Here is a 143,693-nt window from a genome sequence, read left to right as displayed (position 1 = left end):
TCTGCCAAGAGGCACAAAAATTTATGAGCTTCCCTGGGGAATGCAGCAAGGCTATTTTAGACCCATCCTGCTGGCTTTCTCTTGCAAAAGATTTAATCCAGGTGAGGTTCAATCCCCTTGTATCCTGTTCTTTCTTGCTTCCTTGCCACAGTACTCATCATGTCTTTAACATTGTTTCCTTCCTTCCTTCCTTCCTTCCTTCCCTCCTTCCCTCCTTCCCTCCTTCCCTCCTTCCTTCTCCTTCAGTCTTCTTTCCTTCCTTCTACCCCTCTTTCCTCCCTCCCTTCCTTCTTTTAACAAGTCAGTGCTCTTGAAAACCTATTCTCTGTTCATCTGTGATTAAAACGGACACATCTGCTCTCAATCTCTCCTGTGTAAATAACCTCACAATTAAATATATGATCCCAGACCTCAGTAAGTGCGGCCACGGAACGTACCCACTCATTTGACAAATGAAGAAACAGGCACAGATCCTACAGCCGTCCAGAGCCAGGAAGGGTCTAGAACTCAGATCTCCTGACACCCACTGCTGCTCTCCATCCCTCACCCCAAGCCCCAGGCTGTGAGTTGCAGACTTCACGGCTGGCTCTGCCCCAGCCAAGCACAGGCTTGCTCTCAGGCTAATTACCGATGCTCTTCTCAGAGGAGAAATCTCTGGGAGTTGTAGGAGATCAAATATTTACTTTCTCAACAAAGCAAAGTAAACTTAAATAAATGCTGATATCTGTCTCCCGGGTGAAAATACGGCCCACGATGGTGTCAGATCGGGGAGGTGGCTCTGCGGTGCCCATCACATTGTCCCTGCCAGATCTTTCTATTTTGCTGTTTCTCTGGTTCTGTCTTTGTCCATGTATGTCTCTGACAGTTTCTCTGCCTTGCTCTGTCTCCATCTCTGTTTCTACCAGTTTCTGTCTTTTTCTGTCTCTCCGGATGCCTCTCGGTCTCAGTCTCTCTCTGTCTCTGTCTCATCATCACCCACTCGTCACCCCGAAGCCTCCCACTCTGTGCTCCAGCCAGGCCCAAGTATTTGAAGCTCCCCCAAAGTACCACCTTCTCCCACCTCTCATGGCTGTTGCATGGCACGTCCTTCCCCTTTCCAGGAGCACTGATAATTGTGCTCCCTCCCCAGATTTCTGCCTACCTGATTCATCCTTCAGGTCCGAGTTTAATGCCACCTTATACTTTGAGGAGCCTAAACTCCACAAAGACAGGGATGTTTGAGTCTTTCCTTTACTGCTGTATCCCTCACAACTTTTAAATTTGTATGATGATAACTTATATACTGATTTCATTCATAGCATCTAGAACAACACTTGGTGCAAAGCAGTGCTCAGTAAATATTTGTTAAATGAATAAGTGATTAAATTGGAGACCCTCCCAGATCTCGCTCCTCCCCCTGTAACCTGGGTCTGTGCCCCTACAGCATCTGGTGCCATAATGTCATGGTCTTCATCACAATTGCTTGCCATATTGGTTGGGCTGCTGCAACAGGATGTCAGCAGTAGTACAGAGGCGAATGGTCTAGGTCAGTAAGTGGTCCTCACAGTTACGCACAGACCCATTGACCTGGGCTGACGGTGGCCCTGCCATCCTCAACAGCAGGGATCAAAGAACACAGAGGTGCAGCCACAGGCACATCTCGTTACCTGTTTGACTCCCTCACTGGGTTATAAGCCCTGTGGGGACAGGGACTATGTCTGCCCTGGTCATCCTTGTGTCCCTAGCCGCTAACCCCCAGCCTGGCTCATGGTAGACTCCATGGAGTTCCCAACTTGACTGCACACTGGAATCAGCCAGGTGTATTTAAAACATTCCTGATGCATGGCTCCTACTCCTGAACATTCTGTTGTGATTGGTGTGGTGTAAGACCTGGCATTGGGATTTTTAGCTTCTGAGATGATTCTGAAGTGTAGAAAGATTTAAGATTCATTGTTCTTGGCCCTGAACAAATGCATATTTGAATGAATGATTGAGTGACCAGATCTCCTGCCAGCTGTTGATACCCTGTGCCAGTAGTTACAAACTATTATCTCAGGAGATGACGTGTGTTGTTTGGCTGGTATGGAGCTTAAATCTTTTATTTAAAAAAATCATGTCAATTGCCAAGACCTAAAAGGGCATGGAAAGTATCATGTAACATTTGTTTTTTTTTTTTTTTTGCATAACACTTTGGACTTTTGGTGTCTTTTAAAAAACTTAGATGATCTGTCGATGCTGGGATCCTTGACACGGGCATGTGCCCTCAGGTTTGTCACAGTCCCCACCACTCCCTTAAGTTCACTTCTCACCTCCTTTGCCCACTTGTGGCCTACCTGGAGCTTAAAGGCATTTACATTTGATACTCTTGGTCTAAGGAACCTTCTGTGTGTTATCTCAAGAATTCCAGTTTATTCCAGAATCAGTCTCCTCAGAGAGAGAGAGGGAGACAGTGTAGTTTCAAGGTCATTCTAGGCCAGGCATTCTTGCAGCCTCTCCCTTCAGTCCATTTGACCAAACAGTCTGCAGCCCTGCCTACTGGGAACAAAATGTTTTGTCTGTTTCATCAGTGCTCTGGGCTGTGGGCAGAGGGTTTAGTGGGACCAGCCCTGAGCAGGGCATTAGGACGCTTTTGCTCTGCACGAAGTCACTTGGTAATCTTAGAGATGGGGCATTTCTCTTTCCTGGGCTTCAGTTTTCTCATCCGTAAAAGGAGGCAGTTGAATTCCATCATTTTTCACTACCCTTCCTCCTCGCAGACTCAGGGATTTGGGCCCCATTGTAAAGAGTCTAGGTTTTCTCTTCGAAAAGGACCATTTCTGAGCTAGAAATCTGCTTAGTTTATGGCTTACTCCTGAAAGGAAGCTGCTCACACATCTTTTTCTGATAGAAATCCGCCATTTGCCAATGCTGCATCCAGCCGTGCAAAGCTATATGGCAATTAATTATAAATAAGTTATTGTACAAATCCCATTAACAGGCGCAAAAGGGGAGATGACATCTTTTAGGAGCGAACTTAAAAATTAATGTGTGGCAGCTTTTGAGGAAGGGCTTCTTTTTTATCTCTCAACCAGACCAGTAGTTTGTATAGCAAATGCTCCCAGAAAGAGATATAGTAAAAACCCGGATTTACTATGGGCTGAGTTAGTTTTTAGAATTCTCTCTTTTTCCTAAAGGAATCTTGCCAAGGAGTCCAGATGTCTGTATCTGCAGGACAGTCTCACAATGGGGTGCTTAATAATTGCATTCTGGTCTGGTCACTGTTGAGGTAGTTGTGCATGCAGAGTGGTTTCTGGAGGAAGGGGGCCTCTCTCCTTCACACTGAAGGTGAAGGAGGGACCTTAGGGGTAGTTATTGTTCATTCATCCGTGTGGAGAGCTACCTCACGGACATCTATCTTCAGCCTCATAACACTGCGATTTTATCTTTGTAGAATGTGCTTAAACTAGACAAAGACCAAAAGCAATACTGTAGTGGACCTTCTAGTTACATTACTGTCTTAGTTTGGGTTCCCCAGGCATAGACCCCAAGTCAAGGAGTCAAGTGTAAGTGGTTTATTTAGGAGGTGGTCCCAGGAAACACTGGTGGTGGGGGGGAAGATACGAGAAGGGAAAAGAAGGGACCGAAAAAGAGTGAGTCACCAAGCCAATTGTTACTGTGGGCAACTGGCGCTTAAACCCATTGGAGAACGCTGGGAGCTACTGTAGAACATGATGACCTACCTAAGGGGTGAGGGAGCTGGGGTATTTACACACCTCCTCTATCATTATTGGTTGAAGGTTGCTCCCTGGGGATGTTAATTCCCTGATACTTCTCCTGCCATGAGTAAAAGTGCACTACAATGATACGACCCAAGAGGAGATGGGTGGGGCACCAGAATATATGCTACAGTCCCCAGTATCCAACCTTCCTTCTTTTGACAAGCACCTTGACTTTCATTCCATACCTTTTTTATTTAGCCTTTAGAGGAAGCTAAATCAACCCCTATGCTGGAATCTAGGAGTGGAAATATGTAGCTCAGGCTTAAGCTCACCATCATATTCCTATCCCCCTGGCCACAGCTACTGGCTAAAGATGAACATCTGGGGCCATTCAAGCCACTAAGAAGCAGGGGGGGTGCTGGAAAGCCTTTTGAGAGGACTTCCAAAGTCAACCTTCTCTTTCCTGTCTGGACTTGAGGAATAAAGCACACATCCTTGGGAGTTTGGGGGGAGCATCTTGAGACCATGAAGGAGAGTCAAGTGGAGGATGAAGCCAACACCCTAGAAGACAGGGAGAAGGAACACAACCTGAACACTGGTCTCGCCATTGTGCTGGTGAATCAAGCCGTCCTTGACACTTAGCCTTCTGTAGGACGTCTGGTTATTTGAGCCAATGAATCACTTGATTATTTAAGCCAGTTTGAGTTGAGTTTTTGTTGCTTGCAATCGCATACTCCCGACATGATTCAGGTGAGAGTACTCAGTTGGGGTGGGGGGGACAAAGTGAGGACGTGGGCTTCCTCATATGCTGTTGGGTAGATGATAAAATGATAGGGCTATTCTGGGAGACATGTTAATAACAGGCAGCACGATGCTGTGACTGTGACCTTGCCCTTTGGAGATAGATCTAGGTTTTATTTCTGGCTCTGCCAGTTTTTAGTTGTATGATATCAAGGGACGATATACCTCTCTGAGCCTCAGTTTCCCCATCCATAGCATGAGGGATAATAAAAATGCCTACCTCATAGGATTGTTCAGAAGGTGTGCAAGGCTTGGTGTGTAGTTCATGCTCAATAGCTGATATGCTAATGATTACTCCTGTTATGGAGAGAAAACGTGGTGGCAAGGATCAGCAGCCCTCAGACTGTGCGAGCTTCGTCACTCAGCAAATTGGACTTCTTGGGATTTACCCTCAGTAAATAACCAGATAAGCGCCTAAAGACATATGTATGAGAATTTTTCTTTGCACCATTATTTCCAATGGCAAAAAATTGGAAACAACATGAATATTCAACAGTAGGGTCTCTGTTTATACCAATTATGGTACAAAAATGTGATGTTATATATTGGGGGTCATTAAAATGATGATGTATACTGTAATATTATGACATGAAAAGATATTCTTTACATATTAAAGAGGACACAATTGGGTTTTAAAACAGTATGTAAAGATTGGTGCTGCTTTTATAAATAAGGGTATGCATCCCAGTGCTACGATTTCCTCTCTTCGGGGGTGGAGTGTGGGATTTTTGTGGGTGATTTTCAATGCCAATTTTCTGTGTTGTTTGGGTGTTTAATTATACAATGAACACATACTACTTTTATAATCAGAAAACAACTACAAAGTTCTTTCTGTTTTAAACACACAAATGAGGTTCAATTTTCTTGACCTGTTAAATTGTCAAATGCCCCTTTGATGCCACCGATTTTCCTGAATATAAAGTGGGTTTTCACTCTTCCCCACAAAAGATCTAGGCCACAGAAAAGCTTTTCTTTTACCTTAATTTTTTTCTCATCACTAAAGTAATATGTGTTCCTAGGAAAAAATTCATTATGGAAATGTATAACTTAGTTCCTACACTTTCCACTCTCCATTATTTCACTCCTAAATTCAAAATGTGTGTATTTTTAGCTTTTCTATGCATATGCTTACCTCTTGTGTTTACTTTCTCTGTATATGCTGATATATTTCCCTTGTATTTCTTCTATTCTAAACCACCATCATTGGTAAATTACTCTTTTGACTGGACAGCCTTTCAACAAAGCATAAAATGCTGCATTATATGAAAAGGCAAGTTTTAACTTCAGAAACAATGTGAAAAAATGCTTCTTAAAGTCAAAGAACTAGAAGGTATACAGTTTTTTTTCTTTATTGCGTTATCAGTTACATATAGTGAAATGCACAGGTCTTAAAGTACACAGTTTGATGAGTTTTGATGTATTTTTTTTGAAAAAATAGGACCATGCTTTATACAGTTTCCTGCAACTTGCTATTTTTACTTAGCAATGTATCTTGGACATCTTTCCCTGTCTATCCCATTCTTTTAATAGCTGCATAGCATTCCATCATTGTGACTGTATGATCATTTATTTCCCTAAACCCCTATTGATGGACGTTTGGGTTGTGTCCAATTTGTTTGCTGTTACAAACAGTTCAGTGACTATCCTTGTGCATCTATCTTCGTGCCCTTGTGGGAGAGTTTTTCATAGGTGGATTGTTACTGATGTCTAAGCACGATCGATTCAGAATGCTTCACGTAAAATGTTCCAGAGATGTAATCTCTGTTCTCGGAAGGGCACGGCTAGGCAAACAGAATCTTGCTCATGTTTACCCCCATCATGTCCTGACCAGGGACCTCAGCTTTCACATCAACCTCTCCCAAAGGTAGGGGATTCTGGGCACAGCTCACTTGAGTCCCTCCCCCATCTTCAAATTGTATACCCAGGTGAGATCCTACCCATTGGGTCAGGCAAGTCTGGGGTTTGCAATTATCAGTGGAACACCAGCTCTGTGCTGGGTTCTTTTGGCCTCTGGGACACTATGGTATGTGTGATGTATATGGCCCCAGCCTCCTGGGGCTGACTCTGACAGAGGAGATAACAAACAAGAGGACAAGTGAATAATGCAGAAAAGCCACCTTGGCCATTTCTTGGAACCTCACCCACCTAATAGCAGAGGGCCGTGAGGAACATCCTTTGGCGCCGACTTTACAAGTAGCCCTACCAGCTCCAACTGAAAATGAGGGACATTTCTCTTCGGTAGAGTGTGTGTTATTCTTGTGTCTTGTCCAGTCTGCAGAGAAATATGCTCCTCTCTCTTCGTAAACCCACAAACCCACAAAGAGATGAATGATCTCACGGAAATAAACCCCAGATTCTGTGGAGGCAGCCAAGGATAGTGAAAAGAGCACATGATTAGGGCTTAGAGAGGCCTGGGTTTGAATCTCAGCTATGCTTGGCTGAACGTGGTCCTCGAAAGATGTCTGTGTCCTCATTCCCACAACCTGTGACTGGGTTACTTTATATGGCAAAGGGGACTTGCAGGTGCAATTAAGGATTTTGAAGTGGGGTGATTGTCCTGGATTTTCTGCGGTTGCAGGGGGACAGTGTAACCACAAGGATCCTATATCAGGGAGGCAGGAAGGTCAGAGTGAATAATAGGAGATGTGACAATGTGAACAGAGGCCGGAGTCATGTGGGACCATGAGCCAAGGAATGCACACAGCCTCTAGAAGCTGGAAGAGGCAGAGAGATTCTCTGCTGAAGCTTCTAGAAGGAATACAACCCTAACCACCCATTTGACACACATATGACCTTCAGAACTAGAAGATAAATCTGTGTTGTCTCAAATCACTGAGTTTGTAGTATGTTGTTCAGCATCTGTAGGAAACTCACACATCAGTGCTGCCACTCACTGTTGTGTGACCCTAGACAAGCTATTACACTCTCTAAGGCTCAGTTTATCATCTGTAAAGTGAGCATGATGATACTTCTCTTGTGGGTTTTCTTTTTAAACAATTGGAGATAAAACATCTAAAGTGCCTACTTTGGTGCCTGGAGCATAATAGATGCCAAGCAAATAAATAGAAGGCATTGCTATTTTACTATTATTTTTGATCATTTAATTCCTCCACATCACAAAAGATTTGAAACACCTTATAAGAACACAAGCCATGAACCAATGATGAAATAGAAATAGAGATTCAGAGTCAACCAAAAAATAAGAGGAGAAATTCCATTCAGGGAAAAGATAATATACATGTAGGCAGTATGAATTGAAGGAATTGTTCCAGTTGAGTTTCAGATTTGGTACTGAGGTTCCTGGCTGCCAAAGTGAAAAGGGAGATATGTCAAGTCTTAATGCTTTTTAATAAAAGAAACAGGAAAAAAATTAGTTTCTCAAGGAAAGCAAAGCTTTTCTTAGTACTGTAAGAAATCGATATATTTTTCCTTTGGTATGCTTAGCTAACTAATTGTGTAATTATCTATTTAAATATTGTCTCCTCTTAACTACACTAGTTATTCTTAACCCTGGCTTCACATTAAAATCACGTGGGACCTTTAAAAAATATCAGTGCCTAGTTCCGGCCCAAGCTAATTACATCAGAATCTCGGAGTGAAACAGGACATCAATATATTTTTTAAAAAGCTCCCCAGGTGGTTCTGGTGGCAGCCAGGGTGGAAAAACCACTGAAACTAACAATTAGCTGCTTAGAGGCAGGAATTAGGTCTGTCTTATTTACATCTGGCCCAGTGGCTGGCACTTAGTAAGTGTTCAATGTGTATTTTTAATTCTTTTTAAATTTTGCACAGATAAATCATTTACCTGATGGAAAAAAATATCAGAAGATTTACAGTGGAATGTCTTCCTCCTTACCTGTTCTCTATCTACCTGTTTCTTTTTTTTTTTAACATTTTTTATTGATTTATAATCATTTTACAATGTTGTGTCAAATTTCTATCTACCTATTTCTCATTTCTCCCCAGCTCCCTGTACAGGTCATCATAGTTACATTTTCCCCCAGGACATCTTTATGCAAAAATAAGTAAAATTGAATGTATGTATCCCGCATAAACACATATCCTGTGTTTATGTAGTCTTAGATTCAGTTATTGGTCCCATTCTTCACTCTGGTGGTATTAAATATCCACAAACTTGCCCTGGTCTCAGGATGGATTTTCTTCACCCCTTGACTTTGGACTTGGCCATGTGGCTTGTTTTGGCCAATGGGATGTGAGCTGACAAGAAGTGAGAGTTTTGAAATGTTTTTACGTGATTGGTTCTTGCTTCATGATCCACCAAGACGGGAGCTATTATTAACTATTAACCTTTGTCCCTTCACCCTGGCCCTTGAGTGAAGAATATAGAACAGACTCAAACAGGTCCTGAAGTGCAGCTTGAAGCAGAGCCACCCCGCTGAGCCCAGTCAAAATCAGCAGAATCCCCACCAACTCTCAGGTCCATGAGCATGAGAATGCATGACTGCTCTTTTTAAGTTTTGGGGTGGTTTGTTAGGCAGTGTTATTGTGGGAATCCCTTATTTATGTTCCTCTGTGCCTTGTTATTTGCCAATATATCACAGAAATCTTTCTATAATAAGTGGATACAGAGATATCTCATTCTTTTTTAAAAAAAAAAAACCTATATAGAATGCCATTGTTTGGATATGTCCCTGTATATTCAGCTAGTCTCCTGCTCAAAGGCATCTAGGTTATTGCCAGTATTTTGCTTTTACAATTGTGCAGTGAGTAACCTTGTACATACATCATTTTGCACAAGTCCAAATCTCTCTGCAGGATAAATTCCCAGCAGGGAAATTGCTGTGTCAAAGGATATCTGCATTCATAATTGTGATAGATATTGTCAAATTACACACCACAGGAACACTCCCACCAGTGGTGACTGAGAATACATATTTCCCCACAGCCTCGCCAACAAAGTGTGCTATTAACCTTCTGAATTTTTGCCAATCTACTGGGGAAAAATGGTATCTCAGGGTTGCTTTAATTTGCATTTCTCTTTTTTTGAGTGTGATGGAGCACTTTTCAAATGCTTTACAGTCCTTTGCGTTTTCTTTTCTATGAACTGCCTATTCATTACCTTTCAACCATTTTTCTATTAGACTGTCTTTTTTCCTATTGATTCCCTTCATATGTATTTGCTGAATAAACAAATGAATGAAATAAGGTGAATTTAAATAGGGGGGCACTGAATACCATGGCACCACATCCCAAATAAAACCCAGCAGAAGCGAGAATGGATTTGGCACGGTTGTGGTTGTTCATCATGTTCTCTGATAAAAAGCCCAGAATCTCAAGCTTAAGCGGCACTCCTGATGGACAGCTCTGTAAGAGGCTGAAGTAACAAGGTCCAAGTGAGCAGCCTTCTGGAGCAAAGGGCTGACACCATCCAGAGGAGCGCTGTCTTGGTCCTTAGCAGGACGTTCCGTGGGAGTGGAGAATGTGGGATTGTATGCTCCCCAGGCCCAGGGGACCTTATTCATTCTCTGAGATGGGTGGCCGGGAGCGGGGTCTGTGTGCTTCATACACTAGATGAACGGGTGGCAGGTTGACAGCATAGTGTGACTATTAAGGAGGTAAATCTGGGCTCTCACCTGGATGGAAGGTCTATTAGACCTCACATAAGTGCCTTTCACGAACCATGCACCTGTCTTGCATTCTGACCAGAGTGAGCTTAGCAACAGCTCGTGCTGTTCCCATGGTGTTAGGGACAATGGTTGTTGCCTCCATCCTTGCTATTGTCATCCCTCCTGCGGCAGTTGCTCTGGTACCTTAAGTCCTTTGTATCCGCTGATGGCTGAGGCATTGTGGAGTTCAGCTGTTACTACCTACAGGATCAAACTAGGATTTCAACGCAGTTCTTCTCAGCTCCAAACTAGTACTCATGTGATACACCAGAATGTGTGTGTGTGTGTGTGTGTGTGTGTGTATCCTTTCAGAGATATTCTATGAATAGTCAGCTGTGCGTGTCTATATAGAACATCACTTAAAAACTCAGATGACAGCTCATTGTCCCACACCCTCCTTGGAGATGGATTCATTTCAGCACATGTCAGTTACCTCTCTCCTCTGAGTAGCATTTGTTGCATGGTATGGACAGACCATAAGTCATTCGGCTGATCCTCCATTGAGAACAATCAGGCTGTCGTCAGCCTCCTGCTGTGCATTTGTAATTAGAGTGTCACTTGATGGATGAGAAGATAGGAAAGTGAAGGACTTGGCCAAGGTCGTGTAGCTTTTTGGTGGCAAAGCTGGGATTGGAACACTGGTCTCCTGACCTTGGCCCACCTTGTTCGTGGTTCCTCCATAAAGCTGCAGGGGCTCGGGGGAAAGGAAGGGCATGGCACCAAATCCCAAAATGCCAGTTTGGTGGATGATTGTAGCCAAACCTCCTGCTTCGGGCTGGTGTCTCACTGGGTCATTCTCTTAATTCTCTGGCAGGGTCACAGCCACCAGCAAACTTCCTCCAGTGCCCCTATGTCCCTCTGCTTCACTCTGGCACAGCAGCTCAGCAAGCCCCAGGATGTGTCCCTCCAATGACAGGTAAGTCATTGATCAGCACTGAGAACCAGCTGAGAGCAGGATCTATTTAAAGATGCACATGTTCCCAGGTGCTGAGTCACAATGGGCTGAACCAGGCAGCCTGAGTTGAGGCAGCGTGGACGTTCATGGCACAGTGGCCACTGCAGCCAGGCTCAGACTCTGGCAGCTGCCCCACAGAGGCTCTGAGCTGAAACGCCACATTTAATAAGATGAAACTTGACACCTCAGGCCCGATGTCAGTTTCTAGATTTTATTTTATTTTTTAAAGATTGGGTAATTGAGTTTATTTATTTATTTAATGGAGGTACTTGGGATTGAATCCAGGACCTCGTGCATGCTAAGCACACACTCTACCCCTGGGCTATACCCTCCCCCACCCAGTTTCTAGATTTTAAATGTAGGTATTTTCACTGCCTCTCCACTGACCACTACTCTTTATCGTAATGGTGATAAATCAGCCAAAACTGCTGTCACAGAGACCCAGATTTAAATCCTAGCTCTGCTCCTTATTAGCTGTGTGACCTTGGGCAAGTTGAATAGACTCTCTGAGCCTCAGTGCCCTCCTTCGTAAAATGGGGTTAACAGTTACCCTGCAGAGTGCAGAGGAGAGTAAAATACAGTGATATATGAGAACCCCGTATCACACCACCTGGCATGTAGTAAGCATTCAACCCCCTATAGCAAGTTAAATTAAATTAAATTAAATAGATGTTTAGCACCGTGCTAGACACAATGCAATATGATGCTGGCTGTCATGAAAGTTGTTTAGAGAGGAAATAAATAGGTGAAGTTATAATTAACAAGTCTGAACAATGCAACATTCAGACAGTTACTGAGAATCTGCTTTGGTTCAGGCAAGGCCCTGACCGAAGGGATGCGCAAATGCTTCGTCCTCCAGCAACTCCAGCAACTAATGGGAGAGACATGCAAACACAGAGTTACAGCACAATGTGAAAAGTTCTTAAGTTGACATGGGAATCCAGGTCAAGGAGGAGCTACCCCTTCTGCCTGGGGTATTTGGGAGAGGCTTCTGAATGGGGAAAAAAAAAAAAAGATGGCAGATGCATGGCAAATGTGACGTCACTCTCCTGTCTGTGTCCGTGTGGCAGACCTTGGTCATCAGTCTTGGCACTGATCACAACATGATGACCCTCTGCATCCTTCTCAACACAATGTCCCAGACAGCTGTTCCCAGTCAATCAGCGTTGAGAGGATCAGTGCTGCCCTCCAGTTAAAAAGTGTCCAGCAAGGGGATACAGATAATTAGAACTTTCAATCTCATGGAAGAGAATTGGTCTGGGAAGAGATATGAGGAAACTTGAAATCTAGTTGTGGCTTCAACACGTGTGTGCCATGTGGACTTTGAACTTGGTGTCCTGTAGGTGACTCATTCTTAGAGTTCTGAGATAAGAGAGGTGGTTCCAGCTTAGGTGTTCAAGGAAGGCTTACCACAAGAGGTGGGGGAGCTTTGCAGGGGGCTTTGAAGAATGGGCATAATTTGCACCCACAGAGAGCTATGTGTGTGCGTGTGTGTGTGCGCGGTGCACGCGCCCACCCAGGCATGCACGGTCTAAGAGCACGAGGGAATTGGTGAGCAGGCAATGAGTGGCTTTCAGAATCCACTCCCACCTACCTTCTCCAAAATGAAAAGCAAATACACCTCGCGCAGTCTGCTCCATGGTGTGGGGAAACTGTGGTCGGTGTCAAATCGCAGTACCTGCCAGGAGGTCCCTGTCACAATCATGGAAAAAGTGGTGCCTTGCAGGGACATCTGGACACGGGGAGGGGTACTGTGAGAGGTGGGGACCAGTGGCAGCTGCCTGCTGCTCCTTCCTTTTGCATTTTAAATTCTGCATCCCTCGACAAAGGATCTGTTTGTCCTGTTCCCTCAGCAGGGCCAGGTCACCCCTGAGCCCATGAGGACACCCGCTGATGGGTAGCAGAGCTGTTTGCCATGCAGATCTGTGACCCACAGCTGTGCCCTTGGAGGGGCTGTCTTCCAAAATGAAACCAGGACAGAGCCATTTATAGCTTGGTTATAGATTCAAGACTTGACATTTTGACTCCCTTTCCTGTTTACTTTTCGCATTCCACCTGTAACTCAATTGACCACTCAGCAAAATGGTTCCAGTATATGGACTCTGCAGTCACATACCTGAGTTCAAGTTTTGGCTCTGCCACTGCCCAAACTGTGTGACCTTAGGCGAGTGACTTGACCTCTCTGAGCCTTAGTTTCCTCAAAAAAAAAAAAAAAGGTGGAGACAATAATAGTACCTACTTCATAGAGATGGGTGTGGACTCAATGAAAAAATCTAGGTAAACACAGTGCAGTATCTGGTACATCATAAATATTCACTAAATACTATTATTACATTATCAGGTATAATTTATCCTCTTCTACCTCTTCTTTCCCTTGATGGACTGTAAGCCTTCTGAGGGGAGGAACCATCTCTTTTGTACTTGCCACAAGTCTGGACATAATCCTGAGGTGCTCAAACTTCTTGCGGACTATTTGATGTAAAAATATTAAGTTGTAGAAGCTCTTGGTTCTGTGAGGGAATTTCAGCTTCCTCCACTTAGGATTCAAGGCCCTTTTAGACCACATCTATCTTCCCAGACTCATCTTTCCCCATCATTTAAAAAAAATAAATTCTACCACGTAGGCACATCCAACAATTTGTGGTTCTTTGAATACATCACCCTCCTTCCTGCTTCTCATTGCAAACCCTGCTTCCTACGCCTTCCCTCATCAGTCAAAGCCTTTTTGAGTGCAAGTGATAGAAATCCAAGATTAAGTGGCTGACGCTCAAAATAAGAAGCTTTTTGTTCAAATAACTAAAGGATCTAATATTATTGACCTCAGGTCTGGCTGGATCCAGGGATTCAAATGATACCATCAGGACTTTCTCTTTCTCTCAGATCTATTTCCCTTTTGTTGGCTTCATTCTTCAGTGTGTTCATTCTTTCTAGCGGCAAGATGACCATCAGTAGTTTAGTTTTACTTCTGTCCATTGCAATAACACCAGAAGAGAGATCCTTTCCATTTCTGGGTCCTGAGAGAGTCTAGGATTACCTCTCATTGAAACGTGAGTTTCAGTCATGTGCCCATCCTTGATCCAATCACAGTGGCCAGGAAGTTGGAATAAACTGGTTGGCCAGATCTAGGTCATGTGTTCATCCTTTGGGAAACCACAGGGACTGAGAGTGGACCAAAGCTCATTCCCCAAGGAACAGTGGGTACTGGGCAGATAGAAACAACAGATGCCCCCACCCACGTGGCAAGCCCGTCTCATCCTTCAGGAGGAAGCTTGAATGCCGCCTCAGTGAGGCGGTCCCGAGTCTGCCACCCCATGGTTGAGTCTGGTGTTATTTCCACTATCAGTCCACAGTTCATACGATTGTAAATAACTCTCCCTCAAGAGAGAGGCTGTGTATTATTACTGTTGTAGGCTCTGGGCACCTAGCTCTGTGCCTTGGATATGATGAGCATTTAAGAAATGTTCACTGAATGAATGAAATGATTGAATGAAGCCAGAGTGTGGTGGTCCTGGGCAAGTTTGTCCTCAGATCCACTGCTCTTCCTTCCTTGTTCTATGATCCTGGGGGAAGGGCGCCTTCCAGGCTGCATTTTAGGCTTCCTGGCTTCTGCCTAGGGGCAGCCAATGGGAGACCTTGACCAGACATTGGAGGGCAGGAGGGAGGGAGAACCTGGACCGTTTCTTTTCCACCTCCCTCTACATCGAGAGGCTTCCATCGCAATGGCTGCGTCTCCTCTACCTTGTTCCAGCTTTTGCCTTGTGATCCTGACCCCTGGGCTCTCATCCTCCCTTGGCTATGCAGACCTAGGGACAAGTGTGACTTTTTGCTGTGACCTGATCCCTGGGTAGTCTCGCCATCCATCTTGTCTTCTGACCTTTTCTGTTCCCTGTGCAACCAATTTCATTTGTCCAAAATACTCAAAGTGGTGTTGGTTTTCCTGGTTGGTATCTGATTGATACCAACCGGTGAGAAGGTTTCATTGGGAGCCCTCAGGCCGTTAAGAACACGCTTGCTCTGTATAATTGTCTGAGCCACAGAGGGATTTGATTTGTCCCGAGAAGAATTTTTCAGCTGCTGGTTTGAGAGAGAGGAGTCATCCTTTTCTGAAGACTCTGTATTCGCTGCAAGCTCTCCATTCATCAGATACCCTGCTGCTTGTCTGCCTGGTCCCCGCTGGTCAGGGAGGGGCTCGTCAGTGGGAGAACTGAAAGATACTCATCGTGGAAGTGGCAGAGAGGAGGGCGTGCTGTTCCAGCCGGACGTGTGCTGTGACTGTTAGGCCCAAATTCCAGGTTTTTTGGAAGAAAGGCCTCCTTCCCTAAATTTTGACTCTGAGGTGGTAGGGGTGACCTGTGAGATTATTTCTGCCCACAGCAAGGGTAGAAGCAGTTAAGGGAAGACTCCATGGTTCCCTGATGTGCCTCAAGGAACAGAGGATGGACAAGCAATGCAGGGAAACTCGTGCTTCAGACTGTGGCCCTGAGAGCCTGTCACACTGAGCTGGAGTGCTGGCTTTGCCATTTATCACGCTGTCACCTTTGTGTGAGTCTTCACGTCCTCACCTGGAGGATGGAGCTGACTATAGCGTCCACCTCACGGGGTACCTGCAAAGTGCTCAGTGTAGTGCTTGAAGTAACTTTCCATATGAGCCTTCTATAAATATTGGCTCAAAAAATAACCAAGCTCATCACACTGAAGCTGACCATAGGCCTTTGGAGGGCCGGGGCCACATCTCACCTCTGTACCCATAATGCCTGGCACGTATGAGAGTTAGTTTGGTTCCAAGGATCAGAGATCCATTCAAAGCAGCTGAGATAGAAATGAAGGGTGTTATATGGGATCCAGGGAATCTTTTAACACTCAGTGACAAGAATTGTAACAGAGCTTCATTGCAACTAAAGACACGCCACGTCCTCTTGGACCCCTCCCCACGCACGTGCCCCTTAGTCCTCCCTCAGCCCTTCTCTGAGGTTCACTTTCCTCTCTGTTGGTAGATGCTACCTCTCCTCTTGCACCTGGCCCGTCGCAACCTCCCCAGAGGCCAGCTCCTTTCCCTAAGTCTACACAGCAGGCGGCAGATCACAGAATGATCAAGAGCCCAGGCTTGGAATCACCTTGCCTGGGTTCAAATCTTAGCTCTGCCCCTTACTGACTGTACGACCCTAACCCCGTGCAACTGACTGTCCTCATCCACAAATGGCGCCCAGGACCGGCCCCTGCCTCACGGTGGTGTTGAGAGGGAGATGAGTTAACGTGTGAAGTGCTTGCAGTAACTGCCTTGCATAAAGTGCTCAGTAAGTGTTAGCAGGGAGAGTGGGGAGTGACTGCTAATGGGGGTGAGAAAAACTCTCAGGAGTTAGGTAGTGTTAATGGCTGCCCCTTCGCGTGAACGCGTTAAAAACAGCTAAACCATACAATTTAAAATGGTGAGTTTTATGGTGTAGGGATTACATCTCAATTAAAACGAGCGAACAAAGAGATATGGTGTTTTTAAGTCCCAAGCTCACAGCAAGTACTCGATGAATCATCTTTCCCCGGGTTAGTGCCCTGGCCGCCTAGCTGGTCTTTCCACCTCTCCCCTTGCTCATCAGAGTATTCCGTGGTATGTGCGTTCATGTTCCTGCCTGCTCTCTAAAGTCTTCTATGGCTCCTGTCGCTCTGAGTAAAAGCCCCAGTCATGACAATGGCCTGTAGGACCCGACACCATCAGGCTCCTGGCTTCCTCTCTCATGATACCTCCTGGGATTATTCCCTTGGTCTCTCTGCTCTGGCCATCTTAGCCTCTTGCTGCCCAAACACACGCTAAGTATGTCCCTGCCACAGGATCTTTGCACTTGCCATTCCTTCTGCGCAGAACAAACACCCCTTAGATATCCGCTGACCTTGCTGTTTTGCCTCCTTCAGGTGATTGCTCAAACATTACCTTCTCAGTGGGACCTCCCGTGACCACCACTGCACTTAAAATAGAAACCTTGTACCCAGGTACTTCCTATTCACCTGCCCAGATTATTGTCGCACGTTTTTTTTTGCTAGAATGTCACGAGGGCGGGGTTTTTGTGTGTCTTGTCCACTGCTGTCTCCCCAGTGCCTGGCACAGTCCACACTCAATATTTTTTGACTGCGTGAATAAATGTTGGCGACTGCTCTAGTGGTTAATGAACTTTCTGAGACCTTGGATCTTTTTATTTTCCTTTCACGGATGTCTCTTGCAGATTTCACCCTGTCACTGTTTTGAGGCGTCTTTCTTCCTTCCGCACATATTCCTGCTGGGTGTTGGTTTTAGAGGTAAACACTGTCCTTGTGGTAGGATTATGAAGTTGCTCTAGAAAACAGTTTCATCTCCCTTTGAAGTGAAGCCTCTTCTTCTCTAAAAGGCATCAGAACCCCCTACTGAATTCTTCACCGTAACAAAATTAGTTTCCTAAAGCCGATGTGGAAGCTAATTTGTGTATTGCTGTCAGTTGGAAGGCTTTGAAATTAATTGTCTTGGCTCACCTTGTTGAGATCGAACCATGTTCTGTTTAGTGGATAAAAACATTATCTCCTCATTGGTGTCTGGTGGGATGCAGGTCCTGCCTTATTCTCGCTTGAGCAGGAGAATGTAATTTTTGTTCATTTCAAAATTAAGATGGAGAGCTAACTGGTTGTGGGAAGAACTCTCAGACTGAGCGGCAGATTTTAGAATTTCGATTCTAGAAATATTCCTGGAGTGGACTGAACGTATGGCCTGGGGTCAGGCGAATCCTTTCTGAACCCTTTGGAGGGGGGACATTCTGAAGTAATTTTAAATGACACAAGTAATAGAGGAATATGTATTTATAAACAATTAACACTTACAAGCAAAACAAACATCCCCTTTGACCATGACTCTCCCATGTTCCTGAAGTATCCTGTCATTTGTCAGAAGTTTATATTTACAGATAATTTTTTCTGCATCTGTGTATTAATATACAGCACTGTTCTATGAACATGTGTTTTATGTAAATGTACGATCCTGTGATACTGTCATCACAACCAGCTTTTTCCACCCATCACATGTCTTGGAGTTCTTTCTGTGTCAGAACATATATGTGTCTTCTATTTTTGAAGAGCTTCATGGTATTTCTGTTAGTCATCTCAGGCTGCATAACAAAATGCCACAGACTGGGTGGCTTACCAACAGCAGACATTTATTTCTCACAGTTCTGGAGGCCGGGAAGTCCAAGACCAAGGTGCCAGATGATTTGGTTCCTGGTGAAACCCCCTTCCTGGCTCACAGGTGCCTCCTCTCTGTGTCCTCAAATGGCAGAAAGAGAGCAAGCTTGGTGCCTCTTCCTCATCTTATAAGAGCATCAACCCCACCATGTGGTCCCCACCCTCATGACCTCATCTAAACCGAATTATCTCCCCGAAGCCTCACCTCCTAATACTGTCACATTAGTGGTTAGGGACCCAACGCATGCATGTTGGCGGGGAGGGCGTGTAGCAGCATCCCATAGTGCAGACATGTCCTTTCTTATTTAGCCATTTTCTTATTGGTGAATGTTTAGGCTGTTTTCAAGTTTTCCCTATTACAACACATGCTGTAACTAACACCCTTGTTCAGACCTCCTCTCTCAGGTGGACACTGAGAAATGGAAGGGCTGTATTGTAGTTCTGTCATTCTTAAAGTAAGGAAACAGAACAAGTTAAACTTTAAATCATTTCCAGTATAACGTGGGTCTAATTGACATCCCATGAGGCCCAGGGCTTGTTCTCTGTCCATTCAAAGAAATAACAACTTGACCAAAAAAACATCATTGAATACCATTCCATTTTTCACTCAGTTGCTCAGGAAATCTCCAAAGGTAGCGGTGGGGCAGGGGACGGGCAAGGGTCAGAGTTAGGAGTTCATTCTGTTGAGTGAACCGATCTGTTAGTTGTTTTCAGGCATTCTTTGGGTTCTTTTGATTTCAGGTAGAATCAGGTTTATCCTCATGAAGTTTGGCACATCAGTTTTAGATAAAAGGCACAGCTGGTTACAAATTAAAAGGTAGAGAAGGACATGAGGTTAAAATCCTTCCTCCCGCATCTGTTCCATAGTCCTCTTGCCAGAGACATGCACTAACTGCCTCCAGTCTCCTCCATAGCCCCTTGTCTATGAGAGCGAATTGGCTTAGACACAAACAGTGCCATCCGGAGCATAGTCCAGACCCTTGTCCACTCTGATCCATCTTGGACCTTATTCTGTTTCAGTTGTGTGTGCACTTGCCTCATTTATTTCCACGGTTGCTTAGTATTCTCTAATAATTCACTTTTCCAGTGCCCTGTTGATGGACATTTATATTGTTTCCAATCTTATGTCACTACAAACAATGTGACAATGAGCATTCTTTTCCATCCATCTTTGGGCACATATATGAATAAATCTGTAAGAAATTCCTGGAAGTGAAATTGCTGAGTCAAAGACATATGCATTTTAAAATGTTGATTCGGATTGCCAAATGGCCCACTAATGGAATTGCATTCATTCTTGCTCTCACTCACAGTATGCGAAGAGTGCTCATTTCTCCCCATGCTCATCAACATAATGTATTATCACATTTTTTTAATCTTTAAAAAACTCTCTAGTTATGTCTTCAGCAGTGTTTTTCAAAATGAGAAGTGAGGTCCATTTAGTAGGTTGTAAAGTCAATTTAGTGGGTTAAATCAGCATAGAATAGAATAGAACAGATCAGGGAACATCATTTATGATGAAGGGAAGTGTGGTCTTGTGAAACTTTTGCTTTGGTCACACATTTGAGTTTGTGTGTTTATATATGAACTGAGCTGTGGTGTAAAATCTAGTTCTTACCATGGCTGTTGGTCTAAAGAGTTTGAAAAATGTCGCTCTATAATGATGACAGTCACTCTAAAATTAAAAAAAAAAAAATCTCCCCAAATTCTCTCTTTCTTGTGGTTCCCCTTTCCTTTCCATCTCTGGTCCTGTACTTTGAGAAAAACGTACTGAGAAAAATGTACCCGTCTCCCTTCTGTCACCTGACCTCACCTCACCCATGTCAGATGTGAGCCAGTTGGCTTCACAAAGAGGGAGTCATTTACATTCAGAGCAGATCAGCCTTCCCGGTGGAGTGGTCCTGTACGTTACAGGGCGTGCAGCCATGGCCCCAGACCCTAAATGCCAGGAGCACCCTCCTAGTCCCTGCAATGAAGAAAAGGCTCCTTCTCTGCTTTTCTGAGGTCCCCCTGGGAGGCTGTACCATCCCCAGTGGACAGTCTTGCCCCTGATGCTGTGGGGGGTGGGGTGCGGGTGGAAACAATGGCTGTAGCTGTACTTGAACAAATTTTGTCTCAGTCACCTTTGCGTTAAAGTCCTTCCTACCTTAGTGCCTTCAGATGCACTGTTCCCTCTGTTTGCAACATTCGAAGCCCCCAGTTCCCCTACACACACACACACACACACACACACACACACACACACAGCTTGGCCATTTCTTCTCCTCATCCTTCAGATCTGAGTACCACTCATTTCAGGAGGTCCCCTCCCTCCCCCCAGTTAGAAGCTCTCTCCCTGCATCTCACTCCCCACCACCATAGTGCTACTCTGGTTCCCATTTATTGTGTATGTGACCTGAATTTCCTTCCAATGTTTTTGTTCTTCAATGAGGCCAGGGACCCTGGTCCTGTCCACTCCCCAGGGTGGTTTCTAGTATCTAGAAGTCACTCTATAGATATTTCTAGAAAGAATGATTTATATATGTTCTCATTTTGTATCAGAAGAGGTACTGATGGACCAATGACCATATCCTAAGGGTACTCAATGATCGTGTTTCCTTTGGTGAGAGGCTCTTTGCCATATGTGAAGTGATGGTTTTAGGAAATTTTGATAAACTGTCTTATGCAGGTGTGTCAGCCAGGGGCCTGGCAGGAACAGGCCAGGGACAGAGGGACAGTCAACCCAAGAGATCTGCAAAGTATGAAAGGCAGAGTTTGGGGAATCTTCCAAAGATTGTGCAACAACCTGGGGGCTTGAATCAGCAGGAGAATACTACCATCTCTAGGTATTAAGGGGCGAGGGGAAGAAAAAGTTACCTGAACCTTGAAAGAGAAAGCTGTGGAGAGGGCCACCTGATGGGGCAGTGTGACATTTGTCTAAGGGAGTTGGCTAACCTGTGGTGACCCCACCAGAAGCGGGCATGAGAATGAATGCCCTAGCTCCCTCTCCTCCCATCCTCTGCCCTCCTGCAGGGCCTCCCATTAGCCAGATCCAGTGAGTAAGGAAGCCCAGTGATGCAGTCTACCTAAATCAGCCTCCGGTAGGCTCAGTCCATACAGAGCAGGCAGACAGAGACAGAGGGTCCTCTGAAGGAGAAGCAGAAGATGATTGGGACAGTGATTCATCTTAGGGGACAGTCGTGGGACGGCCTTGGGAGGCTGTGGAGTAGAGTGGTTAAGAACATGGGTGCCAGAGGCAAAGTCCCTGGGCTTCAGTCCTACCCCTCCCACGCCCTAGGTGTGTCACCTTTCTGCGCCTCAGTTTCTGCATCTACAAAGTGGGAATAATAATGGCGCCCAGTACAAAATGGCACCATTGAATATGTTATACAACGTGTCGAGTACCTAGACTAGTGGCTGACACATGGCGAGTGCTCAGTAACTGTTAGCTCTTATTAGTGTTATCATTTAGGATCTCATTCTCCTAGGCTTGCACAGAAATTTAAAAGGGAGGAGAAAATAAATAAGACCTGTCTTTGAGGGATGGGGCTTTACAGAAGCAGAAAGAGGTAAAATATAATTGACAGTGGAATTGGTTCCCTGTTGTGAAAAAGATCTCCTTATTTTCCATTACAAGGCCTGACCCGAACTTTGAAATTTTGATTGCTAGTATAAATTGAGTTTATTTATTTTTTCTCACTTTCAGCACTGTCATCTTTTTTTTTTTAAATAATCTATGGGCTGATGGAACACATTTGAATGGAAAGATTAAATTAGTTTTTCTTCGCTACTTTGAAATGTTTTAATCCCCTGAGGAGAAAGATTAAAGCTCATTACAGAGGGTAGGGGTGTATTTTTTTTTCTTAAATTAGTATGGATATTCAGCATTCCACAGAACCTTCCTTCATTTCCTGGTGTCAGTGGATACAATCATTTTGTTGCCTTCATCACCGCTGGGCCATAGTGAAAGGGGAGAGGACTGAGGGTGCCAGAAAGGAAAATCAAGTAACAAGTCTGCTTTGCAAAGAAAGGCACAAAGGAAAGGAAGGATGCTGAGAAGATGTACACAGCACGTCTTGACAAAGGAACCAGCCATGTTGTGAAAAAATGAGTATCTCTATCTGTCTATAGAGAGAAATATCTGTAGATTAGTTTACCTATAGAGGTACATATCTATAGAAATAGGCACAGATACATAGATATGGATAAATAGATATTTTGGATTAACAAATTTTTAATAAGGGCAAAGAGTTTGGAATGAACAGTGAACTCTCAGGCATGAGAGCTAAGGTCTCAGACTGTCACTGCATACAAAGTGTTATGATGATTAAATGTGAACAAAATATTTATGAAGAGGGAACACTGAACCTTGTCCAGCTGCCAATGCCCTGGAGGCTTTTGAGAGCATTGAGCTGAGAGCCCGGTGAGCTGGCTTCACCCTCTGGAAATGCCTGTCTCTGGTTTATCACCCTTCCAGGACACTGAGTCTTCGTAGCCTCGTATCCTGATTATACTATTTCCACTCCTCGCCTTGCAAGGTTTGGGTTGGTGAGTGTGAAAATCCTTTGAAGAGTATAAAGTTATATAAACAACATAGTATATGTTTAAAACGGGACCTAATTAAACTTACAAGCTTTCGCACAGCAAAGGAAACCATAAGCAAAACAAAAAGACAATCTACGGAATGGGAGAAAATATTTGCAAAAGATGAGATTGACAAGGGCTTAATTTCCAGAACATGAAAGCAGCTCATACAACTTAATAATAATAATAATAATAATAATAATAATAATAATAATAATAATAATAATAATAATAATAATAAAAACCCAATCCAAAAATGGGCAGAAGAACTAAACAAGCAGTTCTCTAATGAGTACATACAAATGGCCAATAGGCACATGAAAAAATGCTCAGTATTGCTAATTATCAGAGAAATGCAAATCAAAACTACATTGAGGTATCACCTCACATCAGTCAGAATGGCCATCATTCAGAAGTCCACAAACGCTAAATGCTGGAGAGGGTGTGGAGAAAGGGGAACCCTTCTATGCTGTTGGTGGGAATACAATTTGGAGCAGCCATTGTGGAAAACAGTATGGCAATTCCTCAAAAGACTAAAAGTAGACTTACCTTATGATCCAGGAATCCCACTCCTGGGCATATATCCAGGGGGAATCTTAATTCAAAAATATACCTGCACCCCAGTGTTCACAGCAGCACTATTTACAATAGCCAAGACATGGAAACAACCTAAATGTCCATCAATAGATGACTAGATAAAGAAGTTGTAGTATTATTTATGCAATGGAATACTACTCAGCCATAAAAAATAATAAAATAATGCCATTTGCAGCAACATGGATGGCCCTGGAGAATGTCATTCTAAGTGAAGTAAGCCAGGAAGAGAAAGAAAAATATCATATGATATCACTCATATGTGGAATCTAAAAAAAAAAGACAAATGAACTTATTTACAAAACAGAAACAGATTCACAGACATAGAAAATAAACTTATGGTTACCAGCTTAGAAGGGGATAGGAAGGGACAAATTGGGAGTTCGAGATTTGCAGATACTGACTGGTATATATAAAATAGATAAACAAATTTATACCATATAGCACAGGGAACTATATTCAATATCTTGTAGTAGCTTATGCTGAAAAAGAATATGAAAATGAATATATGCACATTCATGTATGACTGAAGAATTGTGCTGTACACCAGAAATTGACACAACATTGTAAACTGGCTACACTTCAATTTACAAAAAGAACATAGTATATGTTTAAAGTGTAATAATAAGTGAATGGTAAGTATCCATTCATACAGCAGGATTTATTGTGTATGTAGGGTGTGCCAGGCACTGTGCTAGACCCTGGAATACAGGGGTGACTACTTTGAGAGAGAAAAACAATGCTTGATGTGTAAGACAGCTGGTAGAGATTAGAATTTATTCTAAGACATCATCTTGGAGAAGGGTAGAAAAATGGATTCATTTTAGATTAAGTCTCATATGCATGTTTAAAAAAATAAGAGGTAACTACTAAAAGAATAGAAAGAAAATATAACTTCCCTTTAGCAGTGGGGGAAATAGAAGACAAGAGAAGCAGAGGGAGGACCATACAAAAAGCAGGATAAACTGAAACACAGAACAAGATACTAGAGCACAATTCAAATAGATCAGTAAAGGTAATAAATATAAATGGTGTAAACTTGCCAGTTAAAAGATAGAGATCGCAGATGGGGTGTGGGGAGAATCCAGTATCTCTAACACATAAAAACAGCAAAAAGTTGAATTGAAATATGTTTTTCTTTTCCCCCAGGAGTGGATTATAATTGCATCCAACATCTTTTATCACTACTTGGCTTTCCTACTTTCTCTAAGGACCGTATAACAAAGCAGGGATTGAGTTAAATTGGCTGGGGAGAAATCAAGCGTGGCAGAGAAAAGAAATGAGAGGGTATTGATTGAATCAGCCCCGTGCTGGGTGGTTTTGAAAGGGAACAAACTTATTTAGGATAGAAATACACATTCTAATATAGCCTGTTAATCAAATGCTCAGACTGTGATGTTTGACAGACCTGGACTTGGTTTCCAGTTCTTTTAGTCATTCATTCACTCATTTGACTTGTATTTATCAAATACCTACTATGTGCTAAGAAATTTGCTGGGAGAGTACTTTAATCTCTCCATGACTTCGTTTCCTTATTGTATCAGTTATCTGTTCCTTCAATGATGTTATGTAAGAAACAACCACAAAACCCCAGTGGCACAGAAAAATAAGCATTTACTACTGCTCACTAGCCTGTGGGTATCCTGGGTGGAAATGCGAATCAGGACAGAGCTTGACTCATCTCTCTGGACTTGGCTATGGGCTGTGTCTCTGGGAGCTGGCTGGTAGCCTAAGCTGGGCTGAGTTCTGTCTCATTGGCCTCTCATCTTCCAGCAGGAGAGTTTGGGCTTATTATTGGGCAGGAGTTCAAGAGAGGAAGTAGAAGTTGCAAGGCTCCCTGAAGTCTAGGCTCCTGGCATTTTTTTGGCCAAAGCAAGACCCAGGCCAGCCTGATTCAAGGGGTAGAGAAATTGACTCCACCTCTTGATGGACAGAGCTGCAAAACCTTGTTGCAATGTGAAGTCACATTGCAAGGGCTGTGGGTATAGGGAAAGGAAGAATTAGGGCCGTTTTTTGCAACCAATCTGCCACAACCATCTTGTTATGCTGAGATAATATTAGCACCTACTTCTTAGAGTTATTGTGAGAATTCAGTGAGATCATGCATATAAAGCAGTGATTTTGAGCCAGACTTGCAGGAAGTGCTCAGCAAATAATAGCCATTTCTGTCTCCGTTGTAGTTGTGATCATTTACGTTATTATTATTATCGATCTGAGTCCTCCTCATCCCCGGGCATCTGGTCGGTGCAGTTCAGAGGTTCAGATCCCCTAACCAAGCTTTGCTCCTGCATGCCTGATTGCTTTTCCTCTTAATAAAGGAGCAAGTCAGTTGATGGAAAACTTCCTTGATTTTGCGAACACAGTTGCCACTGTGTGTTAGCATCCTTTGGCTATTAGCTGTCAAGGCAGCCAGGGCAGAGATCTATTTAAAGAACAAGTAGGTACCTTTGTTTTTTGCCATTAAAGCCATGCCAGGGATCGAGACACATCTGAAACGGGGGCCAAAAGGTCCTGATATGAGACAGACCTTCCATTTGCCACTTACATTTACTCAGGAAAGGGGAATTAATTGCCTGGTGAGGGTTGGTTTCCTCATGTTAATTAATGATGCTGCAGCCAAATGTTAATGGTTGTTATTTGTTTTTAGTTGCAAAGGAGAGAGACTGAGCCCCCAGGTAGAAATGCCTCGCAGACTGCAACTTTACTAACTTCTATAGTCATACTCACAGTGCCTCAGCAGGCTGGATGCTCCTAGTTGAGCTAAGCAAAAAGGGATCATTGAGTCTTGGCTTTGCTGGGGCTCTTGTTTATTGCCAAGCAAAGACTGACCAAGATGCTTTTCACCACGTGGGATAAACCTCAACAGTGGTTGATATTATGGGCCTGACATCTGCCTCCCTTCCAAATGGGAAGCACCAACATTCACAACATCAACAACAAAATGTACATTTAGGGAGAAGAGCAGAACAAATTTACTGATAGAAAGCTCCACAAATTTTAATTTTTTAAAACAAGGGAAACGCCTTCTTTTGAGTTCAGTCCCCAAACAGAAGAGCCAGAGATAAAATGTGTTTGTGATTCATCAGAAAACAGACAGATTTTATTTCTCTTATTTTCAGAAGTAGCTGTCTAGGTACGGGGCTCTGTCGAATGAGAGAGGGATTATATTTGGAAATTCTAATTGCGGAGAGGCTTTCTTTAAAAAGCAGCCTAAAGCGAAACTGGCTCCCACTGATGCTTCTTCGGTTGTTTCTTTTTTCTCTTTAATCCTTCTGACACTCTGAAAGTAGTTCACACATGGAATTAAAAGAATCCATTTTGTCCATCCTTGATGTTTACTTGACTTTGTGGTTTCTCTCCAAAAGCCCCAATCTCATCCTCTGGCCCTCACTTTGGAGAGAGGTGTCAGGAAAATTATGAATTTAATTTTTTAGTTGGAATGCTCAAATAGGCTAAAACACACACAAAAAATGAAATGTATTGGTTTACATTGCGGACAAGTGTGGGAGCTTCAGGCATGTCTGGATCCAGGTGCTCAAATAATGACATCGAAGAGTAGTTTCTCACATTGCTCTCTCTTTTGCATAGACTTCAGTCTAAGGCAAGAGGGAGGCAAAGATTTCCCTCAGCAGCTCCAGGCTTGCATTTACTAGCTTAGCAATCCAATGTAAATGGTATATCTTCTTCCTCAGAGCACTAAGAAAGTTTCAGACAGGGATCCTATTGGCTTGCATCAGGTCACATGCCCTTCTCTGTACCAAACATTGGCTATTGTGGCCAATCGAGTAGATGGATCAGTCAGGCTTGAGCATGTGCCAGCCCCTGGCGTAGAGGGAGGCATCAGCTCCATCCAGACCTCATGGACTGACTTTGGGGGGGGAGAAGTGATTTACTTGAAAGGCAGCCAGGAGCAGGGAAACGTGTGCTGCTTAGGCAAAGAGAACAGATGATTTCTGGGATAATGTGCTAGTCTGGGTCCTCCAGGAAGCAGACGCCACGATGGGATTAAATATGCCAGGATTTAATTAGAGGAAACACTTATGAGAGAAAATAGAAGGGGGACCAGGAAGGCTTGGAGAGCCAGCAGACCTTGAATGAAGGGGAGAGGGAAGGAAGATTGAGTAGGAGTGTCCTAGACTCCCGTGCAGCATAAGGAAGTTTCAGCAAGGTGCCCTCAGTTTCTGTGAGAGGAGTCCCACGTCTCCCCGATTAAGGCTGTTTTAGTGTTCCTGCAGCATCCAGTTCCTGGCTAAGAGCAGCCCATGGGAAACATGACCTCATTTGCACCGATGGATTTGAGAGCGCAGCAGCTGGGGCTGTCAGTCAATTAAGCTTCCTGTAGCTGGAGTTCTGTAAGACACGTTGTCACGGCTGCCACAGATAATAACACATTTATAAGGTATATCATAAATCAAAAGGTACTGTGTCAGGTCTTAGCATAGTTAATGCCTGTGATACAAATAATATTGTCTTCTCCCATTTTACAGGTGGGAAAGGTAAGATGAGAGAGTTGATGATCTGTCCAAGGCTGCTCCACTGGTCAGTGAGGAGCAGGACTCAGATCCTGGCCATTGCCTCCCTACCTGCCACACTTGCTCTGCACTCGATTGAGTAGTGTCCCCCAAATTCACCTTCACCTGGAACCTCAAAGTGTAACTTCATTTAGAAATAGGGTCTTATACAGATGGCCAATAGGCACATGAAAAGATGCTCAGCATCACTAATTATTCGAGAAATGTTAACCAAAACTACAGTGAGGCATCACCTCATACCGGTCAGAATAGCCATCATCAAAAATTCTACAAATAATGAGTGCTGGAGAGGGTGTGGAGAAAGGGGAACCCTCCAACACTGTTGATGGGAATGTAAACTGGTGCAGCCACTAGGGAGAACAGTATGGAGGTTCCTTAAAAAATTAAAAATAGAGTTACTGTATGATCCAGCAATCCCATTCCTGGGCACATATCTGGAGAAAACTCTTAACTCAAAAAGACACAGGCACCCCAATGTTCATAGCAGCACTTTTCACAATTGTCAAGACATGGAAGCAACTTAAATGCCCATTGACAGATGAATGGATAAAGAAAATGTGGTATGTGTATACAATGGAACACTACTTAGCCATAAACAGGAATGAAATAATGTCATTTACAGCAAAGTGGATGGACCTAGAGATTATCGTACCAAGGGAAGAAAGACAAACATCATATGATTGTCACTTATATGTGGAAACTAAAAAAATGACACAAAAGAACTTATTTACAAGACTCACAGACATAGAAAACAAACTTATGGTTATCAGGAGTGGAATGGGGAAGGGAGGGATAAATTGGGAGTTTGGGATTGGCTGATATGAACTACTATGTACCGAATAGATAAATAACAGGGTCTTACTGGATAGCACAAGGAACTCTATTCAATGGCTTGTAGTAACCAGTAATGAAAAAGAATACATAAAAGAATATATACATTCTTACATTTATATTTATATTCAGATATAGATATATATATGCTGTACACCAGAAACTAAAACAACATTGTGAAGCAAAAAATTAAAATTAAAATAAAAAATAGAAATAGAATCTTTGCAGTTAGGTTAAGATGAGATGAAGCCAAACAGACGAGGTTTGGCTCTCGTTCCAATGTGACTGGTGTCCTTGTAAGAAAAAGAAGCAGGAGGTGGGAGTAGAAGCAGATGATGTAGGACCCGGAGGGCAGGTAAACCTTTTTTTAAAAAAGTACAGTGGAAGATACCAAAGGGGATTTCAAGAGAGGGAATGACAGGTTCTGGTTTGACTTTGAGGATGCACTTTGGCCGTGTGTAGAGAATGTCCTGTGAGGATGCAGGACTGGAGGAGGCAACTGCAGTTTGCAGGTGAGCTGACAACAGCTCAGAGGCTGGAGTCTGGACCCCATGAGATCCTTCATTACAATAAACCTCTCTTTTGGCTCCAGCTGCCAGAGGGGTTTCTGTTTCTTGCAATCAAATGCATGCTGATTATAACTCAGGTCTTCTGATGCCACATCAGAACATGATCGTCTCATGTTTCCCGACCATGCTGGGAGGTCTTCTGTGAAGTTGGCGAAACTTTTTCTATTAGTGTGTCTTACTTTTCTTATTCCTCGTCTCTACCCCCCTTTCTCCCTCTGTGTATCCAGCACTCCATAATATTTCTCTCCATGGGGTTCACTTTGGCCTGACCTCTGAGAAAACATCTCATGATCCCTCATTTTTCTCTTCCTTTAAAACTTGCCTGCCCTGTGTACATTCAGTCAAGTCTCTTGAGAAAGATAAGCTGATAAATGTAATCTTGATATACTGGAAATGGGTATACGTTCCAGGTAACGTTGGCGTTTCAGTGGTGATTTTTTATTGCCTTCAGGCTCAGCAGACATTCTTTGAACACTTACTGTTTGCTGAGCTCTTTACTGGGCCCTTTCATGAGTTTTGATCCTCTTTGACCCATGCGTCTAGGAAGATAGGTACCCTCAGTCCCATTTCACAGGTGAGGATGGAGAGGCTCAGACCTCTGCTCCCTTTCCTTGCAATGAATTTTGGTAATATCGGGATAGGCCAATGAGGAGAAACAATTTTGTACTTTGATGATCCTCAAGATTGTCTTGAGAATGACATAAAAATTCTTACCAAAACTACCCTCTAGAGCTTATCCGGTTCCCCTAAAAAACCAGTAGATATTTTCAAACGCAGCCAAACTTGCGCCCCCTGTGGCTTTCTCTCTCTTGGTTTCCTGTGCGAGAAGGGCTGGCGTGAGGTTCCTGGGTTTGCTGTCTGAGTGAGCAGGAATGCCCCATGTGGCTGCAGCTTTAGAAGCATCAGCTCTGGGGCAGCAGATTCGCAGCTGACCTCCCTGGCAAACATCACTACCCGTCTTTTCTCCGAGCCTCCTCTGCCATGTGATCCAGGTCCATGAGAGGGGCTCTGAGTGAATGAGTGGCCTGAATTTCTTTCTGCCCGGTTTCTTTGCAGTTTCCTGGGTGTGGTGATGATGGTGGAAGGGCTCAGTGAGTCACAGGCATCCAGCCCAGAGGAAGAACCTTTTATCCAGGAAATAAGTGGCTGGCAAAAATGGTGCCTTTTTTTCATTCACTCATTCATCAGCTGTTTATTTGGTACTTATGATGTGCCAGCCGCTGCGTTAGGTACATAAGACAGATGTAGTCCTCTGTCCTTAAGGAACTGATATCTGGATGTACCAGCAACCTTGGCATTGATCTTCTGGGGTGATGATCTAGTCTAGGTCCTGCTAATCTTGTTCACAGAGAGCAGCATCTGGAAGACATGGGGCTTCTTGCAGAATCCCATTCACTGCTGATATATTCCACTTATGATAACTAAACCTGGCACTTGGGGTGGTCAGAGGTCTCCTGCTCCAACACTGGGGATCACAATGGATGGAGACAGGCTGTTATGACGGCCAAATTATGTGCCCATGATGGCAGAAAAGAGGAGGGTCCAACCGTGCAGGGGGAGTTAGGAAGGGCTCTTGGGAGATAAATTCTATGACCATGCAGGCTATTCAATGTTTGTTCAACACAAACATGGCACTTAAGACCATGGGCTCTGAAGTGGGCTGAGTCGCTGCTTCGTTACTTGCCAATGTGTGAGTTTGAACAGATGTCTTACTCTCTGAGCCTCAGTCTTCTCATTGAAAAATGGGGATCAATCCTAGGATTTGTTTTCTAGGGCTGCTGTAATCATTAAACAATATCTTGCATGTAAAGAACTTTGCTGAGGTCTTGGGAAATTGCTATTATCCTTCCTAAGTTCTAGGGACAACTTCTAGAGATCAGAAAAGAGGAACTTCATTCAGGACTGGTGTAATTAGAGAGGTCTCCCTGGAGGAAGTGACGTTGAGACTCTAAGCTTGGCAAGAACAGGGATGGAATTACTTTTGCATCCTTCTGTATCCCTAGTATCTGGGACATAATTGGTTCTCAGCATGTTTGTTGAGTGAATAAATGAATGACTGGCCAAGACTTTGGAGGAGGGATATACTGTACATGTAGAAGGATCTTTCTCTGTTCCCAGGGACCATGTTTATTAATGGAGTCAAACTATAAATATCGTTTTGCAGATTTTTTTTAAATGTGGAGATTACACCTTTTTAGGGTTATGCCGAGCCTATCATGGTGTGGGTCTGCTTCTCCCCCTCCCTTGGTAAAGAATATATCCCAATTTATTCAAATGACCTTCCCATTGGTGGGCATTTAGGTTGTTTACTATTTGTCATCATGATAAGCAGTGCTGTGATGATTAACTTTGTACATTCATCTGATTATTTCTTTAAGTGAAGTTCCTCAAGAGAGTCTCATGGGTCAAAATGGTAGGCGTATATAATTTTTAAGGTTTGGGACACAGGGCACTAGATCGCCCTCCAGGAAGGCCGTGCCAGCGTACCTTGCCCCCTAACCAACTGGCTGATCTGATCGCTAGTCTGCTGCTTGAAAGATGGCCTGCCACCATATCCACAGCATTTTTCACTGCCTGCCTGCTTGGCCAAATGGGATTGGCGGGGAGAGCCCGCCTCTTCCTTTTTCAAGCCTGCTGGATATCTGTCGTGTCATGTTAGGATTACATAAGTGTGATGTTGAGAAATCTCCTTGGAGGAGAGATGCTCCCCAGATGTTGGAGCAAGTGCTGGAGGAGGGAGGGAGAAATGCTCAGGGCACTGGGAGGTCGGTCCCGTGGCTTGCCCCTCCTGCCGCCCATCCGCTTCCCTGGTCTGCCATGGAAGGAACCTTGTTCAGCCTCTCCCCACTTCACACACGCAGCAGAGATGAGTGTGCTTTCTGTAGGATGCTTGTCACGGCTCTTTTATAGTGCTTGTCGCACCATTTTGTAATTTGGGAGACTCTTTTTCTATCTCTCTGGCTGGCCTGTAGCATGGAGGGGTAGAGTTTTACTCATTTTGGTATCTCCAGCATCTGGTAGAAGGTAGTGATAAAAAACTAATAAAATGAGGATAATGACAAGAACAACAACTAAGGGGCTGAGCGCTTACTATGTGCCAGGCCCGTTACAGAGTGTGCCAAGCCCTTTACACATTTTATCTCATTGAATGATCTCCATACACTTACACTGTAGGTATTATTATTATCCCTCATTTTACAGATGAGGATGCTAGGCTCAGAGAGGTGAAGTGACTTGCCCAAGGTCACACAGCCAGTGAGTGGGAAAGGTGGGACTCAAAGCCAACTCCCTCGCAGTCATTCTGCTAGGTGCTTGGTGAGCATCTAAGTCACGAATTAACATGAGGAGCCAGCTTTCCTTCTGCTCCCTCCCTGATACTGGCTACTGACTGGGAGATACCGATAGATATCTGTTCCCAGCAGAAGTGGAGAATCTGGTTCATTCATTTCGAGGGAAAAACCAGACTGGGGTTTTGAGGGGGTCTTATTGGAGCTGTGCTTTTAAAGATCTAGAGGATTGTAGATCTGCCTCCTCTGACTTCCTCGCCTCCAGTCACAGTGCCTGGGAGCCCTCCATTATGGAGTCATTCTTTTCTTTGTTTTTTAATCAGGGCTTAAAGCTTCTTTTGAAAATGCGTATTCTTCCAGCAAATGTCAGCCCCCTCCATCCTTCGCGCCTTGGTGGGCGGCAGGACATATGAGCTTCTTTCTCAAGCTGCTCCTCCTCACTCTACTCTTTTCTTTTCGCTTGTGCAAATTCAGCCAGCTCAAATCTCACTCCTCACGTGAGTTTCCTGGCCTCTCCCAGCTTGTTCAGCTCTCTCCCTGTGGCCAGCAGCTCTGGCATTGATCGTCTGGGATGATGATCTAGCCCAGGTTTTCCTTAAGTTGTTCAAAGATAGCAGCTTCCAGAAGATATAGGCAACCTTGCAAAATCCCAGGCACTATTGACACATCCCATTTATGATAACTGAACATGCAAGTTCAGGTGGTCAGAAGTCTCCTTCCCAAATTTGCAGTCAGATAAAAGATACAAGCGTCAAAAGTTCTAAGAACAATTCACTTAGTCAGCATTGATCAAACATCAGATTTGTTCTGCGCCCTGAGAATGTATAGATACACAGGACTGAGCTGTTTTCTTAGAATATCCAATCTGATGGGCTAGACCGAGGAAGAAAGTTAGGCTATGATTGTAGGGCTCAGATGAGGGACAAACATACGACTAGTCTTCGATAAGTGTTAGTTATTTATTTGTTATAGATCAGAAGCAGATTCTGGAGGGGAACAAGGAGAGGGAAAATTCAGCATGCTTCCTCTATTTTCTTGGCATTAGACTGTGCTTCTGGGTTTCCTGATGTCACTGGGAAACCGCTCCCCACCCCCTGAGGGATATAGTTGCTAAGGGTGCGGGGGAGGTTGGGTAAATCCAACACACCTAGAGGACTGATTCAGGGCAGAGAATGCTCTTGAGGGGCTAGAAATAAAAGAGAAAATCAAACTTATTTTTTGCCTTACAGTACGTCAACCTAAGTACATTTACAGGGAAGAAAGCATTATGTCACTGCTGGAAATGAAAATATAATATTTTTAATGAACTTTAAAATAAATATGTAACATTTAAACCTTTAAAAAATGTGTCTTAACATCATCTTTTGTATCTCAGCACAGCATGTATCACCCTTTGGAAAACCCCTCTCTTTGATAATAATCATCAGATTAGCAACAATAATAAATAAAGATAATACACATAGGGCTTCCTATATGCCAGGCACTATTTTAAGTGATTTACATATATTAATGTGATCTTAATGACAATCATATGACTAGGTACTGCTGTTATCCCCGCCTTACTGATGGGGACACTGAGGCACAGAGAGGTTTAGTAACTTCCTCCAGGCCACACAGTTTGTATGTGTTAGAACCAGATTGGAACCTAGGTAGCCTTACCCTGAAATCTAGCCTTTTAACCATTTCACTGTACTGTCTCTGCCGATGCTCCTTCCCCCAGCACGTATGGTAATTTGGGGCTGGTTGCTTAACTACATTCCTTGAGGAAGAAAGGAGCCTAGTTAAGCACCCAGCACACAGTACATTCTTAATAAATGGTAGCTGCTGTTTGTCATTTAGAGTATACAACACTCATTCAGTTTGCTTAATGAAACATCCTAGCCACATTGGTAGGTAGTTGGGAAATGTGTCGCAGTCCCCCTTTACTGTTGAGGAAACAGGTTCAGAGCATGCAAGTGACATACCCAAGGTCACACAGCTGATGAGTGGGGAAGCCAAGGATCAAGCTCAGAACACCAGAAGGCAAGTCCAAGTTTCTTTCCCCTAGAAGTGCCTTGCCTGATAACACTGAGTTGACTGATTAATAAGTAATACTTGTTGACTTGTCTCAAAAGCTTATCTCGCCAAGTCCTGAGGCATCTTCTCTGTTATCATCTATTTTCCCCTAAGGGGGCTAATGGGCTTCCCCAAGACTTTCGCCTTTCCTGATGGGAAGGGATCTGTCAGGGCACATAGCCAAGCTCAGGGACCCAGCAGTTCTCTCCCTCTTTAGCTCTTTCTCTTTCTCTCTTTTTTTTGCTCTCCTGTCTCTCTGCTCCATCTACTTGTTTTGTCTTTGACGGATCCCCTGTGATGAGTTGTGCTCCTGGAAAGCTGCCCTGTGACACTTCTTCCCTTTTGTGTTCCTGATGATAGCATTTCCCTGGAGACTCTTAAAAGAGAAAGAGGGAGTGAATAAAGCACTCCATCCAGGGACAGAGCTGACACTGTGAGCATGAATTCTTTCTCTTGTAGGGCCCCCTTCTGTGTGCTCACATGTGTGGGCACATGTATACATACATGCACACACATGCACACTGTGTTGTTTAGAACAGGCAGTGGTGTGTTTGAAGCACTAGGTCCTCTGGCAGACTTGCTATATTGGTTTCCTATGGCTGCTGTAACAATTAACAACACATGTAGTGGCTTAAAACAACATGGATTTATTACCTTACAGTTTCAGAGGTCGGAAGGTGCTGGCAGGGCTATGCTCCTTCTGGAGACTCTAAGGGAGAACCGATTTCCTTACCTTTTCTAGCTTCTAGAGGCTGCTCTCTGTCCTTGGCTTGTGGCCCCTTCCTCCATCTTTAAGGCCAGTAACATTGTCTCTGTCTCTCTCAGTCCAACACTCCATTATCACCTCTCCTCTCTAAGCCTCTTCCCTCCCTTTCCCTTGATCAGAATTTTTGTGATTACATTGGAGCCACCCAGATAATCAGGGTGATCTCATCATCTCAAGATCCTTAATTGTATCAGTAAAGTACTGTTTGCCATGTAAGGTAACCCCTTTAAGGATTAGGATGCGAGCATCTTTGGGGGCCATTATTCTGCCCACTTGCCAAGTGAAATGGGAACATTCTTTCTTTCTGGGCTGTCTCAGCACTCATTTCCCTGGGAGACAGTACAGCACATGGTTCCTGAGACAAACTGTTCAGATACACAGTTCTGAACCCCTCTTCCTAGCTGTATTGCCTTAAGCTAGCGGCCTGGCCTCTCTGCATCTAATTTTGTCATCTCTAAGGTGGGCAAATAACATAATACAGCTTCATTGCACTGTTCTAAGTCATGAACAGAGCTGGGGTGATAAAGCTTGTCACCTGGTGAATGATAAGCCCCTCAAAAGGAATGGGAGAGGCAACTGTAATTAGGGTTACCATATAGCATAACAGTGGTAAACTCAGAGGACCTTGGTTCAAATCCCAGTCCCACCGCGTATGCATCAGAGGGCCTCAGGCTGGTCGCTTCAGGCAGTCAAGTCTCAGTTTTCTCATTTTAAAAATGGAAGTAAAACTATTCCCATCATAACAGATAGGATTGTTGTAAGGATGAAATAATACGGTGCACGTGAGTCACCCAGAACACAGTGGATGGCCTTTGTTGGTACAGTTATCACCTCCATCATCATCATCATGCTTGTCTTCTCTGGGGATGATGGGGGTCTTAATGGACTGCCTGTGGCCACAGCAGAACAAGGACAGGACAGGGCGGCTTGCTGAATCCAGTTCCCTGAGAAATCCCTTTGCATGCTCCATCTTTGAGAGGATCAGAGCCTGGCTGGGCTCAGCCTTGGGGTGTCTGTTTCTAAGATGTCTCCCTGCCGCAGAGCTGTCAGAGCTTACAGCAGCAGCTGGTTCTCTGAATGAAGAGTTCTCCAGAAGCTCTCAGGACAGAAGAGGGGTTTGGAGATGGTGACCGGGGAGGTGGGGAGGGTGGGGGCAAAATCCCCTGAGAAGGCAGAGCTAGTTCCTAGATGGCATGGTCACCAGGGAAGATGCAGAGCTCTGGTTTCAACCATATTATTATTTTTAAATTTTGCTGCAAAGCTCTGTTCCAATGAAGGCTTGGGCAGATGCCCAGTATGCAAAACATTTAAAAGCACCACTGCTCAGGTTGAAACCAGGGGTGGGGGTGGGGTAACTCAGGCCTCATTTTCACTCCAACAGGGGCCTCAGTAGGGTGGGGGTGGGGCAGTTTGAGGAAAAAAACTAGCAGGATGGCAAAAACACAGGCCTTGGAGTCAGACAGACCCAGGATTTGCATCCCTGCCTGTGCTGCTCCTTGCCTATGAGAGCTTCAGAGCTTCATTTTACCTGTCTTGAGCCTCTTATCTTTAAGTCTCCTTATCTGAAAATGGGACAATAATAGCACCCACCTCATGTAGTTATGAAGACTGGAGGTAGTATCTGCTTAGTACAGGTGGTAGGTGTCTAAACATTTAGCAGGTGGTAGCTATTTTCATTCCCTAAGGGTGCTCTGAGTTCATGACAAGCCCTCCCAGAACATGTGCCTAATGCCAGAGAGGCTGTGGGGTAAGGTAGACATTCCTTGGGACTGGGAACCAAAAGGCCTGGGGGCTAATTGGATTCTGATTTCACTAGCAGCATCCTGTATGACTTTAGTCCCTCTCTGGGCTTCTTGAGATGTTTATTGTGGACCTACTATGTGCCTGACACTATTCTAGACACTAGAACAAAGACCCTGGCATCTGTAAGGCCTGAGTTCCAGAATCAACTCTGCCATTTTCTGGCTTTTTGGCTGTTTGGTCCTCAGTTTCTCCATGTGTAAAGTGAGGGCATTGAACCTGTGTAATAAGGTCTTCTTACAAAAGATTCAATGAGATCTGCCAAAAAATTGTAGAATACGCTTGAACTTGACTCAGAGAAAGACATTCTGAAGCATGGGCTTTGGAGTCGTACAGCCCTGGGTTTCAATCCTGTGTCTGCCACTCACTGTGTAACCTTCTGCAAGGGACTTAATTTCTTGAGTCTCAGTTTTCTCAACTGTAAAATGGGGATAATAATAGTAACCTCAAAAGGTCATGGTGAGGATCCGAGGAGATGACAAACGTAAAGTTCCTTGCAGAATGACCAGCGTGTAGTTGGTTTTCAATAAACGGTAGCTGTCATCACCACCACCACCACCTAATCATCTTCATCAGCACAAGACCATGATCATCACCATTATCATCACCATCATCATGGTCATCTATAAAGTGAAGCTGTAAATGGTCTCTAAGATCCTGACATTTAAAGTCCTCCTTTTCAAGGGAGGATTAAGTGACAAATGTGGTAGCTCACCCTGGACCACCTAAGTGGGACACATGAAAGGAGAGTCCCCAGTAGAGAGGGTTCTCATTGACTTTGCAGATAAGTACTAAACAGCTTTTGGTCTATTTGAGAGTTCCTGTTCCTCACAGTAAGCAAGAATAAGACCCTCGTGATCTGGAACATTGGAAGCCACGGGAATCCATTTCTCTTCATGTATTTCTCCTTGTAATGGTTTTATTTTCTTGTCCATATAGTGATTTCACTTCAGAAGGCAAGTCTGGGTCTTTTGGGGATAGGTCTTTGGCCAAGGCTCATTGTCTAATTTAGACCTCCTATAATCTCCCAACTTCATCCTGCTCAAACCACAGGCTGAAATGTGAGGCTAGCACCTATCATTCTGGGTTGGCTGTCAATTTCTTTCTCCCTTTGTTAAAACATTTGAATCACAGGACAGGTTATAGATCATGAAATTATAGCAGCCCGCAACTTCGGTGTTCTTATTATTGCTTTTTAACCTCTTGCTTTCTATCTTAAGGAAAATCAGAGAGTCGTGCTCGTTTTGCAGATGAGACTTTCAGACATTAAGTGACTTTTCCAAGGTTATATGGGGGTAGACTTGGTTCCAGAAACCTGTCAGGTGCTTATTCAACTAAGCTATTCTGCCCCTAGAAATTTCCATTTTCTGAGCCTCATCTTCCTGCTTTGAATTCCGAGGTACCTGAGTTACAGGTCAGAAATCTGCAGCAATGTGGATGAGGACAGGTCAGCAGGGCTGATTTGGGGGTTGGGGAACCACTTGGAGGCTCCCACATTGGGGTCAAACTCTTGTCTGAGCAGAGATGAGTAATGAATGGGGGTGTGTGTGGGAAAGGGGCTGTGGAGTTACAGCTTCTTTTCTCCGAGAATGAGCGACAAGACTAGAACAAGTGTGTGGTAGGTAAGCTGTCACTGACTTCACCGTGTGATGTCGAGAAGTCCCGTCCCCCCTGCTTCCCCCTGGACTCCCCCTTTTCTGCTCTAACCATCCAATAACTTAACTTTGCAGCCTGAAGCTTCGCTTCCCGCCCATCCCCTTCACAGCCGCATCTTAGCGCTGTCCGCGGTGCTGATCTCCAATCTCCTGATTGCCGTTTCGACCAGCTAGGATCTCTGGTGCGCCCAACCTCTCCTCCTGGCTTCCCACCTCTTTCTCCAGGCACCTCACACATAAATCACGAGTGGAAGGCAGGCTTGGTGCCCCCTGCGTCGGGAAGCTGCTGCCCCCTCCCTTGCTCGCACAGGGTTTTGCAGCAGTGGTGGCAGCCGCCACTGATTCCGGTTCTGGGGAAGCAATTGATTCGTCTACTGCCAGCAGCCGGGAGTTGCCTACGCAGACGACAGAGAGAAAGAGAAAGAGAGACAGAAAGGGAGAGAGGAGAGAAAGAGTGAGAGATTGAGAGAAAGAGACTGGGAGAGAGAGAGCGGGAGAGAGATTCACAGAGCAAAAATGTGCAGAGCAGTCTGAGGGAGCCACTGTCTTTGCCTTGTCCATTGATTTGTCTGTTTTCTCCTCTTCCGGCAGTGGTATTTCTTTTCATCGTGGTCCTGCATGATTTAGGGGTACTTGGTGTGTGTATGTGTGTGTGTGTGTGTGTGTGGTTGCTTTGATTTTATTTTGGGAAAAGTAGGAGAGTCAAGTGAACAATTGTCTTTCAGGCACCTCTGCTGAGCTTTCAAACCAAGTCATCCGGAGTTAGCGTATTCCCACCCAGCAGGGAAGAGAGGAGTTGGCAAGAATTTGGCTCACCCATTCCCCCTGCATTCCTCTGGTGTTGTGGTAAGTGATTTTCTTCTCAATCGTGAAAATGGGCTTAGGGGTATCGGAATCCCAGTTGCAACAAGGTGTGTACATGAGCTGGTGGGACAGAGGGTAGGTGGGAGCGGAGGGGTGTTGAGGAATGACCACATTTATTTGCCCACATTCTGCAGTGTTTGATCACCTAAGCAACACCCCAAAGCCAAATGAGATTTCGGCTCACCGCCCAGGGTTGGATAAAATATGCTCATGTTTTAGGCAATGCAATCAAAATTGTGGCTTCTGCCCAATTTGTCGTCTCCTTTGCAGCAAAAGCTGTTGAAAGTAGCCGGCAGTTCTCAGAGTGAATTAACGCTTTGTGGGGCTGGCCAACCTGGCCTGGAGGGCCTCTCAGTGTGTTGATCTAGTGGATGGGCAACTTGACCCTGACTGGGAGAGGGTCATCTAAGGCTGGAAGATTAACTCTTGTCTAGGGTAACCTAGGCATACCAGGTGAAGCATGCATAAGAATGGGCTCAGACTTTACCATCTTCCAGGAACAGCTGAGTAATTTAATTGTGGTAGTTTTTTTGCAAACTTGGCTATTCTAAGCTTCCTGAGATGAGAGACCTGGGAGACATGAAAAGACCACATTTTGCTTGGAATGAGTGGTCAGGCAGGCCAGAGGGGAGTGACCAGCTGCCTGCTGAGCAGATAATGTTTTATTTTCACAGGTGGTATAACCTGTAAGTGATTGTATAGAGGGTGCATCCTGGCACCAGCCAGGGAGACTCCATCCTTGAGCCTGTCTCAGAGTAGGGAAAGAAGAGGAAATGGTTTGTTCAGATTCTGGGGAAAAGCTCCAGGCTCCAGCTTCATATCTGTTCCAGGGAAGACCATATCCTGCTCTGGTTTCTTTATTCTGATGAGATAAGCCTGCATCAACCTGTTAGTGAGTAGGAAGGGGAGGTTCCTTGTAACTGAATCCAAAACTCATATTTAATTTTAAATGTCTTTGCTGCTAATCCGTGACCCATCAAAAAGGGATTTTCTTTGCTTCCTGCTTTGATTACATCTACCTTTCTGGAAATGAATGTCCTTATTTTTAGCATCTTTGCTGTTATCTCAGAGGCGACTTCAATCTTCTGCACCCCCCAAGGATTTCCTCTTTTGGTTCTTGTTCTTGGAGGTGGGAGGAATAAAACTTCAGCCCCAGAGACTGGTAAGCCCAAAATGTAAGCAGAGCCCACTCAGTCATTCTCTCCAGCCTCGGAACCAAGTGGGGACACTGAAATCCTGGGGCATATGACTGCTTGGGCAGGACATGTGAGACAGAGAGGAAGGGTTGCTCGGTGGTTAGTGCCAAAGTAAATGGTCCTCAAAATTCTAGGCTTTCCTTGGTGGGTGACCTTGAGGAGGAAGATGCCTTAGTTTCCTTCCTGGGAAGCCTAAGTATGAATGATGAATGTAGGGGAATTTGGTTCAAATAAGGAGCCACAGACCTGTCCATGGGTGATGTTTAAAATAGTGAATTTGACACTAACTGGTCAGACTGGACCATAGCTGGGGTCCTGAAGTGGGGGATCTTAGGGATCTCCTGCTGAGCTGAGTGTTAACTCTTTGATTGCTGGATTATGGGGAGGTTGGAGGGACAGGAGGAGTGGTAAGGGAGCCACAGTGAAATATCACCATCCAGAACAGGAATATTTCACTATTGTAACAACCAGTTCAGCCACGCAGTGCCTGCCAGCCCACCAGGAGTCACGGAGACTGGGTTGTCCACATGTGGGTGCCTTTCAAGCATCTACTTGCTGCCTCCCAGCCTTACTTCCCTGGGGGTGGCTAAGAGCCAACAGGCTGCCCTCCCTCCCCCATCGCATTTGAAATGGTGCATTGTGGTGCACGGGGGGGGGGGAGAAGCTTCTGGAAGGAGCCTTGAACTTGGATCAGGAGACCTGAGTTCCAGCCCCAGCTCTGCCTCCCCTTTCTGGGCCTCGGTTTGTGCAATGAGGTTGTTGGTCTAGGTGCCCCCAAGGCCCCTTCCAGCTCTAAGGTTCTGTGACTGTGTGATGAATATGTGTGTGTGATTGTGTGTGTGTGTGTGTAGCACACATGCATACTCATGCTTCTGGGAAAGGTTAACACTGTGTTTGGGAATTTATCATGTATGTTGAGAAGGTTCTGTCTGGGTGAATCGGGATAGGAGGGTCTCTTGTGAGAACTTTGCAAGGTTCCTAGAATCCCGTGGTCAACTGTAGAGGGATCTGCTTTGTTTGTGGTTTCAGCTGCACAGGCATAGAGGTTTTGCATCGCTTGAAGGCTCTGCAGAGACTTATCCCAGGGAGGCGTCAAGGACCCCTTTGAGAACCTCCACTCTGAAAAGATGCATATACCTTGATGCCCACCTGAGCACCTCAAGTTCAGAACCTCTGATCTAGTGTAACCCTTCAGGGTCCCAGAGAGGGAAAGCAACTTGCCCAAGACCACACAGCAAGTCATGCACAGCAATATACCAGTCTACTATCATGAAGACAAGGCATTATCCCCTGATTCCTGGCTCCAGCAGCACACACCCCCCAACCCCCGCCAGCCTGTGCTGGTGATCAGGAAGCATAGCCATGGAGACAACTGGGGACACATCCTTTCTTGCTGGTGAGAGGGAGGCAGCAGCAGGGATTCTGCTGTTTTCTCTTTTTTTGCTGCCTGTTCACATCCTGGCTGCCTGTCCAAGCTGTGGGGCTGCTCAGGAGGGCTGCTCTGGGGGATGCTTGTAGGGTGTGGTATTTACTCTTCATTTGACCCTTTCTTCCTGCCTCTCTCTCTCTCTCTGGGTCATAGGGAGTGTGTGACTCTCTACTAAAAACCCACTGTGACATATGGCCTTGTCTTCTGCTCTTGATCCCCTTTGAGAGGGGAGCTGGTCATAAACGCAGACAAATCAGGAGTTGATGTAAAGGCGGTGAGAAGCGAACAGCATGGTTTATTTCTGTTAAGCACTATGGCTGTAACCTGGGATAAAAATAAATCCGGGCCCCAGTAGTGGTGGGCTGGAGCTGCTGAGCTTAAATTATTCAGCTGCCACCCAGGATGGAGATCCTTGATGCGCTGGGAGAGTGAAGGAGGCGCCACAGAAATAGACCCCTCTCCTTCCTGTTCCCCACCCCTGTCTGCTTCTTTAACCAGACTTTTGAGACTCCAGGGACTGCAGTGTGGGACCCTAGGAGCAGCCAGACCTAAATTTAAATCCTGACTCCAGTGCTGGGTGACTTCAGGCCAGACCCTAAACCTCTCTGAGCCTCAGTTTCCTTGGGTACAGTAAGGGAGTACAGTAATGGTGTTTAAGAGTGTGGACTCTGGAAATAGATCTCTTGGATATAGATCCTGGTTCTAGCACTTTCTAGTTATGTCATTTCACCTCTCTGGGCTTCAATTTCTCCATCATTAAAGTGAGGATAATAAAGGAACTGTGAGAATTTTTGAGTTAATTCTTGCAAAGTGCTTAGTACTGAACCTGGGATGGAGTAGGAGTCCAACAAATATGAGTAATGGGGGTGATGTTGGTGATGGGAACAGTGAAATCACCCCGACTGAAATAAGATTGGGGTGAGACAGAGGAAGGTGAATCTTTTGTGCCAGGCATACAGTTTGGGGACCCCAGAGAGAATGTGGCTTGAAGACAAGAGACTTCCAGTCCCACTTACTCCGACATGGTCTTTTGTGCAGTTGCTGAGGGTACTCAGACCTCAGTTTACTCACCCATGAAGTGGGCACAATGGCCTTCTTTCCTTAAAGCCCGTGAGGCCCCGAGGAATCGGGCAGTGGTGAGTGTGGTGGGCAGGCTCTGGAGGGAGTCCAGGAAGAGAGGCCCTCCTGACTACTCTGAGCCTTTGGTTCCTCCAAATCCTTGGGATACTTGCTGAATCATCTCAACTCACCAGCCCAGAGCCCGAGGATTTTTTCTAGAAGATCCGAGCTTTCCCTGCCTTCCCTGCTGCGGTGCTTCCCCTGCCGGAGCCCCTGCATACAGCTCCTGAGATGCTGCAAGGCAAGATCCTTAAGGGACCAAGGCTGTGCCGTCTTCCTATTTGTAGTCAGAGTTAGCATACAGCAGGTGCTCAGCAGTGACTTGTATGCATGCATGAATGGAACCTTGAATGACTAGTGAACTGGTCAGTTTGGGGAGCTGCCTTTGGCCTGTGGTCCAGCCGGAGGCCAACATGCATTAGGTGCTTAGTTAGTGTTTGTTTATTATGATGAGTCATTGGTGAAGAGTTAGAAGGGCTTGACTTTCAACTCAGATCTGCTACAGGCAAAGGACCCACCTCTCTCTCCTCCTGCAAGAGCATTAATTCACCTTTATTCTTGCATCATACATTTGTATGATGTTAATGCCTGGCACTATAGTGGGCACTGGCCAGAAAATGATGACAAAGACCCAGTCCCTTTGGGACTTAGATAAAGTTAGCGGCTGCTTACAATATGTGATCTTTTGGGAGGCTGGTCCAAGAGGGCTTCCTGAATCACCTAAAACACCTAAAACACTGATATGTGAATTTCCATTCATTCAGGCTCTGCTCTTGGATAAAGAACAGATGCTTTCGGGTGGGATAACGCATCCAGCCTTATTAGTCATTTACACTTGAGTGAGGAGGAGTTGTAAAATCCTCTCCTAAAAGTGAGGAGAGCGCTTTTGGGGAAGGGGGAGGGGAGTTTGCATGTACCAGGCTTTCGGTTTTACCTGAGAGGGTAAAAGGCAGCGAGAGGCAAACATCGCGTTCACATTCTGCTGTGAGAAGCTCTCAACTCTGGAGAGACAGATCAGCCTCAATCAGTGGTCTGTCTCCCTCAGTGGTTCTAGAAGTGGGGTCCTCGCCACCTCCCACCTCCACCCCCACCCCCAACATCACCTAGGAACTTGGGAGAAAGGTAAATTCTTGTGCAGGGCTCTGGGGTCTGTGTTTTTATAAGCCTGCACTGCTATAGATAAAGGAGTTTTTTAAAATGCAAAACACTTTTGAAGGTGTTAGTTATAACAGTTCTCTGTGTGTTATGAGCTCCAAACTTTTTGTCAAAATCCTCCTCCACCACCACTCCCCACGGGGCTGAGAACCACGTCCATTGCCTTCCCAGAACACATCATTTACTTTCTGCTACTGCATGACTCTGTTTCCCATGGGAGCAGGTGCTGGACCTGGCCGGGTTGACCCCATTCCCTGCTAACCTCAGCGCGCTCCAGGGGTCTGCTTCTTTCTCAAGCAGGACCCAGGGACTCAGGTTATAGGATGGCTCATTGTCAAGGCTGCAAAGATCAGCCCTCCAGCCTGGCCAGGCCTTTGGCGCTTGAGGGGACAGACCTGGTTCCTCTTAGCCCCACTTGGTTTCCCCTTTAAGTCAGGGAAATATGGGAGAAGACGCTGAACTGCTGAGGCACCAGACTGCCTTATGCAATGTCACCGTGGTTTCCTCGAAGTGATTGTCTTGCTGTCATTAGTTGTAATGACATAATGCACGCTTAAATCCCATTGTAATTGAGCTGTGTCAGACTCTGGTTTAGGAATCCAGCTAGTGAGCAAATTAACATGCCTCAGGAAGCTGTAGTTTTTGCCCATCCCTCTGCAATTAATCAACAACAGGAAATTCATCTGACAGCATCGTAATGATGTTTGGTTTGTGAAGGATTTATTTGGGGAGCGGAGACAAAAAAACTCTCTTCCTCTCATAATATAATCTCCTGAATAAGTTCATCCAGCTGCCTTTCTTCCTTTCTCTCTTTCTCTCTCTTTCTTTCTTTCTCTCTCTTTCTCTCTTTCTTTCTTCCCTCCCTTCCTTCCTTCCTTTTTCCTTCCTTCCCTCTCTCTATTTCTGTCCCTCTCTCTATTTCTGTCCCTCTCCCCTTTCCTCCCTTTTTAATGCATCTACATCATGACAAGCAGCAGCTTGTGAATGGAAGCAGCTCTCAGCAGAGAACAGATGTAAGCAGGTTTGGTGCCAACCATTAAGGGCGAGCTGGTGTTTTGGGGCTGCTGAGAAGAGAGATGATTTCTCGAAGTTTGTGAGGAGGCCCGCCCTGTGAGAGGCTGCCAGAAAGTGTCAGTGTGTCCATTCTGCCCCACAGCCTGCACCTGCCCCCTTCCTGTCCCTTCTACCTGTCAGTTTTTCCCTCTGTCACCATAGCGCTGTGTCTCTAAGTCTCTGTCTCTCTCTCTGGTTCTTCCTCCCCTTTTCACACCCCTACCCCATCGCCTTCCTCATCTTTCCCATCCTTTAAAAATTCCCTTTCTTTCTTCTTGTCATTCATTTTTTCCTCCCCTCCTTTTCCCCTCTTCTCACCTGTCCCGTCGCCCTGCCACTGGCCTTTCCCCCCACCCTCTTCTATCTTCCCCTCCTAACTCCTGCCTTTCCCCCCTTCTTTAGTCTCATCTATGCAGATAGACCAAAGTGACTTGAGAAAGGAATGCATTTGTCAGTCCTGAGACCCCAAATCAGGCTTCCAAATAGGATGACCAGTTGTCCTGGTTTGCCTGGGCCTGAGGGCAGGCAGGACTTTCTGGGTTAAAACGGAGAGGCTCAGGCAAGTCAGGAGCAGTTGGTCATCTCACCACCGAGTTGTTTGCTTGGGATTTTGTGGAGCTTTCAGAAGGCCAGAGATGTGGGTTTCTGGGCAAGTTGCCTGCCCTCCTGCTCTGGGGAGAATCACCATGGTCTCTGAAATGCTCCCCAGCCTTGACATTCTCTGCGTGGCTCTGGAGCGTGAAGATGACCTGGGCGTGCAGGGACCAGGTGTCAGTCAAGGGCATGGGCCTGACTCCTTCCTCCTTCCACTTCCTTCCCCTGATAAGATGGACCACCCAGCCAGTTATGCACTCCTGTGTCATCAAAGGGGAGCCAGTGAGAGATGGCAGATGGTTCTATGACAGAAATTTGCAAACTTGAGCCTGGGTCAGAATCCCTTGGAAGGCTCTTAAAACCAAATGTCTGAGTCAGTGGGACTTGGATGGGGTCCAGATGTCTAAGACACCATTTCCAGGTGACATGGATGCTGCTGCTCCAGGAATCCCAGTTGGAGAACCACTGCTTCCTGCAAACTCATTCTCCCATTCATTCACTCCTTCATTCCCAAATATTCATTGTATGCCACCATGTGCCAGGCACCGTTCTAGGCACCGGGGGACTCAGCAAGGAACAAGACAGAGTTCCCTGCCCTCCTAGAGCTTAGAGTCCAGTGGAGAACAAAGGCGATAGATAAATAAACACAGAACTGAGACAGCTTTAGACCATGTTAAGTACTCTGAAGGAAATAGCACAACATGATAGAGAGTGACAGGTGGTGATGATGGGGAGGAGAGAGCTAATTTAGTAATTAACATTTATTTATAAAAAAGGATAGCCAAAGGAGACTTTTGGAGATGGTAATGTTTGGGTTGAGAGCTGAGTTTCTAGAAGGATCCAGGCTGGGGGAACAAGTACAAAGGCAGAGACAACTATGGTGTCTTGAGGGAACAGCAAGAAGGCCAGTGTGGTAGGGTGAGGGGAAAGTGAAGGGGATGAGGTCAGAGGGGCCTGGGGGCTGCAGGACCTGCCAGGGTGGGCAGGGAGTCTGGACTTTACTTCATGTGGTGGGGGGTGATTAATTGGGATAGTGACACGACCTAATTTACAATTTTGGTAATGACTACTTTGGGTTTTGAGTGGAGAGTGGACTGCAGGAGGCAGGGGTGGGAGCCAGGAGATTGGTGATGGGCGCAGCGATGGAGCTGGGGCCAGCTGGTGCAGGGGAGAAGGTGGTCAGATTTGGGGTGGATTCTGCAATATCTTGGTCAGGTCTTACTGATGGATCAGATGTAGGAGCGAGGGAGGAACCAGGACCCACTCCAGGGGACGGGACTGTTCTTCGAGGCAGTGGTTCGGCGGTTGTGACTGGGGGACTTGGAGAAGGGCCAACAGGTTAAGAGGCAAGAGCAACAGGGTGTGCAGAAGCAGGAGCCTTTCAGGGAGGTCTGCAAATGCCCATCCCAGGCTGGCTCAAGTGCACCATCCCCTTCTCCCCACAGAAAAAAAAAAAAAACAGCAGCTCCAGGGTTTTTCCTCCCATAAGCAGTGGCTGGATTAATCTGTCAGCGTTAAGCAGGATATTGGAACTTGGCAAAGACGGTGAAGCCACTGGAAGTGGCCGCCGCCGCCGTGTCCGGCTGGGGCACTGGGCCAAGTCTCTCTCCCAAAGGGCTGGAGATAAGGGGGCTTGTGGGAAAGGCTGCTGGACAGGATGAGGAAAGCAAGCTTCTGGCGTCTGCAGCTTCCCCTCTGACCATTGGAGACCTACCTGTGGTTCATCCAGGCCGGCTAGCCCGGGCCAGAGGGAACCATCAGCACTGGGCATGCGCCAACGGACAGACCCAGGATGGCCCTCGTCCCAGGGCAGGGGAGATGCCACATGCAGACCAACGACACACCTCCGTGGGGGACCTGCCACTGTTTCTTTAGGTTTGCTTTTTCTCCCTTTTCCCTTTGAAGGGTTGATCTGGCCGGGGCTGGCCTCGGGGTTATCTGTGTGTTCTCTAAAGAGGGGTCGGGCACGAGTCCGCTTCTGAACAGCGCATAAGCGCTTTGGGGAGACATCCCCAGGAAAAAATAGAGAGTGCTCATATGTTGGTGACCAGGAGGGGGCTTTGCTTTTGATTATAGCAAGAGGAGAGCTGACCTCGTTCGTAGCCTCTCAGTTTTCCACGGAGAACTCACTTGCTTTGTAGAGCAGCACGGAATTTCTGATTTGGCAAGAGGTGTTGAGGGTAAAGATGCTTTTCTTTCTCATTTCCTAGTACATGACCATCGTTGATCCTTGCACGCTTCTTTCTCAATTTTTCATCGTTTATTCTCTTTTATCCCCATACCCCACTCCCCTCGTTGACAACCCTTCTATGCTGTGTAGTGACCATCTCTTTCGTTGTAGATGCACCTTCAAAACATGAGTTTTTAATTTATAGAAATGATATACTGCTATAGATCTCATTGTTTCTCACTTTTTTCCATGCAGCACTGTGTTTTTAAAATGTTGCAAGAGGTGCATCTAATCCTCTGCTTCTAATTGTTACCATATACCAGGGTGTAAATCTCCCATATTTTACCCATTTTCTTAAGTTGTATTTGTTGCCCTCCAGCTACCCAGAATATTTCTGGGACTTTCCCTGCACTGGCCAGCTGGGATTCTTTCAGGACATAGAGACTCGTTTTAATTTTCTTAATAAAGATTTAAAGTCATTTGGATGGTGCAGGTTGATGCTTCAATATTTTGCTTTTGATGATTTGTTCAACAAACACTGAGCATCAACTTATGACACCAGACCCCATGGGTATGTAAAGGGAAGCAGAAGTCAAGTCAGTGGGGTCTGGAGCCAGGGAGATCTGGGTTTGAATCCTATCTCTGATACCCAATGGCTGTGTGACTTTTGGCAGACTGACTTTGCCTCTCTGAGCCTCAGTTTCTTCTTCTGTAAAATGGGGGGAATGGCAGTATTTATTGTATAAGTTTGCCTGGGATTTAAGTGAGGTGATGCATGACATGGTTTGTGTGATAAAACTTAAAAAAAAATGACATTCTGGGAGTGGGGCTGGATGAATAGGTGTTCACATCCCCTCCATGTTCTCCTGGATTTACCCTGTGTGTTGGGGAGCAGTTTCCTGGCTGAGGCTGAGGTGGTGCCCATCCTGTTGAGTAGTCATCACTCATTTGTACGGAGAGATTCAGAGTCAGCCATATGAGCCACGCCGAGCATGCCTCAGGGCCTGGGTTTCCTCTAATACTAGATGTGTCTTCTGGAAACATACTGGTGGGAGCAGAGAGGTTTATCTTGGCCCTGAATATGCTCAGGGACTGATAGCTGGAGTCATTAAGTGGCCACAGAGGCCCCCAGAGCCACCCCAAGACCCTGGGATTGAGCAGCCTCCAGCTCTGGAAAATTCTCACTCTGGTTGTCATGGCAGCAGATCTGGAATGGGAGCCTTTATCCCAACAGGGCAGCACAGGGCTGTGATTTCTAGTTCACACAGACTGTAAGGGTGGCCTCGGGTCTCCACTGCAGGGTGACCTCTGATGCCCTAGGGGGCTCCCCGCCTGCTTTCAGTATTTGGTCATCCTCTTGCTCGAAATATCTCTGAGCTGAAGTCTTTCCTGTTGGGTTCCAGTCCCAGCTGTGCCATATGGTAGTTATATCCTGAGCTGCAGTTTCATTCAGAAAGCAAATGAATGGGGGCTCTAGACAAAGCAGTCACAGGGGTCTAAACCCTGTGCTTTGCATTCACGTGAGTGATCACCTTTAATCCTCAGAAGGCCTTGGGAATGAGGCGCGATTATTATGCCCATTTTGCAAACTAGGACTTGGAGGCTACAAAAGACAGAGAGGTCTCAGTTCCTCAGATTCATTCAGTAAAGGGTAGATTCAGGGACTCAAAGTCAGATCTTTCGGACACTAAAGTCAAATTTTCACAGTAAGAGAATGCACCTCCCAGGGCCTCATTCTTCTGCTCTGTAAAATGGGATAATAATCAATTACCGCTCCACTTACTATTCAGAGTTGTTGCAAAGATCAAGCAACTTAGAAATGCTTTTTCGGGGGAGGGTATAGCTCAGTGGTAGGCTGCATGCTTAGCATGGACAAGGTCCTGTGTTCAATCCCCAGTACCTCCATTAAAAAATAAATAAATAAATAAAAATAAGCCTAATTGCCTCCCTACCCCCCCACCCCAAAAAAGCAAATCAAAAAAATCTTAAAAAAAAAAAGAAAAGAAAAAGAAATGCTTTTTCACAATATAAAGCTCTATAGAAATGGATTCTCTAGTCTTCAGCTCCTCCTGGTTTGGATCCAAAGCATGAATGTCATTTTCATAAAGGATTAGATCACACTGATCAGAAGGAGGCAGTATGCTCAGTGGTTAAGGCACAGCCCCTGCCTCCAGACTTCTTGGGAATTCAGCTGTGCTACTTGCTGGCCTGTGACCTTGGGCAAGTTACTTGGCCCCTCTGGCCTCAAGTTATTCACCTGGAAGATGAGAATAATAAAAGCACCCCCCTTGTAGAGGTACTGAGAGAATGATGGGAGTTAATACATACATGAAGCAGATATAACTGTTAGCTGTTTGTTATTGTATGGCACTTAAATTAAAAAAAAATTATTTTTAGAGTCAGTGGCATTTCACAATTATCTTCTGGAAGGAAGACTTGGAATTACTACCTCTATTTACAGATGAAGGAACTAAGCCCCAGGAGGTGAGCCAATTTCCCAAGGTCACAAAGTGAACTGGGGACCAGAAAAAGGTCCGGTCTTTAGGGACGACAATGGCTCAGCCACAAAGCTCTGAAGCATAGCAGGTCCACCAGGCCAGTGACAGAGCATAAACCCAACAAAATGTGACCAAATGCTGGGAAAAGGTGGTCAAAGTGGTGGCCTCAGGGTCCTTCCTGGTGAAACCCAGCAGGTGGGGCTGTGAGTGTTTCCAGGTGGGTGATCCAGGTCACGGAGCACCTGGTCACCAGCAGATAGCTGATGCCTCACAGGGAGCTGGGAACCCCAGCACAAACACACGCTCGGAGGCTACTTCTCAGGCTTTGGGGGACACTGGGTATCACCCCCTCCACTGCCTTCTGTCCTCATCCCCCTGCATGCACTGTCAGCAAACCTCTGTGCTCTTTGTTCATCAGCTCTACAAGCTGGCTTATTCAAGCCAGGGGTATATATATATATATATACTAGACACGTGTATAACCTGACTTGCTTGTGGGAGAGCCCAGAGGTTAGGGGATCCACATTGAGAGCTAAGACCCCTTAGGTTCAAATCTCCGCATCGCTTCTTTCTAGCTATGCAGACTTGGCCAGTTACCAAAGATCCCTGAACCTCAGTTTTTTTTCCCCAGCTGTAAAATGGGGATGCTGTTAACCACAGCACATATTTTATAGGTTCTCATAAGGATCAAATGGGTTCAAATGGGCAGAGATCTCAGGACACCACTGTCATCACCATTGTTGTTTCTTAGTGGCCAAAACAAACTTGTTCTCATATCTTTGGATCTTCCTAACTCAGGAGGGCTCTTGAAGGTCACTTATGCTCATGGTTTCCAAACTCGGATCTGGCCTATAATAAAGTTCTCAGTGGCCTTGATGAAAGGAGGAAAATCAGGCCTTTACAGATAGGCAAAAGGTTGCCAACTACATTTTCCTAGAATGGATTTTCCTTTAGTTTGACATTGTCTTTTCTGCTTATTTAATGTTAAAATATATTCTTTAAAAATAAAACATCGACAGTAGTTGATGGTAGTTTCTTTCTTTTAAGAATTTTTTAGTGCCCTTCCTTGGCAAATAAAAACAGCAACAATAAAAAGTGACAACCCTAGGGAAGGTCCCCTAAAATCTGGAAGGGAATTTTACTTACTTGAAAAATCCAAATGTCTGGGAGCTAATTTTGCTCCGTCATTAACTTAGGGTGTTATCAAATTTTAGTGTATGCAAAAATTCCGGGGTATTTTTTTTAATTCTCAAGGTCATCCCAAGAAATTCTGACTCAGAAGGTTTGGGGTCGTACCCAGGAACCTGCGGTATAAAGACTTTCCTGACTGGTTCCGTTGCAGCCGGTCCATGGGTCACTCTGGGAGGAAAGCTGCTTTTTCCCATGGGTGCATCCTCTTCATCACTCCAGGGCAGTGGGCTTGAATGAATGCCTTCGGGATGGTTGGCTCAGCACCTACAAAGTCATTCCGGGCATTGCCGGACAGGTATGATGAGCATGGTTGTCCTTCCTGCTGTTAATTTAGATCCGTCGCCTGTCGCTCCTGATCACTTTACATTCTGGGGCCAAACTGAAGACATAAAATTCCTAAGACAGAACATGATCCTTAAGAGTTATGTGCACGTTAGGAGGTGATTTTGTGAGGCTATAAATCCGAGTTGGTTTTTGTTAGGGGGATAATTCAGAAGTGAATGTCTAGTCTCCTCTGCACTGAATTTAGGAGCCCTCTCAACCAACATACAATCACTTATTCATTCAACATACATTCCTCACTATTCAGTTGACAGTACTTATTGACTCTCTGCTACCAAGTAGATCAGGGAACTCCCAAATTGAGTGGACCTTCAATTTCCACATTTTCACAATAAAATCAATCCCTCCTGACTCCGACAAAATTTTTTGCCAGATTTAAAAATATAACCTATTAGGGGCTGGAAGAAAGAAAATGAAGCCTATTAGGGATGTAGATGAAAAGATCAAACATCCATTTACAGTATTTGGTTCATTAATTGTATTGCACACACATACTTAAAATCACATATTATATAAAATAATCAATTAACCCATAAAACCTTTTTTTCTGCCACTGACACTTATTTTAAAAATAATCAACAAACCAGAATAGTAAGGAAAGCTTTATAACTTTAATCAAGGTCGTCCACTGCAAAAACCTTTTATTGAAGAATGGGAAAAGGAAGAGATACCATTTGCAGTTGCCTGATGGTTGAAAAATTTAGAAAGAATTTACTTAAACTATTTTGTTATTCAAAACAACAATGTAAATTGAGAGAGATGATGAGAGATGCTTGGCTGTGTAAAGAACATTTCAAAGACCTGAATAGAGGGTGAATTTCTGTTTTCTAAGGGGTATTTGGTTGGGAGATCCTTACCTTTTTTCTTTCTTTCTTTCTTTCTTTCTTTCTTTCTTTCTTTTTTACTTTTTTTGGGTATTTTTAAAATTGAAGCATAGTCAGTTTATAATGTTGTGTCAGTTTCAAGTGTGTAGCACAATGCTTCAGTCATACATGAACATACATGTATTCATTTTCATATTCTTTTTCACCATAAGTTACTGCAAGATATTGAATATAGTTCCCTGTGCTATACAGTATGAACTTGTTTTTTTCTATTTTATGTATAGTAGTTAGTATCTGCAAATCTTAAACTCCCAGTTTATCCCTTCCCACCCTCTTCTCCCCCTGGTAACCACAAGTTTGTTTTCTGTGTCTGCAAGTCTGTTTCTGTTTTGTAAATAAGTTTGTCTTTTTTTTTTAGATTCCACATATAAGTGGTATGAGAAAGAAAAATATCATATGATATCATTTATATGTGGGAGATTCTTATCTTCTGTTTGGTCATTTATAGTATGTGTCGGGCACTATGCTCACTGTTGGGATAGAGCAGAAAACAATTTAGAGTTGGTTCCTTCCCTCCAGGCAGTAGATGTAAATCAGTAGTGATACAAATGGATGTATAATTAGAGCCTGAGACAAGGGTTCTAAAGAGAGGAACACAGGTCTATGAGAGCATGTCACAAAGAAATCTGACCTAATCTGGGAGGGCTTCCCTAAGGAAGTGACATTGGACCTGGTAGCTGAAGGATAAATAGGAGTTAACCGAGTAAAAAGAAAAGAACATTCATGGCCGTGAGAACAGCATGTACCAAGGGCCTGAGATGATGATATTCAAGGATCAGAGAAGGCTAGCATGGCTGGAGCACAGGGCTAGGGGGAGCCCCATGTGAGATGAGGTTTGTAGTACCTGCAGGGCCGTGGTGTGGCAACTTGTCTTTATTCTGAGAGTAATGTGGTTTCACAAGCAAAAGATCTCCTGATCCAATCTATTTTGATCTCCCTAGCAGCAGCACAGGATTCACATACAGGGGAGGAACCTGGGGAGATTTGACAAGTACTCTGATCTGAACCAGGAAGAGTTTCCTGTGTTGGCCAGTCCCCTGTGCCCCACCCTCTTTATAGCACCAACTTCCTGGAAAGGAAGGATGACAGTGGGACCCCCAACCAGGGAGAGATTTTATTCTGCAATTAACCATGGTTTAGGGTCCCTTCCTGAAAATATCAGGGGTGAGAGTGGAGGGAAGAGGCAGGGATAGATGCCAGTCCACCTGGGTTTAAATCCCAGCTCTGCTGCTGTGTGACTTTAAGCAAGTTACTAAATCTCCCTGCACCTCAGTTTCCTCATCTATAAAATGGGAATGACAATAACATCTACCTCCTGGGATGGGCTTGGGAATTTAACAAGTCAGTAATATATAGTCTTTGCTTGGAACACGCCTGAGAGGTGCTCACTGAACATTAGTTATCATTATTTTGATGGTGATGGTGATGTTGATGAAATCTCAGAGCTCAGCATTCTCAAGGGGGTACCCTTAATCCCTTCCTCTCTGTCCACTGCCTCACCTCCTTGAAGCTTTATTTAAACATCACCTTCTCAGTGAGCCCTTTCCTGATCATCTTATTTAAAACTGCACCCCTCTCCTGAGTTCTTCTTCCTTCTTCTCTAATTTTTCTCCCCAGCACTTAGCACCATGCATCACATGATTTTACTTATTTTTATTTCATTCATTGTCTATCTCCCCCGATTTGAATGTCAGTTCCACCAGCACAGGAATATTTGACTGTTTTATTTATCACTACAAGCTCAGTGCTCTGTATTCCAGTGTCTGGCACACAGTAGGTGCTCAATAAATAGTATTTGTTAGATAAATGAGTACTGACAACATCTATCTAATGCTCCTTGCTCTTGTTCAAAACCTGACCCACTCCCCAGGATGCTCTAACTCACCCAGGGGTTCATTAAACAGCAAGAGCAGTAAAAGGAAAAAAAAAATCCCCATGCCCTGGGAGGGGTAGGGGACCATTAGGGAAGGTAGTGAGGCACCAGAGATTTTGGTGATGGAGAAGAAAGTGAAGGTCTTTTCTAAAACCAGCTCAGCAGCCTGATCTTTGTAACCTGATTAATCACATTAAGCCTTTGTCAATATCCACATTACCTCAGCCCTGGCTGTGGCAGCTGGCGGAGCAGCAGACTTATTCAATATTTAAGAAGACCTGCATTGCAGGAGAAGGATCTGGGCCGAGTGTGGAGGAACAAGCAGCAAATGCTCAGTGACAGTCAATCTTAAGTGCGATTATTTTTAAAAGGAGAGAAATAAGAGAAGAAAAAGTCCCAAAGCCCTCAGCCTCCCCCGGTCTTCTTTGGTTTCTAGTAACATTTTCTCTGACTCAGAGCAAAGAGAGTGCTGTCAGCAGAAGGGAAACTGTGGACCAGGAAATATGGTCTCCTGGGTTCTGTTTTCCTAGCATTGCACACAGAGGTGGTTCCCAGAATGTGGCCCCCAGACCGGCATCACTTGGAACTTAGAAATGCAAATTCTCGGGCTCTGTCCCAGACTTCCCGAATCAGAAAATCTGGGGCTGGAAAGTGGGCATCAGTGACTGTGATGCATATTCAAGTTGAAGGTGCGCTGGCCGGAGGAAAGGGAGCCTGGAGAGGATGTGGATTGGGGCACGTGGTTCTAAGCTGGTGGGACTCGGCACCGGCTGCACATTAGAATCACCAGGAGGACTTTCCAAAAGTATGATGTGGGTCCCCACCAGGAGCATCTTCTTTAGTTGGTTTGGTGGGGATCCTAGAATTAGCATTGTTAACTCCCCCTACCCCTCCACCATGATTCTAGGGTGCAGCCAGGGATGTGACCCTTTGTTCTAAGGTGACCCCTCTGTTTACCACTGACGTGCCTTTGCTGAGTCACCTTACCTCACGTGTCCTCACTTTTGGCATCTGTAAAGTGGGCCCTAAAACTCCCATCTTACGTGACTTGCAAGGAAATTATGGAACTTAAGAGGGATGCTATTGTGAAATCTTTGTTAGAAATAGAAGAGTTGATGAGGGTCTCCTGGGATGTCAGTGCCTTTGGCACTTCTTGACCCTTTCCTTCTGGTTGCCCCTTTGGCCCTCCTCATCATCTTGGGGAATTACGGTTTTTTTAAAATTTTTAAAATTTTTAAAAGAGCACTGAGGCTCCTCGGTTTGGCGATTACTGCGCTCGGGAGAGGAAAGGTCAACACGAGGCGCTCGAGGCAGAAAAAACAAGAGGAGATGGGTATAAATTCAAACTTTACAGGCTGTGGTTGGCAACGAGGACTTTGTACTAGAATTGTCATTATTCTGTAATGAGAGCTGCCGGTTACTGAGCATTTAATGTGGGCCAGCACCGTCCTGGGAACTCTACACGTGTCTCATTTCATTTGATTCTTCCATCAGTCCTGAGAAGAAGGCAAATGATAAATCCCATCTTCCAGACAAGGAAAGCGCAGTCTGGAACTTGACAAGTTCAGGCTAGCAAGGGACAAAGCCAGGATCAGCTCCAGTGAAGTGTCTGAGCTTAGATACTTCATATGCAATGGGTGGCTAAACTCAACCCAGGTTGGCTCCCTAAGAGAGGTCATTGTTGAGGAGAGGTTCTGAAGATGTCTCCAGAAGCACCAGGTGAAATGACCGTGGGAGCTGAGCATCTCCTCCTCTTCCTCTTGCCTCTAAATCCAGACCCTTAACACAGTGCCGCCTGCTGGCTTCAGTTCCACAACACAGGACTGTGGTTTTCCACTCAGGGCTTCTCTGTCCCAGGTCCCATAAAGGCTTTTTGGGGACACTTTAGTTTCCTTTCTTGATCTTCCTTGCAGCTTGGCCATGCAAAAACCAGACCAAAAACTCAGAAATAACTACAAAGCTTCTACTCCTCTTTTAGAGAGAAATGACCTTCAAGTTTTCTTTTCTCAAGAAGGAGCTGGAAATCAGGGCCAAGGGGACTCAGCTTGTCCTAGGCTTTGAAAGATGAGGACCATCCTGCTCCCTCAAATCAGCCCTCATCAGTGACCTATTTTATTGCATAAACTGAGCAGGCAGCCTGGCTGGAAAGGAACCACTTGCAACTACCCCTAGCTGGATGCAAACCTTCCACCTCTGAGCATGCTCTGCGGATTCTAGAGATTGAAAGTAGACTTATAAATCCATTTGCTCCCAGCCCTGGTTTGTTCTCTGATTAGACTCCAGAAAGGCTGTGTGCTAGATGATTCCTGCAAGTTTTCCATCCCTGGTGAATCCCCAAGCCAATATGTTCGCTCTTGGCTGGTTTCCATTCTTCCACTTCCCCTCATTCTGCCCCAGAAAGGTGATGGAGAAGGAACGGGGCTTGAAATGCACCTTTGGTTTTTCACAGGAGAGGCTGGCCTGGAAACAAGCCATAATGACAATACTTTGTAGGTCCCTGGCACTTTTCCTCCCAAATTGCCTCTTTGCATCAATTATCTTATTAGCTGCCCTTTGCCTTTACCACACTCTGAAAAATAAAATAGAAAACAGATCAAACTACTAAGCATTTGTCCCACTTAGCAGTTCTTATTGTAAGAGGAAAAGTGGAGAGGTAGGAGTGCTTGCAGATGAGTCTAGTATGTTATATGTATTTATGTATAATACAAACGTATGTACATATGATATATAACATCATTATGTATTGTTTATATGTTATTTATTTTACATATACATATATGTTTTATATACACACACACACATACATTGTCATTATTTGCAGTAGTTATTCTCAGGTATGTGCAAGTTACGATCACTGATTTAGTAAATGCTGAATTATTGCTCCCAGGGGAATTACAGGGTTGGGTTCCTGCAAGCTTCTGGTCACACCGCATCAACTGATCCATACATATCCTTGTTTTATGTATGTTGCTGTTTAAAGGCACTGTATTTAATATATGTCTTAGTCTGTTCAAGCTGCTATAACAAACTACTCTAGCCTGGGTAACTTGTAAGCAACAGAAGTTTACTTCTCACGGCTCTGGAGGCTGGAAGTCCAAGATCCGAGTGCCAGTATGGTCAGGTTCTGGGGAGGGCCCTCTTCTGGGCTGCAGATTGCTGACTTCTCATTGTATTCTCACACGGGGAGCAGCAAGAGTAGGCACACTCTTCCATGACTCTTTAAGTGCACTAATCCCATCACGAAGTCCCCTCCTGACCCCATCAATTCTAACACCTCCGAAAGGCCCCACTTGCTAATGTCATCATGTTGTGGGGTAGAATTTCAACATATGAATTTGGCTGGGGGGATACATTCAGTCCATAACACGATACAGTGTTGATTCATTAACACTGAGCTCACCGACAGCAGCACTGCACCTCATCGTAACAAAGCTCATCCACCATGCATTTTCTCTGTAAGGCGCATCCCAGCCCTCTTGGACTTGGGAACACCAGACAGCACTTCAGCGCAATGCCCCGGGGCATTTTAAAGAGCACAGTCTCCAGCAAAGAGCGCAAAAATGTGGAAAAGATGGCATTAAATTGATCTCAAAAAAGAGACGTGTTTGCAGTATGAGAGCTGCAACAAGAGCGCCGGGAGTCGCCTGTTTGGCTTCAGATGGGGACACATGCATTGGGCGACTCCATTTTTTTTTTTCCTGCCCTGCATGTCTGGACGTGACCACGAAGACACTGCAAGTAGTGTCTCTGAGGTTACACATACATCTGATTGACTAGTCAGATTCACAAATATAGAATCTGCGAATAATGAGGAGTGACGTGTGTGAGTGTGAGATGGCTGCATAGTACACGAGGGTCTCACTCACATGTCTGGTGGTTAGCCGGGCTCTTAACTAGGAGCCTAGTTTTCCTCCGCGGGGATAAACTGGACTTCTGGTAGGAACACTCCAGAGGGCAAGCCCCAGTACGCAAGCGCTTATCAAGCCTCTGCTTGTGTCTTATTTATTGGCTTCCTATTGGTGAAGGGACGTCATGTGCAAAGCTCAGAGTTAGCGTGGAAGGGGCTGCACAAGGTGGAGGCCTGCTCACGGAGGTCACCAGTTCTCCCATCTACCATGCTGCTCCAGGGGGCAGAACAGAGCGGGGAGGGGGACAGGAACTGTGAAGGTCACTCATGTTCCCCAGCCAGCACCGACTGGGGTTCAGTTTTCTGTTGCTTTCTCCTCCCTGGTGTCAGGAGGGCCTGGACAGGACACAGGAATGGATGGAGGCAAGTCTTCGAGATTTATCATTCATGGGAACTAAGAGAAGCTTTTTGTTGTTTCCGAAGTGGTCTCAGATTTCTTAGAGTCCACGTCCCAGGGAAGTAGCCATGACTGGACTGTGTGAGGCAAGAAGTGTCCTTCCCGCCCAGAGAACCTGTGACCGCGTTATTTGGTGGTGGTGGGGGGGGGTTCTGCAAGAGCCGTCGGGTAACAGCTCGTGGCGCTTTGCCCTGTATCAACACTGGCCTCGATACTGTCCACTGCTGTGTTTCCCACTCCAGCCTCTCAACAACCCTATGAAGAAGGTGCTGTTACAGCTCCCATTTTGCAAAGGAGGAAATCAAGGAAATCTGAAATGTTAAGTAATTTGCCCAGGCTCACCCAGCTCGAGTTTAGCTGGAAATTGAGCCGAAGTCCATGTGAATCCAAAGCCGGAGCTGTTGACAGAAGATTCTGTCATGAAATTTGTACCATGGGTGAAAATGAGGGTGGGGTGTGCACGCACGCGTGTGCGTGTTGAGGCGAGAAGACAAGTAAAGCTCTTCCCTGGACCCTAGTTGCCTCTTCTTCCAAGGATGAAGTGAAACATGCATTTTCCCAGAGCAGGGAGCATCTAAGGCCGGATTACTTAATCTTTCTGTCTTGTATCCCGAGACTGGCTCTGCCTGCTTGATAAGAGTCAAGCCAAGTTAAGTGTGATGAGTTTCGCCCACAGATGAGGGGAAAAAGAGTCTGTGATCTTGAACCATTCCTTTCCAAATCCAGAAAGAGGCCACTTCAGAAAAGCACATCACCCTCTTTCCAACAGCCTCAACCAAGAGTTTTGCAATCTGTGCTTGATTACCTCCCGTGAAGGGGAACTTGTTACTTCTCAGAGCAATATATCCTCCCTTTGATACCTCTGATGGTTAGAGTGCTGTTCTTTACCTTAAGCCAGGCTTTCTTTTTGGCACCAGATCTGGCCAGGCAGCTGCGTTATATGAGTGGTTGTCCAGAGTAGTGGTCAAGAGTGTTGTCATTAAGGAGAGACAAGTCTGGACTTATACCCTGGTTGGCTCCACCACTCCTGGGACCTTGGGCATGTTAACGAACCTTTCCAAGTCTCAGGAGTGGAAGTAACCTCATAGGATGGTGTTGACGATGAAATGAGGTGGGATACAGACATTGCCCATCTGAAGCCTAGTGCTGTTGATTTCTGTGCCACCTTAACTTTGCTACGTACAGACGCTCAGGGCAGGATAGTGAGCTGGTCAAAAGCACAATCTCTGAAGGGGGAGGAAATAGCTCAGTGGTTAGAGCACATGCTTAGCATGCCTGAGGTCCTGGGTTCAATTCCCAGTACCTCCATTTAAAAGTAAATAAATAAATAAACCTAATTACCTCCCCCTCGAAAAAAAAAAAAAAAAGCACAATCTCTGTAGCCACACTGCCAGGATGTGAAATGTGGCCCCATCATTTACTAGCTGTGTGACCTGAGAGAGATTACCCAACCTCTCTGTGCTCCAGATGTATCCCCTGTGAAAGGGAAATAATCATTGTTCATTGGATCTTTGTGAGGATTGAGTGATTCAGTACCTAGAACTGTGCCTGGCATATAGAAGACACGCAGAAACTGGTCACACACCCAGAGGAGTAAATGAACAGAGTTTAATTAAGAGACAATTTACAGACATGTGAGCAAATCAGCAAGATCAAGGGAAACCAGGATACTGAAACACTCCAGCATCCAACAGAGGGAACCATCGCCATGTCCAGGCCCAGAGGGACAGGGGAGAGAACAGTTATGGACCCAGAGGAGAAAGGGTTATACAGAGAGTTCCTTCTGACAAGAGCTACTACCTTTAGTAGAGCCCTACAGCCCGCCTATGGTGACCAGCAGGAGGGATCCAGGGAATAAATACCCCAACCTCTTTCTCTTTCCTCCCTCCAGTTACCTGCAGTGCCTCCAATTAGACAAACCCAGCCAGAAACCAGAGGGTAAGGGAGCCACTGATGCTGTCCACACAGGCCAGCCTCCCAGGGCACAGAGCAGGGTGGAGGGTGAATGGATCTGGGGAGTGAACAGAAGTTACCCAGCAAAGCTATTTCTATGATTAGTTTGGGCCACACAGTGTAACTATATTTGCCATACAAAAACAGCAAATTGATATGCTTAACCAAATATTATATTATTTGTACCAACAGTCACTATAGCAGGGTGGTCAGAAGGCTCATTTATATAAGGCCCAGCAGGAGTATCTTTGGATATTCCACCTGCTACCACTGTGACCTTGGCAAACCAGGGACTCAGTTTCCTCACCTGTAAAATGGGAATGCTACATCCCCCACCTACGATTTGTGAAAATGCTCCTCAGATGAGAGACGGGGACACTGCCATTTTTTAAATAAGGGATCAATGCCTGTCTCTGCTGTAGTTTTTCATCTCTGGGGCAGAGGAGGGATGAGGGCGATACTTGTGGTCTCTGTGGCATGAGGAGAGTTCGGGCTGCAGATGGTCAATTCTAACTGAGTTTTAATCAGAATGAGTGTCATTGCAACTTGGGCTTCAGGGGCAGCCAGAAGCCATTAAGCTAAATGACTTGTTTTAATACGCAGACCTGACTAATCACATTTTCCTGTTTGGAGCCACGTGTGTCTGTGCACCCCTGCGCAAGTGCAGAAGCTAGTCTTCAGCATTTCTCTTCCTATTCCTCACCACAGTGTAGTTGGAGCAGACATAGGCTCGATCAACAACACAACAAAGACAAGCTTCTACTTGATCCGGGAATCAGGTAATTGACTAGATGGTGCAGGGAGCCCTGAAGAGCATTCCTTCAGCAGTGTCTGCCTTTGTATTTTGTTGCTCAGTATTTGGGTTTGTAGATTCAGGGCTCAGAGGGATTCATAACCCAAGGGAAGGAGGAATGTTAGGGGTACCCTTGTCTAGCAGGAGACATTCTCCCAAGAAGATCAGTTCCAGATGCTCTGCCCTGCCCTAGGTGAGTGCCATGGATTTACTTCTGCAGACTCATTTCAAATGCATGCACCGTTGTGACTTACTGGCTGTGTATCCTTGGACAAATGACTTTACCTCTCTGGGCTTTCCTCATCTGTAAAATTGGATAATAAAGGATCCTACTTTCTAGGATTGTTATGAAGATCAGACAAGATGTTGCCTGTGATATACTTAGTGCGCTTCTGACGCACATTGAGCACAGTCAGGATGGGTTAGGTTGTGCTGCATGAACAAACAATTCTCAACGTTTCAGTGGCTGAAATAACAATTTGTTTCTCACTTGTGCTTCCTGGATAAGGTGGGCTAGCAGAGGGTGTCTACTCCGCATTTGTCCTCACTCAGGGACCCAGACTGACGTGAGCTCTGTCTTCATACATCCATGATTGTCAAGACAGGGAACGGGGAAAGTGGTGAACTAGGCACCCGCTTTAGAATTTCCTGGAAACTTTCATTGGCTGAAACAGGTCATGTGGCCACTTCCAGCTTTCCTATCACGTGGTGGAAAGCCAGAAATACTTAGTCATCAGCACTAATGTCAACCAGAGCAGTCTCAAATGACCCCTGCTTTAGTACAATTACATTGTTATTATCATAATACATAATATATTTTGTTGTTGTTTTTATTTCCATCATTCATCAATATCATGTTTCATGTACATACTCTAGCTTCAAGAATCCTGAGACATTTCCTTCTAGTGCTGAAGTTGGGTTCCCATCTCTTGAGGAAAACATAATTGAGATTATTATTAATAATAACGTAAATTAGTGATAGCTCCCACTTGACAAGGGGGGGATTTGGGCCAGACTGCAGACCAAGGAATCTACATATACCATCTCATTTAATCCTTACATAATCCTATTTTGAGATGGGTCCTATTATTGTCCCCATTCTATAGATGAAGAAACTGAGGTTCGGGAAGGTGAATCCACTTGTCAGGTTTATAAATGGCAGAATGGGCTTGGCCCCCAAACCCATACCCTAAGTTGCCTTGCTGAACTGTCTGCTGAGAATGTGTGGTCTTAGCCTCTGGATCTTTAAATAGAAGTAGGGGTTGTCCAGGTGGGGAGCACTGGAGGAGACACTATGCACCATCATTGCTGACTCACAGAAATAGGGGTTCATCACTGGATCCCTGTCTCTCTTTTCTGTCCTGTTTTCCCCTCCTTCCAGCTCTGCATCACCCCAGGCTTCATCTGCATAAAATTCTCCATTCTCTAAATATTTCATGTCCATTGAAGCCTCTGAGCCTTTGATCAGTCTGTTTCCTCATCTTTTCCTCCATTCTTTGTCTTGCACTCCAGCTCATCCTTTAGGGACCAGCCCCAATTTAACCTCTCTTTAGGAAGACCCACCCGACCCCCACCCCCAGGCAAAGCCAATTTCCATAAACTGCTCCCATGACAATTTGTACAGTAACAAATCTATACCTTTTCTAGACACATACACACACACACACACGTGCACACACATGCCCACACACTTGCAACACAGTCTTTTGAGAGAAGGGAAGAAATTAGCCTTTGTTTTTAATTAACGCTGGTTCTTTCATCTCAACTTTTAATATTGCCACCTCATTTGTCTTATAAAGTACTTAGCTTTGCTTTTAATTAGTGCTGTTTATCGTCACTGAATTTTAATAGTCAGTGCAGGGTCTCAGCAGGCCTTGGTGAGATTGCCTTACAAATGTTTCTTGTCCTCCTGCACCACCTCAGCTTGGGTGGCAGTGTCTCTGAAGTAAAGGAGGGGAGATTTCGGTGGGTGGCTGAAGAAGGTTGTATTTTTTCCAGATCTCAGCCAATTCTGCTTGCCTTTGAGATCCTTATTTGCTCCAGGGGAGCTGGTCTATGAAGACACATAGAGAGTGCTCAGGGGAGTTGCAGTGGCAGAAATTCAATTCTAATTTGCCTTTAGGAGGAAAAAGAGGAACATATTGGCTCGTATGTTCAACCTATGTAGCCAAAAGACCAGGAAAGATTCAGGGGTGGCTGGATCCAGCGTTCCAAGAGCATCATCAGGAATCAGGACCTCTCCATCTCTCATCCTTCATCCCTTGGCAGGCCTTTCCCATGTGGTGGCAAAAGTGACCAATAGCAGCTCCAGGCTTCTGTTCTGCCAGTTTAGCCATCCCAGTGGGAAGAATACTTCTTTCCATACAGTTCCAGCAAATCTTAGGGCAGGCCTTCATTGGTCCAGACTGGGTCATGTGCCTGTTCCTGAACCAATCACTGTAGCCCATGCATGTAATACACTGATTGGTCAGGCATGGGTCGTTGGCCCGCCTCTAGGGACCAGGTTTGGGTGACCTCCATCTGAGCCACACAGATTGACACTGAGAGAGAGATGGTTTCTCAAAGGAAAACTGGGGTGCTGTTACTCAAATTAAGAAGGGGTAAGTGTTGCACAGGCAAAAACAAGAAATCTCTACCCCAGGTGTCCACTGCAGTGTCTCAACTCGGGCCTAAAAAATACCTGGAATTTAGACATTTGTTTTCCTCTCTAGTTCCAGCCTCAAATAACTAACAGTAACCTCCTTGCCTAATACTTAAAAAGCATTTTATATAACCAGGCTGTTAATACTTCAGCTCTTTCTAGCAACCCTGCAAGGTAGGCATGACAAAGATAGGAATTTTTATGTCCTCATTTTACAGATTCAAAAACTGAGGCCTGGAAACTCACTTAGTGAATAGGGGAGCTGGGGTTGGATCCCAGTCCTCTCAAGGGCAGCAATTATCCTACAACAATGGGCTGCATTATGAGTCAGCTTTTGCTGCATAACAAAGCACCCCAAAGCTTAGTGGATTAGAACAATAGTCATTTATTTCTCTCAGGATTGTTTAGGTCAGTGATTGGGCTGAGGTCAGCCCAGTGGTTCTTCTAGGCCAGACTTGGATGATCTTGGCTGGGCTTGTTCATGCCTGTGGTCAGCTTGTATGTTGTCTGGGACTGGCCAGTTTATCATGGGGGCAGTGGCAGAAGCTAGGACAACTGCGATCCCCACAATGTGGTCTCTGAAACCTGCCAAAGTTGCTGAGCAGTGGGGGGTGTGCTCTGTGCCTGCCTTAAAACCCCATAAAATGGGGACTGTCCTGTGGGATTTCTCGAAGACTCATATGGCGGGAGCCGTCGGTTATTGCTGTGTGGTGATGGGAGAACCATGGGGAGCTGACAGTGAATTCGCTGTTTCAAGGCCAGCACAGAGGTACTTCATTTCAGGCATCTCTCAGGCCTGTTCCTGTCTTGTCTTGAACACCAGCCAGCTCAGCATGGAAGGAACCAAGGCTTTGTCTTTCCAGCCCCGACCAGGCTCAGGGGAGGGTGGGGATGTCCCATGTGGCTGCAGTAGCAAAGAGAAGCCAGCAGCAGCCTGCACCCTCTGGATGTACCTGGATGGGTAGGGGATGCTGGAGCTCTGAGAGAGGATGCTGGCATGGCAAGGTGTACAGGCAAGTGAGGGGGGGTACTCAGCGCTGGCAAGTATAGTAGGCAAGAGAGGAGACCACCATCTTTCTCTTTGCTGGTCCAGGTGACCTTGCCTTGGCAAAGATGTATAGGGACCCTAAGTGCCTGGTGAATAGTCACAGCTGGATGCATGGTTGAGACAGAATAGAATATATTCAGCTCACATCTCAAAGCCCTTCTGTGACCCCCACATAACTCAGAGTGGAAGCTTAAATGTCCTAATGATCTGATGTGCTCTCCCACCCCCATTACAGCTTCAGCTCCCGCTCATCTCCCCCTTGCTCACTCCGCACCAGCCACTCTGCCCTCCTTGCCGTTTCTCCAACTTACCAAGCAGATGCTCACCGCAGGGCCTTGGCACTTGCTTTCCCCTCTGCCTGGAATGCCCTGCCTCAGAGATCCACATGGCTCAGTCCATTACCTACTTCAGATCTTTGCTCAAATATCATCTCTCAGTGAGGACCCCCCTGACCACTCATTTAAAATCAAACTTCCCTCTCAATCGCAATTCCCCTTCCCTGTTTTATTTTTCTCTAAAGCACTCATCACTAGCTGACACATTTTACATTTGACTTACTATTTGTTTATTATCTGTCTTCCCCACTAGAAGGTAAGCTCCATGAAGACAACAGTTTTCCTCTTTTTTTCACTAGTTTATTTTAATGCTGTATCCCCAGGACCTAGAACAGTGTCTTGCACATAGTAATCGATGTTCTATAAATATTTTTTGATTCTTCCCATTTGTCAAGAGAAGCTGGCAATCTGTATTTTTAATTAAATCCTGTGCTTTTAAAATATTGGCTTAATTTTACTTTTAAAAAATACTGCACGGGCCAAACAAAACATATTTTCTGCTTGGATCCTGTTCATGGATCCCGTACTCCACCCGTTTGGAGCCATTGGTGGAAGTTGCATTTCCCACACGTCGGATAGTCTGAGTGATTTTATTTTTCCAGATTAGTAACTGAGCATTGATAGGCTGGATGCAAGGGAAGAAGAAAGGGGCAGGAAGAGAGAGATGGAACTGACTGGTGGCTACAGGTTCTGGTGCGAAGTATCTGGATTAATTCCAATACCGTGGGGCTGGGAGGCCGACTGTGGCATTGAACTCCACTCAGACAGCCACAGCTCACACTGGGTCCCTGCAGTGCCCTGAAGTGCCACATACAGCCCCTGCCAGCCCAGCCCAGCCCCGTGTTGCACTTAGATACCTGCTGTGTTTCTGCAGCTAAATGGGTTTTCAGGGCTGGTTTTTTTTTCAGTTCAGCTAAAACCAGCAGAAGACCTTGGGGATTCTGGGGAATGGAGGCTCAGTTCCTTGACAAACAGTGTTAAAGGGAGCCGGGGGAGAAGTCTGTAGAACAAAATGCATGGGGATAAAGACAAGGTTCTGGAATCTAGCCTTTCTGGGCTTGAGACAGGGTCTTCCTGTTATCTTAAGCCACAGGGTGACATAAGGGTTAGTACCAAGCTGTGGAGGTGGGCGCATCGGGAACAAGGCCTGGCTCTGCCACTTACATGCAGATTTATTGAGTGCCCACTGCACTCACTGAGCTCTAGGTCTTGTGTGAAGATTTATTGAGCACCTACTGGCTGCAAAGTGATAATTTAGGGCCCCTTGTTCAAATACTATAAAGGATTTCTAGATGATGACAGCGGAGCATTAAGACAATTGCAGGCCTGTCTAAGCACACAGTCCTTCTAAGCTTGGTCCTTCTATGCATGGGGCCCTGTGCGACTGTATGGGTCACAGGCTCATGAAGTTGGCACTGCGTGCACTGGAGTTACAACTGTTGAACAAATACAGACCCAGGGCCTTGTTCTCACAAATATTATAGAATAGGTAGGGAGACAAACAGCAAATAAATAATAATAGTAATTGCAAATCATGATAAATATTAAAGGAAACAAACAGGATGTAGTGAGAGTAAGTAAGGGGTGAGAAGTGACTTAGAGAGTGTAGTCAGGGAGGGCTTCTTGGAGAAGGTGACATTTGAGCAGAGACTAGCAGAGCATGAGAAGAAACCAGCCGTGCGAGAGCGAGAGGAAGATGCTATCCAGGCAGAGAAGCAGCAGAGGCAAAGGCCTGGCAGCTGGAATAGGCAGCGCGACTGGAGCATGGTCTGAGATACAGGAAGGGCAGGCAGGTCGTGATAGTTCCTTGAGGTCAGAGTCTTAAATCTTACATGCAATGGGCAGCCCTTGAAGCACTTTATTATTATTTTTAAATTATCTCTTTAAAAAGCCATTTATGTTTGTATAGCTAACATATCCAAGTGGTTGCGAATACAAAGCGTAATAATGTGAAAATTCTCATCTCAGTCCCGGCTACCCAATGTCCCTTCCCCGAGAGGCAAGCAATGTGACCCGTTTCTTGTGAGTTCTCTGCAGAGACACTTTATGCATATACGGCCCCAAATCACATGCACATGTCCTCCTTTCCCTTGTGCACACGAATGGTGTTGTTCTGGAACACGGCCCTACATCTTGGCTTTTCCAGCAGACAGTTCATCTTGGTGATCAGTCCACATCCGTCGTAAAGAGCCTCATTATTCTTCGCAGCTGTGCGGTCCTCCACCGCATAGATGCACCAACACTCGGCCAGATGGTGCTCATCATCAGGCATTTAGATTCCTTCATCGAAAGAGTTTAAGCAGGCCTTTGGGAAGCCTACTTTAACACTCTCTATGACTCAGTTGCTCATCTGTGAAATGGGATGAGAAGAACGTCTACCCCCGAGGGCTATTGTGAGGATTAAATGAGATAAAACCTGAAAGGCACTTAGCAGGTACCAAGCCCTTGATACCTGCCACCATTGATTCTGGCTTTTGTCACTCTGGTTCCTGAAGACTGTTCTTCGGGGCTCGTACCAGGGGTGTGGGGGGCCTTGTGCCCAGGAGATACACCCTCTTACTTCCACCTGCATTTTCACCCCCAGCTGGGATGTGGACACATGACTTCCCTCCTCTGGGCCTGTTACTCCAGGTGTTCAGATAGCCTCAGTTACTCAGACTTCCCTCTCCAGGCCCAGGTGGTTGACCAGGACTAGGAGTCCAATCCTGGGATGTTACACTTTGAGAAGCCTCGGTGGCAAAGCTGAAATGATCAGTGCTGCCCAGGGTGGCTTCGGGCCTGGAGAGAAAGAGCCGGGTGGGATCCATGGGGCGGCCAGCAGTGAGTTTGGACTTGACAGGCAGAATTTTAATAGGAAATGAATTCCCAGAGTGCATGGCTGAGCGCAGGAAAGGGTGGGCAAGCCAGAAGGGCAACAGAATTTGGAGATCAGAGTTCCTAGAAGGGGACTGTGTACCCCTTGCCCCAGCTCCCCCTACCCTCTGGGACCCTCCAAGGGCAGTGTTGCATTTCTGCCGCAAAGCAGGAGGTAAGGCAATCAGAGGAACGTTCGCTGTCCAGATCCAGGGCAGCCGGGGAAGCTCATTACCGGAGACTGAGGCTCTCTGTACCCTGCAGAGGCTTGGGGTCCCCAGGGGGGCCGGGGCAGTCTCATTCAGCTCTTGGCACAGGCAATAATGAGATGTTAAGGTTCTTTTCAGCAGACTTCCTTCACAACAGGGGCCATCTCTCCCCCTACTTTTTTTTTTTTTTTCTGTTTTCAAAGCAGAAACAATGAAATGGTCATATTAACCTGGGAAGATTATGTTAACCACACAGGAGCAGGCGAAATGGCTTTTCTGTAAGGGGCCTTTTCTCTTCTGTGTCCAACCATCAGCCCTGCTCTGGCTTCACCCACCCAAAGGCTTAATAATTGCACTGACTGCATTCTCTCCCTGTTTACCTCCCAACTTCTCATCTATTCAGCTTCCCAGGAAAAAAAAAAAAAGACTGTGTTATAACAAGATCGTCAGGGAAATCAGGACCCACTGGACAAAGTGACCTACCTTCGAAAGCTTTTTAAAAAAATAAATTAAATGTAATCTCCTCTAAAAATAAATACAGCTAATTACCTCCCCCAGCCAAAACAAAACAAAACAAAATAATTAAATGTCATCTTCATCGTCTCTTTCCCCTTACTCTTTGGCTAAAGCTGGAGGAGGGGAGATTCGGAGAGAATGAAATCTTGGCGACGTTCAGCTGGACTGACTTAGCATTGATGGAGACTCGTTCATGTGTTACACAAATATTTATTAAATGCAGGCGCTGTTCTGGGTGTTAGAGATTAAGCAGGGAACAAAGCAGAAGGAATTCTGCAGGAGACTTACATTTTAGCAGCGAGATGACCACCGTGGGCGTGCTGTTGTCACAAGCCGTGGTTTGTGTTTGTGGCGCTCTCCCTGGCCACTGCATAGAGCACAGGTTGAAGTGGGCCAGAGGTGGAGGCAGGGAGGCCCATGAAGAGCCTCCCGTCGTCAGCCAGGCGGGGGTGGGAGTGGCTCGGATCAGCATATTCAGGCAGAGAGCATTGGAAGATTGCAGGTTAATTAGGAAGATCAAGCCAATGTGACCTTCTGATGGTTTGGGTGTAGAGTATTAAAAAGAAAGCAAGCCAGGGATGATGCTAACATTTGGGACCTCACAATGCTAAGAGGCGGGGGTTTTGGTTTTTTTTCTTTTCTGTCTGACCAAAGCCAAGTTGACTAGTACATGAGTCAGATGACATCCTCCAGTAGAAAGACCCTGGACTAGAGTTAAGAGCTCTGAGCACCCCCTCCTGGATATGTGGCCTTGCATCAACAGTGAATGGGAGGAATACAGATTAAAGGGAGGGAGCTCTTCGCTCTGATTCATTTCTGCCACAGGGGGGCTGTGACTCCAGCAGGTCACTTCCCCTCTTGGTTCCCCATCTGGAAAGTGGAGAAGCTGGATGTAGTTCCATTTCTTCTCCGTATCCCCCAGAGTGCTTGGCATAGAGCAGGGTCCTGAGAAGTAAGAGGCGATTGGATAACTGTGTGATGCTCTTCCGGGCTTACGTTTTCCAGGAGCACCAGACTTCTGCCATGACTGACACCGTGTTCAGCAACAACTCCAATCGTTGGATGTGTCCCAGTGACCGACCCCTTCAGTCAAAGTAAGTTGCTGGGTCTTCTTGGGAGCGGTTTGCTTTGGGGGCAATGAGGTCCTGATCTGCACTTGGAGGAGGAAAGGAAGAGCAAGGAAAGAAATAGAATTTCCCCCCCCTGGGGCTGAGAGAGAAAAGAACCTGGTGGGAGTTCTGTCATGGACACTTCTCCACTGATTCTACTGCTTTGCAAGGTTGGAGTAACAAGATTAAATTCTGAGCTCTGTGCCCTAAATTAGAGGTGGTCTGGAAAGAGCACAGACCTGGTGGTTAGAATCAGACTTGGTTGCTTCTTGGTCTGAGCTAGTGTCCTGAGTGATCATCAGTGAATCTCTTTCCCTTCTTTGGGTCTCAGTTTCCTCATCAATTAAGTAAGGAGGTTGGACTGGATCAGAGGTTGCAAACTGGCAGGCCACCAGCCGACTCTGACTTGCAGAAAGGTGTTTTTTATTTTTGGCCTGATTATTTAAAAATTGGAAAATTCCACATCAAAGTAACTTTACATTCTGCACCCAGTAATTATTATACCTGAATCAGTGGTGTGCTGGATCCACACCATGGTGGCTCAGGAGAACTGATGTTAAATTTTCAGGAATTTTGCAAGTCAGTTGTTAAACATGGCCATTATTAAAAATTAAGTTATATGGTTTTATAATTAAATGATATTAAACACAAAAGTAGTGACTATTCAACATTAACCACTTCTTAATTATTTTACTACATTTTGTTATTCTCTGTTACTGGTGTCTTTTATATCTGTATGGTGAAATACTATGTAACAGTATACTACTGCATGTTTCTTCCCAGTTCTGCATTTAGTGGCCTTGTGGAGGTACTCACAATCAGCCACAGTGGGGGCTTTTTTTCTGCAGAGATTCAACTGTTAAACATTTACCAGCACATCACTGCCTGAAGCCCCTGATAATCTAAGTTCATCGTTCCTGCAGATTTTCACTCATAAGGTCTTGTTTCTTTGAATGCTTGGTAATTTTTTATTGTGAGCTCAGTCTGTGAGAATCCTGGGGATCTACCTTGGGAATATTTTTTTTCAGACAGATTTGCATTTGCTTCTGCCAGGAATCAGGTGTGCTCACCCAGGATGACCTGAGCTCCTTTGGAGGGTCCTGACTCAAAGTGGGGGTCTCAGATTAAGCTTCCGCACCTTGCTCATAGCTCCCTGTTCTGGATTCAGTTTGCTGGGTTTTCTTTTTCTTTCTTAAAAAACTGCCTTATAAAGTTAAAATTAATGTACCTCCAACAGTACACATTTAAAGTCCAATTTGATCATTTTTACACATGTGTGTATATTCATTCCCCTTTGCAGCCTCTCCTTCCTGCCCCCCCTCTTCCTTCCCATCCTTCTTTCTGTAACTATAAATTAGTTTGCATTTTCTAGAATTTTATATAAATGGAATCATTCAGTATTGTACTCCTTTTTTGAGGGGAGATGTCTTTTTTTCACTTGGCATAATTATTTCACAATCCATCCATATTGTTTTGCATAGCGATAGTCTATTCCTGTTTATGGCCAAATAATATTTCGTTGTGTGGATGTACCACAATTTGTTTATCCATTCATCTATTGATGGACATTTAGGTTGTTTACAGTTTGGAACTAGTACAAATAAAATTTGTATAGACATATGCTTTCATTTCTCTTGAGTAAATTCCTAGGAGTTGAAGGTCCCAGTGGTATAGTACAGGTATGTTTAACTTTTTAAGCAACTGCCAAACTGTTTTCCAAATGGGTTGTACCACTTTAAATTTCCACCAGAAGCGTGTGAGAGTTCTGTGTCTCTACCTCCTCACCGACACTTGATATGACTAGTCTTTTCCATTTTAACCATCCTAATGTGTGCGGAGTGGTATTTGTTCTGAGATTTTAGTTTGCACTTTCCTAATGACTAACGATGTTGAATATCTTCTCATGTAATTTTGCCATTATATAACCTCTTTGTTAAAATGTCTGTTCAAATACTTTGTCCGTTTAAAAGTCAGGTCATTTATCTTCTTGTTATTAAGTTTTACAAGTTTTTTTTCCATAATGTTATAGGTTAAAATCCTTTTTTGGAGATGTATTTTGCACATATTTTTTCTCAGTCTATGACTTGCATTTCCTTTTTCTTAACAGAGTCTTTTGAAGAGGAAATGCTTTTTTACTTTGAGGAAGTCAATTTTGCTTATTTATTTTGAAGTGGGGAAGGAATGTAGGAGAATTCCCTTACTTTCTAGCAGCCCTAGAACCGCATTAAAAAAAATGATTTGCCCTCATTTATCGAGACCCTAATTATACATTGGTGAAGGGTTTTTGGAATATTTAGTCTACTCATACTGTCTGAAGCACTACTTCTGTTCACTGCTTCTACCTAAAACCTCCTCCAGTTCAACGAGTTTTACAGTTTTGAAGACATCATTGAACTCTGCTGGTTTCCTTTTTGAAAGGAAACTTCTAGTTTCCAAGCCCTTCCCATGATGTCCTCTTGAAGCCAAACTTATTTGGCAGAGAATATTCTATCAGCCAAAAATTATATGCCTGTATTATAAACAGTTGCCTGAAGGTGGATGGGGTAAAATACTTATTTTATTTAAGAAATGTCAGCTAATTAAAATCCCATCCATCAGAGTTTACTTTAGTCAGTATGAAGCCAAACAATTTGCCTTACAATTAAATTAGAATTATTCAAAGGGTCTGGCTGCAGGTTCATTAAAGTGCTCCCAGGCTCCTGTGAAACATCTTGGCATTCTGAGTGCATCCGGCTGGCTTGATTACTACTGCATTTTCTTCAGATATTAAAATTATTTTCCAATAAATGCTAATGGGTGAATTATAGTCACCACACATGCTGTCTAGTCTGCTGCAGTGGTGATGTGCTAATGCAGATGCTTCTAATGTCTTTCTCCAGGAAATTAGGAAATCTAGTCTTAATTAACTGCTGGCCGGCCAGATACATTTACGGCTTTTGTGATTTTTCAGATGCCATCCTCTCTCAGCCTCCTTGAATGTAACGATGGTGCTGGGAACATAATTGTGATTGTGTTTGAAAGAAGTGAACGCATCTGCCTCTTGCACGGGCGGGGCAGTGGTTCAGCTCTCTGTGTTGGGAATAAGGGGGAGAAATGCTGGTCTCTGATATTTCTCTATAGCTTTCAAGTCTGCAAGCCGGAGAGCACCAGAGATGAGAGGTGGAAACTGAGGCATGAAGAGAAGACATGGCAGTGCATCTAGTAAATGAAGATGCTGGTCTTCTTTTTAGAATGAGAGGACCCACATCCCCAAATGGGGCACTGCAGAGTCTACTTTGGGAGGTCCAGTTACTGTTCAGGGCTCATTGCCCTACCCCAATGTGCTCTTTATCCCCCAGTGTTTGAAACCAAGAATGATGGTGGCCCTGTTACCATTAAGTGACTCCTCTTTGGTGCCTCACCAAAAAAACCCATCATTCAAATACGTAAATGATCAGATTGGTTAATTAATAAGTTGAACTAATTGATCATTTTAATCAAAGCTGTAGATTATACACATTGGATACATACATACATTGCAGCAGTCTCATTTTAGATGTGCTGGAATAAGAGAATAATGACTGGGAAAAAAAATAGAAATAGGTCATTGTAATTTAACCTGTGTGGCGTTGCATCCAGACAGTGTTGGCATTGTTATGAGATTTTTCTCCCTAACTTTATTCATTTTTTTCTTTCTCTCCTTTCTTTGCCTGCCTTCAGTGACAAAGAACAGTGAGTACTTTATGATACTTTTATTTTTCTACAGATTGAGTTTTATCCCTTTTCTCATCAAAGTGGCTTGCCCCTAAAGAGAGATGATTCAAAGAGGAACTAGCAATTTTATGTATCTTTAAAAAAAAAACACTCCTCTTCAGAAAAAAAATTATGAAATTTCAAGAAAAAAATCTCGATAGAAGGATGGAAAGTATTCCTTAGGAGAACTCTCAGCTGAATTCTTGTGGGTAACTTGTGGGGTTCAGCAAATTTATTAACCCCCTGTGCCTCTGTTCCTGCAGCATTTTGCCTGGGAACACTGTTCTTAGATAAAGAAAATATTAACTCAAATAGCTGCCATCATCAGTCAAAGATGGTGATGAACAGAACAGAGCTTGTGGGAAGTTTTGTGCTGTTCTCTGTCACCTCATGGGAGGTCAGACTGATTTCCCAGTGAAATGACTTTGACTCAGAGGTCCGATCTTTGCTCATAACTTTTGTGTTTTAATTTGGACTCATTTCCTAAATATGCATGACAGATTGGATGCTGGGTCCAATAAATGAACAGTCAGGCTGCAAAGCACACTGGGCTTTGGTTGTGTGTGCACAGTCAGAAACTAGGGGAAGGTCATTTTTACCCTCCCCGTGATGGGGAAGTTATAACAGAGCCACAAGCACAATGCTCGGTCTGGCCTCAGAACACCCAGGTCTGAGTCCTGCTCTGGGACTCAATGTCAGTGTGGCCTTAGGGCACTGCCCTCCACCTCCTTGAGCCCAGGCCATCTCCTTTGTTACATGGGTATGGTAACCCTGAACTTTCACCCTCACCGGGAGATGGTACAGTCAAATGAGATGCATGAGAAAGTTTTGTCAACTGTAAAGCAGCAGATGAAGTCAGAGGAAGGTGTGGATCACAACCTTGCCTTACCCTATTGTGTATATATGTGCGCGCGCGCACACACACACACACATACACATACATTGTGTATGAGTGCGTGTATACATGGTGTGGTAAGATTCTGGTCAGGCAAGATCTTTTTATGAAGATGGTGAGTATATTATTCAGACACGCTAGGAAGAGATGCTGAAATGTTGTCCGATTGTAAATAAGAACATCGCAAGAGAGAAGTTCATGACTTCAGAGGGTCCCAAGCTCTTAAGACTCCCTGAATGCTGAAAGTTGAAAGGTAGAGTGTATATCCATCCTCCTTCCCTCCCTCCCTCCCTCCTCCTCCTCCTCCCCTCCTCCCATCCTCCCTTGCTTCCTTCTCTAACACTCACCCAGGGCTTACTACGTATCATGCGCTGTGCTAAGCACCAGGAATACAGGTTTGGCCAAAGTTTGAGTGGATGTCTAGAGGGGTTTACAAACAAACAAACAGCCAGTCACCAACAAATACATTTTATTGTGCATGGAGCGACACTAGCAGAATCACAGTGGCTGGAGGGAGCACAATGAAGGGCACCTAGCCCAGACTTTGGGTGATGATGGGAGAGCTTCCTGGAAGAAGTAATGTGCAAGCTGAGACTATGTAAAGGAGGCGCAGATAGAGAAGAAACAGAGGAGTTCCAGGTAAAGGAACAGCATGTGCAAAGTCCACATATGAGAGAGAGCGTGGAATTTTTAGAAAAACTGAATGGAACTCATTCTGGCTTAAAAGATGATCAGGATCCCGAGATCCTCTTAGCTTTCTGAAGGGGGTTGGGGGACCACAGCATCCTTTCAGCACCCTCTTTCGTCTGGGAGGGGGCCTCTATGCCAGCAGGGCTTGTGTGAAATGTTTTGTGATATAGAAGCCCCTCCTCCCACACCCCCCTCCTCTTCAGGATTCATTAAAATCTCATTCACTGAGCTGTGAAGAGACTTCTGCTGACACCTGCCTATGCCGGCATCCTGGGGGAAGGGAGGGGATAAGAAGAAGAAAAGAAAGAAAAAAGATTAATTTTCTGCACACTACTGCTGTTTAATGCTTCAGAGCCTTCATGCCCTGACAGCATTTCCATCATCCCACTCCTTTTGGGAGTTATAATATATTAATAGAGACATCTGGTGGGTATTTATTACGTGACTATTGTGTGCATGAAATGAAGAATCTAGGTGGGAGGCAGGAAGGAGGGGGAGTCTGCCCTTTGCCGTGTTTTAGGGGGAAAACGTCTGTGAGGGGCTTCCATCTGGACTAATTTCCTTTTGTATTAGAGGCCACTGATGCTGGTTTCAGTGGGAGGGTACCTTCTGACCATCTCTAGATGCACCTAAGCAGGTGCATTCAGGTCAAGGGTGAAGGACATCCAGAATGCTGGTTTCTCGAGCCTCGGACCATACTCTCTCCAGTCATCTTTCTTGGCAATTCCCGTCCGTCCTCTGAGCACCAGGCATACCGAAGATAAGCGGGTCAGCTGCAGTGATCCTCAGACTTTTTGTTAGCAGCAAAATTCTTTCTTTGAAAAATATTTTATTCTGAAGCTAAATATATAAGACAGGTAAAGAGTGGAGCTGGATACAGAACTTTAGTGGCTGAAAACATTAAGCATACCATGGTTCACTCTATGCAACTGTAATTTAAAACAATACCAAACTGTAAAATAAATGTGGGGAGTTTAACAAGCTTCACTTAATTTGTTGCTGCTGCCAGAGTGGATAGTGTATCAGTTATCTTTTGCTGTGTAACAAGCCACCTTAAAACTCAGCGGCATAGAACAGTTGTTTATTGTCAGGAATCTGGGCTTGGCTGGTAGCTCTTCTGATCTTGGCTGGACTTGCTCATCAAAGGGTTGGCTAATCTAGGATGGCAGGGGGCTGGAGTGAGTCAGCTCTGCTCCACATGCCTCTTGTCCTCCAACAGGCTGTCCTGGGCTCTTTGTCATGGTGGTGGCAGGGCTGTAAGAATAAGCAGAAACGCACAAGGCCTTTGCAGGCTTAGCCTCCGGACGGCACAGCCTCTCTCCCCTGCATTTTATTACTCAAAGTAAGCCTCAGATCCAGGCAGGATTCAAGGGGTAAGGAAATAGACTCTGACCTTCTACTGGGAGCAGTTTCAAATTCATAGGGCAAAGGGTATGGATACCTAGAAGGGTGAAGTATTGCGGTCATCAATGCAATAAACCGTATTTCATGCTTTTATTAAATGTCAAATACTAAAATTTTTTTTTAATTTGTAATTTTTTCTTATGTTTCTTTCTTTCTTTCTTCCTTTCTTTCTTTCTTTCTTTCTTCCTTTCTTCCTTTCTTCCTTTCTTCCTTTCTTTCTTCCTTTCTTCCTTTCTTTCTTCCTTTCTTCCTTTCTTCCTTTCTTCCTTCCTTTCTTCCTTTCTTTCTTTCTTCCTTTCTTCCTTCCTTCCTTTCTTTCTTCCTTTCTTCCTTCCTTCCTTTCTTTCTTCCTTTCTTCCTTTCTTCCTTCCTTTCTTTCTTCCTTTCTTTCTTTCTTCCTTCCTTTCTTTCTTCCTTTCTTTCTTTCTTTCCTTCTTTCTTTCCTTCTTTCTTTCCTTCTTTTCTTTCTTTTCTTTCTTTCTTTCTTTCCTTCTTTTCTTTCTTTCTTTCTTTCTTTCTTTTTCTTTTCTTCTTTCTTTCTTTCTTTCTTTCTTTCTTTCTTTCTTTCTTTCTTTCTTTCTTTCTTTCTTTCTTTCTTTCTTTCTTTCTTTCTTTCTTTCTTTCTTTCTTTCTTTCTTTCTTTTCTTTTCTTTTCTTTTCTTTTCTTTCTTTTCTTTTCTTTTCTTTTCTTTCTTTCCTGTTATCCTTGCTTTGCTAGTGTTGGGACCCCAGCATTGCCATCTGGGCTGGAGGGCCTGGGTCCCTGCCCACTCTGTCCCTCCACGGCCCACTCCCCTGCAGCCCTTTGAGGACCCTCCAGGGAAACTACAGATGACAGGTTGAAAACCATGGCTTAGACAGTTTTAGGGACTGGGAGGCAGGTGCCCTTCACTGATTTCTCCAGAAAGCATTGACCTAAGTATGTGAATAAGAGTGGAGACGGGCCAGCCCTCCTCGCCCGGACCTGTCCCAGCCATAAGCCAGGAGTCTGTCCTCATGCAGCCACTGGGGGTCAGGAGTAGCTTCTGAGGGTCCCAGCAGGAACAGGCATGACATCGTTCCCACTTATCAGATCTGGAAACTGACAGTCAGAGTGGTTCTGAGCCCCCGTGCACACTGCTAATAAGCGACAGACACAAGATTCCAAACTTGAACTCCACCCGGTCAAGGAAGGCTCACGCTGGCGCACAGTAGGCCCTCTGGGCATTTGCCGGATTTGACATGGTTCTCTGAGTAACTTGTCCAATACTTTAATAAGATCCCAACACTGGACTCTGGTCTTAAGGACGTGGAGCTGGAATCCTGTGCCCAGAGGCAAGGGCGCCACTGCCCTGTCATGGGAGCACCCTCAGAGTCTCCATGCTCACAGCGCTCCCCAGCCCAGAAGAGGCCCAGATGGGCCATGCTCTCCCTTGAGAGCAAAGGCTTTGGTATGAAAAACCATCTCATTTCCCTCTGTTTGCTTTTGAAATTAAAACATGAAAATCCACAGGAGGCTTGCGAGTCCCCACTGAGATCAGTTGGTGACATTTTCAAACACTGGATGAGGTGTTTGTCAACAGTGTGTTTTGGAGCAGAGGGAGGGGGCGGGGTCTGGAGAGAGGCTGGCAGCCTCCAGCAGGCCTTCTGCTCATCTGCAGATGGAGGCAGTTATCCTAGGAGGGCCTCTTGGGGAACCCCCACTCCTGCGTATGTTTCTGGAGTCGTACACTTCCTGTGTGTGCTGACCCCAGCGAGTTGTGAGGTGGGGTGCGAGGCATTGGCTTCAGGTCTGACCCGTGGCTGACTGTACCCCTGACCAGACTGTGAGTTGTGGGAAGGTGCCCTTGAAAGGGTCTCCACTGGGTATGAGGCCCAGTATCTCACCGGTGCTCTCACTGAGCTGCTTTGTAAGGCAGGAAATGAATGGAGGGGCAAGCTGGTGCTGGCTGTTGGCTGGAGGCCTCAGTTCGTCTCCACACAGGGCTGTTTGAGAGTCCTCATGACATGACGGCTGATTTCCTCTCAAGTGAATGACCCAAGAGACCAAGGCAGTAGTTGCAATATGTTTTGTGACTTAGCCTTGGAAGTCACCTGCTGTCACTGCCATTGTATTTAGCTGGTCACACAGGGCCAGCTGGGATTCAGTGTACAAGGGGACAACATAGGGAAGGTGTGAATACCAGGAGGCAGAGATCCTTGGGGACCATCTTGTAGGCTGGCTAGCATATTGATCTTCCTTCACATCCTCAGGCACACTGCCCACTCGTAATTTTTTAAAACTCTGTGGCCCAAACCAAACTTATTTGTGCCAGGAGGGGGCTGGGGTCAACCAGGATCCAGGGCTTCAGGCCACCCTCCCAGAAGTGTTTCCACTTCAGCTGTAGAAGCTTCTTTTCCTGAGAACACCATTATCCTCCAGGTTTCCATGAACTTCCTGCAAATGCCACTTCCAGAGTGCCTGCCATGTGCTGAGCACTTTTAAGAAATGAACTCATCAGAACCCTAGGAGGGAGATGTGTGTGTCCCATTGTACAGAGGAGCAAACTGAGGCTCTGAGAGATGGATATTTTTTGCTCAGAGTCTCCCAGCAGGGATTTGAGGTGACGTTTACCAGACTCCAGGGACTAGAGCCTAACCACTACTCCACACTGCCGACTCCCTCTCCAGCCTCACGCCTTCCCAAATTACCTTTCAGGCTTCAGACGGGATGGTCTGTCCATCCCAGTGGTCAGCCCGACCGACAGAGGAAGCAGGAAGAGCTGACCGATGAGGAGAAGGAAATCATCAACAGGGTGATTGCTCGTGCCGAGAAGATGGAAGAGATGGAGCAGGAGCGAATCGGGTGAGACCTGTTGCTTCCCAACCGTTCTGAGAGCCACCAAGGGCCAGGGGGCCATGCTGCCCAGGCAGGGTGTGCTGGGGTCGGGCAGCACGAGCTGCCTTTGGGGCTTGTCATCTGTGATCTGTGATATGCTGAGCCACCCACCCGGGCAGAACTGGAATCCCTGTTGCATGAGCTGGGAGAGCTGGGCTAGGGGAAAGAGAATAAAGGAGAGACTGGACTGCGGGCTGGAGGGGGAGGTGGGTTCTTGGCTGGTGGGGAGGGGGAATCTCCTGATAGGGGGATGGGAGATTGGCGATAAGGAGGAGAAAGGATGCGTCAAAGAGACACTATGTCAAAGAGAGAGCACGTCTGAAAGGAATTATTTGAGAGAATTAGAGATATCCATCCTGAAGGGAGCCTGCGTGTGAGGCAGCAGAGGTTAGCCTGGTGGGTCTGGACATGAAGAGCCCAGGGCTCCATCCCAGCTCCCCACTTGCCGGCCGTGGATCCCGGGCACGTTGCTTCACGTCTCTGAGCCTCAGTTTGCTCTCCCACAGCGTGGGGGAAATAGCAGTGAGCAGCCCACAGGATGGTCGTAAGGAGTGAGTGTAATGAAGCATGTGTGGTTCCTGGCCCAGGCCTGGTCATGCTTTGTGTTTTAACGCATGGTAGGAAGAAGGGGAAAAGTGGGGTTCGGAGGGCAGAGATACAAAAACACGTATGGGAGAGAGACACGGGATGTGAGAAGGATGTGATGTGTGTGTGTGTCAGAGAGGGACACATCAGTGAGCCGGGACGGTGTGAGGGGGGGAGGAAGGGGTATGTAGGTGGGCTTGGGAAGCAGCGGGGAGGGGGATGTGGGAGATCATCGGAGTCGGGGAAAGAGGTGGGGGGGGCCTGGGAGAAGAGGAGGGCGAATGTGTGTAAGGAGAAGGGAGTCTTGGCATAGGTGGAAACTTCCATTGCCAGGAGGCAGGAGGCCACTGAGTGGTCCTCCAGGACTGAATCTTGAATGGGAAATGAGAAGGGGGTGCCCCCTCCTCCTCCTCCAGCCTCCTCCCCAGATCCTGCTGCTGGGAGGCAGCCTTTACCAATTGCTTATAGCTGATGTGGGCACTGGGGGGCCCTTTTATCTCCCTACCCACACACTCAGCTGGGGGTTAACAAGGTTCTTGGATGGAAAATGATGTTATGAACACACAGGAAGTGGGTGCCTTTGATTTAAGCCTCTGCAGATAATTTGATTCCGGGTGGACTGGGGAGATCAGAGGTGCTGGTGACAAGTGACAAATAACCTGTCTCAGGCTGAGTCAGCTTCGTGCTCGACCCTCTGCCAGCTTCCTCGGGGGTTGCTAAAGGCTTAGGTCTGGAGGGGTCTACTTATAGGGTTGAGTTTTGATTTTGCTTTTTAAAGCAAATCAGGAGTGAGGAGTTGTCCAGGCTAGAGGTGTGTGAGTGTGTGTGTTCACTTCGACCAACAATGGGCCTCAGCCTTGCGGGAAGGGAGGATATGGATGCTAAATCCTTGCTTCGAAGCAAGAACTCCTGTCAACCTTTTCCCTGCATAGCACTTCCCCCTGCTAACATTTCGTATTTTATACATTTAGATTATTGTATCTCTCCACCTGTTAGATTATAAGATTCCTGAGGGTAGAGATTCTTCCCTATTTTGTTCACCACTGAATCCCCAGACCTAGGACATAGTAGGTGTGCAGTAAAATATTTGTTGAGTGAATGAGTAAACATGATAGACAATGTTGTCCATCTCCCCCCGAACACACACACATTTCTTTCTCCATCTCCTATGGCCAAGATGCTGGAGAGTTTAGAATTTTATAGTTAAGAGTCCAAATTCCCAGAGAAGTCACTCTGATCAGCTGGCTTCTGTTTATATCAGATTCTACCCCTTGTCAGTCAGCTGTGGGCAGAGGTGCCAACCACGTTGCCTTAACGTGGCCACTGGGCTGCCTTTGGGTGTAAAGTTAAGGGGAGTCTCTGTGGACTGAGCAGATTCTAGTTTGAACATTCTAGACCATGAGTCCCCTACCTTGTCCCCCATGTCTTGCCTGTGATGTGGTGCAAAAGCACAGTGGCCTCCCTGGGGCCCCAGAGTCAGAGAGACCTGGGTTCACATTCCAGCTCCTCCACTTAACTCCCTCTGTGACCTCAGGTAAGCCACTTTACCACCCCATGCCTCAGTTTCCTCATCTGCAAAATGGAGATAACATTAGCACACACTTCCAGTGAGTGCTTAATTAGCCTGCAGAGGATTATCGTAGTGCCTGGCACAGAGTACATGCTCTGTTGATGGTGACGATCATTTAATGATGAATTTGCTGCAGAACTTCAGGTTTTTACACTGGCCAAGGCCTCTGTTATAGAATTATGTCTGAGACTCCTGTTTGGCAAGCCCCTGGCTTCCCTGGAAGGAGATTTGAGGGCCTTCCCAGGAAGCTGGGGCCAAGCCCTTGGTGACAGAGTGTCGCTTTGCTGAGACAGTAGGTTTTCTGCCGGAGTAGGGAGGACATCCTGGAGGATTCTGGCTGCGGCTGCTTCCTGGACCCTCCCAGCTGCCAGCCCTCACTGGTAGCATCCCCGGAGGCAAACCCTGTGCTATTTGTGTTTTAGGAGCTCGAACCTGCCCTCATTCCTGTTCTACCCATGCTTCGCCTGGAGAGGATCAGAGTGGAGTCAGATGAAAGGAGAGAACACATCAGACACAGAGCGAGGCTGAAAACGGGGTGCCACAGGGTCCCACTCCACAGCCTGAGGCTCAGTTAATGAGCCTTGGGGGCTTCAGTTTCCCCACCCATCCAACGAGGCAGGGCAGACTGAGCCTCAGGATCCTTCCTGATCTGACTCGACAGTATTTGGGGGTGTCTGGTGGAGGACCCCGTATCACGTTGTTGGTGGCACTGCTCAGAGCAAATGAGCTCCTTCTATCTTTTAAAATTGCAGATGTATCTGCATCCCCTTCTGGATCCAGACACTAGCTCTGTAAGGCTGGATTTTATTTTCTATTACCTGAGTTAAGTCGTCTGGGAGGCAGGTGAAATCCTTGTTTACATAATAAACCATCATTACAATGGGTACCTTCTATTGATTGAGCAGTTACTATGTGCCCAATACTGCACCTAAAAACTTCATGTGGATTTAACTCACAAACTGCTCCTCTCAACCCTGTCTCAGTTGGTGCTATCATTATCCCCATTATGCAGGTGAGGAAACTGAGCCTTAGAGAGGTTAGCTCACTTGTCCAAGGTCACACAGAGCCCAGATATATGTCCCAGTCTGGCTGACTCTCAGGATTATGCTCTTAACTATTGTGTGCGTTTCCTGAAGGCCTGTCCTCAAATTCTTAGACTCTGCAAAACATAGAAATTTTTAGAGCTCAGGTTTGGAGGGGACATTTGGGGAGCTGGAAGCTAGAATCCCTTCTGTTTTGGCCCCATGATTCCTTCCAGATCTTATTAACCTGTTTGTATCTTCAAAGCTGCCAGACAGTCTCTGTGATCCTGTGGCTCTGAGAGTTCCAGGGGGAGAATCACCCTCAGGTCTCCCAGCAGGTGCTGCCTCCCTGGGGCAGTTTTGCTGGAGTTAGCCGCCCCCTGGAGACCTCCAGACGAGGCAGCAGACCAGAGCCGGTTCTCACCTTGGAGCCTCTTTGCTTCTGTGCAGGAGGGTGTCTAAACCTTCCCTCACCACTCGGCCCACAACCCAGCTCTGCTGTCTTCCGCATCCCTGGAGACAGAGAAGGTGGCCAGAAGGGAAACGCATTAAAGAGCCTCATTTTGCCTCACATTCCTTATTCAAGGCTCGCTGGGATCTCAGAGTTTATCACGCATGCCCTGACTGCTATAGACCACCCGTACTAGTTAGCACACTTAGCTGGCACGAAGGGAAATTAATTCCAGCCAGGTTGTTTCAGTTCTCTACTGCTGCATAACAACCACCCAAATCTTACTGGCGACAAACACCAACAGAATACTATTTTCAGTGATTTTGTGGGTTAAGAGTTCAGGCAGGGCTCTGCTGGGTGGATTTTCTGCTCCGTGTGGCATGAGCTGGAGTCACTCACTCAGCTGCACTCAGCTGCACTCAGCTGGCAGCTGGGCTGGACTGGAAGGGCCTGGAAAGCTCCGATTCCCTATCGGTGCCTCAGGGCATTCTATGCAGCCCCTCTCTCTCCGTGGAATCCTTCCCTATTCAGTAGTCTAGTCTGAGCTCCTTTCCATGATAGCTGGATCCCAAGAGAGCAAAGATGGAAGTCACCAGGATTCTTAAGAGCCAGGATCTTAAGAGTCAGGCAGGGCATCACCCCACTGCATTCTGTTGGAGAGGAGAAGCAGATCCCATCTCCTTGTGGAAACATGCATCCAGGGAAGGAGGCTGTTAGTGGTGGCCATTTTTGGAAACTCTATCCCATTAGGCAAAAGCGGGGATATAATATAAGGATTCAGAGACATCTCAAGGGATCCAAGGGCAAGAACGCAGCCCAGCCTCATGAAAGTTCTGCTTCTCACCCCCCATCTTAGAAAATACACTCCTGCTACCCCTCACCAGCTTTACAGCTCTTCTTAGTCCTAATTCCAAATTCCCAGGGAAGGAACCCTGATTGGTCCAGGTCACCCTGAGTCCCCACCCCTCATCAAATCAGCTGTGGCCAGAGATGCCAGGCTATACAAACACCCCTGCTGAGTGCTTCTCCAGAGAGTGCGAAGGGGCCTTTGTGAGTGACAGGCACCCAGGGGGTATCCACAGGGCTTTTGAACATATTAAGTCTGGAATTAAACATTTGCCTGGGGAAATTTGTATGTGCCGGTTTTGTTTTTATTCTGTTTTTTTTTTCCCCCCAGTGGTAGGTTCCTCTGTGTCCTTATTCTATTTCTTTCTATCCAGAGCCTCACAAAGGCTCCTGTATTCTGCCTCCGAGGGGACAGGCAGTCGGGTGGCTTCCATTTGAGGTCAACGTCCCTCAGCAGATGGGCCCGAAAAAGTCATTAGGATTTGTTATTAACCTTGGTGCCCAGACACTGTGATGGAGGAGGAAGTCGGAGAGACACGGGGAGACCTGTCGTTGACAGAATCTGTTGGAATCCTATCACGTCCCTTAGTCTCAGTTGCACCATCCCTGATATTTTGGCACAGAATTTTTCCAAAATGTGGACAGAGGGAGAAGTGAATAATAATGCTTGGAATTCGCTGCATCTAACTCGGTAGGCATCTTTCCTATGGTTTGACAAGCTGACACTAAGCCAGGTCGTGTTCTCCTCTTTCTATGAAGGAAGAACCCCGCCTCTGCCATTTTTTCTTTTTTTTTTGACCTGGAGTCCTAGACATTCTGTGGGTAGGACTCAGGGGTTCTGGGGCATCCTGATATCATAGACATAGTTATACATGTGTCTGTGCATATTTTTAGAAGAAATATTCATAGATTTTATCAGGTTTGGGGGGACTCTGAACCGCCCCCCCCCCAGTGTTGAGAGCTACTGAGTGGTACCTCAGTTTTCCCAGGGATGGGATCAGTGCCTTCTGATGCCCTCCAGCCTCAATTCTGTTTGTACAAGATGAAAACGGAAGCCTTCTTAATTCCTTAAGCAGCCCAGTGCTTGGCCTAAAAGAGCAGATGAATACATGTTGAATGAATCCTAAACCCGCCTCTCCTTGAATGATTTGAACCTCGCAGCTTCCCAGACCTCATCTGTTCTTCAGTCTCAGCACTATTTACATCTAAGGACAGATCCTTCTCTGTGGTGGGTGCTGTCCCCTGCGCTGTAGGGTTTCTTAGTAGCATCTCTGTCTCCCACCCACTGGGTGCCTGTAGTAACGTCCCATCAAGCTGTGACAACCCAAAATGTCTTCAGATGTTGCCACGTGCCCCCGAGGGATGAAATCACCCTTTGTTGAGAACCAGTGCTCTAGTCCTTTTGTTGAGTGGTTCAAAAAAGGAAAAAGAAACAAACGAGAATTTCCCTGCAACCATACTCAACTTCTAGGGAAAGAATGAGAGCCCAGGCTTACAAAGCACCACGTGTTGGCACTGTACCCAAAGCTTTGTGTAGATTCATTACGTAGCCCTCACAACACCCTATGTGTTAAGCCCTATTATTATTCCCATTTTACAGATGAGGCAACTATTGCACAGACAGGTTAAGCAACTTGCCCAGGGTCACACAGTTAGTAAGCAGTAGAACTGGGATTATGAACCCAGGCTGGCTGGCTCTGGGGTTAGGGTCCTGTTCTGCTATTCTACAGAGAGGGAAACATGTACAGCCACGCATTGTGTTAGGAACTTTCAAATATGTTATATTTCCTTTAATCCCCATGAAGTCTTCAGGGCGAGACAGATTTCTGTCTCTCCTTCACAGATGAGATAACTGAAGCTCAGAGAGGTTAAGATACTTGACCAAAGGCACACAGCCTTTACATGGCCAAACCAGACTTTGAACCTGAATGGGTCTTTCCACATTATCCCATTGCCTTTTGGTGGTGCACGTACGGAAGACAATTGACACAGGACTTTAGGGTTTCAGGGAAGTCAGTGATTTACATGGTGTCTCAGATGTTCACTTGGGTTAATTGGTTCAGTCGCACACATTCCTTCCTACCTGGGACAGTTCATTTCTCTCTGTCGCAATGATGCTTGTCCCTCCGGGTGTCAGCACCACGTTCTATCAGCTCTACTTTCCACAACAGGAAACGGCAGGTGGAGGGGTCAGAAAGAGCCCCAACTGTAAGCACTGAAATGAAACAAAGGCTTCATTCTTCTAAAGCAGGTGACAGCACCTGGGTAGCTAGACCTAGCCTCCAGTCCCATCTCTGCCACTCTCAGGCTGCGTGCCCTTGAAAAAATGACATCCCCTCTGTGTGCCTCAGTTTCCCCACCTGTAAAATGGGAGTGAATAATAGACCTGACCTCACAGACTGTAGGTGGCTTAAGGAAAACGATGCAGGGGGAGGCTTAGAACTGTACCTGGTAACTGTTGCTCTTATTGAGTTTAAATGACCCAGCTCCCTTGCGGGACTCCCTGCCCTAGTCCAGCGGTGCCCTCTAGCTGTCTGTCTCTCTTGGCTCAAACTCTGACTCAGGGTGACCCCCTTCCCCAAGGTGCTGGGGCCCAGACAGGAATCCCATTCACCAATTCATCAAGGAGAGAGATGAGAATCTACAGCTCCCCAGGTAGCACCAGTAATAAACAACAGTGGAAATTAATGAGCCTGAACTTCACACACCCCGCACGCCAGCCACGTGGCTTCATGACAGAGCAGCTTGAGGACAGGTTCCTAAGAGACTCTGGCATTGGAGTCTCAGACCAGCCCCCTTCAGAGCATCCATGTCCCTGCTCACAGCAGATGGACCAGTCTAGGCGTCAGAAAATGCCAGTTTTAATCAACTTAATGGTAATAACCACCCTTCAACTTGGCAATTAGGGTGAGGGGGAAAGTAGCAGGATTCTGGAATTAATGGGATGTGTGTGTGAGAAAGAGACAGACAGACAGCCAGACAGAGACGGAGAGACAATATGACATCTGCTCTCCCACTTTGCTGTGTTTTACAAACCATTGTGTAACCACGGTCGATCACAGCTCTAAAGGCACCTGCTCTGGCCCCATCCCATCCTTGACGGACCTCCAGCTTTCTGCCATTTCCCTCACCAATTCAGATGCCGGTTCGTAAACCCATCACACCTTCACAGGCGGGTTGCCATTCTCAGCCTTGCAGCGTGCCACAGTAAGCCTGCTTCCTGGAGCAGTTGCATGTCCATTAGCCTTCTCGTCAACATTCATGGCGATACTGCAGCAATACTGGCTTGAAAGCTCGAAAGCAGTTGCCTGAATGTTTCCGAGACCAGTTTGGGTTTTTTGAGAGAGCTTGAGCCGTCAGGTCTGCAGTTGGCTTATAGCCTTGTCTGCCCGAGGCAGCCAACTGGCGCCGGGCTCCCTGCAAGAGCAGAGTGTGTACAGCCGTGTGCGTGAACGCGTCTTCTGTGCTCACATGTGGGTACATGGGCCGTGTGTGTGTGTGTGTATGTGTGTTTAGAGATGGGCACAAGTCCTGTCGGTTTCTAGTCACTGCAGCCCCTTTTAAAAGCTTTAGAAAGATGGATTTCATGGGCAGATTTTAGAACCCTGTTTACGTAGAAAAAATGTGAGGACAGGGAGCTATAAAAGCCACGAGTTTCCGGAAGAAATAATTAGCAGCAACCATGACTGAGTAGTTATCATGTTCCATGCATTTACACTCTCATTTTATCTTTGCAACAATCCTAGGAGGCAAGGACTTTGTTCTCCCTAATTTACAGATGAAAAATGGAGGCGCAGAAAGGTGAAGTAACTTTCTTGAGGTCACAGAGCTAGGAAATAGCAAAGTCCAAAAGCGGACCCAGGCAAGGTCACTCCAGAACGGACATCCCAACACTGGAGTCAAAACTGCCTCACATTTCTAAATTCTGAAAGTGATTGTGCATGCAGGGTGTGTGCGTGCGTGTGTCGTGTGTGTGTGTAGAGATCTATGTTTTCCTGAGGTTGATACCTGGAAAAGGTGATTAGAACCTCACAGAGTCCAAAGCCCGGTTTGTCTGACATCCACAGCCTGGCAGGGAGGAATTGCTCAAACCTTGCTCCGGAGAGGAGACTTGAATCTGATTCAGACCTGAATCAGGTGGAAACAGAACCTGGATGGCAGACGGAGCAGGAATGTGGGTGTGGTATCTAGAATAACGTGTTGCCCCGCAGCAAAGATGTTCACATCCTACTCCCTGGAACCTGTGAATATGTTACTTCTATGACCAAAGGGACTTTGCAGATGTGATTAAGTTAAGAATCTTGAGATGAGGAGATTATCCGGGATTATCCAGGGGACCCAGTGTAATCACACGCATCCTTATAATAGGGAGGCAGGAAGGTCAGAGTCATAGCAAGATTGGAAAATGCTACGCAGCTGGCTTTGAAGGTGGAGGAGGGGGCCACAAGGAATGCAGGCAGCTTCTAGAAACTAGAAAAGGTAAGGGAACAGATTTTCTTCTGGAGCTTCCAGAAGGAGTGCAGCCCTGCCAACACCCTGTCAGGTATCTAATCTCCAGAACTATTAAGATATTAAATATATGTTGTCTAAGCCACCAGGTTGTGGTGACTGTGACAGCAACGCTGAGACTGACACCCAGAGTGTCTCCTTGAGGCCTGAGGGCAGCGGGCAGTGGCATTTCATGGCCCTCCTGCTAGTGTCCACTTCCACCACTGCCTAGTGAGATCTGATGGGGACAATCGTGTAGTTTCAAGAGACCTGGTCCAGCCCCACGTGTAGACAAAGTCCAGACACCTGCCTGCCTCACTTTACCTGGACCCACTGCAGCACTGGAAACTCTCACTGCTCTGGTGTCCCAAGGACTCCATTCCTACGTGCAGTGTTGTCTCAAAATAGGGAAGTGGAGTCTCCTCTGTGTAAAGCCCTTTCATGCTGTCCCACCACTCTTAGACTCAAGACCCTGCATGGAGTGGCCCCTGCCCACTTCTTCAGCCTCCTCTCCTGCCATCCAGGCCGCCAGCTCTGCTAAGCATCCGTCAGGTCCCTTGCACATGCTGTTCCCTCTCCTTCCAATGCTTTCCTCACCCTCTTTCCTGGGCCAGCTCCTCTTCATCCTCAGGTCTCAGCTCAACAGTCACTTCCTCTGAGGCCCCATCCTACTGCTCATGTCCCTCACTTGTGAGCTCACATGCTGCCCACACTTGTCCTTCAGAGCACTGACTCCAAGCATAATTGTGATGATCTATGTGATCATTTGAATAATGTCTGAGTCCCTCCTAGAACGCCAGCTCCATGATGGCAGGGACCTCATCTGTTTTGCTCTCTGTTGGGTCCTCTCTGTCTGGTAGCTACTCATAAATATTCGTCAAAAGAATGAATAGCCCATCTGCATCAATTTGGACGGCAAGGTCAGAGCAACTTGGGGATCTGCTTCCCACCACCTCCAGAGGTCGTCCACTGGTGCCCAGAAGAGGGGGCATAAGCCTTCTGGTCCCTCTTGGAGCATCCTGGGAAATGGGAGATGCCCACCCAACTTCACTGAGTATCCATCAGCTCCGCTTAAGCACCCAGCCTGGAGATGGATGTGTTTCCTGGATCTGGGGCGTGAGTAGTAGTCATAAAGTTAATCAGGCATGTAAAGACATAAGTGGAGACTGACAGCCACTTACAGTGTCCAGCTAATTGGGCACTTAATGTGGAGGCATTAGACAGGCAAAGAGAAGTGGCCTGCCAATGCAGACAGGTCTTCTTTTTGCCACTGAAGTTGCTTCAGTTTGAAAACACAAGGGGAAATCTTGATATTTCAGCCTCAGGATCTGAGAATCCCTGAATGTTGCCCATGAGAGGACCCTTGAGGGGCATCTCAAATAACCCCTCACCGTATAGTCTGGGAAAGAGGGCACCCAGAGGACAAGGCCTTTTCAAGGTCGGCTGGATAAAAGGTAGGATTCAAAGCCGTGTCTTTTAACCTTGGCTTACATGTTTGCTGTCTTCAAAAATGCACTTTGTCTTCTAATGCAAAATAACACGTGTTTATTGTAGAAAGTTAAGAAAGTATACAGGAGTCCAGCTAACTGAATGCTTAAGGGGAGAGAGTCGCAAAGGCTTTAAAGAAGGAAATAAAAGTTACTCATAATCCCACCACCTGGGAGTAATCACTGCATTTCAGTGTGTTTCCTTTCCAGCTTTTTTTTTTTTTTTGGCCCAGTGCACGCTATGAAACTATACAAATGAGCAGGTTCCAAGCCCAAACTCATATCATGATCACAATTCTACATCCTGGGTTTGGGGTTTTTTCCCCCCATTTAACATAATAAGGAGAGCATTTACTCGTGTGATTTGTCCCATTACGTCTTTCCTTACTGCAGCATCTCTCTAAGTGTGGCCAAGAACTCAGGATCTTACAGGGAGTCACTTCGAAATGCAAGGCTCCCAGGACCCACTCCGGTCCCACAGAATCATTGTCTGAATGAGGAATACTCTCCCCAGGTGATCTAGGTGGACCACACATTTGGGGAACATCCCCCCATGCGGTGACTCTCCACAGGACTGCATGCCAAAATACTGGTGTCCGGGCTTAGCCAGACCCATAGCTGAGAAGTTTTAAGAGTTGAGGCCTCATATGTTAGTATTTTTAAAAATTCTTTCTGGATGATTATCATGCATTGAAGGTTCCAAACATCTTTCATAATGCATATAGTCTCTCCTGCCAAGACTGGTTACAACAAACATTCCTTTTGGGGGTGAAGGAACGGAAATGTTTTATCTCCAGGATGAAGACCCATTTGTGATGTGCGGTCTTCCTTGGCATAATCTGGACTTAGCTTCCTGCAAAGTTTTATTTCCAAGTTTATGTCTTTGGCTGTTGGGGCCCCTCCTTGTTGAAGTCCTAACATCTGGGGCCGCAGAGAGGACGTCCAAGCGGGCAGGCTACAGGACACCTCCTGCTGAGCCCGATCTTTGAGCAGAGAAGGAGGCTCTCCCACCCCCACGCCACATCCCTCCCTCTGTATTGGTCTGTGTTTTATTCACAAATAGCAAGTGTCTCTAAGCTGAGACATCTGAATACTGATCTTAAATCTGTTATTTTTCCATGCCATTTGCTGCCAGTGATCGAAGCTAATGAGACACTCCCAGTACAATGCATGTTAATGGGCTTTTTGGAGTTTAGGATGGAGTGCTAAAAGAAGCAGACATCTTGGTAGCCAGGCTAGAGTGTGGGTTTGCAAGTGGTGGGTGGATCCATGCCCTTATTTTCCGAGAGGAGGCAGGTAAACCTTCTGAGATTCCTGAGCAATGTGCAGCTCAGTTTAGATTTGGACAGTCTGTCCCGTGCCCTCTTCCTGAGCTGGGTTGGCAGAACTTGATTTGAGGCAGAAGGCCATGGAGGGTGGGGGCGGGGGAGCAAAGATGCTTTACTGATGCAGAGAATTAGATTCCAGCCCAGGCTGAGTGACCCAAGGCAAGCCTCTCGCTCTCTCTGTGTTTTGAAACCACTCTTCACCCACCATCCCTGCCCCACTGATAGAATGAGAAGAGCAAAATCTAACCACTTTCTGGCTAGAGCAGTGGGTGGAGGGGAAAATAGATGAGAACAAAGGTGTATATAGAAAAAGAAAAATATATGTCACCATCCCCTGCCTCCTTTAGCTTACCTCCTTATCTCATAATATTTTGTAATTCTATGGCATTGAAAGGCATCCTGAAATTTATCTACTCCTGACAACTTCAAACTGTTTCTTTAAACCATGGAACCAACTTCCCAAAGGAAATCTAAACAGTCCAAGCAAATGAAAGAGGTAATGCAGACGTGCTCCAATGAAATGGGATATTCTGGCCCCTCAGAATCACTCCCACTGTACCACTAAATTGAATGGCCCCAAAACAGCCTCTAAGGAACCCTTGGGTGCCAAAAAGCACAGTTTGACAACCACCGATTTAGTTCAATACCTTCCCTTTTACAGATGAGGAAATTGAAGCCCAGAAAGGCAAAATTCAGGGCTAAATTCCAGATTTCTCAACCCCATGTGGGGGATGCTTTAGGGGAACGAGATAATGGAACAATTGTTCTGTGTCTTGTCCTCAGAGAAGTCAGAGGCAGATGGGGCAGAACCAGCTGGGGTGACTGCACGTGTGCAACTTGGTACTAACCAGTGATGGAGGGTCCCTTGGTGTAGGGACTCGAGCAGTGAGAGAATCGAGCAGGGTGGAGATTGGACTATTCAAGGAGGTCCCCGTGGCTCTGCTTAGAGACAGCGACAGTGAGGTGTGGGTAAGGACAGGGACTCGAAAGGCAGACTGCCTGGGTCTGAATCCAGGTTTTCTCCACCTCCCAGCTGTGTGACCTGGGTACATCACTTAACCTCTCTGTGCTTCACTTTTCTCATTTGGAAAATGGGGATAAGGTTAGTCCTTGGTTTACAGTGCTGCTGGAAAGATTCATTAAGAAAATCCATGTGGATACATCCATCGAAATTCATCAAATTGTACATCTGAAATGTGTGTAGCTTACTGTACAGGAATCATACCACAATAAAGGTGTTAAAAAAGAAAAGAAAAGATAAAGCTACAAAAAAGGAAGGAAGGAAGGAAGAAGGAAATCCTTGTGGGGTGCTTGTCTCTGTGCCTGGCTCACCGTAAGTGCTCAGTGGATGCTGGCTACTGTTACTCTAGGTGCTCTGAGACTGAGGACTGGGCGCTCCTGGTTTCTGCCACCTCCCAACATCCTATAAAGATGATTTCTAGGGAAAACACGGGGAGGCTGGGGAGGAGGACGAGGAGGAGGAGGAAGGGAGGTCCTGCCTCCCGAAGCAGCTCCGTACCATCTGGGTCACAGCGGAGGTCCCGGACCCCACAGGCTGCCTTTGGCTCCTCCTCGGGCAGAGTGGCTCTCTGTTGAGCAGACACAGAGGGAGAAGGTGCTATTTATAACGCAGAGAGCAGAGCACTTTGAGGGGGTGGCAGGAGCGAGGAGGGCCCGTGGGGAGAGTCGGCAGCAGGTGTCTGCGGCAGGGCGGCCACGGACCTTCTGCAGCCTGTGATGCCCTTGTCCCATCCCTCGGATTCTCACGCCTGTGGTGTCCACAGCTGAGAGCCAGTTGGTGGAGGAGTGAGCAGAGTCCGGCTCCATCTGGGTCCACTGGCTGTGGTCGGAACAGGAACAATAAGGATTTTTTTTTTTTGAGGAAAAAGCAAGGAGATGACTTCAGGCTGGTGGGAAGTGTCAAAAACCAACCCCCCACCCCCAGCCCAGGATCACAGCAGGAGCCCCCACGGGCGTGGTTACTACGCACAGCCTTGCTGTTCAGAGTGCGCCCCGGGACGAGTAACACCGCGTGGAATCCCTCGGGAGTTTTCTATAAAAGCAGCACCTCGGGCCTCACCCCAGATCTGATGCCTCAGAATCTGCATTTTAACAAGGTGCCAGTGTGAACTGTGTGCACGTTAAGTCTGAGAGGAGCTAGCGTAACGCACGTGAGATTCCAGTTTTAGCTCTGCTTCTTCCTAGCTCTGGGACCTTGGGCAAGTCACTTAACTGCACTGTGCCTCCCTTTCCTTACCTGCAAAATGGCTTATTAGTTAGTAATGCCTACCCTCTAGGGTTGGGTGGCAGAACACTTCGTGCCATGCCAGGCCTGTAATAAGCACTAGATAAGTATGAGCTGTTATTATATGTCACTTGACATTCAATTCAGCTTGGTTTTGCTGGGTCCAAATTTGGAAAGTGGGCTGCCTTCGTTCATTCATTCATGGGTTCAACCATCCCATCTGAACACTCACTATGGACCAGGCACTGTTCTGGCTGTGGGGACACAGTGGGGAACAGGACAGACAATGTCCCTGGCTCAGGGGAGCTCATAGTCTAGAGAGGCAACCAGATACAGACTCATAATTAACTAATTACTTCATGTAGAAAACCCCACAATTATTTACAGATGCACAAGTGCTATGCAGAAGGGTTGCTATTAGAATAAACAAAGCAGACGGTCAGAGAAGTCTTCTAAGGGGAGGTGATATTTCATTGGAATATGAAGGATAAAAGGGGAATCTAGACACAAAAATTGTGTGTGTGTGTGTGTGTGTGAGACAGAGAGAGGGATCACAAATATGTGTAATGTTGGGCGAGGCTGTATTCCAGGCACAAGGAACAGAATGTGCGAAAGTACTGAGGCAGTTAGGAGAACTAGAACTCAAAGGAGACCAGAATAACCAGAGCAGTGATTCTCAAACTGTTGTCAAAATCCCCTGGGGGGGCTTGTTAAAACATTGCCGGGCCCCATTGCCAGAGTCTCTGATTAGGTTGGCCTGGGGTGGGGCCCAGGAATTTGCATTCCTTACAAGTTCCCAGGTAACACTGATGCTGATGGTCTGGTCATCACACTTAGACAACCACTGAACTAGAACACTGAAGCAAGACCAAGAGGGAGAAGAGGTTGGAGGTTTCATCTGGTGCCGGGCCATGGAAACCTCTTGGAATGGGAACCAACTAAAGGTCTTATAGAGAATGATCAGATTTATGTTTCAGGAGTACCACCGTGGCTGTGGTGGGGAGAACAGATTGCAGAAGGCAATGAGTGCAAGCAGGGAGACTAAGAGGTTACTTCAGCCCTCTAGGGGAGAGATGTTGGTGGCTTGGTGGAAGTGAAGATGGAGAGAAATGGTGGATTCCAGAAGTGTTAAGAGGTAGACACCTTAGGACTTGGTTGGGTCACTGAATGTCAGGGAAGGAGGGATCAGGAAGCCCCTTTAAGTTTCTGGTTAGAGCGAGTTACAGATAGGGGGGCCATTTCCTGAGAATGGGAGCAGGTCTGCTGGGGGTGGGGATGGAGAGCAGCCAAGAGGAAGTGTTCCGTTGAAAGCACAGGTTTGAGACCCAAATGAAGACGTCATGTAGACAATTAGGTAAACAGATCTGGAGCTCAAAAGACAGTTTCCTTGGAGGAGGTGACGTGAGAAAAGATGAGATAAGGTTCTTAGTCTGAAGTCAGTAGAACAGATGGGCTTTGTGGGATATGGGAGGGGTTCCATGATGTTCTGAAAATATATCAGAATTGTATGTGCATGGGCCTTTTCTGGGGAGGGGTCCAATAGTCATCATCAGACACTCAAGAGTCTATGACTCAAAGAAGTTTAAGTCCATCAGCCAGATATTGAGGGAGATGCCAGTGGTCCTCAGTCCTATAAGGTCCTTATGACCCCGTCTCTGCTTCCAGGCGCCTGGTGGACCGTCTGGAGAACATGAGGAAGAACGTGGCTGGGGACGGGGTGAACCGCTGCATACTGTGCGGAGAACAGCTGGGGATGCTGGGCTCTGCCTGTGTGGTGTGTGAGGACTGTAAGAAGGTACCATCAGCCTCCCCTTCCCTGCTTTCCTGCTCATCACGTGCAGAGGCGCTAGGCCTGGCTTGAGCCTTTGGGGGCCTTGGGTCTTGGGGCTGGAGCTTGGATCCGGAAGGCGAGTTGCCAGTATGTAGTTCCTTCTGGGGTGCTCCTGTGCCCAGCTGTCTTCCAAGGTAATCCTGATCCTGGCTCCTCTCCTAGGAGTCACTCTGACCCTTCTGTTCCCTTGGAGCTCAGCTCCATCCAGGATGAACTTGGGAGCCTGAGGTAGGACATGAGCCATGGTTGAGCCTGCAAGTATCCTGGCTGTGGCTTAGCAAGTTGTCAGGCTAAAGGGCATGCCGGGCATGTGGGTACACATGAGTGGAAGGCTTACCCAGCATTCTCTACCCTGGGCTGTAATACAAGCCACTTCAAAAGCCCCTCTCCAGCCAAGTTAGACCAAGTTAGACATTGGTCTTCTGAAACATTCATTCTTGAAGAGGAGTCTCCCCATGCTCTCTCCACCCTGCACCCTCTCCTCAAGCTGTCTGCACTTGACAATTCCAGGACAGAAACACAGCTGTCGTTGGGCCTGTCTGATTCCCAGGAAGGGACTTCAGGGGAACAACCCAGCTGGAGACATCCATAATGCCACTTGGCATCTCCTACTTGGGGTCCCCTCTAGCCTTTAAAATGGAATATTGGGGAAAGTTTATTCCCCAAAAAAACCTGTCTTCTGTAGTCAGCTAGATAGGGAGAAATTTTGTGACCTGTTAGGTTTTCCTATTTGTCTCAGCTGCCAGGAAACTCGGCCAAAAGTATAATGTTCCATTGCATAGTCATGGCATTTACTCAGGTAACATCCTTCTCCCTGAGGAGTTGAACATGCAGTCATAGTCTAGGTTGTCTCAGATTCATTTGGGAAAGAAAGAGGGAATAAAGTACTAAACGAAATGGATGTATAGTCTCTCCTCTTTAAAAAAAAATCAAGTCAGTGAACTCCCTGGAATGGGATGCTGAAAACTCAGACCCCAGAGGGACTCTGGGAGAATCCCTTCATCCAGTGCTTGGGGATGACTCCAGTTCTTGTTATCAGAAATCAAGACTCAAATTGGAACTTTATTCTAACTGGCCTTGGTCATGGAAGGGAGGTGAGGAAAGGAGAGTTCTCTCTCTTTACGTCCACCAAGGGAGAATGGGGCTTCATTACCACCCTCCCTAGCCACCGCTCCTGACCACTGGCAGCTCCGAGCCTGGCATTTCTGAGTGTGCATCGGGCTATGTTTTGTCCCCAGAACATCTGCACCAAGTGTGGAGTGGAGACTTCCAACAACCGCCCGCGTTCTGTGTGGCTCTGCAAAATCTGCATCGAGCAGAGAGAGGTAAGCAGGTTGGTCCATTTGGCATCTGGAGCATCCTCCCTTCTTTGTCCAGTTCCCCTTTCCGTGCTGCATCGAGGGAAGTAGGGTGGCAGCTGGGAGGCTGGGGGACCTACTCAGGTACATGTCTTAAGGGGTAAGTATAAAGGGAACCAGCTCAGCTGTGAACACAGGCAGAACACAGGGTTTGAGTGAATTTCTTTTCTCCTCTCCCACTTCTGTGACTTTTCCTTCTCTCCCTCCTTTCTTCCCGCTTATTCGTTGCCCTCTGACATGCATTATTCCCTGTTCCCCATGTCTCCCCTTCTGGCTCTCCCTCTGCTGCCTTCTGCTCTTTCTCTTTCTGTCTATTCCTCTTCTTGTTTCATACTCTCCCTCATTTTCTTTACTTTCCCTCTACAGATCGTCCTCAACTTATAGTGGGGTTACATCTCAATAAACCCATCGCAACTTGAAAATATCACAAGTGGGAAATGCATTTAAAACACCTAACCTACTGAACATCACAGCGTAGCCTCCCCTAAACGTGCTCAGGACACTTCAGCTGACCGTTGGGCAAAATCATCTAAGACAAAGACTATTTTATAACAAAAGGTTGAATATCTCCTGTAATGTACTGAATACTGTCCTGAAAGTTGTTTTAAAAAGGATGGTTGTGTGGGCACAGAATTGCCATAAGTGTGTCAGTTGTTCCCCGTCGTGACGGCATGGATGGTGGGGAGCTGCAGCTCACTACCACTGACCAGCATCACAGGACATATCCCTAGGCCAGGAAAAGATCAAAATTCCAAATTTGAAGTATGGTTCCTACTGAATGCAGAGAACTTTTGCACCATTGTAAAGCTGAAAAGTGATAAGTCAAACCGTTGTGAGTCGGGGACCGTCTGTGCTCTCCCCATCGGAGCTCCTTTCTCCCTCGCATCCGTGTCTCCTCTCCTTTTCTTCGTTTTCTCCTTGCCTCTCAACCATCAGACTTCTTCCTCTGCACTGTCTTCACTTGGTCTCTGTTTCTTTCTCCTCTGGAATCCTTCTCTTACCTAGGCTTGCTTTTTATTACCCATTTTGTCCCAATTAAGTCCTTTCACCTTTTCCCAATTTCTTCGTCACTCACCTTTTGCTGCAGATTCCTGCCTTTCAGGCTGTTCCAAGGGCCATATCTCCCTCAGTAGCAGGCAGGGTCCTGGGAGAACAGATGGCACAAACCTTCAGGACGGTCAAGGAGGCTTTAATAAAGGTGCTGTGTACAAAGGTCCGGGTAGGAATAAGGGACATCACAAGGCACAGTGCAGCACGCAGCACCAGCGGTGGAGGGCCGCCGTTACACTCCTGAGACTGAAGGAGCGGAGGAGGGAGCAGTTAGCAGACTGGGTGACAGGGATGGCCTCACAGGAATGCAGCCACTGGCTGCCTGGCAAGGAGGGAGCCAGGGGAATACATACTCTGACCTCACTATCTTCTTTCCTCTGATCCCCCACTAATGCTCTCCTTGACCAGATCCACCTGGAAGCTAGAGAGCAAGAAAGTCCATTACTGCAGTCCTTACTGGTCCGCCTCCTGAGATACACAACACGGTGAAAATGATGTAGAACCAGCCTGAAGGGGCAGTGAAAGGTGTTCGGCACATTATCCCAGGTGGAACACTAATCCACAAGGCTGGGAAGAAGGCCAGAGGTCTTGGGGAGGGTGTGAGTCAATCATCCTCTTTACAGAAGCCAGTGTAGTAGAGAGCAGGATGCAGTGAAGAGGTGGAAGACGTGGTGTCCAGTCTACTCTCTGGCTTTCTAGCCTTATACCAGTTCACAACCTTTCTGATATTCGACTTTATCCATCAAGAGGTTGGTCATTCTTTACTGAGTGCTCAGGGATATTGTGTGAGTCGAATGAGAACTGTGAAGGACTGCATACTGATGAGAAAAGTGTGCTGCCTCTTCTGTCACTGTTCTGAGGGCAGGGAGCAAAGTGAACAGTTGGCACTCGTGAAGGCGGGAGCAATGGTCCTCTGCTGCCATGTCTTCATCGTCTACCTCTCCTCCCCCAGGTGTGGAAGCGTTCCGGAGCATGGTTCTTCAAGGGCTTCCCCAAACAAGTCCTCCCACAGCCTATGCCCATAAAGAAGACCAAGCCCCAGCAGCCTGGCAGTGAGCCCGCTGCCCCCGAGCAGCCCGCCCCTGAGCCCAAGCACGCTGCCCGGGCTCCAGCTCGAGGTAGGAAATCACAGCTTTTCTACTTTCAGAACCAAGGACAGGTCTTGGCTAGCTGGTCTACCCAGAGGATGTCCTGACATCATGTCTGTGTTTCTGCCCAGTTGGTGGACAGCCAGCCTCTGGGCTTGGATCTAGGACTCCTATGTCCCTTTCATAGCTCATCATGAACTCTTATCAAGAAGGTACCAAAGGGAACACTTCTGCAATCCCAAGCTGCCAAAAGGCTTTGTTATCATCCCTGATGGAGTATTTTGAGGTACAACAGAGGTAGAAATTAAAATTAGGCGCTGAGAAAGACTCCCAGTGCCAAAATGCACACTGAAGCCTGCGCATGGGTCGGGGAGAGGGTAGGTTTGGGGCTTGCTGAGAAGGCCGCCTTCGCCCCTATTTCTTTGATCAACCATCAGCAAATCTGAAATTGGACTAATTAAAAATGAAAGATGAATAGAAAGGAAATGAATAAAAGAAAATTACCACTACTATGCATATTATCACTATTACCTGTGTTATTATTAATTATTAAAATGATGATTAAAAGGGAGAGGAAAAACCAATAAAAAAATGCAACCCCAAAAGAACACATTTTAATTGAATGGGGCCTCGAGGACTGACCAGATGAAGCCCTTGCAATACTTTCAATTAACACAGAGTGATAAAATCTGTTCTGAGTGACAGTTCTGGAGTTGAGCACAGGCAGTGCTTCTGAAAGGAAGGTTATAGTTGAAGGTCTCAAAAATTGAAGTACCCAACTATAACTTCTCAAGGTACCCAGCGCAGTACCTGGCACTCGAAAGCCATTTAACAAAACTTTCATCCCGACAAGGCGTGAGCAATTTCTGCCCCTTGTGGAGACTTGCCAGATTGTCAGTATACACTGCATCCCTGAGGAACCCCCAAATTCCACCACTAGAGCATCTTTCTTTCTGGTTAAGCATTACTCCCTCTACTCTGAGAAGGCTGTAGAGTTAACTGTCAAGATCTTGGACGTCTGGAGCCAGGAGGACCTGAATTTGAATTCCAGCTCTACCACTTACAAGTCATGTGAGCTTGGTTAAGGGACCTAACCTCTCTGAAACTTTTCCTCACTTGTAAAATGAGGTTAGTAACTCATTTGGTTATTTTGAAGATTAAATGAGATGCTGCAGGCAGACCTCGTTTTATTGTGCTTTGCTTTATTGCATTTCGCAATTATTGAGTATTCTGGGTTTTTTTTAATTTTGTTTTGTTTTTACAAACTGAAAGTTTGTGACAACTCTGCAACAAACCAGTCTGTCGGTGCCATTTTTCCAACAGTATTTGCTCACTTGGTGTCTCTCTGTCACAATTTGGTGATTCTCACAGTATTTCAAACTTTCTAATTATTATTATATTTACTGTGATAGTCTGTGATCAGTGATCGTTGATGTTACTTTTATAATTGTTTTGGCATTTTTGAGCAATAAAATATTTTAAAATTAAGATACGTACTTTTTTTTAGACATAATGCTATTGCACACTTAGTGGACTGCAGTACAGTGTAAATGTAATTTTATACACTCTGGGAAACCAAAAAACTCACGTGCTTCACTTTTTTGTGATATTTGCTTTATTGCGGTGGTCTGGGACCCAACCTGCAGCATCTCCAAGGTATGCCTGTACGCGTAAAGTACTTTGCAGAGTGCAGCATTTAGTAAATGTTATATATTTATTATATTCTATACATTACTTTTATATATTATATAATGTTATTATATTATATTATACATTATATAATATTAATCCCCTATACATAGATAGATACATAAATGCTATGAACTAGCTTATCATCAGATAAACTCCAGACAAAGCAAATTAACTCTGATGTAGTTGATGTAGTGACCAGTTACCTCATTGGAAAAAAGTAACATCACCTGCATTGCAAAGTGACACCTAAAAAGTTATTGGTGCATCCAGTGCAGGTGAATATGTGAAGAAATGTTGTTTGTACCAACAGTAGGACTGTAATTCACCTGCAGCTTCCTGAAAAGTAATATGGCAGAAGTTCTTAAGATTTGAAGTGTGTATGCGATTTCACCCAACAGTCCCTCTCTGGGAATATAACTAACAGCAAGAGAAGTTCCAGTGTAAAAGATACACGTATATGTATATTTATTGTGTCATTGTTTATGGTAGCAAAGATACTGGCAAACACTAAGTGTTCATTAATGGAGGAATTGTTGACTGGATTATGATATATTCACTCCACAATGTATAAAGCATCTTTTAAAATTGAATGATGTAAATGTGTATTATAGATTTGGAATAATGTCCATGCTGTGAGCTTTCAATATTCTTTTAACAAACTGTTACTGAACACCTAATGAGTTCCAGGCTCTGTTCTATGCCCTAGGGAGCCAGTAAATGGAACACATAAAATCTGTGCCCTTGTGCAGCTAAAATTCTAGTGGGAGAATCAGATGCTCAACAAATAGCAAATGCAAATACGATATAATTTCAGGTTGTAGTAAGTGCTGGGAGGGAAAATGAATCAGGTCGGGTGATAGGTTGTGACAGGAGGGTTCATGTTGGACAGAATGGCCAGAGAAGGGCTGTCTGAAGAGATGATCTTTGGGGAGAAACCTGACTAAGGTGATAAAGGGGGCTCATAGAATCTTCGGGAATATGGCAATGCAAAGAGCTTGAGGCTGGAGCATGCTCGGTGAGTCCTGGGGAAAATCAAATTAAGTGAACAAAACACGTTCTAGAAACAGTACATATGCAATGATCCTAATTCATTGGCAAAGAAAGTAATGTGAGATTGTAAACATGTGCTACGTCAGAGGGGAAGTTGGGAGAGGAAACTTAGGTTTTTTTTTTTAAGCTCTTGGGAGTGGTGGATGGGCCCCTTTGTGACCACCCTTAAGCCAAGGATCCCCAGAAAACATCAAATACGTACTTCCCATTAGTTTTCTCTCTCCAGGTGACACTGAAGACAGGAAGGGCCCAGGTCAGAAGACAGGTGGGTTCTGCTGACTCTGAATTCTACTCTGGGGACTCGGACTCCTTTCCCCCACTCCTCCGATGCCCTTTCTCCATTCAATTCATGATTTTCTTTCCAGGCCCTGACCTGGCCTCAGCTCCTGGGCGAGGAAGCTATGGGCCTCCTGTGCGCAGGGCCTCTGAGGCACGAATGAGTTCATCCAGCCGGGATTCAGAAAGCTGGGACCACAGCCACGGTGGGACCAGCGGTGACCCCAGCCGGAGCCCAGCAGGTGAGAGGGATGCACAAATCCAGGCAAGCTTCCTGGATGAGGAGAATCAAAAGGAAAGGGGAGGACAGTGTTTTTATTCATTTATTAATTGGCACTTGGTAGACATTCAATGAACACTTGTTGAATGAGTAAGAGAGTAAGTGAGTAAATGAATGGATGGATGGGTGGATGGATGGATGAACAAGGACCTGGATAAACAAGCAAATGACAGTGCTAATGCAGGACCCTGCGACAAGACCTGGGAATCGGTAAGCCCCAGCCAGAGGTGGCAAAGCACTTTCTGTCATGAGCATTCGAGCATCTCTCCAGTGAAAAAGTTCTGAATTCAGGAGAGATGGGATCCTGCCCAGTGAGGTAAGAGAGGACAGGGCATTCTTCCAGGAATGTCAGACCTTCTGGGTACCAGGAACTGCTGGTTGTATCATTGCCATTTGATCCCCCAACAGCTTGGCAGGAGACAGTAGCCTCTAACAGTCTCAGGTAGACTCCAGAAACCAAATGCCTGAGTTCAAACCCTGGCTCTGCTACTAACCAGCCAAGAGCAGGCATTAGGTGAGCTCCTTAACCCCTCTGTGCCTCAGTTTCCCCATTTGTAAAGTGGAGCTAATAAAGCGCCCACATCATAGGGTGTAGAGATTAAATACATTCTTATAAATAGATATTAACTCATTATTATCAAGTCAGTAGAGTTGTTGCCTCCATGAAGCATCTGAGAGAGGGTGAGTGACCAGCCCAAAGAGATACACAGGTCATGAAAGAAAAGGATGGGGTGCAAAGCTTGGTCCACATGAAGAAGTCTTTCGATAATAATAAAGTAATATCAACATCCGTCGACTGTTGAGCATCTACTACATGCCAGGCACTGTTCTGAGCACTTTGCATCATTGCATCTCCACCACAGCCCTATCCAATGTTACTCTCATTTGACAGATGAGGAGACTGAGGCCCAGAGAAGGTAGGTCATTTGTGCAAGTTCACAGATGTTGGAAGTAACATCACAGAATCTGTGTTTTCAACACCTGTGTTGCTGCTGGGACTTGCCCAAGGGGAATCTGAATATTGGAAAGAGAGCACACACGGAAGGGAAGAGAAGAGGGTCTGAAAGAGCTGAGAATGTCAGGGGGCTGCATCTAGTTTACATCCAGAGGATGTGCCTCATGCAAGCTTCTTCCTGTTTTGACTCTGTGTGTGTGTGTGTGTGTGTGTGTGTGTGTGTGTGTGTGTGTAACATGACAGGCTGTTTCCTCTCTTTTCCCCTGCAGGTTTGAGACGGGCTAACTCAGTCCAGGCCTCTAAACCTACTCCGGCCTCGACGCAGAGCCCAGCACCTCCTCAGCCTGGACAGCCAGGTACCTGCCACCCACCCACCTGCCCAGATTGTTACTCAGCTGTGACCTCCCATCCTTGCCTGCAGAACCCGCTGGGATTTCTGCAAAGCTGCAGCCACCACCATATCCTAAACTCCTCTAAGACCCTTAGAGTGAATAATCCTCCAGGTGGGAAGCGGGCAGGGGTGGGATGGAGAGGGGCAGTGTACCCACCCAAACGTGAGAAGTGAGGGTACCTCATCCCTCAGTGTTGCCCACCTCCAGACATTGTCACTTCGCTTTCACAACTTTTACCACCTGCCCTACCATCTACCCTCTTACTTCCTTAATATTTTTCTTCAGGTTAGCCCTCCTTTAAAAACATAATTGAGAGAAGCTGTTATCATAAATTCTCTCTCAAGGAAATTTTAAGGACCTCGGACTTTAGTAAATCACAGACATTCTCAGAAGAGTATGTGAGATTCGGGGAGAAATGGTGGACAGAGATTCATAATATGAGAAACTCTAAACAAATATGGCTTGTGTAAAGCAATAGAAAATAATGCCTGCTTGGTGTAGTTAAAATTGTGTTATTTTAAAAGAACCCAGAATGGCTTTCTCACTGTGTCATTGAACGTTACTTCATCCCTACATCCCAAGCGTTGAAAATGTAGTTGCAGAGAATCCTCTGGACCAGTAATGACCCTGTAACAATGGTAGACTCAAAAGATAAACTTGCCCATTACCCTACAAATGATTCTCACTCCATGAGTTCATCAACCTCATAACAGCCAGCAAAACATGAAGAGCTGGTATCACCATCCCCATTTCACAGAGGAGGAAGCTGAGGCCCAGGAAGGAAGGAAGGATTGGGGCTTGAACCCAGACCTTTCTGACCCCAGAATGCCCTCCCTATGGGACCATTTCTGCAACCTTGGATACCTCCCAACATCACCTGCTGCCTCTGGGCCTGTGTCCACAGCTGTGAAATGAGGGGGGCTCGGGGCAAGCACCCGAATGATGCCACCTTCTCTGTTCCAACCTTCTTTCTCTCTCTGCCCCACTGAGGGCCCCCAGGAGGCAGCAGACCCAGTCCCGGGCCAGCCGGACGATTTCCAGATCAGAGACCAGGCAAGTGTTTGCTACTTTCTATGCCTTCACAGGTGACCACCTCTGTCCCATCAGAGAGAGAGAGAGAGAGAGAGAGAGAAGAGAGGGAGGGGGAGCAGGGGCTGCCAGCCGTCAGCACATTCTGCATCCTGAGACGTATGTGATGAGCTCTAAGGGACCCCCCTAATTCCAAAACTCTAGCGAGTCCACACTAAGGTCTGATAGAGAGAAAACGACAATATATACAGTGATTAAGAGCACGCACTGCCTAGATTCAAATCACTGCCTCTTCACTTCCCGACTGTGTGACCCTGGGCAAGTCACTCACTTTCCCTGAGCCTCAGTTTCCTTATCTCTAAAATGGGGATAGTACAAGGACTTACCTCTCAGAATTGTTGGAAGGATTAAATAAACTGATTCATATAAAACTGTAGCACGTGGCCTGCAGAGTATGACGATCACTCCAAGTGACCGTGATTGTTGCATGTGACACACAAGCAGCAGGAGCATCACCAGCCACTACGATGTACTCACTGCTGTCTTCTGCCTCAGCTGCTACTCTAAGCGCTGCACGTATAGTTTAAAATTTTTAAATAAGAGCTACTATTATTTGAGCACCTTCAGGTATTAAAATTCCCATCTTACAGGTGAGAAAACTGAGGCTCAAAGACAAGTGCTGTGCTCCAGGTCACACCCCTGAGATTCAAATCCAGGCTGTCTAGTGGGGAGGGTAGAGCTCAGTGGTAGAGCGCCTGCCTAGCATGCACGAGGTCCTGGGGTCAATCCCCAGAGCCTCCATTAAATAAATAAATAAACCTAATTATTTTACACCCCCACCCCCGCAAAAAAGGACAAATCCAGGCTGTCTGGCTTCAGAGCCCACAGCATTGAGGGCTCTCAGTGGGTTCTGTTTTGCCTCCATTTGAATGAATCAGCTCGTGGGACTTGTTATAAAACAGATTCCCAGGTCCCAGTGCACTGCCCACAGATTCTCCGTGGGGCCAGGGAACCTGCAGTTTTGCAAGCCTTCCTTGATGGCTTTGACAGAGGCAACATTCTGAGAGCCGGCGAATGGCGTGAGGTGGCCCCCGTCAACTGGAAGGGATACTCCTCGGTTGCAGGGCTGGGGTGATCCTGGGGCAAGGCTCACCCAGCACCTGGCGCCCGTGGGTGCCTGTCACTCGCAGTAATACCGCAGCTGCCTCCTTCCCACCCTCCCTGCTTCTCCTCTGCAGAGGTGGCTCCTGGCGACCCTGGCTATACAGGGGCCACCGCCCCACCCCAGGAGGAGAGAACAGGGGGCGTTGGGGGCTACTTGGCAGCCGGAGCGAGGGAAGACCGTGCGGGCCACCCTCCAGGCCCCTACTCCCAAGCGTGTGCTGCTGCTCCCCAGCCGGCCGCGGCCCCTGCCCGCCAGCCCCCACCCCAGGAGGAGGAGGAGGAGGAAGCCAACAGCTACGATTCAGATGAAGCAAGTAGGTGAAGCTAAATGGAGGGGTGGCTGGGGAAAGTTGCTTTAGGGGTTGCCCCCAGGGAAACAAGAATGGCTCTGGGGACAGCCCTGTACACTCACCAGCCCCCTAATATACCAATAACTATTAATAAATTATTAACCAAGTTACAAAAATACAAATTCGTATTACTACCTTCATAAAATGACATCAGCTTTCTAAAGTGTAGCTGCTATATGTATAAATATTTTATTGTTGTAAAATACATCAGCGTTACCATTTACATCATTTTTAAGAGTACAATTCAGCTGCACTCACAGTGTTCTATTTGGCGACTCCATAGAATGATCATGTGACCCTGCAGTTTCCACTCCTAGGAACGTATATAGGTATCTATGCATTTTAATATTTTCCCAAACTCTTTAATGTGTGCCTTCTAAAAGTCACTTTTTAACCATGACTTAAAATAGTCTGATATTTCTCTTGCATCCATCCATTCAGTGATTTGTAAAGTGCCTACTCTTTGCCTCTCCCACTCAGACCCCAAGTCCTAGGGAGACACACACACACACACCCCCCACCAGCAGCATTTCTCCTGGGTGTGGCTGGGAGCAGCAGGGGAGAGCTGGGGTGGCCTTTGTGAGCTGGACAGAAGCATGGATGGGTAGTGTCTGGGCCCGGTACATGTTGTAGGGTTGGAGGGACATTCCAAGAGCTCCTGGTCAGATGGGCAGCCTGGATCCACTTAGAAGAAATGGACCAAGGGCTGTAACCGGCAGAATGGCTTTGGCCCTTCAAGTCACTTGTCCTCGTTGTAAAAGGGGAAGCAAATACCGTCTCCCACGCAGGGTGAGGGGAGGGTTTACTGAGGTACCTCCTGAAAAAGGGCTTCATAAACTGGAAATCATTACTATTACATAGTGCTAAACACACACGAGGAATTACTGCTGTGTGATATGCTCATCAGAAGCAATGACCGTCAACACTTGATGAGCACTTATTTCGTGCCAGGCACTTTTCTAAGTGTGTTACATGCATGTGCTCAGTTTAATCGTCCCAGTGAGCCTGGGAATAGTAGATTTTCCTATTCCTGTTTCACAGATAGGGAGACAAAGGACCGGAGATGTTCAGGGGCTTGTCCAGGTTCACATGGCCAGTGAGTAGAGTGGCTGACGGTCAGTCTCATTGCTGTAGCAGGTCAGAGGCCAGACCTGGTTGAAGTATCCGCTGCCCCATCTCCCCCAGAGGTCATGGGTCTGCAGTCTCAGGGGAAAGGAGTCCACGAGGAGCAGTCAACTGCAGGCTGTGTCTGCTCTGGAAATGCACCGTGTCTGCCATTCCACATCCTGGTCCTTCTGCCCCGAGCAGCGGCCACTGCTCCTTCCATCTGTCAGCTTTCAGTGTGTCTTTACTGTCCTGCTCAGCCTGGATGTTCCCTCCCAGGCTGTTTCTGTCCACTGTTATAAGCTGTCCCAGTGATTTATAAACAAGCCTGTCTCTATACTCAACTCACTCATTCACTCATCTCTATATTTGACAAGTATTTACTGAGCACCTACTAGGTTCCTCTAAACTATTCTAAGTGCTAGGGATACCATGGCCAAAAAAATGACAGACAAGATGGCTCTAACTAACATTCTGGTGAAGAGAAAGAGTTGACATACCAATGAGTTCATTTCAAATAAAGGTAGAGGACCAGGAAGGAAATAAAACAGGGCAAATGACCATGAGGGTGGCTTCTTTAGATGGAGCAATCAGGAAGGGCTTCTCTGAGGAGGTGACATTTTAGCTGAGATGTGGATAATGAGAAGGCACCAGCTATATGAGGATCTAGAGAGAGAGCATTCTAGGCAGAGGCAACAGCAAATGCTGAGACTCATTTATTCCTTCAGCAGGTAAGGGAGCACCAGCCTTGTGCCTTGCACTCTGCCCAGTGGGGACATAGCAGTTAACAAAGCAGTCACAGCCCTTGCCCTCAGGGCACTCTCAACGTAGCAGGATGGAAGTCATTAACTAGGCAATTGCACAAATGATTTAACTAATCACAGAAATGCTGAGGACTCCAAAGAAGAAGAGGGTCTGCCAGGAAGGGGAGTCCAGAGAAGGGACTGAGTCTTTAACGCCTCACCCAACCAGGCACAGATTTAGTGCTCGGGAAATGTTTGTTGAATGACTAAATGAGTGTCCTCTTGGTGCCTGCCTCTTTCCTCTTCAGCCACCCTGGGTGCCCTGGAGTTCAGCCTTCTGTACGACCAGGACAACAGCTCCCTGCACTGCACCATCATAAAGGCCAAGGTGGGTGAGGGGCCAAGCTGAGGACCACTCAGGACGCTCTGGCATTTTTAGGGGACTCGGGGAGGTCATGGGTCACCAGGCCTGCCTCCTGTCAGTCTGTGACAGTGACAGTGATGAGAAAGGAGCAGGAATTAACCATGGCCGATTCCTTTGGGGGAGGACTTCCTTGGGGGATGGTCCCAGAGGGGTTTCACTTAACTGCAGCTGCCTCCCCGGACGGAGGCAACCAGGCTTCAAGGGCAGAGCCGAGATCTGCCCAGTCCTACCCACAGCCTCTGGAGGGGACCACAGAGGTGCCATCTGGGAGGCAACGACAGCCTGACTTGACAGCTGACTTGCAGCTGAACAGCTCCTTCTGCAGATGTGGCCGTCAGGCTGGAGCAGCAGACTGAGTCGGAGGTCTGTTGTTGCAGATGCAAGGACAGTAACGTGGGCTCCCAAGGGGGTGGGAAAGGCAAACCAGATTGGAAAAGCATCTCCATGCTGCAGGCTCGAGGGAGAGTGAGCCAGCTCAACTCCAGCCCCCAAAGAATGCTGGCTGATGCCAGTGCAAATCTCAGGAAGTAATTGACTAGGATCTCCCCCACACCCCAAGTCAGGACTCAGAAACCAGACTTCCTGGGTTCAAATACCAGCTCTACCGCCCTTAGCTGTGTGATTTGAGGGAAGTTACTTAACCTCTCTGTGCTCAGTGTGCCCATTCGTAAATCAGGGTTAACAACAGAGCCTCTCCCATAAGGATGATGGTGAGTATTATGATGAAGGCAGCTGCATGTCCCAGTTTGCACAGATGGTTCGCAGCTATGCTCATTGTCTTGCTGAAATAATTAAGAACTCCTCCTTTTACTCACAAAGGATCCCAGTTTGGATGATCAATGATGTGTGAAATGCTTAACATAACTCCTAGAGCAGCACACCCAGGTCACTTCTTCAGCGAGCACCTACTATGTGTCATTCACTGGGACAAACACTTAGATGTGTTTATACCCCATCCCCCCAAAACACAGTGAGGTAAAGACCTACATTATCTTGTTTCATCTTCATAGGAACCTCTGAGATAGGGATTATTATTGGTCCCATTGTACAGATGGGAAAACTGAGGCTTAGGAAGTTAAAGCCTGGGGCCACACAGCTGGTAAGGGATAAAGCTGGATTTGAGTCCAGATGCAACAGTCTCAAGCTCTATGTCCTTAACCATTCATTCACAGCTCTACCTCCAGCTCCAGAAATAGGGGACAGTCACATGTTACAGCCCCCATGGGACAGGGGTACAAAAACTCAAAGGCTCAGGAGCTGGGCTGGTAATAGAATTGAGAAAAGTGTGTAAGACGTTAGGGAGTGACAGTAAATGTGGTAAAGTCTTGTGAACAGGATCCAAACAAAGATGTCCAAGTGCAGATTTGAAAAACACAGCGTCTGCCAATTTGCAACCTCACAGTCCAAACAGACATTCCAGAAATGTTTATTAAATACCTACTCTGTACCAGGCACTACCCTAAACACTGGGGGTATCAGAGTGAGTGAGTGTAGGCTGCACCTTCATGGGCTCTGTTGGGAAAATGGACAAGAAGCCACCACTACAGCATTTCTTGAGTATTATACACCCTCTGGGGCTTTCTCCAGATTATTTTATCCCATTTAATTTTCACAGGAAAGGTTCTGTCATCATTCCCATTTTACATATGGGGAAATTGAGACACAGAGAGATTAAGTGGACTTGCCCAGATCACACAGCCAGGAAGTGGTGGAGCTGGGATTTGAAGCAGTGCTGTCTGGCTCAAAGGCCTGTGCTCTTACTCACTTGGCTACCCGGCCAGATATCCCCCTTGCAAGCCACTTTTTGGCTTCTCTCCCGGTCTAGTAGAAGCAAACATCATTCATACTTACTCCCAAGGCCAGAGCTCAACCTTAACAGGTGGGATCTCATTTAATCCTCCAAGAATTCCATGAATCAGGGACTATGATCGGCCCCATTGAACAGATGAGGAAACTGAGGTCCCTGGAGATCACAGAATGCAAAACATGGGATTGGGGATTAATGTATGAGAGGGGACAGTGGGAGCCCACAGGTGAGACACCTGCCTCCGCCTGGGCAGAGGGGGGATGGACAGAGTGTATCTGAGCCCCAGGAATTTTGGAATTGCTCATATTAACGAGCCTAAATTAACTCCTATCCCAAACTCCTCTCCCACAGTATCACATTTGAGCCTCATGACAGCTCTGTGAGAGGGGGCCAGGCAGAGACTATGGTCCCTGTGACATGGATGGAGAAACTGAGATCTCAGAAGCGAGTGCAGGAGCCAGAACCCAGCCTCCTTCCCCTCGTCTTTCCTCCTCTCCTGCCCCTTCTGGGGCATGTCCTCACAGCCTCCCAGTAACTACCCAGCCTTGACCGGACACTTCCTAGGTGCCAGGACCTGGGCCAGGCACCTTACAGGTGGGATCACGTTTAAATCTCACCACCCAATGAAGCATCCCATTTGACAGGCAATGAAAACAAGGCTCAGAGAGGTTATAAAACTTGCCTAAAGTCACACAGCCAGTAAGTGACCTGGCCGGGCTTTAAACCCTGTTGGCCTGATTCCAGTGCTCATTCCAGGATACCACATGTTCCTTCTCTTTCCTTGGGAAAGGAAGCACACAGGGTGGACGGATGGCCATGCCCACTCCTATGGTAGCTGAGCGTCCAGCCCTCCCCAGGCCCTCAGGCTGTTGCCTCCTTCTCTTACAGGGACTGAAGCCCATGGATTCCAATGGCTTGGCTGATCCCTACGTTAAGCTGCACCTCCTGCCGGGAGCCAGCAAGGTACCATATGGCCTGGGCCTCTCGGCAAGCCAGGCACACGGGCTCTGGAAGGCATCCAAGGTTCCCAGCTTAGAGCCTAAAATAGACCTATCTGCCCCCAGACACCCTCCTCCCTGATTGACAAACTCCTTGCAACGAGTAAGGAATGGACCAGAGCCATTCTCCGTCAAGAGGCAGGGGTTCTGCTCATTTATCCAACTCAGAAACCGGGGATCCAGGAGAGAAGCAGGTGCCCTGATGCTGCCCTTGACCTGCCCAAATACCTTCAGTGGCTCCCCGGTGCCGACCTTGGTCCACCTCCCGCACTCAGTTTATGCCCCAGCCAAACTTCTCATCTCTCAACAGAAATCTCTCTCCAGATAACTTGAGAAAATGTTCTGTTATTAAAAGAAAATATACCCCCATGCCCCCCACCTTTCTCTTCTGCTTGCCTGCTGATCATTATTTTGCTCTGGGGAGGGAAGCTGGGATTAATTCTCCTTTCTTTGAATTGACCCACCAGGGGACATGGCAGGAAGTGGAAGCGTGCCTTCTTGGGTTTTATTTTTTGCTTTGTTGTGTTGATTTGACATGGATGCCCTGAAAATGAGGCTGACTGTATACTTGGTTACATGATTTTAAGAAAATGCCTTTCAAAAATCTGCAAGCATTAAATACCCTATAGGACAAAGAAGGACACACATGCGCGCCTACGTACATACTTTATGTCACTCTTTTAGGTTTGGATCAAGAAAAGGCAGTCCCGTCTGGCCATGTTGGCCACTACTCCTTCTACCTCCCCAGTGACATTTGCTTCTCCTTGACGCTCTCTCCTTTGCCCACTCCTAAAACCAAACCTACTTTGCCAAAGAGTCCAATCAATCATTTACATGTTAGTATGAATTAGATGTGTCACAGGCCACCAGCTGCATTTCTAGCCTTCACTCTTAGAGCAAAATGAAAAATGTTGTCCCCTCTAAGGAATTTCAGGTATGGAGGATACTATTTGGGGAAACAGGGAATCGTTCCAATATACCCAGAAATTATTTCCTCACTGCCTGGGAGTGGGTGACTCATTTCTGCCTCCCTGGCCTAGAAATAATATTGTTTCTCAAAAAAAATATCTCTTTGCTTTGTAATCTTTATGAAAAGTTCAAAGAGAGGGCCCAGCACCTGGAGGGAGGTGTGACCCAGTGTCCAGTGTTGGGAATGGACCCTGGAGGATGTCCCCCACTCTCTTGAGAGTGTGCATTTGGGAGGAACAGAGCCCCTGGACACTCCTAAGGGGAGTGGACTCCTGTCACCTGCCCACCCCAAAGAAGCCCAAAGGATGGGGCTGCAGAGCTAGCTCCCCATTGAGGCAGATGTCTGTCTGTCCATCTCTCTGCATTCTAGTCCAACAAGCTTCGTACAAAAACCCTGCGGAACACTCGAAACCCCATCTGGAACGAGACTCTGGTGTATCATGGCATCACGGACGAGGACATGCAGAGGAAGACCCTCAGGTGCCTGACGGGCTAGGGGCTGAGAGGGGACTGAGGCTGGCAGACCGAGGCATGCGTGGCTCATGGGGGCCACTCTTTAAAACATCTTGGAGTAGTTTTCCATTTCTTTATTTCTTCTAAAAAACAATCTATATTTCTGGCAGACACTTCTGAAAATACAGGTAAGTAGAACTGTTAACATCTTGGTGTCTGAACGTCTGGGTTTAACATGTGTCTGTGTGTGTGTGTGTGTGTTTGTATGCAAAAGTATTCTATAAAGTTGAGTGTTTATAAAAATGGGCCATCCTGTTAAGTGATCAGCCAGTTTCACTTAACCATATACGGTACTCATGCCACTGCATGTTCTACAATGTTGTATTAAAATGCATTTTAAATGATGTAAGTAATAAGCGAATACATTCTTCTTGTGAAGAATTACAGAGAAAGCAATGCTGCTTTTAAATGTTAGTTCCCTCCCCCAGCCTCAGTCTCCTCCTTCTGTGAGCCTGTGTATATTTGTTATATACATACACATACTATAAATAAACACACACTATATTGTTTACAACATAAGAAATGTCACATTATGTGTATCTGGAAATTGCCTTTTTTCTTGACAATGTATCTTGGGGTTATGGCCATGAGAAGACATTTAGAGCTACCTGATTTTTAAATGCCTCAGAGTATTCCACAGAATTGATTTATCACAGATTTTTTAAAATGTTTTATTATTAAATATTATGGTACAATAGCCAAGATGTGGAAGCAACCTAAATGTCCATTGACAGATGACTAGATAAAGAAGTCATGGTATGTTTATACAGTGGAATACTATTCAGCCATTAAAAAGGATAAAATAATGCCATTCGTAGCAACATGGATGGTCCTTGAGATTATCATTCTAAGTGAAGTAAGTCAGAAAGAGAAAGCAAAATACCATATGATATCACTTATATGTGGAATCTAAAAAAAGGACACAAATGAACTTATTTACCAAACAGAAACATACTCACAGACATAGAAAACAAAATTACAGTTAATGGGGGGAAAGGGCATGGGAAGGGATAAATCAGGAATTTGAGATTTGCAGATATTAACTACTGTATATAAAATAGATAAACAACAAGCTTGTACTGTACAGCGCAGGAAACTATATTCAATATCTTGTCGTAACCTATACTGAAAAAGAATATATATGTGTATGACTAAAACTTTATGCTGTACACCAGAAATTGATAAATTGTAAACTACCTATAATTAAATTTTTTTAAAAAAAGATAGTACTGCTCAGAATAAACAACTCTAAATTGAGAAAGGAAAAAACACTTGCGGATAAATAATAAATAAATAAATATTATGAATATACCGAAAAGTAGAGAATATAATAAAACAAACACCCATGAACCCAATATTCAATCTTTTAAAAATCTTAATATTTTGTTGTACTTGCTTCGGCTTTTTTGGGTAAGAAATAAAGCATGCCATAATTACCTCCCTCCCCCCAGATTAATTAATTAAGTAAGTAACTAAAAATAGAAAGAAATCAAGCACTACAGATGCAAATTGAAGCTCTTGTCTACTTTGTCCATAATTATGTATCTACAAACATTGCATGGTATTATTTGGCATTTTTAAATTTTTATGTAAATGCTTACCATTTTATTTAGCCAGTTCCCCTGTGGATGGACATTTAGATGCCTTCCAGCTTTCCTCTTTTACAAACAAATTTGTAATGAGCGCCCTTCATGCTTCCTTGTGTTCAGATGAGTATTTCCTTAGAACAGGAACAAAGGAGGACTATTTGGTGGATCATAGGATCTGTGGCGGGGTTATTTCTGCTTTTTCACAATTATAAACAAAACTGGGGTAAAGATCTTTATAGTGACGTATTTCTGCACTTATCTTCTGTCTTAGAGATAAATTCCTGTATGTGGCATTACTGGGTCCAAAATGGTGATTATTTTTAAGTCATTGGAGACACACTGTCCTGCAGAAGAATGGGGTTGCTTACAGCCTGTCCAGCTGAACAGAGACAGCTTCTTTTTCCAACTGTGTACAGTATGGGGCTTGGCAGGAAGCCGTTCTGGCCCTCCAGAACTTTGAGCACTGTTCAACAAATGTTGATGGCCAGGGAGCGAGGTGTTGTTAGTCTCTGTCTGCCCCCCATGCCTTGGGGGGACAAGTCCTGTCTTCCTCTTAGTATATGTCAGGCTGATTACTGTGTCTTGACTGGTCGTTTTGGCCTCTTAAGTGATCTTTCTCATGACCTGCTGTTTCTACACCTCTAGTCTGCTCAATGCTGTGCAGAGTGGATTAGAAAAGACAGGTTAGTGTTCTAGGATTCAGGAGACCTGGATTCAAATCCTGGTTCTGCCTCTTGCTAGGGAAAAAATGATTCAGCCTTAAAGTGGGAAACTTACAGGTTTGAGGGGAGGAAAAATTAATGAGGTCACTAAGCTCCTAGCCTCGCTTTGCAAAAGGTGGTGCTTAAATCGCCATGAAGTAGATGAAAAAGGGGGGCTGAACTTTATTCATCATCCGGGAAATATAAATTAAAACTACAAGAAGCGACTATGGCCCTCTCGGAAAGGCTCAAACTATAGACTGACACAATAAAGTTAGAAGGAAGAGCAACCAAAACCTGCAGAAACTGCTGGTAGGAGTATAACTGAGGGAACCCCTTTGGAAAACTGTTAAGAAGTTTCTACCGAGGCTAAACTTACGTGTAGTCCATGCATCAGCAATCCACTCCTAGGAAGGTACACGATAGCGGTATGTACACGTGCATACGGAAAGCCGCGAACACGGATGTCCCATTGCAGCCTCATTTGTAACAGCTAAAGACAGAGCTCAAAGGCAAGTGCCCATCCGTAACAAAATTATTATGGTATCTTTACACAATGGAATACGAAAAAAAGGACAAACTACTACAGACATGGATGAATCCCACAGACACAATGTTGAACAAAAGAAACCAAACATCAAAGAATCTCTATGTCTGATTTTATTTATATAAAGGTCAAAAACGAGGCACTGAATCTTGCCAAGAGGACGAGACCATGGTTATCTCTGAGGGAGGCAGTGACTAAGAGGGGTTGTGAGGTTCTCTGGGAGCTAGCGTGTTCTATATCTTGATCTGTCTGGGTGGTGTCTGCACGTGAGTGTATGCATATGCAAAAATGCAGCAAGCTAGAATTTTAAGATTTGCGCGAGTTACTGCTTGTTAAGTTATGCTACAATAAAGAATAAAAAGAACCTGACCTAGCGCTCAGTGAATAGGGAGTTGTACCATTCCCGTGCGCATCACACGCTCCAGTATCAATCACAGTTCTTAGCACACAGTAGGAGCTAATATATGCTCTTCCTTCTTCCCCCACCCTTTGTGGCCCCCACAGGATCTCTGTCTGTGATGAGGACAAATTTGGCCATAATGAGTTTATCGGAGAGACCAGATTCTCCCTCAAGAAACTGAAGCCGAACCAGAGGAAGAACTTCAATATCTGTCTGGAGCGGGTGATCCCGGTGAGTGCCTTTGCCCCGAGGGTTCTGTAGAGGAACAGAGTTGTGGGGTTTGGGGTGTTGCCTTCTTCGGGGCCAGCAAAGGATGTGATGATCTGTAGGTCACCAGACAGTAGAGGGGCTGTGGCATCTGTTGGGAGGAGGGTGAAGATTTCAGGTCAGAACATCGGGGTTGCATCCTGGCTATGCCTTTCACCAGTCCTGTGTTAGCACCACTTCTGAAGGGCCATGTGGTGTGGCAGGTTGGCCTGCCTGGGCGCAAAGCCCAGCTCTGCCATTTCCCAGCTCCCTGGCCTCACCAAGGGTCTGAACTATTCTGGACCTCAGTTTTCCTTATCTATAAAATGGGTATTACAACAACACCTGCCTCATAGGAGGGTTGTGTGAAAGGCATAATTAGAACAGAACCTAGTACACGATAAGCACTCATGAATTATTACTGTTAATATTATAGGAAATAATACTGCCTTACCCGCCTGTCAGTCATGAAGTTAAAAAGCATCATGCAGTTAAGCAGAAGTCAGGATAGCAAAGTGCCTAAGAGCGTGGGCTCTGGAGCTAGGCTCCCTGGGTTTGAATCCCAGTCTCTGCCACTTATAGTATAACCTGAGCCAAATTACTGAGTCTCTCTGTGCCTCCATTTTCACATCTGTAAAATGGGATAATGTAGTCCCAAAACCATAGGTCTCTTAAGGATTAATGTGAGAGCACATGTAAAGTGTTAGAACTGTTCCTGTGAGATGTGATGCTCACCTTTTGAGAAAGCTCGAGAACCAAATTGAGGTCGTTCCTTAGTCTGTGCTACAGAATATGGTGTGGCTCACAGGTCGTCCATCCTCAGGCTGACCATCTGGTGGGAGGATGCTACAGGACTCCCGCTCCTACCCTCCATGGCTTCCGCATGGGGAGCTGGCCCACTGCCCAGGGGGAGCAGGCACACAACAAGGCAAATTGCAAGGAGGAATTTACACTGAATGCCAGGCTCCCTATAAATCATTAAAGATGTGCCTGGCAGTGAAGCATTTCCTCTGGGTCTTTGCCTGATAACAGCTGGTTCTTCAGGCTTCCTCTTCCTCCCCTCCCTCAATGAGTCCAGTTGGTCAGGACAGGGGCCAGGCCCCCGTCTGGGTCATCATCTCCTGGGTCTGCCCACCTTGCCATGATGGCAGCAGCCACAGAACTCTGCTGATCATCTCCTTGGCTCTTTGCTTTAATCCCTCCCAGGGACAGCTCCCCTCATATGCCCCACCAAGGACAGGGCTGAAAAGGCTAGTCCTTAAGACCCCTGTGCCACTTCAGCCAGAGCAGAGGAAATTGTACCTGTCTTATTGGCTGTGTGACCTTGGGCAAGTGGTTTAACCACTCTGACCCTCAGTGTCTTCATCTGTAAAATGGGGATAGTAATACAGCCTACATCATAGGCTGCTGTGCATTGACATGGTCTCTTAAGTGGTTAGTGGTATATACATCTTAGCTAAAGGAAGGAAAGCTGAAGGGCCACAGAAGCTTGGCTCCCCGTGGCTCTGGATGCTAGTGGAGTGGTGAGGGGTTTCTGGTCTTTTTTCTATCAGGAGATGTGCCCCATAGACGATGCTATCTTTTGCTTCTATTTCTTTCCTTTAAGATGAAGCGTGCGGGGACCACCGGAACAGCCCGAGGCATGGCCCTTTATGAGGAGGAGGTGAGGCCTGAGTGGGTGTTGAAGCCAGTTGGGGTCTGGCATCCCCCTTTTCTCTCTCTCTCTGGCCTCTTTCCCACTCTTTCTCCCCAAACCATGAAAGGTACCCTTGCCCAAGGCATTAGAACATGAGACTAGGAGGCCACTTTTCCCATCTGGGGCCCCCAAGGTGGGGAAGCCCCATCCTCTCGCACACCCAGGAGACACCATTGAGGTCCTCGGCCCTGTCGGTCCTCTGCTGCCCTGGAGCAAAGCCATGTTCCCTCTGTGGAGACAGAGGGCAGGCTCTTTGCGCTGTGTGTCTGGCAGAGGCTGAGGATGGGCTGCAGGTCCATGCCCTCAGTCCAAGTTCCTCATGCCACCCCAGAGACTACACTTTGAGAAGACTGGTTGTAGCGGGGTGGGGAGTCTGGGCTCAGAGTCGGGCTAGGACCAGGGTCAAGCTCAGCCTATGATCAGAATCAGGCTCAATTCGTGTCTAAGCCAGAGTAAAGCTACTGGTCTCCCTGTGCCTGGAAATGGGCCCCCTCCCAGGAGGCTGGTGCATTCGCTCTCCATGGTGCTGATTGCACTGGCGCTGGCCCAGCTCTTCCTACTTGCCACAGGCTCTGTCTTAATGCTCACCATCCATACTGTCTGGACCCCTCCCCTCCTAGACCCACACACCCTCTTCTCCTACTGCAGCAGGTGGAGCGTATTGGTGACATAGAGGAACGCGGCAAGATCCTGGTGTCCCTCATGTACAGCACACAGCAGGGAGGCCTCATTGTGGGCATCATACGCTGTGTGCACCTGGCGGCCATGGATGCCAATGGCTACTCAGATCCATTCGTCAAGCTGTGAGTCCATGCCTTGGGACCATAAACGGGCCGCAAAGCCAGTGGGTGGGTCCTAGATCCTCGCCAAAGGAGGACCAGAGAGCTTCCCTAAGATCATTGTGCAGTGAGGCCCAGAGAGGGCAACAGACCTGCCCAAGGTCACACAGTGAGACGGATGTCCGAAACTGGCTAGAGTGTGAGTCTGGAGTCTCAGACAGCCACACTGGTATGTCACCCACTTGTATGAGAAAATTTTGTGACTCTGTTTCCTCCTATTGGAGAGGGGCAGTCAGCAAGGTTGTAGCCCCCAGGAATCAACAACACATCCTTCCATCAAAAGAAGCAACCTGGCTTTTTCTGGATTCAGTCTGGAAATTCTCGAAGAAAAGACCTTAGATTTCGGGGTTATTCCAGTCATCTCAGTCATGGGGAACAAGAGAGACTTTGTGATCTGTTAGTCTGGGTCCTCTTGAGAAGATACCAAGAGGGGATTAAACAGATAGGATATCACTAGGAGAAGTGCCTGCGTGAGGGAAAATGAAGAGAGAGTCGGGCGAAACGGGACAGCTGTGAGATGGCCATTGGAGTCTGACCCTGAGTGAGGGGAAGAGGGAGCGGGGGTGGGTAGAAGCATCCCAGATGCAAGTTCAGCAAGGCCATCAGGGAGTCCTCAAGCCAAAACAGGCCATCAGATGAGCCCACATCCCTTAGGAGCAGGTCTGCCATAAGTATCCCTGCCGTGTTCAGTCAACACCTGGAGCGTGGCTTGGCACATGCATGGTGTGGATTTCCAAGCCCAGCAGCTGGAGCCTTGGTCAATTATGCTTCCTGTAGTTGGAGGACCACTAGGCACATCCTCCTGGCTGCCACTGAATAAGACATGGGGTCCTGCTTCCCTGTGTAACTATAAGCAAGTTATTTGACCTCTCTGAGTCTCAAGATTCTTCATTAGTAAAATGAAGACAAAACTTCTGTTTATTTCCAAGAATGGCCATAAGGCTCAAATAAGATATCCTGTAAAAGGAATAAAATTGTGCCCAGTACAGAAATATTTAGCTACTCTCAATAGAATCCTGCCTTGCCTCTGGCAGTAAAATGTGTGTTTACAGGTTTGTGGTTGAGAGCCTGAGCTCTGGATCCAGCCTGCTTGGTTTTGAATCCCGGATCTGATAGTCTTCAATATTCTCTAGCTGTGTGACCTTGGGTTCATGCCTTCACATCTCTGGGCCTCAAGTCCTCATCTATAAAATGGGAGGAGTAATACTGCTCATTAGGTCCTATCTTCTAAGAAGCAGACATGAAGATGAGATGTGTAAGAGATTTGTTGGGGAAAGTGCCTGTGAAGGAAAATTGAGAGGGAGCTGGACGAGGACCACAGAGACAACAGGCCTGGTACAGGTCTGATCCCTGTGGAGGAGCCGGGAGGATGGTTGGGCAGGACGAGTCTTGGGTGGAGGTGCAGTCCTGCAGAAGTTTCAACCAGGGCGATGGGGAATCCTTGAGCACAAAGTCGCCCATTGGAGGAGCACTGCATCCCCCAGAAATGGGGCTGTCCGCTGTCGCTCCTGGCTCAGGTATTGGCTGGGAGCAGCCTGTGGGGCGCATGGTCACATGAGAACATGGTGGTGAATTCAGAGCCCAGCAGCTTGTCAGTTTTGCCCCCTGCAGTTGCAGATCTGACAGGTGCATTTTCTTGGGATCTGATACATAGTAAGTGCTCAATAAATGCCTGCCGTGATGTTTATAAATAATTACCATCACGGTCTTCCTCATGGCAAAGAGTGTTTAAGTAATGTTCTCTCCAGCCTGGAAAACGCTCCCTCCCCTCTTGCCCTCTGCCTTTCATAACAGAAAGCAATGCTTCCCTTAAGGTCATGGCTAAAAATGAAGCCAGCGTGGACTTTGCTCCAGATTTTCTTTGAAAGAGGACTTAGTTAACGAAAGAAAACAGATGGCAGGAATGAGTTCAATTTTTAGGAGTAATTTGGTGTAATTTTCTCATAGGGTCCAATAGAGAACATTAGCTCATAGGCTCCTGCAGTGCACTCCTTTGGACCCCAGCCACACGCAAATTGTTTTCCTTAAATAATTCTTCCCACCACGCCTTCTCCCATCTACCCAGCCCTCCAGAAGAAGTAGATTTGCTGCGGTCACCAGTGAAACAGCTGCCCTGGTGGCTGTTGTAAAGAAAGGGAACAGGAGATCATTAATCAGTTTAAGATCCAGAATTGCCCTTTATTTTCACTTAGCACTTGATACCTTTCATTTCCTCTTTTGTGTCTCTTTATGATTCTCATCAAAAGCAGTTCTGTGAGTGAGAAAGAAAAGTCTGCTCTCTGCAGATTGGGACATGGGCTTGCTGAAGTTACATTCATGTTCAGAGTTGCACAGCTAGTGACAGCTTACATCGGAATCCAAATGTCCAAACTCTTAGGACTTGTTAGCCCATTTTGTTTATTTATCCAGAAAATATTGATTGAGCACCTACTATGTGTCATGCATTGTGCCTACACTGGGGAAGAGATTTCTAGGCAGAGGAAATAGTATGTGCAAAGGCCCTGGGGTGGAAGGCAGAGTGACTGAGGGTAGGGTGAAGCACATGGTGCAAGATCAGGCTGGATAGGAGAGGGGATCCAACCAAGTCTTAATGCCACATCAAGGATTTTGAACTTCACCCTGAGGTCAAAGGGGAGACACTGAATAGTTTTGAACAGGGGACTGATCATAATCAGATTTGCATCTTCTCCTTTCTGTCCGTACTCTCATCATCTCTCTAGGACTTGAGGGCAACTTAAGAGATAATCAATAGTGAAGCCTCAGGCACCATCATCCAGGTACTTAATTTGACCCATTGAGAGAAAGACCTGGCTAAGGGCAAAGACTCCAGAGAGAGCAGCTGGGTTGAGTCCCCAGCTGAGTGACCGGAGGCACATGTCTCAACATCTCTGAACCCTCAGTTTCCTTGTATGTAAAATGAGTGGTTGTAGTTCTACCATCTAAGGTTTGTTGAGGATTAAATGTGCATAGGATGCTTAGTGTAGTGCCTGGCACCAGGTAGATGCTGTAATGCACACTGGTCATTATGAATGTTGACTCATTTTCTGATCTGTTCATTAATTATTCTCCTGACATGGGAAGGATCTTTGGGGTCATCATGAGGCTGTTCTTATTCATGAGTCTTCATCCATAATAGCCTCTCCTCTCTCCTCTCAGCTGGCTGAAACCAGACATGGGAAAGAAAGCCAAACATAAGACTCAAATTAAGAAGAAAACCTTGAATCCTGAATTTAATGAGGTAAGGCTGCCCCATTTTTTGTCCTACTCTGGGATATTTCCTATATGTGAGAGAGGAATCAGCTCCCTGCTAGAAAGTTGTGAAGCACGTCCAAAAAAAAAAAAAACAAAAGCTTCCTGTCATAGATCAACTTGAATTAGCTAAAGGAGAAGGAATGAGTTCCTTGTCACCAGGAGGAATCAAGCCTGAGACAAAAGCCAATAGATTTGGAATGGCACAGGGAAGTCTTTGCATTTGAAGTGAAATTGAATTGAATCATCTCTAAAGTCTTTACCAATTCTAATAGTACAGAATGCTGCTATTTGAGGGAATAAATAGGGGTAATTGTGCCCTTTACCACTCAGCCAGTTGGCACAGCCCTCTCCCTCTCCCTCAATCCCCAGGTCCATCCAGTGCATCAAATCCTGCTAAAGCCACTGTCAAGATACCCACTGAACGTGCTTCTTCCTCTGTATTCTCACTGTTTCTTGCCAAACATTCCATGTCTGGACTATTGCAGTAGACTCCTGACTCACTTCCCTGTGGTTGGCCCATCCTCCATTTAAGTGTGAGCTTTCTAAAACATGACTCTGAATTTATTACCCCTTTGCTTAATGCAACAATAGCTCTCTAACTTCCTAGCATGCCAACCAAGCCCTTTCAAACTCACACCCCAGCCCGGCCCCATCTCTCACTCCTTGTCCTCAAGACACACTGAATGCCATGCAGGTCCCTCCCTGGCACACGTCTCAGCTTTGCACCTGCTGCTCCCTTTTCCTGGGCTTCCGTCTCTCTCCTTTCCTCTCTGGCCAACTCATAGTCATCCCTCAGTGTAAGAGTTCATTCCTGCAGCTGTGTCCCCAGGCTTGATGCATCCCTCCATCTTCTGCTGTCCTTCTGGATTTTAATTACCCATTGGCAAGCTTGTCAGATACTGAGGATCCAGAAATATCTTTGAATATAATGATCTTAAGTTGGGTCAGAGTCCCAGCATTGGTTTTTACCAAATGTTGAAAAATGGGAAAGCGAAGCTACCATACATCTGTTTTGTATTGTTTGATTCTTTAAAAACAAGCACCCACATGTGCGCATGTGGGGAGCATTCTGTGTAAACAAGAGCCCAGAGCAATCACTGGCTGGTTGGTCCTGTACCCAGGTCTCTCTTTCAGCTGGACCCCTGGTTTCCCAACTCAGACTTAATAAATTTTGAGTAAGGAGCCAAATATTGCTGCCCTGCCCTACCTTCTCCTGATATGTGAACAAGTCACAGAATAAGAAATCCAAATAGTCACTAAACTCATTAGCAGTAGAGAAAAAGGCAAATCAAGACCAGACGTCGTATCTCATAAGAAACTGGCACGCAAATGTTGTAAAATGTTGATACCCAGGGTTGGGAAGCATGTGAAGTGCACACTCTGTGGGTGAGAGAGAAGAGTGGTCCTAGTTCTGAAGGGGGGGTTGTCAAAACGCTACAAAAACCTTAACATTTTAAAAGTCAGATTCCATTTCTGTCGAGAACAGGAAGTATAGTCACATATCTGAAAATTCCAAACGTATCAACATGTATCCAATCCAAATCCCCTTCTTTCCCCAGCTCCACCATCCACTTCTGTCCTATCTTAATCCATTTCCGGGATTAATATATATATGAAGCAAATATCTGTGCAGCCAGCTTTGTTGCTGTACACAGAACGTACCATAGTATATACCCACTGTTCTTAAAATTTTACAAATTCAGAAAACACTTTTTGGAATTTATCCTAAATAAGTCACCTTGGATTAACACAATGATTTAGCTACAAGGATGCCTTTTATCTTATCATTAATAATAGTGGAAAGTTGGAAACAACCTAAATACTCAATTGTTGTGCATTAGGTTATGGTCCAGCCACATAACTGTTAGAGGAAACCATTAGAATAGTGATGTAGGAAAAAAATTGCTAACAAGTAAAGTTGGTTTTTACTATATGTTATAAAATGGGAAAAGGAAGCCACAGTACTCATATTACTCATATTATATTTCTATAATATAATATTCAAATATTTCATATGATAGAAAATTCAAATTAATAGTCATATTAATTTTTTAAAACATACATCAATGTGGTCACACATGAGGAATGCTGACAATGGTCATTCTTGGGTAGATAGAGTACATGTTCTGGTTTTGGGTTTTTGGGGTTTTTTGCTTCCTCGTTTGCTGCAAAGGGGAACATGAATGAATTTGATGATTAGGCAGAAGAGTTATTGACAGAATCAGATTATCTGAAAACGTAAGCACCTAACCCTCATGTCAGTATCAGTCCCCTCGAGGACCTTTAATCTCTGAATGATGGAGAGGATGGAAAACTCACTTCAGACGTCATCAGAATGGAAGAACTGAGTTCATGGCCATTTGGCTTCAAGGAAACTTGACCAGGACCAGCCCTCTTAGAAAACCCCCGCCAGTCTTTGCAATTTCAAATAGGGAGTCATTGGAAAAGAGAATTACAGAGCTTGAGGGGCTTTGTTCTACAGAGTGTTTGTTGAAAGGGGATTGTCAGGCCTGGGGCAAAGGTCCCCTTGATTCCAGATACTCAATACAAGGGCCTCCCCTTGGTCCATGAACCCCTAGGACTCAGCCCCTTAGCTCCCGATGCCAAAGGCTCAGAGAACTCTTTCACTGACATGGCTTCCCCTGCTGAATCCAGGAGTTTTTCTATGACATCAAACATAGTGATCTGGCGAAGAAGTCACTGGACATCTCAGTCTGGGACTATGACATCGGCAAGTCCAATGATTACATCGGTGAGTGCTCCCAGCTCCCGGGGAAAACCCATCCTCTATCCTCCCAGGAGAGGATAGCCTTAGCCAGGGACGCAGAGGGTCGAGGCCATCGCTTTACTCTGGCAATTACATTGTCTAAACACGAATTCGGGACCCATGGTCCTCATTTGGGTCCAATTTGCAAGTGCCTTTATGTGAAAGAGCTTTGAAAGCTGGGAAGATTAGGTCATGATTGCCTATTTGCTGAACAGTTCACCTCCAGTGGGATAATTAAATTACAGAAGAGTGGGATGTGTGGCCCCTACAGAACATAGGGTGCAATCCATTTGGAAGTCCGGATGAAGGTCCTCGTGTTCCCAGTACACCTCCAAGTGGTGAGGAAGAACAGCCCTTACAGGTGGAGCAGGGAGGGAATTCCGGACAACAGAGACAGCATGAGCGAAGGTGTGGAGGCTGGACTGAGCCGGGGGTGAAACTGACTCTTTGGAAATAGACGATGAGTCCCCAGAAGTCGTAAGAGACAATTTCAGCAGATAAAGTGGTGACTTGAAGAAGGTCTTATAAAATAGACCATAAAGTTATGACTTGATGCTACAGTAGGGAGCCACTGCAGGTTCTCGAGTGGGCCGTCTGTAGGCAGAGAAGGCCAGTGGTAATAATACCATAACAACAGCCCTCCAGAGAGAATGGATCCCAAGTGGGTGGAGGGCATCACTGCTTGGTGGCAGTTTTTCTCCAACTAGACATTTGGGTCCAGAATGAAAAGTCCTGTGCGTGCTTCCACTCTGACCACCTGCCCCTGTCTTCCCACCTTGTCCAGGAGGCTGCCAGCTGGGCATCTCAGCCAAGGGAGAGCGCTTAAAACACTGGTACGAGTGTCTGAAAAACAAAGACAAGAAGATCGAACGCTGGCACCAGCTACAGAATGAGAACCACGTGTCGAGTGATTAGGATGGAGCCCAGGCCCCCAGCCCCATGCCCCATCCCCCTCCAGCCTACCCCAGCTGCCCTTGCGCTCTGGTCTCGTCTCTACACCTCCCACACCCCATCCCTCCCAGAGCCTGCCTTTGAGGTCTGCCCCACACCTTGGACGTTGCCACCCAAAGCCTCCCCTCTCCGTGATGCTGCGATGCAGGCTCTGAATGCAGCCCCTTACTGATCCCTTAGGGTTGGAGCCACAGGGATCAGGACGGAGAGATTTTCACAAGAAGGTTGTCAATTTAACAACTTCTCAGCCTGGGTAAATTACAAAAGTTCTTCATCATTCGGGACTGTTTTTAGACCCTCCTGTCCTTGGACTCACACTCACACACACATACACGCACACACACAAAATTTGTGTTTCCTACATCTCATCTGCCTGTATCCTCAGTTGTCAGCAGAGCTAGACAAGGCTGTGAGGCCGAGCATTGGGGCAGACATGGGGCAGACATAGAGCATCCAGGCTCCCGTCTGGGTACCCACCTCTTCCACATCAGACCCCCTAATTGCCATGAAAACAGCCCCCCGTGTTTAAAACCTCCCCCCATGACTAGGAACCCAGCTTCCCAGCTACAGATGCATCAGGAAATGACCATGCAGAATACCCAAAGGGGCTTAGTAGCCCCCCTCATTCAGGATGTCTTCTATTTGCTTCCTAGCAGAAGACAGCTCCCATCCTCCACCAGCCCTCCTTCGCTCTCCTCCTCCTCCCCGTTCCCAGTCCCTGCCCCTGCACCACACTGAACTCGCCCTCTTTTCCCCCACTTCTCTGCTCTCCTCTCACCTCTCTCCCCTTCTCTTTTCTCCCTCCCTAAGGAGATAAAATAGCAAAAGCAAAAAAGTGTATCTTAACACAGCCTCACCTCCTCGCCTCCCCTCACCAGCCTAACCAGCAAACTCCTAGGAACTAACAGAACCCGAATTCCCACATGGGTCCGCGCTTCTGTAACCACCCACCTTTCCTGTTGGCAGAGCTGGTGTCCTCGCGGGTCTCAGGCCGGCTGCTGGCACTGCCCCAGGTGCACGGTAGCATCCTGCAAGCTGTGTAGACGCCCCAGAGAGGGGCTTTCTCAGCCCCTGGCCTCCCCACGTGGGTGCACAAGGTGTTTAAACCAGAGTTCTGGGTTGCAGGGGGCCTCCCCAAAGCCCCCAGCCTTTCTCTTTCCTTTGCTCTGAGTTAAATGAATCAATGACACCCCCTGCCCCTGAGACACTCCCTCTCTCTCCCCCCCTCCCTCCCTCCCTCTCCCCCCTCCCTCCCTCCCTCTCCCCCCCTCCCTCTCCCCCCCTCCTCTCTCTCCTTCTCTTGCACTGACTTCATTGTGTTGGGAGTATAGATCCCCATCATGGATCTAAAACTTTACAGAGTGACAGATCCCGACACCAAAGGCTTTGTCCCATCATGGATTCTTCAGTCTTTCTTCCAACATAAAAAATGTTTTAAAGGAGGAAAAGGCAACGGGGACAAATGTTGTAAGTTTCGGGGTCGGTCTTCAGTGCCCTGTGAGAATGGCTTGATTTCTCTGGATTTCCAGGAAGTCTTACCCCATGAAAATCACCTCCCTCTGTCCAACACCCCATCATTATCTACAGAAGCCGTCAGACAGACAATGAAACTCTCACTTTCTCCAGCCACACAACTTGTAACCTTCCATTTCAGTGCCCTCCACCCCTAGCTCCCTTGACAAGTCATGGGAAGTCACTGATTTCTCGCCTTGAATAACCATTTTCTAGACACAGAGTACTTAGTATTTCCACCTTCTCCGAGATGGCCAATGGCTTCCTGGCTGCCATCTTCCCTACTGACCCTCTCTCTTCCCAGTGGCCCCCTTGGTGCCCACTCTCAGCCCACCTCCCTTTCATGGTTGCCTGTAGGAGAAAGCATGCTGGCTGTGTCGCCCAGGCCTAGCGCTGGTATCGGCGCTGGAATCAGCATGCAGCTAGCTCACGGTGCCCCCAGTCCGGGCACACGCTCTTCCAGGCGCGTGTAAGCACCTCCCTGCCCTCTGGTGCATGCAGAACCACCCATCACCGTTCTTTGTGATGATGTAGGCAACAATAAAGTAGCAATATCCAGGAAGACGGGTGTCCTGGGTTTTTCCTTTCCGCTTTCTGGCAGTTCTTTCTCCCCACCTAGGATACATGACGTTCCTTGGATAGTCAGTATTTAATGGGCGTCTACTGTGTTCTAGCCACTGGGGATACGGTGGTGAACAAGGCAGATGTGGTCCCTGCCCCTGTGAAGTTTGCTTTCTGGTGGGTTTCATCTTGGGCAGGGGGGCTCAAGCCAATTTGGCTGACCTCACATCCTCCTGGAAGAATGGTTTTGGCTGGTGTCCACCCAATCAGAAGGCGGCATCCTCACCTCCTCCCCTCTACTCCAGCCTTGGGGTGAAAGTCCGCTTTGCCCTAAAAGTCCCTAGTGGCTGTGGAATCAGATAATTTCAGGGCTGAAAGAGACCATAGCGTTGAGCCACGGACTAGTTCAATCAACACACTTATCTGACAGAGAAATGACCCAAAGCCCAAAGAAGGTGATGACACATCCAACGTCTCATGGCAGCAATGCCAGGAAAGGAGCTGGATCGTTGGACCCCATACAGTGCTCTTAACGCTTTGATAATAAGAAAGCGATCATCAAACACCTCCTTTGTACTCTAGCTCGTTCCAACTTTCCATCCTGCAGTGAGTCTTTTCACAGATGGCCCCTTGCTTGAGATTCTCCTGAAGGTGAGCTGAGTAGGTTAACTGACTTCCCAGAAGGATTCCAAATCTCACTACAAGTGAGATTTTTGGCTTAAGCCAAAAGTGCTTAAGCAATTCCTCGAGAAGGTTGGTTACTTCTCAGAAGGAGCTGACAATTCCATCCAATGGAAGTTGCTCTTCCATGCCAAGTTTGAGACAATCTCCTTTTCTCACCCCAAGAAGGGTGGTTCTTGATGTTGGGGGCAGAAGTTGACATATGGGAGTCACCTGGGGAGATTTTTTTTTTTCAAACTACCCATATCTCTCTGCCCCCTGCACCACCACCCCGCCTCCTTTGGATTGTGTTGCACCCTGGGGACGAGAGGTATATTTAAAACTATTTCCTGAGTGTTGGCTTCTGCTTCACACCTCCATCATGACTATGCAAACCGCTGCTCTAGAAGTCCAACCTTTTTTCCTGCAATTCAGCTAGCTGCCACCAAGTGGGGAGAGGCGCTGATTAGAAACACGCAGGCCTCTCGAAACTGGCAAGAGACACGTCGCCCCACTCTCCCTGTGTTCATGGCAGATAACTAATCAGCGTGGCAGCTTTCCCACCGAACCCACTAGCAACATCTGCATCCTTCTCAACACAGCATTCTGCACACAGCAGCTACCACCAGTCAGTCATGGGCGGCTGACAAGAAGCCTAATTTCCATCTCTACAGTGGTTGATCTCCTTCCCTAGGCGTGGGGACACGCCGAACAGGCTGAGATGAATACACACAAGGGAAAACTTCATAAATATCGGTCCACCTGACTTGGCTAATTATTATTATTATTATTTTGTCCCATGGAAGTCAAACACGTTGCAAGAGGCAACCTGGTGTGGTAGAAAGCACTTGACCAGAAAAACACACCAGCTTTTTAATCCACTCAGTGCAATATTCAAATCCTGACCGTCACTTCTGAGGAATCTAACCTTCCTGAGTCTCAGTTTCCTCATCTAGAAAATGGGAACAATAATAAATACTTCAAAGAGATGACACCAAGTGGCCAAGGTCTGGTCTCGCCTAGGGGCTGACAAAGGTGAAGCTGGGAAGGGGGAAGGTCAAGGGGCTGGTGGGTCCTTGAAAGTAGTGCACACAGCCAAGTGGACTAAACCCTCAGGGCTCTGACATCTGCTGGGCTGGCCCCGCCTCCACTCAGTCAGATCTGCATGGGCCTGATGGGGTTAATTAATAATCCACACACCATGGAAACACAAAGTGCTGTGCGTACACATAACAGGTAGATTTTGCTTGGCTCTGGCCCAAACTTGCTGTGTGCCTTTGAGAAAGTCCCTTCCTCCCGTGGGCCTTCAGCTCTGTAGGCAGGATGTCCGAGCACCATGATTCTCTAACTTGGCTGACAGGGCCCAAACACAAACTTTCATTTCCCAGTTGATCAAAGAAGACCTAGACCTCTCTGCTGAGGGCCCCCTGACTGGAGTCCTGCATTCTCTGTCTTGCATAAAACACTCAAGAATGAGCCGCCTATAATTTCCTGTCCCTGTTTCTGTAACGGGAGCAAGAACTTAGAACCACCTGCAAAGGCATGAGGGCATGATTCGGCATTTTCCCAATGATGCCCTCAATCTTTTCCAGTTGTCTCACACATACCTAATTCTATGCAATGTTTCATGGAACTTGCCTTGATCACATCTTTCCAAAGAATTCAGTGTGGTTTTTCTAAGGACAGATCTCTTTCACACTCATGTGGGATTTGTTCACACATATTTTGTTGGAAGTATATATTTCATTAACAAGTACAATTGCCCAAAAGACATTTGAGAGCAAACAGAAGCTTGGATATACTTATAATCCAACTGTATGCACAGTGTCACATAAACGGACACCCCCCCCTTCATGGTTCCAAATGCCTCAGGCATACGTCAATATGTTATACAGACCAGTTAACTGAGTGTCAGTTAACTGACAAGCTGGTTAAGACAAGGGTGATTCAGAAAGAGAGCCAGTTGGGCACTGATAGACTATTTCACCCAACAAGAGCGAAATACACATTCTCCTCAAGTCCACATGGGAACTATGTTCACCAACATAGAGCATATTCTGGGCCAGAAAACACACATTAACAAAGGCAAAAACAACAGATAGCACACAATTTTTGCTGTCTACCACAATGGAATTAAACAAAAAATCAATTTTTTAAAAAGATACCTGGAAAATTCCAAAATCTTTTTTTAATTATGTTTATTTTGTATTCTTTTGGGGGGAGGTAATTAGGTTTTTATTTATTTTAATGGAAGCACTGGGAATTGAACCCAGGACTCTGTGCATACTAAGCATGCACTGTACCACTGAGCTATACCACCCTCCCCCTGAAAATTCCAAAATCCTTGGAGATTAAATAACACGCTTCTAACTAACACATGGATCCAAAAGTCTCAAGGGACACTGAAAAAATATTTTGCACTCACGGAAAAGGAAAAAAAAACACCAATTAAATTTTTCACACTCAGGGAAAACAGTGCTTAAAGGAATATTTTTAGCACTGAATGCATATTTGAGAAGAGAAAAACTAAACTCAGAGAGGGATGACCAGGTGGAGCAAGAGATGAGAATATTCTGCAGTGATTTCATAATTAGTGGAGATGAGATGTTACGATTTGGCAGTCCCATAAAATGTCCAAAACAGACTGAACCCTAGTGTAAACTATGGACTTTAATTACTAATAACATATCACTATCAACTCATCTTGCAGTGAATGTACCACACCAACATTAGTAATAGGGGAAATTATGGATGGAATGAGAGGGGACATGAATGAACTCTGTACCACAATTCCATCTTTCCATAAACCCAAAACTGCATCAGGAAATACAGTCTGTGATCAAAAGGGGGAAATGCATAGCACAATCTCATTTTAAAATGAGAGACACTGTAAGAGTTTGTGTGTGTGTGTGTGTGTGTGTGTGTGTGTGTGTGTGATAACCTAGGAATAATATCTGAAAACATCTACACCAAAATGTTTATACTTATAGTCTCCGAGGTTTTAGGTTTAGGTTTTAGGGTCATGAGTGGTCTTTAAGCTTCCTGCTTTTTCTGATATTTTTGGCTTGGGATATGCATGCACAGCTGTAAAGATCATCGGAGACTATAAAACAATTTTTTAGACAACAAAAAAGACAAAGGAAACCAAAAGATGTTTTTACTTGATTTCTTTTCGATGAGGTACTAATCTTGGTTAAAAAGCAAAATTGTTAGAACACTCCGAGAAAGGCCAGATATTCTAGCTGCTGGTTAAAGGCAAAGTCTCAGAAAACTGAGGGAGAAGCTGGGAGACACACATCAAGATCAAAGGGGTGGTTGACTGGCTAAAAGGCAGAGAACAAGGGTTTGGCTCCTCCCTTCCAAGGAAACAAAACTAACAGCAGCCCAGTCCCCGGCAGCAGGAAAGACGGAGGCTAAGAGGCTTTGCCAGCCCGCTCTGCCTGCACTGGCTCTCCTGCAAGGAGCATCGTGATGGCGCTCAGAGATACCCGAGCCAATCAACTGGACAAGTTCATCGAAGACAACCTCCTGCCAGACAGCCCTTTCCGCACCCAGGTCAGAGAAGCCGTCGACATCATCTGCTCTTTCCTGAAGGAGAGGTGCTTCCGAGGGGCCGCACACCCTGTGCGGGTGTCCAAAGTGGTGAAGGTGAGCCCGGGACTGCCCGGCCGGGGACAAGGTGGCTGAACCAGTAGGCATTTCCAAAGAGACAGACAGAGAGAGCAAAAGGTTGAGTTCTCGGGGCTGAGGTTTCTGATTTATCTGGGCCAGAGATGTAACCACAGCTCGTGAAGACAGCTCCTGGGGGGAGGTCCTCCACCTGTAAGTGTTTACCAACTGCCCAGGTGAAGCTCGTCAACCACCTATGTCCCGTCCATTTCCGACATAGGAAACCCGAAGCCCGGCTCTGCCAACCATCTGCTGATCAATGGCCAGGCTGGGGACTCACCATTTCTGCAGAGTCCCGAGCTGTTGAAAGTTTTGAAAGCAGATAGCACCTACTGGCTGTGAAAACTCGAGCAACTCACTTAACCTCTCTGTGCCTCAGTTTCCTCAGCCACAATTCCCAGTAGCTTACAGGGCTTGCAGACTAAGTAAACTATAGCTTGTCACCCACCCAGCATGGGCCAGTCTATAGTATTAATAATATCGGATCAAAAGGACAGGGGGTACAGAACACAGACCCTCGAAAAAGGCAACCAGTTTGCGAATTGCATCTCTGCCACCCACTAGCTGTGTGGTTGGGCTGACACACAATCTCTCTCCGCATCTGTTTTCCCACCTGTAAAATGGGAACAAAGAGTAATAGTAGGTAAATCACAGAGTCCCTGTGAGCATTCTAGGAGTTAAGACTGGTAGTGCCCTCAGAACAGTGGCTAGCACTCAAAACTGTTAGTGATTGTTCTCAGCATTTTACATAGGGAGGCTCTTCTCGGTAATAAATGTTAGTCCTCATTCTCATCACCTGTTTTAGGGAGGCTCCTCAGGCAAAGGCACCACCCTCAGAGGCCGGTCAGATGCTGACCTCGTTGTCTTCCTCACCAATCTCAAAAGCTTTGAGGAGCAGCTTCTGCACCGAGGAGAATTCATCCTGGAAATTAGGAGACAGCTGGAAGCCTGTCACAGAGAGAAACGATTTAAAGTGAAATTTGAGATCCACAATTCGCAATGGGCGAATCCCCGAGCTCTCAGCTTTGTGCTAACATCCCCCCAGCTGGACCAGTGGGTGGAGTTCGATGTACTGCCCGCCTTTGATGCCCTGGGTGAGTGTTCCCGGCCATAAGGGGTTTCAGCTTTTGTCCTGTGTCGGGGCTTCCTTCTCCCTCTTTTCATGTTTCTGAGCAGAAATCTGCCTCCGTTCAAGAGTCTGTTGAAACAGGGCATCCCTGCAGCATGGTGGGGGAGATCTTAGCATCTGTCCCAGGGCAAGAATGACTAGGGTCCTTCTCAGCCACCACAGCGACATTAAACAACAAATTGGTACAGTTTGGGGCGAGACATTTCTTATAGAAACCCTGCCAGGCTCACTAGTTCTACTTATGGCAAAGTGTGTGAATCTTATCTTCTAAAACTGAGGCAGCAACAGATGCAGCCTACTGCATATAAAACAGATGACTAACAAGGATTTACTGAATAGCACGGGGAACCATATTCAATATCTTGTAATATTGAATATTTATATATAACTGAATCTGCTATACACCTGAAACTAACACAACATTGTAAATAAACTATACTTCAGTTTAAAAAAAGAACAGATAAATCCAAAAGAATCAGGCAGCCTAGATCTGATGTAAACTCAATATGTTAATTTCATATTTTATCCAAAACATGAGAAAACCTCATCAAACATATGCTGAAGGTTGGAATCGATAGATAATGTGCAGGAACATTTGGACAGGAAGTAATCCATGTCTGAGACTCAATTTCCAGTAAGTGCAGTCAATGTGCGAGGCATCGTTCTATGGCCATGATTGAGACAGACAAGGAAACTTTCTCCTGGAGCCTAATAATAATGTAAACACCATAAGTGATAACTTGCTGTGACGAAAGCTAAACATAGGGATCCAACAGAGAGCAGTGGGGGCTTGGACGACTTTTTTAGATGGGGTGACAAGGAAAGAGACATCTGACCCAAGGCCTGAGGGATGAGAAGAAGCCAACCATGGGAAGATCTAGGGGTTCCAGGATGAGGAAACAGCAAGTGCAAGGCCCTGAGACAGAAGTGAACTTGGTATATTTGAGGATGTGAAATAACCAGAGGAGTAAGTGGCAAAGGGGTGAAGACAGGAGGTGAGGCGGGAGGTGGCAGGAGACAGATCACACCAAACCTCTAGGCTACCGTGAGGACTTGGGATTGTATTCAGATGACCTGGGAAGCAAGAAGTGGAATGATCAGAGTTTGAGAGGCCTCTGTGGGGGCTGGGAAGAGAATGGGCTGTGGAAGACCCAGAAAGGAGGCTGCTGCCATCTCTGCTGTGTCCAGGTGAGGAAGGATGGTGGCTCAGTCAGTGTGACAGCAATGGGGATGGGAGAAGGGAGGACTGGGGGTCGACCTCAGGCCTCCTGGCTCTGGGCCTGCTGACCTTTCCCCTGCACCCCGGGGCCTGTGAACTTGTCTCCCCGGGGTGGCTGAAAGATCCTCCAAGCAAAGCTGACATCTTCACATTATGGATTCATTCCCAACAGGTCAGTTGACCAGAGACTACAGACCCGACCCTAAAGTCTACATTCAGCTCATTAAAGAGTGTGAGTCCCTGGGGAAAGAGGGCGAGTTCTCCCCCTGCTTCACAGAGCTGCAGCGAGCCTTCCTGAGGGACCGTCCAACCAAGCTGAAGAGCCTCATCCGCCTGGTGAAGCACTGGTACCAGGAGGTACGGCCGCCCTATCCAGACAGGGAGAGAGGAGGAGGAGGACAGAGAGCAGGACAAGAGTGAGGACAGGAGCAGGAGGGAGGGGAGGGGAGGGACAGGTGTTGGGAGGCAGCAGGGATGAGGCAGGGGGAAGCGGAAGAAGGGAGGGGAGGGGAGAGGTGAGGAGGAGGGGAAGGAGGAGAGGAAAGGGAAAGGATTCGGAGGTAGGAAGGAGATGGACAGAGAGGAATGGAGTGGAGGGAAAAAGGAAGGATGGGAGAGGACAGTGGTCAAGGAGGGAGAGGACAGAAGGGACAGGAAGGCAGAGGGGCTGAGGTTGTGTGGAGGAGGGTAAAAGGAAGGGAGAAGGGTAGGGCCTGGGACAGGGATGGGTGTGTCCAGGTATCTCATTCCTCCTGGTCATCCTGTATCAGGAAATGACAACCCCATGTTTCCAGTTCCTCTGGACAAAACCCATGGGTATGTCTTATCTTACACACACACACACACACACACACACACACACTCATCCAACCAGTCAACAAATGACTTCGTCCTGTATCTAAAATACATCCACTGTCACCAACTGTCACCACCTCTATCACTGCCACCCTGGCCCAAGTCACTTGGAAGGCCCACAGGATCTGCCTTTGACCTCTCTGAACCCCCATCTCTGCCCCTTCACCATTCCCCGACACTGTGCCATCCCCCTTATTGTTTCTCCAAAAGGGAAGTTCTGCTTCAGCCTCAGGGCCTTTGCATGAGCTTGTTTCTTTATTGTCTGTCCCCCACAAAAAAAAAATGTCCATAAGAGAAGGAATTTGGATATTTTATTCACTGCTGTTTCCTCAGAACCTACAAGGGTGCCTGGCACATAATAGGTCCTCAGGAAGTAATTGTTCAATAAATTGAATGGAAACCCCACCCCACGCCCACATCCTTCTGCCAACTTCCTAGCTGTCTCAGTTTAGGCAAGTGACTTCACCGCTTGTGCTTCCTGTTTTCTCACTTGCAAAAAGTAACATGCTACGGCAGCAGTAAACCACATACCATGGTGACCCCTGTGTAGATTGTTTGGGGCGGTATGCGCGTCTTAACTGTATTAATTCCTGGAACCCAAGAGTCTGGCGCACCTTTCCATTTATTTGTATCTTCCTCAGTTTCTCTCATTAACGTCTTAAACACTTCAGAGTGCAGGCCTTTCACTTCTGTGGTTCAATTTACTCCTCGGGTTCTTTTTTTGATTCATTTTGATGCAACTGTAAATGAGATTGTTTTCAGATTTCTCTTGTTGATAGTTTGTCATTCATGTATAGAAATGCAATAGGTTTCTGTATATTTTTTTGTATCCTGTAATATTCCTGTATTCAGTGTGTCATTCTAAAAGATTTTTGGTGGCTCTTTAGGGTTTTCTACGTATAGTCTCTAGTCATCTGCAAATAGCAATAGTTCAAATACTTCCTTTTAAATTTGGATGCATTTTGTGTATCTGTATGTCTGATTGCTATGGTAGCACGTCTGATACTCTTTGGAATAAATATGGGGAGAGTGGTTATATCTGTCTTGTTCTTGATCTTAAAGGAAACGCTTTTAGCTATTTACCATTGAGTATGATGTTAGCTATGGGTTGGTCATATATGGCGTATACTGTGTTGAGCTATGCTTCCTCTATAGCCATCTTGTTGAGATTTTTGTACTAGAAGTGGATGTTGAATTTTCTCAACTATTTTTCCTATATCTGTAGAGACGATTATATGATTTTTACCCTTGGTTTTGTTAATGCAATATATCACATTGATTGATCTGTGGATATTGAACCATCCATGAATCTCTGGAATCAATCCAACTTCGTGACGGTGTATGATCTTTCAACATATTGTTAAATTTGCTTTGCTAATGTTTTGTGGAGGGTTTTTACATCTATGATCATCAGGCTGATAATTTTCTTTTTTTGTAGTACCTTTGGTTTTGGTATCAGGGTAATGTTCTCCTCATAGAATGAGTTTGGAATCATTTCTTAATCCTCAGTTTTGTGAAATAGTTGGAGAAAAACAGGCATTAATTCTTCTTTTAAAAATGCTGAACAAACACATTTTTCTAATTTTTTTTCCCCTTCTCAGTGTAAGAGCAGGAATGGGAAGAAACGGGCACTGCCCCCGCAGTATGCCCTGGAGCTCCTGACAGTCTACGCATGGGAGCGAGGAAGCCGGAGCCCAGAATTCAACACGGCTCAGGGATTTCGGACAGTCTTGGAATTAGTCCTGAAGCATCAGGACCTTTGTATCTACTGGGAAAAGTATTACAGCTTTGAAACCCCTATTATTGGAGATTACCTGAAGAAGCAGCTCGGGAAACCCAGGTACTGTGTCCCCGCATGGCTGAGCCCCCCACGTAAATGAACCCCTGCCCACAGCGGTGGCACCTTGGAAATGCAGGGAGTGGGAGGGCTCCCCATTTATTGGTCATCATCAATTACTAATCACTGTGCTGGGCACGTGACTCCTACCATCTGATTTAAATAATCACCTTGATCCCTGCGAGGCAGGCGCCATGCTAACCATTTTACAGATGACTGAGGTTTGGAGAAGTATGAGCTTGCTGTAAGACTAACACACTGTAATAGAAGAGTAAAATGTGGGTTATTAACACTGAGAGGTATTGACCTTCTGTTACGTTCCAGTCACTGTGCTGAGCATTTTGCATGCTCGTCTATCTCCTCCTATGACCACCTTTGAGGCAGGTTGCTTACATCTCCCCATTTCACGAATGAGGACACTGAGGATGAGAGATTCAAGTTAACTGCCCGAGGTCACAGCACTAAGAAAGGGCAGAGGTGAGAGTCAAACCCAGGTCCATGAAGACTCAAAAGAAAAGCTCTTTCTCCTTGTGATCAATACCCAGCATAGGGCAGGCACTCGGGACACAGCCCTGGGAGCCAAGCCCTCCGGGGCCCCTCCTGCTGCCTGGGTCCCAGCCTGCGCAAGGTTGGGTCTTTGCTCTGCCTGGATCTCTGGCCTCCCAGAGATACCCCAAGACCTCACTTGGCCCTCTCTAACTGTTACTCTTCAGGCCTGTGATTCTGGACCCGGCTGACCCTACTGGAAACGTGGCTGGTAGAGACCCAAGCAGCTGGCAGCTACTGGCCCAAGAGGCGGCAGTCTGCCTGGGGTATCCATGCTTTAGGGAATGGAATGGGTCTCCTGTCAGCGCCTGGAAAGTGCAGTGAGTCCTCCTGATTTTTAATGTGAGCTGATACTGATCGTGCATTATAGTAACAACTTCGAGAAACTTTGTGTTAAAGTCAATTTCTCCTGTGTCTTTCTACTCTTTTAAAGGAGTTGCTAGAAAATGTCACATTACACCTTTGGTTTGCCTGATATGATGTTCTGCCCTAGAAGGTGAATCACTGGATTAGACAATGGGCTTACCAGTTTACATTGTCACTCTGTCACACTGTCTCCGTACGAAAAAAACAGCATCCCATTTACAAGCCTATCCTTTAAAAACTCCCATAAGTACCCAGCCAAGAACCAAGCACGTTCTTAGCACCGGGGTGGCTGGAGAACAGTCCTTGGCTTGTCCATCTCACTGTTCCTCCTTTGAGTCCTCCAGCACCTCTGGGAGATGGGTTTTGTTCTTATTCTCATAATAAGAAATTGACATGTGGGCACTCGCTCAGGATCTCCTGGCTAGTGAGAGACAAGAGCCTCAACTTGAACCCTGGTCCTTCTCACTCTGAAGCTCATGCTCCTAATCGCCGTAGTGTGGTCTTCATGCATCTTCAGTCGTGGAATTTCTATGCTTCCCTCTCTGGTGACCATGAGAAGGGATCCAGCAGAGCCCCAACTAGAGGGAGTGTAATCAGCTGAGGGCCCCAGCTGCTCCCTCTCAGATCCGCCTGCACGTTTACTGCCTACCGGCAGCTCCCAGCCAGTGACCGGGGGTGGCAGGGATACGAAGGCAGCCCCCTCCCTGCAAGACACAGGCCCTCTGATGAGTGACCTTGGCCCCAGGGCGCCCCACTGGCCTCGCGGGATCTTCTCGAGACTGCAAACCACAGTCCTTCCATCTTTCCTTCACCCAGAGTCAGACTGGATCGGGGCTGTCAGCTTTCCCAGCCTCTCCCAGAGCCCTGCCCAGTATCTCTCACGTGGGCGTTTCTCCCTGTCAAAATCCCCGACATTTAACTCTCCACCGGCATCTGCTTCTTGGAGTTACCCAGACCGACCCAAGCCCTTCTGCCGCCACCGTCAAGGTAGCTGTAGGCTGTTCCGCAAATCCAGGCTGTGATAAAGGACTGAGGCCCACCTGGTCATCTCAGTTCATCACCTCTTCTCAGTCAATGTCACTGCCGACCAGGCGGCTCCTAGAAGAGGCCACCACCTCCGCCTCTCTCCGCCCCGTCTCCAACCTCACAGCTCCTCCTGGGCAGTCCTGCTGTCCTCATCAAGCCTTTCTCTTTTTGCATTTTCTGACGCTTTGGCACCTGGGGCCTTGCTGATCCTGGACAGACCGCCCTCCTGGGGCCCCTTACTTCCTAGACGCAGCACCCAGCTCCCCAGAGAGCTTGCCTTTCCTAGGGACACCTGTTCAGCAATTCCAATCTGACCCACAGCCCAGAGTCAGAGCCACTCTGGGCCACTGTGCCACCTGCCCCGCTCACCCCAGGACCAGACACCTGAGGAAGACCCCCACTCTCCAGAGCCCACGTAGCTGAGTCACACAGGCCCAGCCAAAGACTGCCTTCCCTGCCTGGCCTGGCCTGGCCCCGGGAAAGGTCCCCATAAAAGCTCTTGGCTGTGCTTCCTTCCAGATCCGTCTGCCTCATGAAAGACCCTGGTGCTTCCCACGTGGCCCTGCGTGGCAGGCTGTCTCCTGCTTCTACAAATCTGTGAGGTTCATATTGAGATATTGTCTTTAACGTCAACACAATAAGGGTCACTGAGAAAAAAAAAAGACTAAGAGTCCTGTAGTCTCTCCCTCCCACCTGTTACAGTTTGGGACTTGACTCTCCAGGCTTTTCTCTGACTCTGCCTATTTCCCTGTCTCTGTGGAGTTTTTCTAAAAATGGGATTCTGCTCCCTGTGGGGTTGTGTTACATGCCTGGTCCCCATTTATCACAGCTATCCCTCCACGCTGAGAGGAAAATATTGGAATCACACGTGAGGCCGGACTGTATATTACAATCTGAGTGATCCACTTGCGTTGTTTTCTGAGAGTGTGTTATCATTATAAACGATGCTACAGTCATTAGTCCGTTAACTGAATGAGTAAATACTCAAATGCTTAATTGAGAAGCCACATAGACCATGTGGTGGTACTATTTTTAATCTGGGAGGGGGGGACTCCCATTCTGTTCCCAGAGTAGCTGCACCGTTTTGCATTCCCACCGACAGTGGACAGAGCTCCAGTTCCTCCGCATCCTCACCCACACATGGGTCTATATCAACACACACACATATGTGTCTAGTAGCTATGCTCACAGGTAAAAGTGATCCCCTATGATCTGGATTTCCATTTCCCTCAGTAATGCTGAGCATCTTTTTCATATGCCTACTGGCATCTGCAAACCTTCTTTGGAGAAGTAACTTTTCAAGACTTTAGCCGATTATTCATCAAGATTTTGCTTTTTTGCTATCAGGTTCCCAAGCTCCTGATTATTTTGCGAATCAACCCCTTACCGGATATATGGTTTGAAAATATGTTCTCCCTTTGCATTGGCTGCTTTTCTACTTCATTGGGTGTTTGTTTTTTTTTTAATTTCCTGTGTAGGAACTTTTTTAGTTGGATGTAGTTCTACTTGTCTATTTTTGTTTTATTACCAGTGCTTTGCATACACAGTCAACTAATCTTTGGTGAGTTTGTCAAGAATACACAAAGGGGGAAGGACAGTCTCTCTGACAGTCAAGCTAGGAAAACTGGAATGCCACACACAAAAGAATAAAATTGGACCTGTTTCCTATAACATACACAAATATCAGCTCAGAATGGATAAAGTCTTAAGCATAAGAGTTGAAACTGTAACACTTCTAGAAGAAAACAGACGGAAAGTTCATGACATTAGATTTGGCAGAGATTATACAAATACGACACAAATAAAACACAGGCCACAAAATGCATCTCATTTTATACGGTGTGAGGTAGGGACCCAGCACCACTTCTACCTGGATGCCCAGATATCCCAGCAGCATTTGTTGAAGGGACCATCCTGTCCCCACCACTCTGCGAGGCCACCTGTGACATCTGTCCAGAGACTGCCTAGTTGTGAGTCTGTTTCTGGACTATGTTCTCATCCATTGGTGAATTTTGGTATCCTTGAGTTTATAGAACCTTGACTAATTACTCTAGCCTGGTATTCTTAATTTCTTGTAGAAAACTCTGTTCTCTTTTTATCAAAAATCAATGTCTTCTCATGGCTCTTTTTATTTCTATGTTAATATTATACTAACATCATTCTCTGTTTATATAATACTAATATACTATTTCTACATTAACGTCACCCAAATACAGGAGGCATTTGATTAGAATTCCATAAGTTAGTCCAGGAAACATGGCATCGATGTAATATTGAGAATCCCAATCCATAAACTTGGAGCTTCTTTCCATTGCTTTTACTCTTCTTTCATGCCTGTAACTAAGTTTTCTAGTTTATCGCTGCATTGCTCTTCTATGTGTTTTGTCATATTACTCCTAGACATTTTTTTCTTGTTCGTGTACTTAGTATGTTTTCTTTCATTTCATTTTGTAATGGTTGGTCTCAGGAAGACTAAATGTTTTCAGTAAGTGTATTTGATTGTAGCTTTATGAGTGATCTTTATACTTCTCTGAATTTTCTGGTTTTATTAACTTGTTGCTGTGGATTTATATTACTTGTATTAACACAAGAAACAATAAAGCAACTTTCTTTCAAAGCCTTTTTTGATAAGCCTTTGTCAGCTGAGGTCTGACAGTGTGTGCAAAGCTCGCAGACCTACGTCCTGGAAAGCTCTAGGGTGCCGCAGTTTGGAGCTGCTGGTTCAAGGACAATTTCAGAAGGTTTGGAAACAGAGGAGCATGTGTGTAAGGGATGACGGGAATGCTGGTATGAAACTCAAGCACCCGAGTCATCAACTCCTGATTCCCCAGGGACCAGACCCCATTCTGGGCAACTTCCCACCGAGGAAAGGGAACTGAAAAGAACTAAGGTTGAGGCAACAGAGATGAGGGTGGAGGCCTCTGAGATGTGTTGTCTGAGATGCCTGGGCCCTCGGCTCCACCAGGGGGCGCAGTGTGATGTGCTACCCGCCTCCCATGCCCTGGGTGAGGGCTCCCAGCCACGTGGGTATCAGGGCTTCTTTCTCTCTCTCTATTCATTCTGCTGAGCAGACGTCTCCCACAGTTTGAGAGTCTTACCGAAACAAGCTGTCCCTTCAAAGTAGAGAAGAGAGCATAGTATCTCTCCTGGGACAAGAATGATTCAACCATGCAAGCGACGGTGAACAGCAGATTGGCACAATTTGGGCGCAAGACGTTTCTTAGAGAACCCAGGCAGGCCAGGCTTACTTGGCTGGCTTAGGGCAAAGCGTGTCAACTTTCTCTTTCTCGCAACGGGGGAGCATTGATCTGTCCCCTGCACCTGGGGGTCTGAGAAGCGCACGTCTGTGGGGTTTGCTGCATTGGAAGCGCTGTAACAACACCCAGCAGTATCACTATGAATAATTACCATCACTGTCTTCCTCCTGGCAAACAGTGTGCATTCGTGATCTCTCCAGCCTGCGCGATCCTTCCTCCTGTTTCCCCTTCCCAAAGGCCTCTCCTGATAATAGAAAGCAAACCTCCCTTAAGGTCACGGCTAAAGTCAGGCCGGTCTGAACTTTGCTCCAGATTCTGTCAAGTGAGGATTTACTTAACAAAAGAACACACGTCAGGGAT

At 46.3% G+C, this 143,693-nt stretch overlaps 2 protein-coding genes across 3 annotated transcripts; both read left to right on the top strand.

The window, feature by feature from the left end:
- Window positions 1–62,228: 62,228 nt before the first annotated feature.
- On the top strand, window positions 62,229–126,718 carry RPH3A (rabphilin 3A). Its single transcript, XM_072953313.1, has 21 exons — window positions 62,229–62,310; window positions 70,932–71,020; window positions 74,735–74,746; window positions 80,434–80,580; window positions 96,301–96,430; window positions 97,705–97,791; window positions 99,827–99,992; window positions 102,931–102,969; window positions 103,070–103,222; window positions 104,485–104,571; window positions 105,598–105,660; window positions 106,875–107,114; window positions 109,306–109,385; window positions 112,117–112,191; window positions 113,566–113,675; window positions 117,050–117,176; window positions 118,798–118,854; window positions 119,536–119,690; window positions 122,883–122,964; window positions 125,634–125,730; window positions 126,530–126,718. Exons 2-21 carry the CDS (start codon window positions 70,950–70,952, stop codon window positions 126,658–126,660), a joined length of 2,109 nt encoding a protein of 702 aa, XP_072809414.1. The 5' UTR covers window positions 62,229–62,310; window positions 70,932–70,949; the 3' UTR covers window positions 126,661–126,718.
- A 6,164-nt stretch (window positions 126,719–132,882) lies between these two features.
- Window positions 132,883–142,687, top strand: LOC140690966 (2'-5'-oligoadenylate synthase 1-like). 2 transcript variants are annotated; one of them, XM_072953309.1, is made up of 6 exons: window positions 132,883–133,077; window positions 133,904–134,192; window positions 135,619–135,803; window positions 137,903–138,141; window positions 138,852–139,004; window positions 140,596–142,687. In XM_072953309.1, the coding sequence occupies exons 1-6, from the start codon at window positions 132,901–132,903 to the stop codon at window positions 140,675–140,677; spliced, it is 1,125 nt and encodes a 374-aa protein (XP_072809410.1). In that variant the 5' UTR covers window positions 132,883–132,900; the 3' UTR covers window positions 140,678–142,687. The 2 variants fall into 2 exon arrangements, with proteins under 2 accessions (XP_072809410.1, XP_072809411.1); XM_072953310.1 differs by having other exon boundaries at window positions 138,852–139,026; window positions 140,596–140,611.
- The last annotated feature ends 1,006 nt before the right edge of the window (window positions 142,688–143,693 follow it).

Source organism: Vicugna pacos, chromosome 32 (assembly GCF_048564905.1).
Source record: "Vicugna pacos chromosome 32, VicPac4, whole genome shotgun sequence".
NCBI lineage: Eukaryota > Metazoa > Chordata > Mammalia > Artiodactyla > Camelidae > Vicugna > Vicugna pacos.
Note: the sequence above shows the minus strand (reverse complement) of the source record. Positions and strands in the feature narration are given on the sequence as shown.

What these genes read in the sequence shown, in the direction of transcription:
- LOC140690966 (XM_072953309.1), top strand. Translation starts at nt 132,901, where the DNA reads ATGGCGCTCAGAGATACCCGAGCCAATCAACTGGACAAGTTCATCGAA. An exon ending in GGGTGTCCAAAGTGGTGAAG is followed by an intron (nt 133,078 to 133,903) that starts GTGAGCCCGGGA and finishes CACCTGTTTTAG; the next exon opens with GGAGGCTCCTCAGGCAAAGG. An exon ending in GCCCGCCTTTGATGCCCTGG is followed by an intron (nt 134,193 to 135,618) that starts GTGAGTGTTCCC and finishes CATTCCCAACAG; the next exon opens with GTCAGTTGACCAGAGACTAC.
- RPH3A (XM_072953313.1), top strand. Translation starts at nt 70,950, where the DNA reads ATGACTGACACCGTGTTCAGCAACAACTCCAATCGTTGGATGTGTCCC. An exon ending in CCCCAGCCGGAGCCCAGCAG is followed by an intron (nt 103,223 to 104,484) that starts GTGAGAGGGATG and finishes TTTCCCCTGCAG; the next exon opens with GTTTGAGACGGGCTAACTCA. An exon ending in TCCTGCCGGGAGCCAGCAAG is followed by an intron (nt 112,192 to 113,565) that starts GTACCATATGGC and finishes TCTGCATTCTAG; the next exon opens with TCCAACAAGCTTCGTACAAA.